The sequence below is a fragment of the Leucopleurus acutus genome, assembly GCF_964270905.1.
Source record: "Leucopleurus acutus genome assembly, chromosome: 7".
Lineage (NCBI taxonomy): Eukaryota > Metazoa > Chordata > Mammalia > Artiodactyla > Delphinidae > Leucopleurus > Leucopleurus acutus.
In genome coordinates this window covers 69,969,571-70,111,062 of record NC_139150.1, presented here as the reverse complement: position 1 = coordinate 70,111,062, position 141,492 = coordinate 69,969,571, and the positions used below count along the sequence as shown (strand labels likewise).

Here is a 141,492-nt window from a genome sequence, read left to right as displayed (position 1 = left end):
ATGAAAGAAATCAAAGATGACCCAAACAGGATTTCCCTGGTGGTGCATTGGTTAAGAATCCGCCTACCAATGCAGGGGACATGGGTTCGAGCCGTGGTCAGGGAAGATCCCACGTGCCGTGGAGCAACTAAGCCCATGTGCCACAACTACTGAGCCCGCATGCCACAACTACTGAAGCCCGTGTGCTAGAGCCCGTGCTCTGCAGTGACAGAAGCCACCGCAATGAGAAGCCCACACACGGCACCAAAGAGTCACCCCCGCTCGCCGTAACTAGAGAAAGTCCTTGCACAGAAACAAAGACCCAACACAGACAAAAATAAAAAAAAAAAAAAAAAAAAAAAGGCAGCAAGGACTCCCCAAGCTCCACTGTGTTCCCCAAGTTCCACTGTGTTCTCTAGAAAAAACACTAGTTCACATGAGCTCATACATTTTAATCCTGAGCTGACACCCTCTTCCCTGAGTTCCTTAGAATCAGGTAACCCAAGCTCAAACCATGTACAAATCCTGTTATCCCTCCTTCCTACTGAGCCTCATCATGGTTCTTCATGGTGAGTACTCTCACTTGCTGCAAGTTAGGAAACCTGACTTGGGTTAACTATAGAGCTGATCCTGGGGCGTCTAGCTGGGCCTCATTACAACTCCAGGAAAGAAAGTCACGTGGGAGCATCCAGACAGAACTAGCACAGTCTTCCAACTGTGCTGTTAGTGGTCAGAGAGAAGAGATTTGGTGTTAATTTTTTTGGAGGCTACTAATTTTTTTGGAGGGTGAGGGTGGAACATGCTCCCTTTTACTTTATGCATATAAGTAATGTTTTTAACTGTTCAAAAAATATCTGAAAGATTTGAGAAAAGCTGTTTGCTTCAACTAATGTGACAAGAAAAAAGGTCCAGAGATTTAGGTCTGTCCATAATATTCTCATAGCTATAGTGTAGACATATTGTACATTAAAAACTCAGCATTGTTGTGACCACCTAGAGGGGTGGGATACGGAGGGTGGGAGGGAGACTCAAGAGGGAGGAGATATGGGGATATATGTATATGTGTAGCTGATTCATTTTGTTATACAGCAGAAACTAACACAACATTATAAAGCAATTATACTCCAATAAAGATGTTAAAAAAAAAGAAATACTGGCATCAAAGCATAAAAAAAGTAAATTAAAAAAACCTCAGCAATGGGAACACATCTTGTACCCAAGTCCCTTGAAATAAGATTATCAAAAGAATTGATTTTGAAGACTTCCTGGAAGATAAAAACACATTTCATAGTCTTCGCTCTAAGAGCAGAACGCACAACTTAAAACCATACAGCAAGAGAAATAGAGCGAGACACTGACAGATTTTATCTTCCAAGAACAGCAACAATGCTGTCTCCCACCCCATGTGTGCCTTGAAAACTATGCCATTTCTCACCAACTTGAGGTTGGTCTACTTCATTCCTCTTTAAATATGGAAAGGCTTGTATTGGTTTGCACCCCGAAGGCCTCCAAGCCCCGTGGCTGCCCAGCCTGAAGACCTAAGAAAGAGCCCACAGACAGCGGAAACATCAATGTCTTACTGGACAGGGAATCTTAAGAAAAAGGTCCTGCAGCGACACCCCGTGGACAGCAAGCAAGACGTGGCAGCAATTTTACCTATTTGAGGGAAGCTACTATTATACAGGCAATTTTCATCAGATTGGCTCATCAGTTACCAAGGAAACCAGTAGCAGGGGCTCTTCCATCACAACCCCTCAGGTTAATGACCAACATCACAGCAGATACTGATATTTCCCTTTTATGAGCTAGCAGGTGGAGCCGTTTTGGCCTAAGCATTAGAACAATCAGGCGAGCCCGGGGCGAGCACGCTGGTGGGCGTGGGGTGTGAGGGAAGTGGGGGCTGGTCTAGCGGGGGATGCACGAAGAGCAAGAGAACAGCCGTCCTGAATGTCCTGGCCACACACCCCACCCCTACGCACCCTACACGACCCTTATAATCTCCGTCCGCCCCTCTTCCGAGACACCCCCGGGGTCAGGTACATAGCAGCGCACCGCAACCAGATACCACAAATGCAATACACACAACAGCTGCTAAGAAGTGTCAAGAGTAAGCTAGGCCCTTGGCACACAGGGCAGGAAGAAGGCAAGAGTCTTCAGTTGCCCCCCCCCATGGCGGCATGAGCCAGGTGGATTTCCCATGGCATCTCGCTGCACACCCAGCCATCAGACTCATTTTGCAGCCTGGCCACCACGGTGGCCCAGTCCACAAGCTGATTCCCTGCCCTCAGGCTAGCGAGGAAGTCTAGCAATACAATACAGGGAGGTCATGACCAGTAAGCAAAATACAAGCCTTAACAGCATTCTGAGATAACACCAACCCTACCTGTGGTTTCTGTCCTGGCCTGCAGTACCATACCGCCTGTCCACCCTCAGTCCCCACAGCCGGCGCCAAATAATGGAGCCTTTCAATTAGCAAGGCATCAGCAGGGTTGGAAGGCAGGTGGAAATACCAGCGCTTACCTTTACCAGGCCATTCCTGAACTGCATGGCCAAGAAAGTGGGATTCCTTGGTCGCTATCGATGTCTATGGTGAGAAAGGAAGACAAGAAAGAGTACAGTCATTCTGAAAAAAAGACCACACAACGGTCTTGGGCAAAACAGGTCTTGCAAGCTAGAGAACAAAGGCCAAGGGGTCCTGAGTTCTGGGGGTGGGATCAGAGAGGGGGACAAAATCCTCCCAGGAATAAAAGAGGATCTCTGTTACATTAACGAGTATACCTAGTTGCCACAAGGGAAGAAGCTCAACTGCAGATTTCAACCTTACCTGTTCCGGGGCTCTCTTGCAGAAGCTCCTCACGCCCTCCTTTCCCCTCCCAGAAGCGTTCCCTAACCTGAGCGCCACCATGCAGCCTCCTGCTGCTGAACGAAGAAGTGTGACGATCTCTGGAAATTGTCAGGGATCATGAGACAAACCCTCCCCTTTGTTATAAAAGCAACTCGCCCCTTCCACTCAGGAAGCTGCTTTTTTTCCTCCGCCCCCCACCCCAGCCTTCTCCCTTATGCACAAGCTGTCTCTTTTAATAAAAATCTTTGCTTGCCTAAGAGTCTTGTGGAAGTGGTATCATTTCTATGGTATTGCTGCCCAAGAATCTGGAAAGGGCCCGGTAACAATGGGAGTCCTGTTTCTCTCCCACAGCTACTCTAGGTCCTGAAGAGTGGTCCTTTGCGTTGCTCTACGCATCACGGAAGCCTTCTGTAACGGCTTCCACCTGTTGTAAGACACTGCAGACTGCATAGAACTGTCGTTCCAACGCACTGCATCATGGCTCTGTCCCCTTCCACAGCTGGGCCCAGGAGCACCAGGGTATTAGTATTTTGCCATCGCCAAAGGCCCAAACCACACCCTGCCGGGGAAGTGGCCACACCCAATTCACAAGCCTGTCCTCAGTTAATATCCCTGAAGCCTGTGGCTTTTAACTGTTTAGGGGTTTGGGGTTGGGGGTACGCTCCTTTACCCAAACAGATAACCCCCAAACCATCTGATAGGAAACCCAGGTCCTCGCGTTTTGCCTTCACCAGCCAGTCCCGGGCAGTCAGATCGGCCACAAGCACAGGGCTGCTACTTTTAAACTGCAAAGAGCCTCTGAGGTTAACAGGATATCATCAGTGTAAGGGTCGAGAAAGGCATGCCTCATGGTAGACAGCTGCCACAGGTCCCACTTGCCAGTGGATGGCCACCTTGGGATTATCCCCCCACCCTACCCCGTTATCCATCATTATTTCCCGACATCTCAGCACTCACCGGAGTATCCTCGGCCTCTGGGCTTCTTGGCTGGCTCGCCAACTGTTGAGCTGCACCCTGCAGGCCTGCAAGCCTTATAGCTGCCCAATCTCCAGACCGAAGAAAGAGCCCAGAGACGGTGGCAGAGACATCAGTGGTCTACTGGACAGGGGTCTTACGTGTCTGTATTAAAAGGTCCTCAAAGAACACCCAGCCGTGAAAAGCAATCGGCCGGCAGCCATGTTTGCCACTCCTCCCGGACACAGGAGACTACCATTTCTAGGGAGAACTGACCTCAGGTTCGCTCATCAGTTACCAAGGACACCAGCAGCTGGGGCAGGTCTCTCACAACCCCTCAGGTTAATGACCATCACCACCACAGATATTTCCCTTTTATGAACTAGCAGGTCGAGCTGTTTTGGCCTAAGCTTTAGAACAATCACGTGGTGGGGCAGGGGGCAAGCATGTTGGTGTGAGCGGGGTGTGAGTGAAGCAGGGACTGGTCTAGCACGGGATGCACAAGGAGCAAGAGAACAGCCGTCCTGAGTGTCCTGACCACACACCCCACCCCTACGCACCCTACACGACCCTTACAATCTCCGTCCGCCCCTCTTCCGAGACACCCCCGGGGTCAGGTACATAGCGGCGCACCGCAACCAGATACCACAAATGCAATACACACAACAGCTGCTAAGAAGTGTCAAGAGTAAGCTAGGCCCTTGGCACACAGGGCAGGAAGAAGGCAAGAGTCTTCAGTTGCCCCCCCCATGGCGGCATGAGCCAGGTGGATTTCCCATGGCATCTCGCTGCACACCCAGCCATCAGACTCATTTTGCAGCCTGGCCACCACGGTGGCCTAGTCCACAAGCTGATTCCCTGCCCTCAGGCTAGCGAGGAAGTCTAGCAATACAATACAGGGAGGTCATGACCAGTAAGCAAAATACAAGCCTTAACAGCATTCTGAGATAACACCACCCCTACCTGTGGTTTCTGTCCTGGCCCGCAGTACCATACCGCCTGTCCACCCTCAGTTCCCACAGCCGGCGCCAAATAATGGAGCCTTTCAATTAGCAAGGCATCAGCAGGGTTGGAAGGCAGGTGGAAATACCAGCACTTATCTTTACCAGGCCATTCCTGAACTGCATGGCCAAGAAAGTGGGATTCCTTGGTTGATATCGATGTCTATGGTGAGAAAGGAAGACAAAAAAGAGTACAGTCATTCTGAAAAGAAGACCAGACAACGGTCTTGGGCAAAACAGGTCTTGCAAGCTAGAGAACAAAGGCCAAGGGGTCCTGAGTCCTGGAGGTGGGATGGGGGGCGGGGGAACAGCCTCCCAGGAGTAAATGATCTCTGTTACATTAACGAGTATACCTAGTTGCCACAAGGGAAGAAGCTCAACTGCAGATTTCAACCTTACCTGTTCCGGGGCTCTCTTGCAGAAGCTCCTCACGCCCTCCTTTCCCCTCCCAGAAGCGTTCCCTAACCTGAGCGCCACCATGCAGCCTCCTGCTGCTGAACGAAGAAGTGTGACGATCTCTGGAAATTGTCAGGGATCATGAGACAAACCCTCCCCTTTGTTATAAAAGCAACTCGCCCCTTCCACTCAGGAAGCTGCTTTTTTTCCTCCGCCCCCCACCCCAGCCTTCTCCCTTATGCACAAGCTGTCTCTTTTAATAAAAATCTTTGCTTGCCTAAGAGTCTTGTGGAAGTGGTATCATTTCTATGGTATTGCTGCCCAAGAATCTGGAAAGGGCCCGGTAACAATGGGAGTCCTGTTTCTCTCCCACAGCTACTCTAGGTCCTGAAGAGTGGTCCTTTGCGTTGCTCTACGCATCACGGAAGCCTTCTGTAACGGCTTCCACCTGTTGTAAGACACTGCAGACTGCATAGAACTGTCGTTCCAACGCACTGCATCATGGCTCTGTCCCCTTCCACAGCTGGGCCCAGGAGCACCAGGGTATTAGTATTTTGCCATCGCCAAAGGCCCAAACCACACCCTGCCGGGGAAGTGGCCACACCCAATTCACAAGCCTGTCCTCAGTTAATATCCCTGAAGCCTGTGGCTTTTAACTGTTTAGGGGTTTGGGGTTGGGGGTACGCTCCTTTACCCAAACAGATAACCCCCAAACCATCTGATAGGAAACCCAGGTCCTCGCGTTTTGCCTTCACCAGCCAGTCCCGGGCAGTCAGATCGGCCACAAGCACAGGGCTGCTACTTTTAAACTGCAAAGAGCCTCTGAGGTTAACAGGATATCATCAGTGTAAGGGTCGAGAAAGGCATGCCTCATGGTAGACAGCTGCCACAGGTCCCACTTGCCAGTGGATGGCCACCTTGGGATTATCCCCCCACCCTACCCCGTTATCCATCATTATTTCCCGACATCTCAGCACTCACCGGAGTATCCTCGGCCTCTGGGTTCTTGGCTGGCTCGCCAACTGTTGAGCTGCACCCTGCAGGCCTGCAAGCCTTATAGCTGCCCAATCTCCAGACCGAAGAAAGAGCCCAGAGACGGTGGCAGAGACATCAGTGGTCTACTGGACAGGGGTCTTACGTGTCTGTATTAAAAGGTCCTCAAAGAACACCCAGCCGTGAAAAGCAATCGGCCGGCAGCCATGTTTGCCACTCCTCCCGGACACAGGAGACTACCATTTCTAGGGAGAACTGACCTCAGGTTCGCTCATCAGTTACCAAGGACACCAGCAGCTGGGGCAGGTCTCTCACAACCCCTCAGGTTAATGACCATCACCACCACAGATATTTCCCTTTTATGAACTAGCAGGTCGAGCTGTTTTGGCCTAAGCTTTAGAACAATCACGTGGTGGGGCAGGGGGCAAGCATGTTGGTGTGAGCGGGGTGTGAGTGAAGCAGGGACTGGTCTAGCACGGGATGCACAAGGAGCAAGAGAACAGCCGTCCTGAGTGTCCTGACCACACACCCCACCCCTACGCACCCTACACGACCCTTACAATCTCCGTCCGCCCCTCTTCCGAGACACCCCCGGGGTCAGGTACATAGCGGCGCACCGCAACCAGATACCACAAATGCAATACACACAACAGCTGCTAAGAAGTGTCAAGAGTAAGCTAGGCCCTTGGCACACAGGGCAGGAAGAAGGCAAGAGTCTTCAGTTGCCCCCCCCATGGCGGCATGAGCCAGGTGGATTTCCCATGGCATCTCGCTGCACACCCAGCCATCAGACTCATTTTGCAGCCTGGCCACCACGGTGGCCTAGTCCACAAGCTGATTCCCTGCCCTCAGGCTAGCGAGGAAGTCTAGCAATACAATACAGGGAGGTCATGACCAGTAAGCAAAATACAAGCCTTAACAGCATTCTGAGATAACACCACCCCTACCTGTGGTTTCTGTCCTGGCCCGCAGTACCATACCGCCTGTCCACCCTCAGTTCCCACAGCCGGCGCCAAATAATGGAGCCTTTCAATTAGCAAGGCATCAGCAGGGTTGGAAGGCAGGTGGAAATACCAGCACTTATCTTTACCAGGCCATTCCTGAACTGCATGGCCAAGAAAGTGGGATTCCTTGGTTGATATCGATGTCTATGGTGAGAAAGGAAGACAAAAAAGAGTACAGTCATTCTGAAAAGAAGACCAGACAACGGTCTTGGGCAAAACAGGTCTTGCAAGCTAGAGAACAAAGGCCAAGGGGTCCTGAGTCCTGGAGGTGGGATGGGGGGCGGGGGAACAGCCTCCCAGGAGTAAATGATCTCTGTTACATTAACGAGTATACCTAGTTGCCACAAGGGAAGAAGCTCAACTGCAGATTTCAACCTTACCTGTTCCGGGGCTCTCTTGCAGAAGCTCCTCACGCCCTCCTTTCCCCTCCCAGAAGCGTTCCCTAACCTGAGCGCCACCATGCAGCCTCCTGCTGCTGAACGAAGAAGTGTGACGATCTCTGGAAATTGTCAGGGATCATGAGACAAACCCTCCCCTTTGTTATAAAAGCAACTCGCCCCTTCCACTCAGGAAGCTGCTTTTTTTCCTCCGCCCCCCACCCCAGCCTTCTCCCTTATGCACAAGCTGTCTCTTTTAATAAAAATCTTTGCTTGCCTAAGAGTCTTGTGGAAGTGGTATCATTTCTATGGTATTGCTGCCCAAGAATCTGGAAAGGGCCCGGTAACAATGGGAGTCCTGTTTCTCTCCCACAGCTACTCTAGGTCCTGAAGAGTGGTCCTTTGCGTTGCTCTACGCATCACGGAAGCCTTCTGTAACGGCTTCCACCTGTTGTAAGACACTGCAGACTGCATAGAACTGTCGTTCCAACGCACTGCATCATGGCTCTGTCCCCTTCCACAGCTGGGCCCAGGAGCACCAGGGTATTAGTATTTTGCCATCGCCAAAGGCCCAAACCACACCCTGCCGGGGAAGTGGCCACACCCAATTCACAAGCCTGTCCTCAGTTAATATCCCTGAAGCCTGTGGCTTTTAACTGTTTAGGGGTTTGGGGTTGGGGGTACGCTCCTTTACCCAAACAGATAACCCCCAAACCATCTGATAGGAAACCCAGGTCCTCGCGTTTTGCCTTCACCAGCCAGTCCCGGGCAGTCAGATCGGCCACAAGCACAGGGCTGCTACTTTTAAACTGCAAAGAGCCTCTGAGGTTAACAGGATATCATCAGTGTAAGGGTCGAGAAAGGCATGCCTCATGGTAGACAGCTGCCACAGGTCCCACTTGCCAGTGGATGGCCACCTTGGGATTATCCCCCCACCCTACCCCGTTATCCATCATTATTTCCCGACATCTCAGCACTCACCGGAGTATCCTCGGCCTCTGGGTTCTTGGCTGGCTCGCCAACTGTTGAGCTGCACCCTGCAGGCCTGCAAGCCTTATAGCTGCCCAATCTCCAGACCGAAGAAAGAGCCCAGAGACGGTGGCAGAGACATCAGTGGTCTACTGGACAGGGGTCTTACGTGTCTGTATTAAAAGGTCCTCAAAGAACACCCAGCCGTGAAAAGCAATCGGCCGGCAGCCATGTTTGCCACTCCTCCCGGACACAGGAGACTACCATTTCTAGGGAGAACTGACCTCAGGTTCGCTCATCAGTTACCAAGGACACCAGCAGCTGGGGCAGGTCTCTCACAACCCCTCAGGTTAATGACCATCACCACCACAGATATTTCCCTTTTATGAACTAGCAGGTCGAGCTGTTTTGGCCTAAGCTTTAGAACAATCACGTGGTGGGGCAGGGGGCAAGCATGTTGGTGTGAGCGGGGTGTGAGTGAAGCAGGGACTGGTCTAGCACGGGATGCACAAGGAGCAAGAGAACAGCCGTCCTGAGTGTCCTGACCACACACCCCACCCCTACGCACCCTACACGACCCTTACAATCTCCGTCCGCCCCTCTTCCGAGACACCCCCGGGGTCAGGTACATAGCGGCGCACCGCAACCAGATACCACAAATGCAATACACACAACAGCTGCTAAGAAGTGTCAAGAGTAAGCTAGGCCCTTGGCACACAGGGCAGGAAGAAGGCAAGAGTCTTCAGTTGCCCCCCCCATGGCGGCATGAGCCAGGTGGATTTCCCATGGCATCTCGCTGCACACCCAGCCATCAGACTCATTTTGCAGCCTGGCCACCACGGTGGCCTAGTCCACAAGCTGATTCCCTGCCCTCAGGCTAGCGAGGAAGTCTAGCAATACAATACAGGGAGGTCATGACCAGTAAGCAAAATACAAGCCTTAACAGCATTCTGAGATAACACCACCCCTACCTGTGGTTTCTGTCCTGGCCCGCAGTACCATACCGCCTGTCCACCCTCAGTTCCCACAGCCGGCGCCAAATAATGGAGCCTTTCAATTAGCAAGGCATCAGCAGGGTTGGAAGGCAGGTGGAAATACCAGCACTTATCTTTACCAGGCCATTCCTGAACTGCATGGCCAAGAAAGTGGGATTCCTTGGTTGATATCGATGTCTATGGTGAGAAAGGAAGACAAAAAAGAGTACAGTCATTCTGAAAAGAAGACCAGACAACGGTCTTGGGCAAAACAGGTCTTGCAAGCTAGAGAACAAAGGCCAAGGGGTCCTGAGTCCTGGAGGTGGGATGGGGGGCGGGGGAACAGCCTCCCAGGAGTAAATGATCTCTGTTACATTAACGAGTATACCTAGTTGCCACAAGGGAAGAAGCTCAACTGCAGATTTCAACCTTACCTGTTCCGGGGCTCTCTTGCAGAAGCTCCTCACGCCCTCCTTTCCCCTCCCAGAAGCGTTCCCTAACCTGAGCGCCACCATGCAGCCTCCTGCTGCTGAACGAAGAAGTGTGACGATCTCTGGAAATTGTCAGGGATCATGAGACAAACCCTCCCCTTTGTTATAAAAGCAACTCGCCCCTTCCACTCAGGAAGCTGCTTTTTTTCCTCCGCCCCCCACCCCAGCCTTCTCCCTTATGCACAAGCTGTCTCTTTTAATAAAAATCTTTGCTTGCCTAAGAGTCTTGTGGAAGTGGTATCATTTCTATGGTATTGCTGCCCAAGAATCTGGAAAGGGCCCGGTAACAATGGGAGTCCTGTTTCTCTCCCACAGCTACTCTAGGTCCTGAAGAGTGGTCCTTTGCGTTGCTCTACGCATCACGGAAGCCTTCTGTAACGGCTTCCACCTGTTGTAAGACACTGCAGACTGCATAGAACTGTCGTTCCAACGCACTGCATCATGGCTCTGTCCCCTTCCACAGCTGGGCCCAGGAGCACCAGGGTATTAGTATTTTGCCATCGCCAAAGGCCCAAACCACACCCTGCCGGGGAAGTGGCCACACCCAATTCACAAGCCTGTCCTCAGTTAATATCCCTGAAGCCTGTGGCTTTTAACTGTTTAGGGGTTTGGGGTTGGGGGTACGCTCCTTTACCCAAACAGATAACCCCCAAACCATCTGATAGGAAACCCAGGTCCTCGCGTTTTGCCTTCACCAGCCAGTCCCGGGCAGTCAGATCGGCCACAAGCACAGGGCTGCTACTTTTAAACTGCAAAGAGCCTCTGAGGTTAACAGGATATCATCAGTGTAAGGGTCGAGAAAGGCATGCCTCATGGTAGACAGCTGCCACAGGTCCCACTTGCCAGTGGATGGCCACCTTGGGATTATCCCCCCACCCTACCCCGTTATCCATCATTATTTCCCGACATCTCAGCACTCACCGGAGTATCCTCGGCCTCTGGGTTCTTGGCTGGCTCGCCAACTGTTGAGCTGCACCCTGCAGGCCTGCAAGCCTTATAGCTGCCCAATCTCCAGACCGAAGAAAGAGCCCAGAGACGGTGGCAGAGACATCAGTGGTCTACTGGACAGGGGTCTTACGTGTCTGTATTAAAAGGTCCTCAAAGAACACCCAGCCGTGAAAAGCAATCGGCCGGCAGCCATGTTTGCCACTCCTCCCGGACACAGGAGACTACCATTTCTAGGGAGAACTGACCTCAGGTTCGCTCATCAGTTACCAAGGACACCAGCAGCTGGGGCAGGTCTCTCACAACCCCTCAGGTTAATGACCATCACCACCACAGATATTTCCCTTTTATGAACTAGCAGGTCGAGCTGTTTTGGCCTAAGCTTTAGAACAATCACGTGGTGGGGCAGGGGGCAAGCATGTTGGTGTGAGCGGGGTGTGAGTGAAGCAGGGACTGGTCTAGCACGGGATGCACAAGGAGCAAGAGAACAGCCGTCCTGAGTGTCCTGACCACACACCCCACCCCTACGCACCCTACACGACCCTTACAATCTCCGTCCGCCCCTCTTCCGAGACACCCCCGGGGTCAGGTACATAGCGGCGCACCGCAACCAGATACCACAAATGCAATACACACAACAGCTGCTAAGAAGTGTCAAGAGTAAGCTAGGCCCTTGGCACACAGGGCAGGAAGAAGGCAAGAGTCTTCAGTTGCCCCCCCCATGGCGGCATGAGCCAGGTGGATTTCCCATGGCATCTCGCTGCACACCCAGCCATCAGACTCATTTTGCAGCCTGGCCACCACGGTGGCCTAGTCCACAAGCTGATTCCCTGCCCTCAGGCTAGCGAGGAAGTCTAGCAATACAATACAGGGAGGTCATGACCAGTAAGCAAAATACAAGCCTTAACAGCATTCTGAGATAACACCACCCCTACCTGTGGTTTCTGTCCTGGCCCGCAGTACCATACCGCCTGTCCACCCTCAGTTCCCACAGCCGGCGCCAAATAATGGAGCCTTTCAATTAGCAAGGCATCAGCAGGGTTGGAAGGCAGGTGGAAATACCAGCACTTATCTTTACCAGGCCATTCCTGAACTGCATGGCCAAGAAAGTGGGATTCCTTGGTTGATATCGATGTCTATGGTGAGAAAGGAAGACAAAAAAGAGTACAGTCATTCTGAAAAGAAGACCAGACAACGGTCTTGGGCAAAACAGGTCTTGCAAGCTAGAGAACAAAGGCCAAGGGGTCCTGAGTCCTGGAGGTGGGATGGGGGGCGGGGGAACAGCCTCCCAGGAGTAAATGATCTCTGTTACATTAACGAGTATACCTAGTTGCCACAAGGGAAGAAGCTCAACTGCAGATTTCAACCTTACCTGTTCCGGGGCTCTCTTGCAGAAGCTCCTCACGCCCTCCTTTCCCCTCCCAGAAGCGTTCCCTAACCTGAGCGCCACCATGCAGCCTCCTGCTGCTGAACGAAGAAGTGTGACGATCTCTGGAAATTGTCAGGGATCATGAGACAAACCCTCCCCTTTGTTATAAAAGCAACTCGCCCCTTCCACTCAGGAAGCTGCTTTTTTTCCTCCGCCCCCCACCCCAGCCTTCTCCCTTATGCACAAGCTGTCTCTTTTAATAAAAATCTTTGCTTGCCTAAGAGTCTTGTGGAAGTGGTATCATTTCTATGGTATTGCTGCCCAAGAATCTGGAAAGGGCCCGGTAACAATGGGAGTCCTGTTTCTCTCCCACAGCTACTCTAGGTCCTGAAGAGTGGTCCTTTGCGTTGCTCTACGCATCACGGAAGCCTTCTGTAACGGCTTCCACCTGTTGTAAGACACTGCAGACTGCATAGAACTGTCGTTCCAACGCACTGCATCATGGCTCTGTCCCCTTCCACAGCTGGGCCCAGGAGCACCAGGGTATTAGTATTTTGCCATCGCCAAAGGCCCAAACCACACCCTGCCGGGGAAGTGGCCACACCCAATTCACAAGCCTGTCCTCAGTTAATATCCCTGAAGCCTGTGGCTTTTAACTGTTTAGGGGTTTGGGGTTGGGGGTACGCTCCTTTACCCAAACAGATAACCCCCAAACCATCTGATAGGAAACCCAGGTCCTCGCGTTTTGCCTTCACCAGCCAGTCCCGGGCAGTCAGATCGGCCACAAGCACAGGGCTGCTACTTTTAAACTGCAAAGAGCCTCTGAGGTTAACAGGATATCATCAGTGTAAGGGTCGAGAAAGGCATGCCTCATGGTAGACAGCTGCCACAGGTCCCACTTGCCAGTGGATGGCCACCTTGGGATTATCCCCCCACCCTACCCCGTTATCCATCATTATTTCCCGACATCTCAGCACTCACCGGAGTATCCTCGGCCTCTGGGTTCTTGGCTGGCTCGCCAACTGTTGAGCTGCACTCTGCAGGCCTGCAAGCCTTATACCTGCCCAATCTCCAGACCGAAGAAAGAACCCAGAGACGGTGGCAGAGACATCAGTGGCCTACTGGACAGAGGTCTTACGTGTCTGTATTAAAAGGTCCTCAAAGAACACCCAGCCGTGAAAAGCAATCGGCCGGCAGCCATGTTTGCCACTCCTCCCGGACACAGGAGACTACCATTTCTAGGGAGAACTGACCTCAGGTTCGCTCATCAGTTACCAAGGACACCAGCAGCTGGGGCAGGTCTCTCACAACCCCTCAGGTTAATGACCATCACCACCACAGATATTTCCCTTTTATGAACTAGCAGGTCGAGCTGTTTTGGCCTAAGCTTTAGAACAATCACGTGGTGGGGCAGGGCGCAAGCATGTTGGTGTGAGCGGGGTGTGAGTGAAGCAGGGACTGGTCTAGCACGGGATGCACAAAGAGCAAGCGAACAGCCATCTTGAATTGACTAACCATACAGAGTGTCAATTCTTTACAAAAAAATTTGTTGGAAATAATATTCTATGACTTCCAAAGGTAGGTTAGGGTTTATCGAGCCTGGCGGTGCACACATTTGAGGCCAGATAATTCTTTGCTGTGGCTGCTGTGCTGTAGGTACTGTAGGGTATTTAGCAGCATCCCTGGCCTCTATCCATTAGATGCCAGTGTCAGCCCTCATCACCAGTTGTAACAACTGAAAACGTCTCCAGACATTGCCAAACATGCCCTCGGGGACAAAACTGCCCTCACTGAGAACCAATGGATTAGGTCATAATAGCTTGCTTACTGGGCCACTCACTTCTGAGCCCAAGGCACCTTTTAAAAAGTTCAACTACACTGAGTCTACCACGCTCACAGAAAAACCAGACCACAAGGAGAGTCACCGTGAGGTGCTTCTGTACCCAGTACCAGCTGAGGTCCCAGCTGACACTTATTCGCATCAGACAGGCAAGTGAAAGTGCCTACCACATGCCAGGTCAATCCCAGCCACCCAGTGGAGTGTGCTCCTGACGCCCTAGAGATGGTGAAACAGAGACCAGCCATTCCTTCCGTGCCCTGTGGGAATCCCTGGCTCACAGAATCTGTGAGATGAGACATTGATTATTTTGGGTGATAGACTTTGGAGTATTTGTTTCAAAGCTATAGTACTGGGGACATTGTTTGTTTGTATTGTGAGTGGAGGGCTACAACAATAAACAAACAAGCCCTATTTATCAGATCAGATTGCGTATGAGTGTAAAATCCTTTAAGACTTCAGAAAGATCTAGCTGGTGTCTCAGAGAGTCTTTCAAACAAACAAAGGGCCTTCTGAGGATCCTAGGGAATGCCTCACAGATTCTCTCCATTAAGTGACAGGGCTCTAAAACACCAACTTGCTGTCTCACTGGAGACTCATGGGTAGCCCAAGGTGAAAAAGGGTATATATCTGAAGAGATTTGTGGGTGTGCCTCTTATCCAATGGCATTCATTATAAACGGATATACAGCAAACCCAGTAAATGTTTACAGTAATTATATCACTTTAGACTGAAAGTAATAGCATACACAATAAAGAGGGCTTCAGGTCCCCAAACTTTTCCAGAAAGGAAGCAGGATGAGAAGTCTACACGATGTAAAACATAAGCACTTCTTGTGGGAAAGGAAGGATAACTTAAAAGGCAGCGCCAAGAAGCCAGAAAGTAGAAAAATCAGCCTTGGAGAATAACTCCCAGAGCCTTAGAACTGAGCCCTAATCTGAACATTGACACCACCTGCCCTAATAGGGAGCCGAATTACAACAGGCCCGTGACTGCTATGTGCTTTCTGCTTTACCCCATTTTGAACGGGACTATTATAGTATCTTATGCCTGCCTCACCATTGCATGTTGGGAGTAAAGGAACAAATAACCTCTCTATTTAGATTACAGGGCTTCACATTGAGAAGAATGGCACTCAAGGAGCAGTGCTAGAGGAACTGTGCCTGAGGAACTCCATCCACACCTTGATCTGACGGAGATGGTGAAACTCTGGACCTGGATTTTTGCCATAATAAGATGAGACTTTGGAAGGTTTTGAGAAGTGATGAATGTATTTTACATGTGAAAGGATGGGACGTTTTATGGACTGTAGCAGATTGTAGTTTTAAAAGATGGCAGCAACATTTCCCTCATTTCACTTATTTTTCTAGAATGTTGAAAATCCTCCAGTAAGAGATATGTTGTCTAATTCCTCTCTCCTTGAATCTGAATGGGTTTGTGACATCTACAATACGTAAAAATGATACTGTGATTTCTGAGGCGTGGTCCTAAAAGGTAATGCTGCTTCTGCCTTGCTGACCGAGCCTTCATACGAGAAGTGCTATCACTCTGAGTATCACTCTTAGCTACTGCGCCACCAGGGAAGTCCGAGCAGATTACATTTGAAAGAAATATCTTCCTTCTGACCTTTTCAAAAATAACAGGAAAATAAATAATATATAACTTAGACCTTCGAATCAAGTGGGGTCTTTTTCTTCATTAACAACTTGACAGGAAAACTCAGGGATTAAGGGAAAATATTTTGGCTCTTGAGATACAGCACTTCACAGACTTTCACTGGTCACGAAGTTCAGCAAGTGGTTATTTTCACTGCCCTCATTAAGACTGGTTATCGATTAAAGGAATTGTTGATGAAAAAACTTAGACCAGTCCATGCTTAAGGTACCATTGGTTCAATGGCCTTCAAAGTTTTTTTAAAAAATAAAAAATAAGTGGGACTTCCCTGGTGGTCCAGTGGGTAAGACTCTACATCCCCAATGCAGGGGCCCTGGGTTCGATCCCTAGTCAGGGAACCAGATCCCGCATCCCATGCCACAACTAAGAAGTTCGCATGCAGCAACTAAAAGATCCCGCATGCCGTGACGAAGATCCCACATGCCACGACGAAGATCCCACATGCCACAACTAATACCCTGCGCAGCCAAACTAAATGAAAAAAAAAAAAAAGAATAAAAATTGTTTAAAAAAACTATTTTGGACTGACCTCTAGAGGGGAAACAAGGTCTCAATTTCTTCCAAAACCACAAATTTGATTCTATTTGTTTGTGCTCCAAAGGAAAGAGATTCCAGGTGAGTAAGTAAAGACCAGTGAAGCCACTGAATACTGGTATCCAGTAATATATCAGTGTTCAGGGACTTCCCTGGGGGTCCAGTGGGTAAGACTCTGCACTCCCAATGCAGGGGGCCTGGGTTTGATCGCTGGTCGGGGAGCTAGATCCTGCATGCATGCCACAACTAAGCATCCACATGCTGCAACTAAAGGATCCTGCATGTCGCAGCAAAGATCCCGTGCCACAACTAAGACCCAGCACAGCCAAAATAAATAAATACTAAAATATATACATATGTATATATGTGTGTTCCAACCTAGATACTGGTATCCCTGAGGGTACATGATTACTATCCAGGGGCATGCAAGCACATAGATTTTAAGAACACATTTTTTACATCCTCAGCATCGATAAACATCCTTGATGAAACTAATCAGCCAGAGAAGAGAGATGGAAGTTTGGCCCATCGCCATTTGACACTTAGACTTTACAGCACTTTGTAAAATAAAGTCCTTCTTACCCATTCCAAGCCTCAGCCTGGCGCACTGCCTCAAGGTGCAAAACCTCTGTGACACCAGAGGGACGATTCCAGAAGGCTTAGTTCTTCAGAATGATTCCTTTGATAGAAAAGCAGAGGGGACTTTAATAAGATGTTTATGCTTTATCAGTTACATCCTCTCTCTCCTCTATCAACATTTCTTTTTATTGGCTAGTTTTGATCAACGTTAAATGTGCTTCATTTTCATTTTATCCTAAACATGACTACTCCTCAGCCCTATGACCACCTGTTAGTATTATTTTGCTTCTGTCATTCTGTTCACACTCAAACTTCTTCAACGTTCTCTGGATTATATGTCCCTATTTCTTCACATGCACCTCATTCCTCCAATTGCCATAATTTGGCTTCAACCTCCCTGTTCTAATAAAACTGCTCAGCCAAAGTTTATAATAAACTATCAATACATGTTACTGAGATCAGAGATCGCTGTCAGGCAGCCTCAGCTGACATCTCAGAAGCATCGGACACTTGTTACCACGCCCTCCATCTTAAGGTCTGACGCTCATCTGGTCTCCGTGTCACCACCACCCTCTGCTTTTCTGCCCCTCCTCCTCTCCTTCCTTTGTTGACTGCTCCCTCTCATCTTAGGGAATTGGTGTTCCTCAAAATTCCGTGCTAGTCCCACACTTCATCCTCTCTGCACATACACTCTCAACCTCCCAAATAGTTCCAAATGTGGAACTGTGACCTTCATATGCATGTCTTTCCCTAGAATCTTATCTCCAAACATTAGATCCATATTTCTACATGCTAGAATATCTAGAATATCTCCACTTCACGTGTTCAAAATTGAATACATATTTTCCAAACTTTCTCGCCCTTCTATGTTCCTTGTGTGAATGGGCCCCAATCATTCTGCAGCCCAAGATAGAGACATGGACATTATCATTGAGTTCTCAACTTCCTCAAAGCCCATAGCCAATAAATCATCACAGATTCTTCTTCTGACATCATACTCATGGCCACCCATCATCTGTACAACAGCCTTTCTACATGAAGGGATATGCCTACCTTATGAATCCTATTTCTTTCATTGCAGTTGTTTTGAAATATATTCACAGACTGTCTCATACTCTTTCCTGTCCCTTCCCTTCACTATGTGCTTGATGTAGCAACTTCCTTCTAATCAATACACAACACAGGTTGAAGTGATGGTGTGTAACTTATAAGACTCTGTCATAAAACAATTTACTGCCTTCTCCACTTCTAGTTTTGATCACTCACTTTGGTAGAAGCCAGCTGTTGTGAGGACACATCACAGAGCTTAGTGGAGGGGCTCAGGTGACTGTGATGAGGAACTGAGGCTTCCTGCCAGTGGTCATGTGAATGACCCATGTTAGAAGCAGATCCTCCAACCCAAGTCAAGCCTTCAGGTGACTGCAGGCCAGCTGACATCTTGACCGCCACCTCATGAGAGACCCTGAGCCCACTGAAAGGGCTCTCAGATTCTTGATTCATAAAAACTGTTAGGTAATAGACTAGTGGTTAACGCCACTAAATTTATAGGTTATTAATTATGCATCAATAGAACACTAATTTACCAATGTAGGAGACCCAATGCAAATTTCTAGCCTCATTTGCAGGTAGAATGCAGGCACTTGAATAAGACTTTGCCAATCTGAAGCACCTGTGTGACATTTTGATCCAGAGTGAAAAATGAGAAGATATAGGCTCTGTGTGGCGATTCCATGTTTGCTGGCTGAAGTAGTGGTTTCCCATGGTGGCAAGTTCAAGTTTCCAGGAAAGAAATGGCATCAAAACATGGCATTTCCTTTCAGTTCCTACTGGGATATCGGCAAAAACATAAACAGAATTAACGAAACTATTTATGTGCCTTTTGGATTTTATGGGTGACTGAAGGTTTAAGGGCACTCTGTACCTCTTTAAAAGCAAAAGAGTGAAGTAAGCCGGAAAGAGATAAACAAATATCGTATATTAATGCATATATGTGGAATCTAGAAAAATGGTACAGGTGAACCTATTTGCAGGGCAGGAATAGAGACACAGACATAGAGAACAGATGTGTGGACATGGTGGAGGGGTAAGGGGAGGGTGGGATAAACTGGGAGATTAGGATTGATGTATATACACTACTATGTGTAAAACAGATAGCTAGGGGGAACCTGCTGTTTGGCACAGGGAGCTCAGCTCGGTGCTCTGTGATGACCTAGGTGGGATGGGGGAGGGGGTGGGAGGGAGGTCCAAGAGGGAGGGGATATTTGTAGACATATACCTGATTCACTTCATTGTACAGCAGAAACTAACACAACATTTTAAAGCAATTATACTCCAATAAAAAAATAAGAAAATAAAAGCAAAAGTAAGATTCAGCGGACTTCCCTGGCGGTCCAGCAGTTAAGACTGTGGTTCCACAGCAGCGGGCATGGGTGTGATCCCTGCTCAGGGAACTAAGATCCCATGTGCTGCGCGCGGCCAAAAAAAAAAAGTTAAGACTGAGCACTTAATATATAGATTAAAGCAGCCCCACAAAGCCAAATAAAACAAAAGGCAAAGCTTCTCATATTATAACATAAATAGTAAAATTTGCAAATATAGCAATTATCCTAAGATAATAAATACTAATTATTATAAATTAAAATGGAATTTCTTTGTATTCAAACTACAGTTTTTTATTATTGATAAAAATCTGCCAAAATGACTCAATATATTTTTTAACGGAAGCAGACAAAACAGTCTTTGAACTGAGTAAATATTTACAAGATTGGGGCCACTAATAAGTGCAGTAGCCCTCCAAATACATGGGTTCAACCACTACAGGTTGAAAATATTTGAAAAAAAAATTCCAGAAAGTTCCAAAATCAAAGCTTGAATTTGCCACGTGCCATCAACTATTTATAGCAATTACATTGTATTAGGTATTATAAGTAATCTAGAGGTGATTTAAAGTATATGGGAGATGTATGTAGGTTATATGCAAATACTATACCATCTTATATAAGGAACTTGAAGATCCACACGGTATCCGTGGAGTTCCTGGAAACTCTCCCCCTCGGGTACTGAGGGAGGACTGTAGATGAGACATACTGTGGAAGCTTAATTCTCCTTTTCGACTTCCTGAGTTTTCTGATGAGCTTATTAATACAAAGAAAGCATTTACTAATTTTCATGTCTTAACTTCCAGTATGACAATGTCCCAGGCACAGCAGTTGTGTACTTTGCTTCTCAGATCGACCCTGGTACTTTGTGTTTATTTTGGGTTTTATTTTTTTGTCCTTTTTGTTGTTTTTGGACACGTCCAGCGGCTTGTCGGATCAGGGACTGAATCCGAGTCACAGCAGTGAAGGCGCCGAGTCCAAACCACTGGAGCACCAGGGAATTCCCTGAGCCTGGTACTTTGGAAGGAGTTCTTCAAAGTCTGGCTGGAGTCCTCATTGCTCAGAAAGTCTTTCCATCTCCATTTTCTGCACCAAACAGGTCTCCAACAATTCTAGCTGCTGATCAGTCCAATGAGGATTATCATCCCTCTTTGCTGAAAAAGTTGAAGATCTGCTAGATTACCGCATGGGGAAAGAGGTGGCCTGAGCTATTTGCAACTGGCTGCTCCTGGAGGAACCTGAAAACCTTCTTGTCCTTCAGGCAGGAAAACAATGGAAAGATTCTTCCATTAGGTGCAGAACTTGTGAGGGTCTCCTGCTTTGACAGGCCGTGGTACGGGGCTGGTCATAGCTAAGGGTGCAGACAGGGCTGGAGAACATCATCCTGGGTGACCTCAGTGAGGAGGGTGGCAGGCCCCGGTGAGCCTGGTGATGCAGGTGTCTGGCTGTGGGAGCCTGTATCCAGCTGCTCTGAGTACCTGCCTGCAAATGAGATTCTTAAATAGTACAAGGTTCTCAATTCTGTACTTATGCCAATGTTGTTTCCAAGTTGTTCCAATTTCTCTTGAATTTATCGGCAACAGATAATGTCCCAACTTCAACGCTTCTTTTATTTATTACGCTGGAAATTAAACATTCATGGAAAAGGACAGAGTATCAATCCAGTAGGGTGTACTCATCCAAATGAGACCCAAGGTTGAAATAAAATCTGAGTCTCAATCTGTGTCTTTTTAAATTCTAATAAGAGTACTTAGGCATTTGACATTTTACTGTATGCTCATGCTTTCTAATGCACCAAAATACAACTAGCCTCGCCTCTCTCCATGTCCCCTTTGAGGAGCTAGAACATTAGATTTGAATTCTTCCACATGACTTTATAGGAGTCATAGCTCCTGTTTCCAGACATAGTCTACGGATAAGAGTGGCATAAATGTTAACACCAAGGGCTAATTCATACCATTCTCTTCCTTCTGTCACCAAAAGTGTGCTCACCACATATATATGTGACAATGTGCTTGGCAATGTGGATTCCAGAAAAGTAAGGTAGGGATGGTGACCGCCCTCCAGGGAGCAGGGAAGACAGACTTTAGAGGCAGGATTAGGATGAGGGAAGCACCACGTGCTCAGTGCAGCTGAGGGCCAGTACTCAGACCTGATGAAGAGGAGGGCCTAGGAGCAGCAGAAGGCTCCACTCTGACAAAAATCTGGGGCTCCTGAATTTAAATGACATCAGATTTCGATTTCCTCTTCTAAAAAACTGAGACAACTCAAGCAGTTGTCACACAGGCAAATGTAAAGGTTAAATGAAGCGAAGTTTGCAAATTATAGTCTGAGAATCTGAATTTAGTGAACATATCTGCCTTTAGCATTAATGTGACATATAGTAACTTGTAGAGTCCATGATCAGCCCCGCCAAGAGAGGCTTTGACTGCCGCTCCCTTAACACTGTCAGGGGTCTGCGTGTTGAGGCCCCAATTGCAAACTGCAGGAGAGGGGTTGCCTTCTGGACTGCGAAGGAGCAAAGCCCGAGTTTCCAGGCCTAGAGCAGTGTCTGGTACATTAAGGAGAGAAATCCTACAGCACTTGAAACATTTGCAGAGAACCAGCATCGAGGAGAAATGGATGCTCTGTGAATAGTATAAGTGAGATAAACAGTCCCTTCCCTCATCCTCAGTCTCAGACCACCTCTGGTGATATTATTTTAAGACAAAGGTGTTTTTAAATGTTATGGGGACCAGGAAATGGGTTATAAAATGTACATGGGGCAGAGGGTGACGAGAAATGGGCCATTCCTATATTTTTAGCTATGGAAGGTCACAACGTTACTTCGAAAGCTATTTCCTGGCTATTTGGGTAAAGAAAGGGAGGGCTTCCCTCAAGCATGGAATGTAAGAAGGCACCAAATCTAAGCGATCAAGATAAATCATATTTTAACGCAATATATAAAAATGAAAACACCACAACATACATGCTAAAGAAAATGTCAAAATTTTAAATAAAGACAGAAATGACCCTGCATTTGGATGACGCTGACAGTCTTACAGAGGAAGGCTTCACGTTGCCAGTGAAATTTGGGTAATTTCTGTTTAGTCTATAAAATTCTTACCAGAGAAAATGAGAAGATCAGACCTGGTAAATGTCCTCAGCTGCTTGTACAGGACACTAATAACTCTTCTTTCTACACTACAGTCAAGCTGAAGTCCTGAGAAAGGGGTTTCAGAAACTCGAGTTAAATAAAAATTATTTAAGACTGTCACAGAGTCACAAGAACTTGTCAAATACTGCAGTTCTCTCAAACAGGCAAAGAAGTAGTCTTGAAAATATTAATGAGTTTGCTTCCATTAAAGCTAGGAAAGTAAAATTATATTAAATTCTTGTTTTAGTATAAAGAAACTATAGTTTAAATAGTTTAATAAAATGCTGTTTTAATACCCATATATTTTAATATCCTACCTTCAAGATATAAATATTTTCAGAAAATCTTAAAATATAAAAAATTCTAAAATATTTAAGTCAAGCAATATAAGTTTAATTTAAAAATATAAAAAATAAAATGCTGTGAGTTTTTTTTTTTTTTTTCCTTTCTACGGTAGGCGGGCCTCTCACTGCTGCGGCCTCTCCCGTTGCGGAGCACAGGCTCCGGACGCGCAGGCCCTGGGGCCATGGCTCACGGGCCCAGCCGCTCCGTGGCATGTGGGATCTTCCCGGACCAGGGAACGAACCCGCGCCCCCTGCATCGGCAGGCGGACTCTCAACCCCTGCGCCACCAGGGAAGCCCCATCTGAGTTTTTAATGTTCCTACTTTTCAGTTATTCAGTACTTCCTCCCCCACGTTAACGCTGCATCCTTGAAAGACTCCATGAAGTCCCAGAGAATCTACAGGGGCGCTCAGTTCCCGCGTCCTCGGCCCCGGTGCTGGCCGTGCTCCGACTCACCCCCAGGGCGTCCCCAACACCGTCCGGGCGTCCCATCGCCGCCGCCGCGTTCCCCTTTCTCTGAGCCGTCGCAGCACAGCGCCAGAAACGAGCCCGAATCTGTAAAATCGGCCCCAACTCGCTTCCCAGCTTCAAACCCCTCAGAAAACGGCTTCTTGCCCAAAAATGATCTCGCTCAAGTTTCTGTGCGAAAATAAAGCACAATACTCAGGAGAAAGCCCGAAAATGCAAGGTTCCAGCTTCCAACCAGACAAAATTGTCGCTGGCGCGGCCGCGACAAGCCTCCCACTTGAGAACTCAGCATCGCGAAAACAGAAGTTTTTTTCTCACTATTAAATCAGTATAAAGCTGCTCCGTGAGGATGCAACTCAACTTTCTCTCGCGCTGCCCAAACCGCGGAAACTGTAAACTCTCATAAGTCAGCGTTTCCCTAGCCGAACCCATCAAAAGACATCAGGCGCCCTGTCGCTGCCGCCTAGAGAAGCGCGCTGTCCCGGGTTCCAGGGAAGGAACCTTCCCGCTAATTATTTAGTGGTGCCCGCGCGCCCCCTCGCGGCCAGCGGCTGAATCACTGAAATTCTCAAAAGCCCAGATCTATTTGTTAGTGGCGGGAGTGATACTCTCTGCTCCATCCCTGCTCGCCCTCTTGGCTGGAACTTGCCTTGGATCCAGAGCCTACAGAACAGGGAACTCTTCATACTTTTGAGACAGATGAAGAAGATCCCGTTTCAGTCATGCCTAGAGAACAGAACCGACTTCAAATTTCCTTGGAAAAGAGGGAATATCACAGAAATCCTGACAACTCAAGGCACCGGCTACCACCATCTGACGCTCCAGCAGATGGTAACCTCTTCAACAAGGAGGAAAGCCAAGTTGCTTGGAACAACACCCTACTCCATAAACTACCCTCTAGCCTTGATCACACCTTGGAACTACTGCATAAGCAAGTGGAAAATGACAATCTGGACTGTCCATATTTGGGAATTGTTGTCCCGAAATATTTCCAAAGAATCCATCTCTATCTGAAGGAAAAGGAATAGAGCCCCTGTGCCTGGGAGGTTATCAGAGGAGAAATTAAAGTGTTCCTTTCTCTCATGTAATAATTCTCCAATTACTGTCAACAAATAAAGAAGAAAGGTACACCTGTGACACTTCTAATCAAATGATTATTGTCTGTTTAGTCCTCTAAGATACGTCCACTCATATTTCTGCACATGTTGAAAAATATCTGAAGTGTCACGAGTTTACAAAAATATATTTACAAAGAAGAACACAATCTATCTTCTTATACAAGTAATTTTACAATGTGCTTTCTAAAATCTGTTTAACATCTGGAGGGTATTTGGATTCCCAACTATGACGTTTATTTTAAAATGGAAAGGTTGTTAGCATAGTATGCTGTTCAACACATTTGTCAGTTAATTTCGTGCTAGCTGCTGTCACAGAGAAACAGAAAGATGTCAGTAATTGGGTCATCATAGAAATTTATCTTTCCATCCTTAAGAGAAAAATGCAGGCATTCCTAATCAGATGAATTTTCTAGCTGGCCTCCTCTAAACAGTGATGTAGGGACATGGGTGCCCTCTATTGTGTGGCGTTGCTCTATTCAACGTGTGATTTCCGATTTGTGGGGTGTGAGTCTATTCCACTCAGTGGTAAAGGAAAAAGTATGGGGATTACATGGGATGTTTTCAAGGGCCAAGACAGTATAGGGCAATATCACCTCCGCCCACATTAGTTGGCCTGAATTTATTATCATGGGAATCTAAGTGCAAAGAAGTTGGGAAGTTATTGGGTGACTAATGGAAGAGGAGACAAGTTCAATGAATAAGACCACTTTTCATTTTTATACTATTTGTACTAATGACATTCTAGAGAAAAGAAACCAAAACAATGTTCTTGCTTCCACCCACATTATAAAAAAAAGTTGACTTGGGGTCTGACTCCACAATTTCAACTTAGGTATGATGACATGGATGTCACTCATTAGAGTTCACAGCGTGATTGACTCTTTGAAAGAAGCATTCAAGTTCATTCCCAAAGGCACAGACTAACAAGGAAAATATCTGCAAGTGTAGACACAAGTTGTTTCCTTTTTCCCTGAGAGAGACAAGAAAAGTAGGGCCACGTAGCTCCTTGAAAGTACTTGAGGATGACTGAACTAAATAAAAGTGGAGAGTGGGTCTTCCATTCATGTCCAGGCCTGTGATTCTCATCCTTATCTGCTAAATACTGAAAATGCGAACTTGAAGAAAATAGTGCTGCAAAGTCTTTTAAAAAATACCTCACACAATATTCCATTGTAACTTCCCTTGTAGAACCACAAAGGATTTTAAAGTATGTGTAGATTATTGTCATTTCACATCATATCTATCAAATATATCTATCAAATAAATGATTGAGCTACTGAAATGACAGGGACTGGACAGCTGTCTACGAAACGGGGTTGGGTAAGATGGTGTCTCTCCCTTTAGGTATTTTACACACTCCTGGAAGGTATTCTGAGGATACAATAGGACAGGACATGTCTTACTATTTGGGCATCTTCAACAAAATAGCATAGACTGGGTAGTTTGTAAAGAGCAGAAACTACTCACAGTTCCATAGTCTGGAAATCCAAGATCTGGGTGTCAGCGTGGTCCAGTTCTGCTGAAAGCCTGCTTCCAGGTCACACACTGTCCACTTCTCCTTGGCAGAGACTGGGGGATTTATCTGAGACCTCTTTTAAAAGGGCACTAATTCTAATTGTGAGGCCTCCATCCTCATGACCTAATCACCTCCCAAAGGGCCCACCACCTAACACCATCACTTTGGGGATTAGGACTTTAATGAATCTTGTGGGGTACCAAACCTTAAGAATATAAAGGTCTTTAAAGGCTACATACCTGTCATTTAGAAGTAAGAATACATTCATGCTGAGTAAATAAAGATGAAAGGGCAGGTTAGCAGAAAAAAAGAGCAGACCAAGGACTCAGAATCCAAACTCATGGTTTTGGACCTGAAGTCATGCTTTAGTTATTACCGGCCAAATTTTGGAAGTCAAACTGAAAGGTGGCCACTCTCCCATGGAATGGAACGAACATACAGGATGCAACAGATCACTCATCATTCTTTGTGAAAAGTCTCCAAAAATTCTCAGGAGAAACGTAGTAATTGCCACATCAATAAAGATCCACTAAGGAGTAATACGTGTCTGGTTACTGTGAGCTGTGAGATTCAGGAAAGGTCTGAGTTCAGATAGGTGCCTCTGTATATGACACCAGGCTAGTTCTTTTCTATTATAACCTAGTAGAGGGCAAATTAGAGATGAGGCCATCCTCATGAGTTTAATATATTGCCAGGCAAAGGGTGAAAATTGTGCTGCAACTTGAATGCCCAGAAGCATATGCACCTTAAAGGGAACATAATCCTAGTGGTTTTAGCAATAAACTCAGTAGGCATGACTGATACCAGTAAGGGAAGAGTGGAAATATTAGCCATTTCGATTATAATCCCAGCAAATATGGCCCTGATGAAGCAAAACAGCTTGGTCATTTGCAAATGACTTCCAGTAGGAGGAGAAAATCTAAGAAATTGCTTTAGTTAAAACTACTTGTTGAGTGATTACACTGGGCCTGGTGCCCATGATACCACAGAGAATAAGACAGAGTCCAGTTACTACAGAGCTGATTTGCCAAAGATGGTCACATACCTATTGTTTGAAGATGGGAATGTAGAGGGCTGAAGCAACATAACTTCCACTGCAAAATAAAAAGTATTAAAGATTGGAGCTGAAAGTCAATTCTTTCCACGACATAATATTTATTCGGTTCTAAATTAATTATGAAGATGGTTTCCTTTGGTTTGAAAAGGATAGACTTGGATTGGCACCTCTGAAAATCCTTAGGGAAATTTGAAATTTAATGCAAAAATAGAGAGAAAGATTCAAATTGATGATGACTGCTAAATCATGCATTCTCATTGGGGATGCTAACTGCTTCCATGTGTACAAATATTAGTTTTTAGGGGTATGACAAATTTTGCTATTACAATGCTGTGGCACTCCAAAGCTTAACCCTATACAACAAAATCTTATTCCTTAGTATTCATTTTTGTCTTTGGGTTTTCTTGTGTATCATACATACAAGAAGCCTTGACACTGAGTTCATGGAAGATAAACAAACTGCATACAAGATCAGTGCTCCACACTATGGTGACTTGATGGCTCATTGGAGGACTTTCTCTCATTCATTTGCTTGATCTCAATGTAATATTGTGAGAGTTGACCTTTACTTACTTCTGAGCTCCCATTGGCTGTCTTGTGGATGTTGCTTATGTTTGAGTCTCAGTATGATTTGCGCTATGGGAATTAAATACAAATAGAAAATTGTATTTGCATATTAAATACAGAAAAGGTTATATTTTATCATTTAATTCTACTGAAGTTGTTTAACACATCCATAATTACAGCAAGTGCTTAACAGAAAAAAATGTTTACAATATCTAGATGAATATCTAGCAGTAGTGAAATTACAAATTATTTTCTTAAAAAAATTATTGTATGATATGAAGCAAAATTAAAAGTTAAGTACCTAAAAATAAATATTAAGAAAATAATTGCAAAATTTCAATGATTTTGAGCAGTTTTGAATGATTTTTAAGTATATTTACACCTTGGTAGTACTATAATGTTTATAAATTTTATTTGAATATGTAGTTTGCTACATTCCTGTTTATATAAGTAAATATAGTAATTAAAAGTCACTCTGAAAACTTAGCTGTAAAGTTAAATTAAAATTCAATAGCTTATCAATCAGTGTGATACAGCACATCAGCAAATTGAAGAATAAAAACCATATGATCATCTCAATAGATACAGAAAAATCTTTTGACAAAATTCAACACCCATTTATGAAGAAAACTCTCCAGAAAGTGGGCATAGATGGAACCTACCTCAACATAATAAAGACCATATACAACAAACCCACAGCAAACATCATTCTCAATGGTGAAAAAGTGAAAGCATTTCCTCTAAAATCAGGAACAAGACAACGATGTCCACTCCCACCACTATTATTCAACATAAACCTGGAAGTCCTAGCCACAGCAATCAGAGAAGAAAAAGAAATAAAAGGAATCCAAATTGGAAAAGAAGTAAAACTGTCACCGTATGCAGATGACATGATACTATACAGAGAAAATCCTAAAGATGCTACTAGAAAACTACTAGAGCTCATCAATGAATTTGGTAAAGTTGCAGGATACAAACTTAATACACAGAAATCTCTTGCATTCCTATACACTAACAATGAAAGATCAGAAAGAGAAATCAAGAAAACAATCCCATTTACCATCAGATCAAAAACAAAAAATACCTAGGAATAAACCTACGTAAGGAGGCAGAAGATTTGTACTCAGAAAACTATAAGACACTGATGAAAGAAATCAAAGATGACCCAAAAAAGACTTCCCTGGTGGTGCATTGGTTAAGAATCTGCCTACCAATGCAGGGGACAAGGGTTCGAGCCGTGGTTCGGGAAGATCCCACGTGCCGTGGAGCAACTAAGCCCATGCGCCACAACTACTGAGCCCGCATGCCACAACTACCGAAGCTCGTGTGCCTAGAGCCCGTGCTCTGCAGTGAGAGAAGCCACCGCAATGAGAAGCCCACACACTGCACCGAAGAGTAGTCCCTGCTCGCCGCAACTACAGAAAGCCCGCGTGCAGCAACCAAGACCCAATGCATCCATAAATAAATAAATAAATAAATAAATAAATAAATAAATAAATATGACCCAAACAGATGGAGAGATGTATTGATAACATGTTCTTGGATTCGAAGAATCAATATTGTGCTAATGACTATAGTACACAAAGCAGTCTACAGATTCAATGCAATCCCTATGAAATTGCCAATGGCATTTATCACAGAGTTAGAACAAAAAATTTTACAATTTATATGGAAACACAAAAGACCATGAAAAGCTAAGCAATACTGAGAAAGAAAAATGGAGCTGGAGGAATCAGGCTCCCTGACTTCAGACAGCACTACAAAGCTATAGTAATCAAAACCGTATGGTACTGGCCCCAAAACAGAAATATAGATCAATGCAACAGGATAGAAAGTCCAGAGTTAAACCCATGCACCTACGGTCACCTAATCTATGAAAAAGGAGGCAAGAATATACAATGGAGAAAAGATAGTCACTTTAATAAGTGGTGCTGGGAAAATTGGACAGCTACATGTAAAAGAATGAAATTAGAACACTCCCTAACACCATACACAAAAAATAAACTCAAAATGGATTAGAGACCTAAATGTAAGACTGGACACTCTAAAACTCTTAGAGGAAAACATAGGCAGAACACTCTATGACATAAGTCACAGCAAGATCTTTTTTGACCCACCTCCTAGAGAAATGGAAATAAAACCAGTAATAAACAAATGGGACCTAATTAAACTTAAAAGCTTTTACACAGCAAAGGAAATCATAAACGAAATGAAAAAATCACCCTCAGAATGGGAGAAAATATTTGTGAACGAGGCAACTGACAAGGGATTAATCTCCAAAATATACAAACAGCTCATGCAGCTCAATAACAAAAAAACAAACAACCCAATCAAAAAATGGGTGGAAGGAACTTCCCTGGTGGCGCAGTGGCTAAGAATCTGCCTGCCAATGCAGGGGACATGGGTTCAATCTCTGGTCTGGGAAGATCCCACATGCCGCAGAGCAACTAAGCCTGTGAGCCACAACTACTGAGCCTGCGTTCCACAACTACGAAAGCCTGTGCGCCTAGATCCCATGCTCCACAACAAGAGAAACCACTGCAATGAGAAGCCCGCACACTGCAACAAAGAATAGCCCCCGCTCACTGCACCTAGAGAAAGCCAGCACATGGCAACAAAGACCCAACACAGCCAAAAAATAAATTAAATAAATTTATATTTTAAAAAACTTTAAAAAATGGGCAGAATATCTAAATAGACATTTCTCCAAAGAAGATATGCAGATGGCCAAAGAGCACATGATGCTCAGCATCACTAATTATTAGAGAAATGCAAATCAAAACTACAAAGAAGTATCACTTCACACTGGTCAGAATGGCCTTTATCAAAAAACCTACAATAAATGCTAGAGACAGTGTGGAGAAAAGGGAACCCTCCTGCACTGTTGGTGGGAATGTAAACTGATACAGCCACTAGGGGGAACAGTACGGAGGTTCCTTAAAAAACTAAAAATAGGGACTTCCCTGGTGGTCCAGCAGTTAAGACTCCGCACTCCCAATGCAGGCGGCCTGGGTTCAATCCCTGGTCAGGGAACTAGATCCTGCATGCCACAACTAAGAGTCTGCATGCCGCAACAAAAAGATCCCGCATGCTGCAACTAAAGATCCTGCATGCTGCAACTAAGACCCGGCTCAGCCAAATAAATAAATAATTTTTAAAAACCCTAAAAATAGAACTACCATATGACCCAGCAATCCCACTCCTGGGCATATACCCGAAGAAAACCATAATTCAAAAAGATACATGCACCCCAATGTTCACAGCAGCACTATTTACAATAGCCAGGACCTGGAAGCAACCTAAATGTCCATCAACAGATGAATGGATAAAGAAGATGTGGTACATATATACAGTGGAATATTAGCCATAAAAAGGAACAAAATTGTGCCATTGGCAGAGATGTGGATGGACCTAGAGACTGTCATACAGAGTAAAGTAAGTCAGAAAGAAAAAAACAAATATCGTATAATATTGCTCATATGTGGATCTAGAAAAATGGTATAGACGAACTTATCTGTAAAGCAGAAATAGAGACACAAATACAGAGAACAAACTTATGGATACCAAGGGGAGAAAAAGGGGGTAGGATGAATTGGGAGATTGGGATGGATACATATACACTACTATGTATAAAATAGATAAGTAATGAGAAACTACTGTATAGCACAGGGAACTCTACTCAGTGATCTGTGGTGACCTAAATGGGAAGGATACCCAAAAAAGAGACGATATATGTATAACTGATTCACTTTGTTGTACAGCAGAAACTAACACAACACGGTAAAGCAACTATACTCCAATAAAAAGTAATTAAAAAATAGAGAAAAAAGGGAAGAAAAGATATATGCACCCCAATGTTCATTGCAGCACTATTTCCAATAGCCAGGACATGGAAGCAACCTAAATGTCCATTGACAGAGGAATGGATAAAGAAGATGTAGTACATATATACAATGGAATATTATTTAGCCATAAAAAAGAACGAAATAATGCCATTTGCAGCAACATGGATGGACCCAGAGATGGTCATACTGAGTGAAATAAGTCAGACAGAGAAAGATAAATATCATATATCGCTTATACGTGGAATCTATAAAAAGGGTACAAATGAACTTATCTACAAAACAGAAACAGAGTGACAGATGAAGAAAACAAACTTATGGGTACCAGGGGGTAAGGAGGGGAGGGATAAACTGGGAGATTGGGATTGACATATACACACTACTATATACAAAATAGATAAATAATAAGGATCTACTTTGTAGCAAGGGAACTCTCCTCAATACTCTATAATGACCTATATGGGAAAAGAATCTAAAAAAGAGTGGATATACGTATATGTATAAATGATTCACTTTGCTGTACACCTGAAACTAACACAACACTTTAAACCAACTCTACTCCGACAAAAATTTTTAAAACTTCAATAGCTTAAAATAAAAATTCAATAGCTTTAAAACTTTTTGTCATTCTTAATCCTGCAGTGAATACAAAGAGTAAGCTTTGCACTTTTTATATGTACAGAGTAGAGATATCCATGGAGTACATAAATACATACACAGGACATATGTGTTATCAAAATTTAATGTTGCGGGGGCAATTAGGAAAAACTATCTAAGAAGGCTCTGTGGGCAGGGGCAGAGGCAATAATGGAAAAAAATATTTGCGAAACACTGCCCTAACCCATTTGGAGAGTGCAAAATGAAAAGCAAAAACAGAAGTAGAAAGTAAGAGGGAACATTCAGAAAATGGAAACCAATTCGCTCCCATTTAAGACCCAGGCCTGAAGGAAGGTCTTCAGAGAACCTAGAGAGCAGGGTTCACAGAGTCCCCACCTCAGCCAGGCCGGCAGCATCTGCAGGGTCCCCGATGGCCCCAACCGTGTCCTTACTCCTGGCCCTGGTGCTGCTCAGCTGCAACTCCAACTGCTCTCTGGGCTGCGACCTGCCTCAGACCCACAGCCTGGCTCACACGAGGGCCCTGATGCTCCTGCGACAGATGAGGAGAATCTCCCCCTTCTCCTGCCTGAAGGACAGAAATGACTTTGGATTCCCCCAGGAGGCGTTTGGAGGCAACCAGTTCCAGAAGGCTCAAGCCATCGCTGTCATCCATGAGATGATCCAGCAGACCTTCCAGCTCTTCAGCACAGAGGGCTCGGCTGCCGCTTGGGATGAGACCCTCCTGGACAAGTTCTGCACTGCACTTTATCAGCAGCTCACTGACCTGCAAGCCTGTCTGATGCAGGAGGCGGGGCTGGAAGGGACTCCCCTGCTGAAGGAGGACTCCATCCTGGCTGTGAGGAAATACTTCCACAGAATCACTGTCTATCTGCAAGACAAGAAGTACAGCCCTTGTGCCTGGGAGATTGTCAGAGCAGAAGTCATGAGATCCTTCTCTTCATCAACAAACTTGCAAGAAAGACTCAGGAGGAAGGAATGACACACACCTGGTTCAACACCGAAATGATTCTCACTGCCTAACAAGACCATACTTCCACCTGTGCTGCCATGTCAAAGACTCTCATTTCTGCTCTCATCATGCCCTGAATTGAATTAATTTGTCCAGTGTTTTCAGGAATATTAAGCAACATGATGTTCTACTCTACAGGCACTCGTCCCTCATAGATGCCCATGCTGATCTATCTACTTACTTATCTACTTAAATATTTATTTATCTATTTTTAATATTTATTTCACTATTTATAAAGATTTAAATTATTTTTAGTTACATAATACTATGTGCATGTATACACTGTGGTTAAGAGAAGAAATATATACTTTGTATTAACTGAGTTTATGAGTTTTCTTTGTTCATTAAATTCTTACTATAGAAAACTTCATTTGTTTATTCTTTAAAAAAGAAACACCAAGCCTGAATGTGCAAAATGATTAAAGAATGTGTTACAATTCCTTGACCATCATTACGATTCTCACATTAGAAATAAAAATAGACTAACTCTAGCCAGGTTTTGTGTTGCCCTCAGGACACAGACATGAACATAACTAATCCAATCTTGCTTTTTATAACTTTGATTTTTTTTAAGGAGAGTAACCTAAAAACAATAATTAATTCATAATTCAATTAAATTTTATTACTTATTTTAAAAATAGTTCTGATTTGTAGTAGAAATGAATATCAGTTAGGTTGAATGCTACAATGAGAGGGAGAAAAATGGAATTCCCCCAGTAGAAGGTGGATCAAGCCATGTGAGGATACAAAAATAAAAGCAGTAGATATTACCTATAGTTAACTAGTAGGCATTTCAGTGCAAATGTCCATTGGATACTGGAGATGGCAATTTACAAGCAATCCCACGAAGTGTAAAGCATGGAACTGAAGAAGTGATCAAATGCGAGGACAGTATAGAATGAGAAAAGGACTTAAAATTGAGTCCTATGACCTTAACCTTAAAAGGGAGGGAACATCACAAAGGAAGCAGACATGGAATGGCAATATGTTAACAAGAGAGAATGGTGAGAAGACCGTGTTTGAAAAGACTGAAACTGCTTAGAAGACTCAATGCATTCATGAAATCATAAAAATGCTCCCTACATTGGGAAAAGAGATGGCATTGGCCACTTAGTGAGAGCTTGTTTGGTAGACTTAATCAGCAGAAGGTGAAGAGAAGGTGGAAGGATGAGTAAAAGAAGGTAATGACAATATACATGGAAAACAGGTTTGAGATATTTGCCATCTGAATTGGAGGAGAGAAAGGAGGTCCTACGCAAGGCTGGGACCTAGAGTAGAAGGTGGATCATTTTATTCTCTGCATGGTTTTCCCTTTCTGAAACATTTTTGCCTCAGAAGAAATTTCATGGATTTGATGTATTGTAACTCATAATCATATTTAATATTTTATTTACTTTAAAACATGACATATTTAATTATTCACAAGGATAATTTATCATCATTTTGATTAACATTATATTGACTGTCACTAAGCTGCTCTGTAGATTGAAATCATCCACGACATGGGAAACAGATGGCACTGACCTTACTGAGAGCTGATTTGGTGGGATTAATCAGCAGAAACCATACTGGAGTAGGTGGAAGAGTGACAAGAGAAGAGAAGAACTCCCATTGTCATTGTTTTACCTGGGGAGTCACTTTACTTCTTTCACTCTCATCATAGTCAGGTTTGTATCTGTTTTCACTTTACTTCAGTGCATCAAATGCAATGACGCTTTCCAAGAAAGTTGAATGGAGAAGGAAATTAGTGATGTATTGAACATTATGGAAAATCATAATGTTTCCGTTTATGTTTCCGTTTTTACTTTCCTATTAAGCAACTAACCTCAAGTTGAAACAGGAAGTAATTCAGTAGTAGCAAGACAACCCTTGCCGAGAAAAATATGAACTGAAAAAGAATGTATAACATTACAAAGACTCTGACACCAGGAAAGCAAAGAAGGCTAACTTTATCTAGCATCCTAGGCCCTAAATTTTCACCACCCTACATCTTCATTGTGAGATGGAGAATGATGAACCAAGAGGCTCAGTAGAAATCTACTGAGTCATCTAATGATGGTTACTAATTACATCAATATAAGGTTCTGATGCGAGGGCAACAGAAGCTTCTGATGGGAGGTCTGATGGAAAATCTAATACTCTGTTAATAATTATTTGGAGTAACTGTTATGAACTCTGTGCTAATGATACAATGGTGAACAAGATGCAGACCTGTCTCCTATAGTGGTTATTTGCCAAACAGGTCTAATAAATCTATTTTCAAGAAAACCAATCCTGGGCTGCCCTGCTGATGCAGTGGTTAAGAATCTGCCTGCCAATGCAGGGCACATGGTTCAAGCCCTGGTCCGGGAAGATCCCACATGCTGCGGAGCAACTAAGCCCGTATGCCACAACTACTGAGCCTGTGCTCTAGAGCCTGCGTGCCACAATTACTGAAGCCTGTGCACCTAGAGCCTATTCTCCGCAACAAGAGAAGCCACCGCAATGAGAAGCCCACGCACCGCAAAGAAGAGTAGCCCCCGCTCGCCGCAACTAAAGAAAGCCCATGCGCAGCAACGAAGACCCAAGGCAACCAAACATAAAGAAATAAAGAAATTAATTTAAAAAAAAAAAGAAGACCAATCCTGAAGGATAAGCCACCTTGGCCGATATGGAAAATAAAGACGGTAGAAACAGAATCCAGGACTAGAAGTAAACACAGCCAACCTCTTAGCAAGATAAATGTAAATACTCATCTAATGGTCAATTTACCTCAGTTCCTTTTATCCTGTACATCATGTTCAACTTTTAAAGAAACTTACCGTACTAAAAGGTGAAAAACACAGTTTGAAGTGATAGGGCAAATATCAGAAACAGACTCAGATACAGTAGAAATTTAGGAATTATCAGACCAGGAGTTCAAAATAACAGTGATTAAAGTGCGAAAGGCTCTAATGTATTCACCTATTTTATTCTTCTACTTTATCTCAGTCAAACTATGTATGGTACTTAAAATAGTTTTGCTTGTATAATATCACGTTCAACTTTATAATGTATTCAAATATAATAAAATATGCTTACCTTTATCTTTTTTCAAATTATTTTCTTGTTTAATTTATGAAAATCTTCCCCAGATGACAGCCTGCATTGGTTTATTCTTACAAAAAGAAATAGCTTAAATTCTCAAAGCATAGTGAAAAATGGATGATGAATTTTTTTTTTTTTTTTTTTTGCTGTGTTGGGTCTTCATTGGTATGCACAGGCTTTCTCTAGTTACGGCGAGCGGGGGCTACCCTTCGTTGTGGTGCGCAGGCTTCTCATTGCAGTGGCTTCTCTTGTTGTGGAGCACAGGCTCTCGGCACGCAGGCTTCAGCAGTTGCAGCGAGTGGGCTCCGCAGTTGCGGTGCGCGGGTTCTAGGGTGCACAGGCTTCAGTAGTTGTGGCTCGCAGGCTCAGTATTTGTGCCTTGTGGGCTCTAGAACTCAGGTTCAGTAGCTGCGGCACACGGGCTTAGTTGCTCCATGGCATGTGGGATCTTCCTGGACCAGGGATCAAACCTGTGTCCCCTGTATTGGCAGGCAGATTCTTATCCACTGCGCCACCAGGGAAGTCCTGTATGATGAATTCTACTCATCATTCACTTGTTTCAGTAGGTTACATTTTACAACTTCATATTTCTATATCAGATATATAATAGTTCCACGAATAAAGAGGTGAAAAAAGCAAATGCCAAAGAGTTCTGTTTGGAAAAGAAAGAGATATAAAAACAGTAATCATGCTAAAATTATTTCAATTAAGTTTCCTGTTACAATGAGAGATAAAGGAAACGGGATTCTCTCACTAGCATCTGGAATGAGGCTTTTCAAGAAGGCAGATGTGTTCTATAAAGTGCTCTACAAACATCTAAAGACAGATTTCCCATTGGTGGATGCATATGCAGATCTGGAATCTACAACAACGTACATCACGGAGATATTAATTTGTGTTTGTTGCATATTTGAAAATCAAGATATGGTAAGGATGTCATTACTTATGAGTAGGATGTAGACGAGGACCTAAAGCTTATGAGGACCTTCAACTTTTAAGACTGAGAAAGAGAAGGAGAGGCTGCCAAGGACACAGAGATGGAGTAGCCAGTGCAGTTAGGAGTCAGCCAGGGAACAACGATCTTCAGGAAACACTGAAGAAGGAAACTAAGGGTTTGAGAATTAAACAGGATGAAATTTAAATAATTATTTATATGTGAGATAGGATTCTGCATTGAATGTAGATTCTGCCAGGACATATGTGTGATCCTGGAGAATCACGTAACTTCCCTGAGCCTCAGTTTCCTCAAATATAAAGTAAATGAAAATATTCCTAGAGTTGTTGTGGTATTAGACAAACTGGAAAATTAAAGAGCCTTTAGCAGAATATCATCCACTGAGTGAAGGCTAACAGGTAGTGCCTATCTTCTTATTTTTTCATACAGATCTAAATGGAAATAATGAATTCTCCTCTCCCTCTCTCTGTCACTGACTGCAAAACACTGACAGCCTAAAAAACAGAACTGGGAAAAACTGTTTCATCAATTGTATGTAATTTTATGCATAATAATATAATAATACATATCTATGCTACATACTTATGAATATATAGTATAAGGTATACGATATATATAATATTCTATTTATCTATCTGCTGATTCTGATACATGGCACAATTCCCCTTCCCCTCTGTTTTCCTGGATCCCATTCTTTCACTAAAATATCACAATCATTCAGTTCCACCCAGTGTAGAAATCCATAGTGTACTTTCCCCATTCACTTTGCATTCAGCTGTACTGCCCATTCATACAGCTGTTTCCTTCTCCATTAGGGTTTCTGGCTGTCAATTTCCCCTTAAGACTACAAAGCCACCAATGGAAAGCAGAAGCTGAGTGAAAGTTCTAGGTTTGTCAGAAACTCTCATATGACTCCATGCTCTCCGCCTGCCAAGCACTGCAGGTCCAGACTGTCCAGACTCCCAGAGAAACACAGTAAATAGATGGCACCCTGCCCAACACTGAACAGTGGTGGAGAATCCAGGAGCTCACCTGTGTCTCTATTTGCACACTTCCACGTGCTGACTGCACTAGGAGGAACTCACCTGGTTCAGGACTCTTATTTGCTCAAAAAGCCCAAAGCGCAGGAAACATGGAGTTGAAAGGCAGCAGCAGCTTGAGAACTTGGAAGGAGAACAGAGATGTTTAAAGCGTTCAATGGAACAGCGGCAGGTCCTCAGGACATGGAAGAACACAGATCAGCTGCACCGAGGCAAGTGTTTCTCCAGAACATTCCTTTTCAGAGAAGAAAAGAATGAGGTGCATGCGATAGCACAGAGTTCTCCCACAAGGACGTGGCCACTAGCAGTGTCCCCAGCACTGATACCACAGCAGCCTGCGGAGTCTTGGAAGGGATGAGGGTTACCTCAGTGCCAGCTGCAAACTTGTTTTGTCCTTAGGACCCAGCAAGTAATCACAGAGCAGGGAAGGATATTCCTGGGGACAATGCAATCCAAGGAATTTCTTACATTCCATCATGATGTCTTTGCCCCTTTGAAAGACAAACAAAACAAAATATGCTTGAATAGAAGGGACACAGGCAGGGATTTTAATATATTTAGCAACAACTGGGGTAGAGCCTTTCCAGCAGGGCAGGTATCAATAACATGCACACTGGAAGGTCACAATTTCTAAAAGCAACAAAGAGCTAAGTGGAAATCCATTTATTTAATTTAGGCAATTTGGAAAGAGGACACTGATGGATCATCTTTCTGTTCTTTCCAGTTGGTGCATACAGCACTGAGTAGGTACTTTTAAAGTCAGAAGGACATTTAGAGGTTTGGAAACCTTCCTAAGGCTTGTTCCTAAAACAAGCAGAAACCATTCCTATATTACTGATAAAAATATCATTTTATTAACAAATGATTTTTTAAATAATATTTTTATTTCAATTCTTCAGTATTATGATGTTTTAATGGGCTGAGGCTAGAAATTTAAATAAAGACAACTATACAAGGCCATGAGGGTGACTCGAGTTCAAGCCAGACTCTCCCTGCTAAGGAGCCCATTAAAAACCTTCACTGCTTCTGTCTAAGAAGCACGTATGCTCTTCCGTCTTGGTCATACCCATATCTTAACCAATAGTTGGAACAACAGAGTAGAGATCCTTCCCTGGACTGTATCAGTAGACAAACGGATGTCCAGCCTGGACTGTAGGTGAGAAATGGAGGTGTCTTCATTGAGAATGAGAACAGGCTGACCTGAGGAGGTCTCCTGGGAAATCAGTGAGGTCATTGTCGACTGAAAACAAACCACAACATGAGAGCTGAGAGTTCATTTCTTTGGGAGGATTTACTGAGGACTATAGCCTGGAGGACAGCCTTTCAGCTCTGACGAACTGCCCCAAGGACGTAAGGGGGACGTCAGTATATACTGGTGATTTTGGTGAGGGAGGTACATGCAATCAAGGACATATCTTGGTAGAAGTTTGCTGCTAGTTATGAGGAACAGATGTCTCTGTTAATGATTTTAGGGCTTTTTACATACGGAGAACATGCAAGAAATTGCGTTTATTAAATTTTCTTGGGAAATTATTTAACGACCTACTGGCCTGTTCTGTCAGTTTTCCCAGAGCACAGCGTGCCTCGTTCTTCATCTCCACCCTGAACTCCTAACAGGGCACGCTGGGGTCAGGGACTACAGTGACTAGTGACTTCATTCTTGTAGAGCCGGATGGCGAGTGACTTTTTAGTTGTTATGCTGAAGAAGAAACGTCAGAGCTCACGTGGCTAGAAATCGTTAGGTGCTTTTACTTTGTTCTTAAACTCACAAGAAAACTCAAGAGTTAAAAATACATAGATTCCAGAAGTCTGCTGTTCTTGGATTAATAAAGCTATTTACTGTATTTCGTTGAAGAAATAACTCATAAAATCTTAGACTTGTTCCTTCAATTGGCAGAAAAATCCACTCCTTTCTAACTGTTTAATAAGGATTTTGCCTATTTTTGCTTAGAACTTAAAGTCAGCTCAGTTGACAGACCACACCCTGTGTAGCCCTCCAAAACAAGCGACAGCAATCCTTTGGCATCTGAAGTGGAATTAAGGGTCCTTTGTCATCTCGCTATCTTCCCTCTGATGATTTAGTTGGTTCCTAAATATCATGTTCTTTTCCACCCTTCACTTTCTTTAATGGGCTCTTTCAGACAAATCACAGAAAAGCCCCTCACTAAGGTTTGCCCTTGTATCTATGGTACGTTTGGAATAGTTCATCCGTCCAGATTGATATTTGTCTCCAGCTGTATAAGTGAGTGTGATCGAAATAGGGTTACTGACAGGACCAAGTTAACAGAACTTAGAAAGTGGCTAGTTCCTTATAAGCAAGCAATAAAATTCGGTTGTTACTTTTTTTTTTCCAACATATTCCCTACATCTCTCAGCAAAGACTCTGTTTCTCCCTTCTTTTTTCTTAATATTTATTTATTTTGGCTGCACCAGGTCTTAGTTGCAACATGCGGATCTTTTTTGAGGCATGCAGGATCTTTAGTTGTGGTATGTGGACTCTTAGTTGTGGCATGCATGTGGGATCTACTTCCCCAATCAGGGATTGAACCCAGGCCCCCTGCATTGGAAGCTCGGAGTCTTACCCACTGGACCATCAGGGAAGTCCCCAGTTGCTACTTTTATATGACGATTACTATCCAGATTAAGATCAGTATCATTTGGCATCATCTAATTCCCTTCCTTTTAATTCTAGTGTTCTCAAAGCACTCTTCGTATTACCTGAGTGGATTCATCAACTAGACAGATGCTCAGCAAGGCTGATCTCCACAATCCTGCCACAGAGGGTTAGTGTTCTAGCTATTGGGTTCTGGTTGCCAGTTGCTTGTGAGCTGATCGGTGTGACTTCTTCCCTCTTTCTTCAAAAATAATCACGTATCGATTAAATGAAAGAAAAATCAGGTGCCTGGTCTTGCAAAGCTGAAGGCAGTCCGTTAACCCAGGACTCGGTCTCCTTTGAGTTTCTGGCAGAAGCAGCCATTTCCCAGACTTTCTGTTATTCATATTGGCTTTTATCCTGCCCCAACAATGCTGTATTAAATTTTGCTAACTTAGAATATGTCATTGTGTCTGTGGAAAATCACTTCCCTTCTTTCACATTCGTGAATTTCACCTTACATTAGTTTCCTTTTCACCCACAAAATTATTGTGGAATTTTACTTTCTAAGAAAGTAGCAATGAGAAACAAAAAATTTAAAGCATTGAAAATGATAGAGACCGCAGCCCCTCTGCCTTTTTTACTTCCCTGTATTGCTCTTACCTCACCATGAATTAGAACTAATTAGGAGCAGCAAGACAAATTTTGCCCAATAAGTCAATAAGTGAATATAATTTATAAAAAACTTTAAAACTTTAAATGTAGAATCGCACACAAGTAGAGGAAAGAAGGCGATTTCTCTCTGACCTAATCCTGGGCCTCGCTGCCCTGCATTCTCAGAGGGAGACAGAGACAGAGGAAGGGAGAAGCCCACTGGCATCAACTGACTGAATGAACAACTGAACCTCACTGCTTTCTGTGACATAAGCTTTAATGAGAGACAACACCATCGTTGAATTCTCTGCCCTCAGCTCAGAAATTCTGAATGTAACAAGTGTTCACTAGTTTTAGTAAAAGAGTTGAATAATAAAATTTGTATTTGGTAAAATAAAAATTATTTGTTTACTCAGGGTGAAATGATTAGAATTGGATAATTCCTCCACCACCTTAGAGAAAACACACTTTTGCTCTTAGCATCTGAGGGCTCCTGACACTTCTGATACGGGTCAGGAGAAGAGGAGGTCACCACTGAGGACTAGGGTCCTTCACACAAACACTCCAGGGGCAAGGGTGAGAGTCCTGGAAGATGAATTATTTCCCCAACAATAAACAAGTCCCTCCACAGAAAAGAGATTTTAAAGTCCTCAGGATGTGGTGAGCCTGCCCTCAGGGTGGGAGTCCAGGTTAGGAAGGGGACTCTGTCACTCCAGAGGAGAGGGTGTGACTAGATGTGATCTCTCCCTTGTGACTGAGGTGCTGCTAGGGAAATACAATTTTCTTGGAATTAGGACCTCAACACCCATATTCTCTGAAAAGAACCAGTATTCCTGGTGGGAGTATTGGCCCAGCCTGTGGAGGACTAGGTCTCCAGTAAGAAAATGGTGGAAAGAAAGGGTACTAGTACTAACCTTGTGGTCCCCTGAAGCATAACTACATGGACCTGTATGAATGTGAAGGAAGAGAAACATTAAAAAGCTCATTCACTTATAATCATCAGCCTCTGCTATGAAACCCCTCTTTGGCTTCAAAGAGCTTAAATGCCAGAGGTGGTCTAGTAAATTCCTAAAAAAGTACAGAAACCATAGGGCTGAGGAAGCCTGCCTTTCTATATAAAGTAAGGCAGTAAAAATGGAGACTAAGGTCATGGCTAAAAATTTGTTCCTGGAACACAGAAAAGCAATATTTATGCGTGAGAAGGAGAGAGAGAATGTACTTACATACCTGTAGCATTTCTGACTTTAACACAAAGACATTTCTCATTTGATTAATAAATATCCATTTGGATGGGCACATCAGAAGTTACTGGGAAAAGTGCAAAATTAATAGTTTAGATTGATAACATCTTCTTAGACACTGAGAATACATAAATGAAACCCAAAAAAGGAAGTAAAAGTGACAGAAATGTTTAGAAAATGAAAATTACTGTGTTCCCTATTTAATGGCCTTGCTTAGAAAGAATGTCACCAGAGAACCTACCCCCAAGGCTCCCCCAGACGCCCGTCTCAGTCAGGCCAGCAGCAGCCTCATTTGCCCCATGGCCTTCGTGCTCTCTCTACTGACCGCCCTGGTGGTGTTCAGCTACGGCCCTGGTGGATCTCTGGGCTGCGACCTGTCTCAGAACCACGTGCGGATTAGCAGGAAGAACTTCATGCTTCTGGGCCAGATGCGGAGAATCTCCCCTCGCTTCTGTCTGAAGGACAGAAAAGACTTCGGTTTCCCCCAGGACATGGTGGATGGCAGCCAGCTCCCGAAGGCCCAGGCCACCTCTGTCCTCCACGAGATGCTCCAGCAGGTCTTCCGCCTCTTCCACACAGAGCGCTCCTCTGCCGCCTGGGACACCTCCCTCCTGGACAAACTCTGCACTGGACTCCATCAGCAGCTGGAGGACCTGGACGCCTGCTTGGTGCAGGCGATGGAAGATGAAGAAACTGCCCTGGGAGTGATGGGCCCTACACTGGCTGTGAAGAGGTACTTCCAGGGAATCCATCTCTACCTGAAAGAGAAGAAATACAGTGACTGTGCCTGGGAAATTGTCAGAGTGGAAATCATGAGATCCTTGTATTCATCAACCAACTTGCAAGAAAGGATAAGAATTATGGATGGAGACCTGGGGTCACCTTGAAATGTTTCTCATTGGCTAAGATGCCATATCACCCTTGCACATACGTGTTTGGTCATTTCAGAAGGCTCTTATTTCAACTTTAATCACAGAATTTATTGTATTAATTCAGCTGATACTTTGTCAGCAATAATACACAAGTATATGTTAAAATTATTAAGCCCTAAGGGCATCAGTCCTTAAGAGATGACTGCCCTGATGTTATTTATTGTTTACTTACTTATATTTATATATTTATTCTTGTATCTTATTTATATTTTAATGTAAAAGATATTTTTATGTGTACACTGTATTAAAATTTAGAAAATATATTCACCTATTTTACTAAATTTGTATTTTGTTTTATTTTTTTCAATTCTTATGAAAGAAAACATGAAAACCTAAATCCTTATTTTATTCTGAAAACCTAAATCCTTATTTTTTCTATATGAATCGATCTCCAAATAGTATTTGTCCATTTTGTCCTTTGAAACAGTCCTACCACTATCAGGAAATGCTTGTCAAAAGGTGGCATTCCATGGAATTGAGGGAAGTCCTGAAAATTATGGAGAATGGTTAGTCCTGATGTCATAGGTGTAACTGATTTATACCACCAGGAAAGAGTGGTCGGTGCAAATACCTGTGGGAAGGAGTCATCTCCACGAGGGAAGCTGGTGACATATGGTGTTGACTGGCCAATCCTGGCACCTTCCTCCCACCTTCTCCTCGGTCCTGCTTTACTGAACCATTCATCCCTTATACATAACTTCAGTCCCTCCAACTCACTGACCAGCCACACAGCTGCTCTGGTTCTGTGCAGTTTCCAGCTTCAAGGTTTCTGTTAGAGTGAAAGCCACAGGAAGAGAGCACAGTTAAAGGAGAGTTCTAGGATTTTCAAAACGTCTGTGAGAAGGAGCCAGGGTTCATGGCACTGGATCCCAGCTCTTCTATTAATAGAAGTGTGACCTTGACAAATAACACAAACACTAAGCTCCCTAGTTTTCTCATCTTTAATATGGGGACAATAGTAATATTTTTTCATAGGATTATTCTCAGATTTCAATGAGTAAATATACACAAGAGGCATAAAAGTGTGTCTGTCAGAAATAATCAGGACTGTTAGAGTCACAGAGTGGCTACCATCAGGGAGGAGAAGGAGAGCTGCTCTGAGGTAGCAACTGGAAGGCAACATAAGAAACATGCTAGGTCCTGGGCAAAATCTATTACTTTTAACTTGGGTGCTAGTTTCACAGTGTATTCAGTGTGTGAAATTTCCTTGTGCTGTATGCTGAAGATACTTGCATTTTCTGTGTATTATACTTCTAAAAGATTTCCTGGGAATTAGTAAACCTTTTTTGAGAAAGAACGATCAGTAGAAGATACTTCGATTTACCTTAAAAGTGAGTAAAATGGAAACAATAGAGATCTCATATCAATGCAGATAGTCACATGCATTTTTCATTAATACTGTTTGTTGCTTTTTCAGTATGAGAAAGATAAAAAATAGCTTCTGAACTGGTTTTGGTTTTTGGTCTTTCAGCAGCAATGCAGAGGCAGGAAGAAAAAAGCAGGAGTTATGAAATGTAAAGTTTTGCTCTCCAATCCTGGGCTCTCCCAGGTTTAATCTTAGTCTCTTTTCCATAAAGTCCCAGGTCCATAATTGCTGGCAATGTCACATCCTAGAGCCGGTCCTTCCCAGGATTTAGTGCTTTCAGAGGAGAGACTTCTACAAGTGTCATGCAGGTGTCTTATACCCAAGCAAGAGTCTTTCTCTGAAGAAGGTGCCATCAGTCAACTATATTGGTCAAAATACATACACATTGCAAATACATACCGCCAATTCTCCACGATAAAATGGCTATGTTGATCCATATTCAAGAGCATATAAGTTTATATGTGCTCCCACACATTATCCAAAACACAATCTTATCATTCTTTTTAGTTTTTGCCAACCTGATAGGTGACAGATAGCATCTAGTAGCAACCATTAGTTGTCCTTTTCCTAATTGATGGTCGCTGTTATCAGTCACAGTCTAGTCAGGAAAACAGAAAAATTTCCTCCAGCCTTCTAGTCCATCTCTTGCAACTTGTATGGAAGAACTTTAGAAGAAAAAAACCTGCTGGCAAAGGAGAAATGTAGTCAAAAGAACTGGAGCCCCAGCATCACAGAGCAGAGTTGAGAAGGATAGCTGTGGAGCTGAGGCTTTAGCTTCAAGACCAGCACACTAAGATAGGTGACAGTGTCCACTGGAAATTCAAGTTTCCTCCGTGAATTTCCTTTTTTTAAAAAAAAATTTTATTCATTTATTTATTTATTTTTGGCTGCATTGGGTCTCCGTTGCTGCACGTGGGCCTTCTCTAGTTGTGGCGAGCGGGGGCTATTCTTCGTTGCGGTGCGCGGGCTTCTCCTTGCAGTGGCTTCTCTTGTTGCAGAGCATGGGCTCTGGTGTGCGGGCTTCAGTAGTTGTGGCACATGGGCTCGGTAGTTGTGGCTCGTGGGCTCTAGAGCGCGGGCTCAGTAGTTGTGGTGCACGGGCTTAGTTGCTCCATGGTGTGTGGGATCTTCCCGGACCAGGGCTTGAACCCGTGTCCCCTGCACTGGCAGGCGGATTCTTAACCACTGCACCACCAGGGAAGTCCCCATGAGTTTCCTATCCATACACAATGCACCTACTGCTCTTGCATTGTCACTTTTTCACCTCTTTAAAGAAATTCATTGTTCATTTTTTATACAAACTTTGTGTTATAAAAGTAGAAGACACATAGTCTGTCATGCCCTAAACTGGATCCCAGAAACCACACTCACATTGTGCTCCTCCCATCTCACTGGCTGCCCATTCTGAGTTTCATTCGTGACACAAACGTTGGTGCCTTTCCTGTGTTCTGTGCCCAGAATTCTTTCCAGTTTAAACTCATGAAATAAGTCCTGATCTAATCTAGTTTCAGGGATTGAAAAACAATCGTGATACTCACGTCTTCCAAAGCTAAGTTCTGGAATGACATACCCAACTGCCTATTTGACAGCTGGTATCTAGTAATCATCTCACATTTATGTTATTCAAAATTAACTCTCCTTAAAAAATAAATAAATAAAATAATAACAAGAACCCATCCTTTCTCATTGTTCTCTAATCGGTTAATGGCAACTCTGTATCTCCAGGTTCTCAGGTTAAAGTACATGACATCATTCTCCGCTCCTCTCTCACAACCAGTCTGAGTGCAATCAAAGTTTTACACCACTGAGGTTTTTCATCCAAGAACTGGGTAAAGCTCTGCATTCTGAACACAAGACTTCTTCAATCTGCTGAATTATATTAATAGCTATGCTGTAATCATCCTTGAATTATTAAATTCTACTTATATGATTTATTAATCATTAACATGCCTATTTATTTTACTGATATTTTATTTGTTATGCATCCATAGTTGTTTTTTTAATCTGAATTTCTTTTCTTATTGAACCCATTTAAAATCCTTGAACCAGGAGTTTATTTTTCTTGAAAAAGAAGGTGGATGACTTTTCACTTTATCCCATGATGTGTTAAAAATATTTTAACATATTCATAGGTGTTTTCTGACAAAAATATTTTAACACATTTATTGGTGTTTTCTGACATGCTTGCTATTCTACCAGTTCTTTAAGATACTTCCCTGAAGAATTTGCCTGCTAATTCTAAAAGCTAAAGGCTGAAAGTGACCCTAAGAAAGAGTGGGAAGGCCTTTAATTATTGTGAAAACTCCTCCCTGCACCTTTTCAGGTTATTTATCTCTGTAAATATTACCTTTAAATCCAGCCTACATTCCTCTGTCTCCCTTGCCTATTAAGATACTTACATGCACGTCACTCACATTTTATAAATCAAACATAATAAATCAAATGTCAATATGTAGATATAAGCTAGAACCTTGATATTTGACTATTTGCAACGTGTCAAAGCATCTCATCTAATCCCAGCACATCATTTATTTACCACCATAGACTGAGGTTTGGCTGAGATTTGAACATGGGGTTACAAACCCTACTGTAATGAGCCAGAGTTAATTAATTAAAATTGACTCCCCAAAATCCTACCATGGTTTCTACATTTCATATAAGACATTTCAGCTTTTATTACTCTAATAATTTCCTATGTTCCTGTACTTTTCAAGATCAAGGTCTTGCCCTTTACTTTCAACCCCTCTCCCCACCCTTCCCTGTGCACATACTCATCCAAAGCCTTGTAACTGAGAGTCACTTAAATGCTTGTGATTTACTCCCCAGAGTAGAAGCACTTCTACACTTCTTATTCCCACCCAGTATCCTGCACAATGTTAGGGATATTACTGGTCCTCAGGGTTGTTAATAAAAGTGATAAATGTAATAAGCTTAACATAGTTGTGCCAGTAAAACTGTTTGAAAACTATAGTTTTCCTCCATTTTCTCTTGTGGGTTACTCTTGTCTTCTCAGGTGACCAGTAAATTTGTTAGCCAGGCATCTCCTTAGTCTTCCTTCAACCTTCTGCATGATTTAGAGCAACTGTTTCCTTTTTCCTATTGTACAGTTTTTCTCAGCTTTAAAATAGGGATAATGAGAATACTATACTCCATTGAACGTACCATCTTATGTTATATGCTCTATTTAATGAGAATACAACTCATAACTGTTTTCATAACTGAGTACATTTTATAATCAGAGACATATACACATAGTTATGATAGTTGTTACTGTGACGGGTGTACACAAGGTGTAAAAACCATTATTTCATGCTCACCCAAAAGATGATTATGCCACATTTGTGCCTTGCTCAGCTCATAACCTGGTTATGCAAAACTTCTACCTCTGTGAATTAAAATAGGGTTATCTTTTTTAGCATTGTACAAAGCATACACACAAATTTTTAAATTCTACTCGCAAATGAAATATCCTCATGGCTGTACCAAACATTCGATTAAAAATACCTATGGATCTCTAGTGGGCATCAAAACAAAATGCAATCAGTGCATTGGCACAGAAGTTACGTATTTAGTAGAAAATGTTATATTAAGTTTAAATCTACACTATGCTGAAATTAAAAGCATCTTGATACAGATTACAAAGTTTTATGTAACGTATCCATATGAGATGACATTCTGAAGAAGTTAATAAAATTCTACAATGAAAAACCGTGACTATAATAAAGCTGAATGTTTAATAGAAGACACTTGCTTAAAACAAATGATAGGGGACTTCCCTGGTGGTGCAGTGGTTAAGAATCCGCCTGCCAATGCAGGAAACGTGGGTTTGATCTCTGGTCCGGGAAGATCCCACATGCCACGGAACAACTAAGTCCGTGCATGCACCACAACTACTGAAGCCTGTGAGCCCTAGAGCCTGCGTGCCGCAATACTGAGCCCACGCACCACCACTACTGAAGCCTGCTAGATTTAGGGCCCGTGTGTGGCAACTACTGAGCCCGCATGCTGCAATTACTGAAGCCTGTGCACCTAGCCGTGCTCTGCCAACAAAAGAAGCCACCGCAATGAGAAGCCCGCTCGCTGCAACTAGAGAAAGCCTGTGCACAGCAAGAAGACCCAATGCAGCCAAAAAACGAAAAAGAAACAAACAAAAAAACCCCAAGTAAAACAAATGAGAGGACCAAAAGATTCTGTAACTTTAGATTAATTATTAAAGACAGTTACTGGGTCATAAGAGATTGCCAAATACGGCCTTCTCTCAATTGAAATGAGATAAGCAAAGAAGTAATTCTGAAAATATTACTGATGATTTTGCTTCCATTGAAGCCAGGAACTTATAATAAAGTCTTCTTTTGGCATAAATAAAATATTTAGACAGTGTGAGTTTAATACTTTTAAATTTAAAAATATTTTTTCAACAACATAAACATTGGACAAGAAATTAACCATTCACATTAAAGGTTAATTAATTTCACATTTTCCCTTTCCCACGAGGCTCCTTTAAGTCTCAGCCTTGTCCCCAAGTCTTCCCACTGGAGGGTCCCAATATCTAGTAGCTTCCCTTCCAGAATGTAGATGCGTTTACCCTTTCCCCGATTTCCTTTCTCCCTAGAAAAGTGTGTTAATCTGAACACATACCACGACATGCTCTGATTTCGAGCCGTCAATCCCTGCATAAATGGGCACCGGCGTCAACCAGTCTGGCTAAAAGCTCCTACCAGGAAGGGAAGGATGGACGCAGAGGCAGGTGCAGAAAATGAAGACTGCGAAGCCGCGGCAAAGCTCCCCTCCGCAGTCGGGCCCGAAAAGTAAGTTTCCTCTCTGCTCTCGCGGCCCCACGCGCTCCCTGGGCCCCGGCGGCGCCTTTCCGGGGCCGGGGCTCCTGCAGACGGCGACTCGCCGGTTCTTCCCGCGGGCGCTGCGCCGGAGTTCGCGGAGCTGGATCCGGAAGCGGGTCCCGCTGGGTGGGCGGTGCCCGTCGGTCCTTTGGGGCGAGTTCGGGCGCCCCCTCCCGGCCGCTGCGGCGCAGCGAAGGCAGCTTTGAGGGCTTTGCCTCGCGGAGGACCTGAGCTCCCTTTCACGGTGGTCCAGGTGAAGCGCTGAATTTCTGGACTCCTGATGTCGCTGCTCATGGCCGTGGGGATGCTCTGCTCCATCCCTCACATTTTACCCGTTAGTATACATCGTCTTATATTCTTCCAATCATTTCCCATATTCATGTAAGTTGGTAGCGTTAAGTATTTGTTGCCTGAATCCACTAGAGCTTTGGTGTTGTCTACAGAGGACTCCTTGAAATGTTTGTAATCCAATCTGGTGCAGGGGTCAAAACTCTCAAGGGTCTTGTCTAGCACGCAGCTCATAAATTTATGGTGAGAATTAACTGAACAATCTACATGAATCATCCTTGGACAATTAAATATGATTTAAAAAATTTCTTTTATTATAGTTGATTTACAATATAGTGTTAGTTTCAGGTGTAGAGCATAGTGATTAAGTTATACACGTACATATATTCATTCTTTTTCAGATTCTTATATAGGTTATTACAGAATATTGAGTAGAGTTCCCTGTGCTAAATATGATTATTTTAAAATAATTAGAATTATTAATTTTGTTGATCACATTTAAGGCTATCAGAAATAATTACCAGTTGATAATTTCATTTTGTTTATTATGTAAAATAATCAGGACACTTTGTAATTTGGTCAACGCATCTACAAATTTGTAGGTGGACGATAAACTTATGAAAATATAGAGAATTTGTAACAGCGAAGTATGAGACGACAAAGGAATATCAATGTTATGAGAAAAGTATAGGGCTTTCCCGAAAATAAGTTATGGTTCAATACATGCCGTTTGCACAGATGTCTAAGGTGTGGATAGGGAGGTGGAATTTGGAATATGACCTACTAGGTTGTGAAACCTGGACTTACCATTTACTTATTAGATTGTTTTATACACATAAACTCTTAGCAGGTGACTCTTGGAAACGAGAATATTAGAATATTAACAACTCAGTTTCAACTATGTTGGAAAGATTAAGTGAGTCCTCTATAAGGGCTAAGGAATTTGTAGTTGCTGTCATCATCATTTTTGATAAAGACTGAAAGTCTGTAGAATTTGTCTGGCAGGTCCTTGGTAATCATGTTCACAGTAGCATTGTAACATTTAATTAATAATCAGTACAGGTTTTAATGTGCCATTAAAAGTAAGGGCAGCATCAAGGAAGGTGTTCTTTATCCTCAAATAAATGTCAAGATGAAATACATTCTAATGAATCCTTGCCATAAACACAATACCTTCAGATCTTCTTATCACCGCTTTACAGACTGAATGTGTGTGTGTATCCAAAATTCATATACAGAAACCCTACCCCTCAATGTGATGGTATTACGAGGTGGGATATTTAGGAGGTTATTAGGAGTAGATGAGGTTATGAGGGTGAACCCTCATGAATGGGATTAATGCCTTCATGAGACTCACAAGACAGTTTGCTTCCTCTCTTTGCTCTCCACCATGTGAGGATACAAAGAGAAGCTGGCAGTATGCAACCTAGAAGAGGGCTCTTACCAGAACTCAACCGTGCTGGCATGCTGATCTCAGACTTCCAGGCGACAGACTTTGACAAATAAAACTCTGCCATTTATAAGCCACCCAGTCTCTGGTACCTTTTTAGAGCAGCCTGAACTAAGATGCACGACATCAGTCATTTAGCTCATATAATACACTAGTTAGATTGTGTCTAAATAGTTCAAGTTCAAATCATACCTGACAGGGAGTATTGATGAGAGAAAGGAAACAGCAAGAAGTAAAATGAGGCTACAAGAAAGAATACGCTTTGTCTGGTTCCTCCCAAGGGATAATCCCAAATAAATATCTAAAATAATTTTTACTGTAATTTATTATTTGAAAAAAGTTTGGATTTTTTTAAAACCATTTAACCAATTGTTCCCTAACCATGGCTTGGTCTAAATATTTGCATCAACCATTCCTTTAATTAGTAACCAGTCAGAAAGGGGGCAGTGAAATTAGCCAATTTGCTTAACTTCAAGTACCAGTGAAAGTCAGTGAACTTCAGTATCTTGAGAATCAAAATATTTTTTTTTAATTCCTGAGTTTTCCTGTCAACTTGTTAATGAAGAAGAGAACCTACTTGTTTCCAGGTTCTGAATTGTTTTTCTTTTATTTTCTTATTATCTTTGAATATGCCAGGAAAAAGATATTTTTAAAATTCAATCTGCTCAGGGACAAATATTAAGGCAGGAAGTCATTTTGCCTGGTTTCTTAGTAAACCGATATATAATTGAATCCAAAAGTGGATGTGTAATATCTATCAGACAGGGGCTAATAAGGAAAGAAAGGATTTACTGGTGAATCCAAATTCATTAAATGTTTAAACATTTTTTGATTTTATACTTTGTAATATACTGGTTTGAAGATCTGTAGTACAATATATTTCTATACAAGTTTAAAATTATTATAAATGTTTAGACATATATAATATTTAATCAATATATGATTGTCATAAGTATCAAACAAAATGTTTCTCTGAGTTTATTAATTCATGGTGTTAATAATAAATCCTAGCTACCAATTATCCAAACGCTCTTATTGACATGACAAGGAAAATTTTGTTTTTCCTGTATCAAACAGCTGTATTTTAAAAAATTATTCAGAAGATAATATTTTTTAAAAAGTGTTCAAATTTATTTAAATATTTCATTAAGCAGATTTTTAACACCATCATGCTTGGCATAGAACTGATTGGCCTGAGAAGAGAGATGGACATTTAGCCTATCTCCATTCCCACTTCCATTCTCACATTTAGACCACATATCACTTTATAAAAGAAAAAAGAAAGTACCTCTTACTCATCCCAAGCCTCACCACGGTTCACTGAACCAGGGTGAAAAACCTCTGTGAGAGCAAACAGAGGGAGAATTCCAGAAGGTTTAGCTTTTGGGAGAGATTCCCTTGATGCAAAGCAGAGAAGGCCTTAGTACAATAAGATGCTTATGCTTTATCAGTTACCTCCTCTCTCTGCTGTATCAACATTTTCCTTTTTACTGTCTAGTTTTGATCAATATTAATATGCTTAATTTTCATCTTCTTCATCCTAAATATGCCCATTTCTTAATAACCACCTGTAGGTTATTATCTTGCTTCTGTCATTCTGTTCACACCCAAACATCTTGAGCATTCTCTGCAATATCCGTCCCTAACTTCACATGCACCTCATTTTTCCAGTTGTTATAATTTGGCTTCAGCCTCCCTGTTCTCCTGCTCAGCCAAGATTTATAATAAGCTACATGTTACTGAGATCAGAGATCGCTGTCAGGCAGCCTCAGCTGACATCTCAGAAGCATCGGACACTTGTTACCACGCCCTCCATCTTAAGGTCTGACGCTCATCTGGTCTCCGTGTCACCACCACCCTCTGCTTTTCTGCCCCTCCTCCTCTCCTTCCTTTGTTGACTGCTCCCTCTCATCTTAGGGAATTGGTGTTCCTCAAAATTCCGTGCTAGTCCCACACTTCATCCTCTCTGCACATACACTCTCAACCTCCCAAATAGTTCCAAATGTCCTCTCTATGATTGTGACCTCCATATGCATGTCTTTCCCCAGGGTCACATCTCCAAACACTTGTTCCTCTCCAAGCACTTATATGTACCTGCTACCCTAGAATATTTCCACATAATATGTCCAAAATTGACCATTAGTTAATTACCTGGCTAACTCCTACAGACCCTTGAGATGCCGGCTCACCAACTGCTTCCTCTGGAAGCTTTCCTTGACCCATGCAATCCCACATGCTCCCAGTATCCTATTTTCTCCCTGTCACCGTATTATCATTCCTTTAATTGAATCTCCACTGCTATAACCTGTCATAGTGCCTTTTGCGTCTCCTTCACAGCCCTGAAAAGGGTTCCTACCTAATTTCTTACTGTTTAATGCCTGTCTTCTCTGACAGAATGCTCCACTAAGAAAGTAATATCTTTCTTTTATTGACCAATATATGCACAAACACAAGAAAATTACTGGGAGCAGAGATACTTCAAAATATTTTCAAAATCAATGAAACGAACAAAACTATTTACATTCCTTTTGGATTTTAAGGCAGATTAAAGGTTTAAGGACACTTCCTATCTCTTTAAGAGTATGAGAAGACCTAACATTTAAAACACACCATTTGTGGTAAAGATGATCTTATTTGCAAAGCAGAAGTAGAGACACAGATGCAGAGAAAATGTATGGATACCAAGGGGGGAAGGGAAGTAGGAGGAATTGGGAGTTGGGATTGACATATATACACTATTGATACTATGTATAAAATAGATAACTGATGAGAACCTACTGTATAACACAGGGAACGCTACTGGATGCTCTGTGGTAACCTAAAATGGGAAGGAAATCCAAAAAAGAGGGGCTATAATTATATGTATAGCTGATTCACTTTGCTGTACAGTAGAAACTAACACAACATTGTAAAGCAACCATACTCCAATAAAAATTAATTTTAAAAAATTGAAAAATAAAACACACCATTTAAATACTACTCAGCCACGAAAAACTATGAAATAATGCCATTTGCAGCAACATTGATAGAAGTAGAGATTATCATACTCAGTCAAGTAAGTCAGAAAGAGAAAGACAAACACCATAATGGTATCACTTATATATAGAATCTAAAATATGACACAAATGAACTTATCTACAAAACAGAAACAGACTCAAAGACATAGAGACAGACTTGTGATTGCCGAGGGGGAGGGTTGGATTGGCAGTTTGGGATTAGTGGATGCAAACTATTATATAGAGAATGGATAAACAACAGGTCCTACTGTGTAGCACAGGGAACTACATTCCATATCCTGTGATAAACCATAATGGAAAAGAATAAGAAAAAGTATGTATATATATTTATAACAGAATCAGGTTGCTGTTCAGTAGAAATTAACACAACACTGTAAATCAACTATACTTCAATAAAATAAATTTAAAAGTAAAATAAAATACACCATTTGCACCCAAAAGCAAAGCAGAACAAGACACAAAGGACCACATAATAATATGAAGAATAAATTTTGTAAGTAAAAAATACCATAGAGAAATAAATTCTAATTATTACAAATAAAAACTCAAAACTATACTTTCCTCTTACTATTGTAAAACAATCTGCTGAGATGACTCAATGCAGTTAACAACTGAAGCAAAGAAAAAGTTCTGAACTCAGTGAATATTGACACGCTTGAGGCTACCTATAAGTAGATAAGATCCCATTGTGGAAGACTGGGTCCAAATCTCCTTTCCCACTCCTGGGTTCTCTCTGAGGTTGAACATACGGGGAAAGCACACACTGACTTTCACAGCTTCCAGTCTGATAGTGTCCCGGTCACAGCAGCTGTGGACTTTCTTTTCAGATCAAGCCTGGTCCTTTGGAAGAAGTACTTCAAAATCTGGCTGGAGTCCTCATTGCCCAACAGAGTCTTTTCCTCTCCATCTCCTGCACCAAACTGGTCTCTAGATCTTCCCAGTGGCGATCAAGCCTAATAGGAATTTCAGCTCTTTGGGCTGAAGAGACTGAAGATCTGCTGGATCATTTCATGGAGAATGAGGCAGCCTGAGCATTTTGGAACCAACTGTCATCCAGCTTGTCCTAAGGGAACCTGAAAACATTCTTGTCCTTCAGGCAGGAAAACAAGGAAGATTCTCACCCTTAGGTGTAGAACTGTGAAGGTCTCCTGCTTTGGCCGGCCATGGTTTGGGGCTGGTCACAGCTAAGGGTGCAGACAGGGCTGGAGAACATCATCCTGGGTGTCCTCAGTGAGGCGGGTGGCAGGCCCCGGTAAGCCTGGTGATGCAGGTGTCTGGCTGTGGGAGCCTGTATCCAGCTGCTCTGACTACCTGCCTGCAAATGAGATTCTTAAATAGGCCAGGATTGTCATTTCTCTACTTATCCCACTGTTGTTTCCACATTTTTGCAATTTGTCTTCCATTTATGGGCAACATAGAATGTCACAACTTCAATTCCTTTATTACACTGAAAATTACACTCCTGGAACATGAAAGAGTATCAATCCAATGGATGTATTCATCTAAATGAGACCCAAGGTTGAAATAAAAACCTGAGTCTCAATCTATCTCTTTTTGAATTCTAATAAGAGTACTTAGAGTTTTGATATTTTACTCTATTTTCACACTTTGTAATGCACCAAAATACAACTAGCCTCGCCTCTCTCCATTTCCCCTTTAAGGGGTTAAGACATTAGATTTGAATTCCTCTACATGACTTTACAGGAGTCATAGCTCATGTTTTCAGACATAGTCTATGGATAAGAGTGGCATAAATGTTAACACCAAGGGCTAATTCATACCATTCTCTTCCTTCTGTCACCAAAAGTGTACTCACTGCATATATGTGTAACAATGTGCTTGGCAATGTGGATTGTTAGGAAAGTAAGGCAGGGATGGTGACTGCCCTCCAGGGAGCAGGGAAGACAGACACTAGAGGCAGGATTAGGATGAGGAAAGCACCACGTGCTCAGTGCAGCTGATGGCCAGTGCTCAGAGCTGATGAAGAGGAGGGCCTGGGAGCAGCAGAAGGCTCCACTCTGACAAAAATCTGGGGCTCCTCAATTTAAATGACATCAGATTTTGATTTCCTCTTCTAAAAAACTGAGACAACTCAAGTAGTTGTCACACAGGCAGATGTAAAGATTAAATGAAGTTTGCAAATTATAGTCTGAGAATCTGAATTTAGTGAACATAGCTGCCTTTAGCATTAATGTGACATACAGTAACTTGTAGAGTCTATGATCAGCCCCGCCAAGAGAGGCTTTGACTGCCGCTCCCTTAACACTGTCAGGGGTCTGCGTATTGAGACCCCCAAATGCAAACTCTAGGAGAGGGGTTGCCTGCAGGACTGTGAAGGAGCAAAGCCCAAGTTTCCAGGCCTAGAGCAGTGCCTGGTACATTAAGGAGAGAAATCCTACAGCACTTGAAACATTTGCAGAGAACCAGCATCGAGGAAAAATGGCTGCTCTGTATAAATGTATAGTATAAATGAGATAAACAGTTCCTTCCCTCATCCTCAGTTAGTCTCAGACCACCTCTGGTGATATTATTTTAAGACAAAGATGTTTTTAAAAGCTATAGAGGGACTTCCCGGGTGGCGCAGTGGTTAAGAAACCGCCTGCCGACTCAGGGGACACGGGTTCAATCCCTGTCCGGAAAGATCCCATATGCTGTGGAGCAACTAAGCCCATGTGCCACAACTACTGAGCCCGCGCGCCTGGAGCCCGTGCTCCGCAACAAGAGAGGCCACCGCAATGAGAAGCCTGTGCACCGCAAGGAAGAGTAACCCCTGCTCGCCGCAACTAGAGAAAGCCCGCACACAGCAGTGAAGACCCAACGCAGCCAAAAATAAATAAATAAACGAAATAAAAAAATAAAAGTTATAGAGACCAGGATATAGGTTATAAAATGTAGATGGGGCAGAGGGTGATGAAAAATGGGACATTCCTATATTTTTAGCTATGGAAGGTCACAACGTCACTTCGAAAGCTATTTCCTGGCTATTTGGGTAAAGAAAGGGAGGGCTTCCCTCAAGCATGGAATGTAAGAAGGCACCAAATCTAAGTGATCAAGATAAATCATATTTTAACGCAATATATAAAAATGGAAATGCCACAACATACATGCTGAAGAAAATGTCAAAATTTTAAATAAAGACAGAAATGACCCTGCATTTGGATGACGCTGACAGTCTTACAGAGGAAGGCTTCACGTTGCCAATGAAATTTGGGCAATTTCTGTTTAGTCTCTAAAATTCTTACCAAAGAAAATGAGAAGCTCAGACCTGGTCAATGTCCTCAACTGCTTGAACAGGACACTAACTCTTCTTTCTACACTACAGTCGAGCTGGGGTCCTGAGAAAGGTGTTTCAGAAACTCGAGTTAAATAAAAATTATTTAAGACTGTCACAGAGTCACAAGAAATTGTCAAACACTGCAGTTCTCTCAAACAGGTAAAGAAGTAGTCTTGAAAATATTAATGAGTTTGCTTCCATTAAAACTAGGAAAGTAAAATTATATTAAATTCTTGTTTTAGTATGAAGAAACTATAGTTTAAACAGTTTAATAAAATGCTGTGTTTTAACAACCATATATTATAATACCCTACCTTCAATATTTAAAATATTTTCAGAAAATATATTAAAATGTAAAAAATTCTAAAATATTTAATTTAAATAAAACAATATAAATTTAATTTAAAAATATTAAAAAATACTGTGAGTTTTAAAATATTCCCACTTTTCAGTTATTCAGTACTTCCTCCCCCACGTTAACGCTGTATCCTTGAAAGACACCATGAAGTCCCAGAGCATCTACAGGGGCGCTCAGCTCCCGCGTCCTCAGCCCCGGTGGTGGCCGCGCTCCGACTCACCCCCAAGGCGTCCCCGACACTGTCCTGCCATCCCATCGCCGCCGCGTTCCCCTCTCTCTGAGCCGTCGCAGCACAGCGCCAGAAACGAGCCCGAATCTGTAAAATCGGCCCCAAATCGCTTCCCAGCTTCAAACCCCTCAGAAAACGGCTTCTTTCCCAAAAATGGCCTCGCTCAAGTTTCTGTGCGAAAATAAAGCACAAAACTCAGGGGAAGCCCAGAAAATGCAAGGTTCCGGGCTTGCTACCAGACAAAAATATCGCTGGAGAGGCCGCATTAAGGTTCCCTCTGCAGCACTCAGCACCGTGAAAATGAAGGGGGTTTTTCGCACTACTATATCAGTATAAAATTGCTCCGTGAGAACCCGACCCACTCCCTCTCGTGCTGCCCAAACCGCGGAACCTGCAACTCTCCGACGTGGGCGTTTCCCTAACACATCCGATCAAAAGACATCCTGTGCCCTCTTGCGACCGCGTAGAGAAGCGTGCTGTTCCCGGTTCCAGGGAAGGTTCTATGATATTTTATTGTTTAATTCTACTAAAGTTGTTCAACACATCCATAATTATGGCAAGTGATAAACAAAAAAAAATGTTGATAATATCTGATGAATATCTAGCAGCCAGTGAAATTAAAAATTATTTTCTGATATAAAGCAAAATTTAAATTACCGAAAAATAAATATTAAGAAAATAATTTAAGATTTTCAATGATTTTGAGCAATTTTAAATTATTTTTAAGTATATCTATACTTTGGTATTATTATAAATTATTTATATAAAATTTACATGGATATGTAATTTGATATATTACTATTTATATAAGTAAATATCCTACCTCAAAAATCATTCTGCAAACTTAGTCATAAGTTATAACAAAATTCAATAGCTTTTCCACTTAATTTATAGCTTTCAATTTTATGTCATTCTTAACCCTGCATAGAATACAAACAGTAAGCTTTGCACTTTCTCTGTCTACATATAAAGTAAAGATACCCATGAAGTACAAAACTAGACACACAGTATATCTGTGTTATCAAAATTTCATGCTGGGGGCAATTAGGAAAAAACCTATCTAAAAAGGATCTGTGGGCAGGCGAAGAGGCAATAATGGGGAAAAAAAAGGTTGAGAAATGTTGTCTAACCCATCTGGAGAGTGCAAAATGAAAAGCAAAAACAGAAGTAGAAAGTTAGAGGGAACATTCAGAAAATGGAAACCAATTCGCTCCCATTTAAGACCAAGGCCTGAAGGAAGGTCTTCAGAGAACCTAGAGAGCAGGGTTCACAGAGTCCCCACCTCAGCCAGGCCGGCAGCATCTGCAGGGTCCCCGATGGCCCCAACTTTGTCCTTACTCCTGGCCCTGGTGCTGCTCAGCTGCAACTCCAACTGCTCTCTGGGCTGCGACCTGCCTCAGACCCACAGCCTGGCTAACACGAGGGCACTGATGCTCCTGCAACAAATGAGGAGAATCTCCCCCTTCTCCTGCCTGAAGGACAGAAATGACTTTGGATTCCCCCAGGAGGCGTTTGGAGGCAACCAGTTCCAGAAGGCTCAAGCCATCGCCGTCGTCCATGAGATGATCCAGCAGACCTTCCAGCTCTTCAGCACAGAGGGCTCGGCTGCCGCTTGGGATGAGAGCCTCCTGGACAAGTTCTGCACTGCACTTTATCAGCAGCTCACTGACCTGCAAGCCTGTCTGATGCAGGAGGCGGGGCTGGAAGGGACTCCCCTGCTGAAGGAGGACTCCATCCTGGCTGTGAGGAAATACTTCCACAGAATCACTGTCTATCTGCAAGACAAGAAGTACAGCCCTTGTGCCTGGGAGATTGTCAGAGCAGAAGTCATGAGATCCTTCTCTTCATCAACGAACTTGTAAGAAAGACTCAGGAGGAAGGAATGACACACACCTGGTTCAACACCGAAATGATTCTCAGTGACTAACAAGACCATACTTCCACCTGTGCTGCCATGTCAAAGACTCTCATTTCTGCTCTCATCATGCCCTGAATTGAATTAATTTGTCAAGTGTTTTCAGGAATATTAAGCAACATGATGTTCTACTCTACAGGCACTCGTCCCTCATAGATGCCCATGCTGATCTATCTACTTACTTATCTACTTAAATATTTATTTATCTATTTTAATATTTATTTCACTATTTATAAAGATTTAAATTATTTTTATTTACATAATATTATGTGCAAGTATACATTGTGGTTAAGAGAAAAAATATATAATTTGTATTAACTCAGTTTATGAGTTTTCTTTGTGCATTAAATTCTTACTAGAGAAAACTTCCTGTTTTGTTTTTTTTCTTTAAAAAAGAAACACCAAGGGCCTTCCCTGGTGGCGCAGTGGTTGAGAGTCCGCCTGCCAATGCAGGGGACACAGGTTCGTGCCCCGGTCCGGGAAGATCCCACATGCCGCGGAGCGGCTGGGCCCGTGAGCCATGGCCGCTGAGCCTGCGCGTCCGGAGCCTGTGCTCCACAATGGGAGAGGCCACAACAGTGAGAGGCCCGCGTACCACTAAAAAAAAAAAAAGAGAAAGAAACACCAAGCCTAAATGGGCAACCTGATTAAAGAATGTATGTTACAATTCCTTGACCCATCATTACGATTTTCACGTTAGAAATAAAAATAGACTTCTTCTAGCCAGGTCGTGGGTTGCCCTCAGGACCTAGAGGTGAACATAGCTAATCCAATTCTGCTTTGGGTAACTCTGATTTTTTTTTTTAAAGGAAAGTAACCTAAAAACAATAATCAGTTAATACAGGGACTTCCTTGGTGGTACAGTGTTTAAGACTCTGCTCTCCCAATACAGGCGGCCCGGATTCCATCCCTGGTCAGGGAACTAGATCCTGCATGCCACAAGTAAGAGCCCACATGCCGCAAACAACTAAAAGATCCTGAATGCTGCAACCAAAGATCCCGAGTGCCACGATGAAGATCCTGCACACAGCAATGAAGATGCCGTGTGCCACAACTAACACCTGGCACAGCCAAATAAATAAATAAATAATTTTAAAAAATCAGTTAACTCACAATTAAATTTAATTATTTTTAAAATAGTACTAATTTGTAGTAGAAATTAATATCGGTTAAATTTAGTGCTACAGTGAGAAGGTGGGAAAATGGAATTCCCCCAGCAGAAGGTGGATCATGTCATGCGAGGATATAGAAATTAAAGCAGTAGATATTACCTATAGTTAACTAGTAGACATTTCAGTGCAAATGTCCATTGGATACTGGAGATGGCAATTTATAAGCAATTCCATGAAGTGTAAAGCATGGAACAGAAGAAGTGATCAAATAGGAGGAGAGTATCAAATGAGAAAAGGACTGAAAATTGAATCCTATGACCTTAACGTTAAAAGGGAGGGAAAGCAAGGGAAATGGCCATATGTTAACAGGACAAGAGAGAAAGGTGAGAAGACCATGTCTGAAAGACTGAAACTGCTTAGAAGGTTCAATGCATTCATGAAAACGTAGATGGAAAGTGCTCCTACATTGGGAAAAGAGATGGCATTGGCCACTTAGTGACAGCTTGTTTGGTAGAATTAATCAGCAGAAACCATAGTGGAGAAGGTGGAAGGATGAATAAGAGAAGGGAATGACAATATACACAGAAAATAGGTTTGAGATATTTGCCGTCTGAATTGGAGGAGAGACATAGGGTGGAACCTAGAATGGATGTGGATTATTTTTTTCTCTGCATTGTTTTCCTTTTTTGAACTATTTTTTGCTTCTGAAGAGATTTCATGGATTTGATGTACTGAAAACTCGTATCAATGTTCAAGATTTGATTTACTTTAAATCCTGACCTTTAATCACTTACAGTGATAATGTATCATTATTTTGATGAATATGATGTTGAATGTCAGTAAGCTGCTCTGTGCTTGAAACCATCCACTACAAGGGAAACAGATAGAACTGACCTTAGTGAGAGCTGATTTGCTGAAATTAATCAGCAGAACCCATTCTGGAGCAAGTGGAAGGGTAACAAGAGAAGAACTCCCATTGTCATTATTTCACCTGGGGAGTCACTTTACTTCTTTCACTCTCATCATAGTCAGATTTGCATTTGTTTTCCTTTTACCTCAGTACATCAAATGCGAGGACAGCTTTCCAAGAAAGTTGAATGGAGAAGCAAATCAATGATGTATTGCACATTATGGAAAATCATGGTATGGGCCCTTTATGTTTCCATTTTTGCTTCCCTCTTAAGATACTCAACTCAAGATGATAAAGGAAGTAATTCAGTAGTAGCAAGACAACCCCTGCCCAGAAAAATACTAAATGAAAAAGAACGTATAACATTACAAAGACTCTGACACCAGGAAAGCAGAGAAGGCTAATTTTATCTAGCATCCTATGCCCTACATTTTCACCACCCTACGTCTTCACTGTGAGATGGAGAATGATGAACCAAGAGGCTCAGTAGAAATGTACTGAATCATCTAATGATGCTTAATAATTACTTCAATATAAGGCTCTGACGCGAGGTCAGTAGAAGCTTCTGATGGGAGGTCTAATGGAAAATCTAAGAATACTCTTTGTTAATAATTATTTGGAATAATTATTATGAACTCTGTATTAATGATAAAATGGTGAACAAGATATAGACCTGTCACCTATGGTGGTTACTTGTCAAACAGGTCTAATAAATCTACTTTCAAGAAGACCAATCCCAAAGGATAAGCCAGCTTGGCTGATATGGAAAATAAAGAGGGCAGAAACAGAGCCCAGGACTTGAAGTAAACAGAGCCAACCTCTAAGCAAGAGAATTGTAAATCCTCACCCTAAAGGCCAGTTTACCTCAGTTCCTTTTACCCCATACATCATGTTCAACTTTCAACAGAAACTTACCATACTAAAAGGTGAAAACACAGTTTGAAGAGACAGAGCAAGTATCAGAACTACACTCATATACAGTAGAGATTTAGAAATGATCAGACCAGGAGTCAAAATGATAGTGATTAAAGTGCAAAGGGCTCTAATGTAGTCATCTATTTATTCTTCTACTTTATCTCAGTCATACTATGTATGGTATTTAAAATAGTTTTGTTCATATAATATCATGTTCACCTTTATAGTGTTTTCAATATAATAAAATATGCTTACCTCTATATTGTTTCAAATTATTTTCTTGTTTAATTTATGAAACTCTCCCCCAGATGACATCTTAGGTTTTTTTATTCTTACAAAAAGATGTAGCTTTAATTTGCAAGGCATACTGAAACATGGATGATAAATTCTACTCATCATTCTCATCATTCATTTATTTCAGTGGTTTTTATTTTATTTTTTAAAATTTTATTTATTTTTCACCGTGCTGGGTCTTTGTTGCTGTGCGCAGGCTTTCTCTAGTTGTGGCGAGCAGGGGCTACTCTTCGTTGTGATGCGTGGGCTTCTCATTGCGATGGCTTCTCTTGTTGTGGAGCACGGGCTCTAGGCATGCGGGTTTCAGTAGTTGCGGCACGTGGGCTCAGTAGTTGTGGTGCACAGGCTCAGTAGTTGTGGCTCGTAGGCTCTAGAGCGCAGGCTCAGTAGTTGTGGCCCACGGGCTTAGTTGCTCCGCGGCATGTGGGATCTTCCCGAACCAGGGATCGAACCCGTGTTCCCTGCAATGGCAGGCGGATTCTTAACCACTGCACCAGCAGGGAAGTCCCAGGTTATATTTTAAAACTTCACATTTCTATATCAGATATATGATAGTTCTGAGAATACAGAGGTGAAAAGAGAAAATGTCAAACCTATTCTTCTGGAGAGTTCAGTTTGGAAGAGATAAAAGATATAAAAACAGTAATCATGCTAAATTATTTCAATTAAGTTTCCTATTACAATGAGAGATAGGGAAAAGGGGATTCTCTCACCAGAATCTGGAATGAGGCATCTCAAGAAGGGGAGAAAGCACATGGACTCCATAAAGTGGCCAAGAAACATCTAAAGACAGACTTCCCATTGGAAGCAGCATATGTGGATGTCGTTCCTTAGGAGTGGAGTGTAGAACGAGATGATGACCGAAAGCTCATGAGGTCCTTCAACTTTTAAGAGTGAGAAAAAGAAGGAGAGTCTGAAGAGGGCACAAAGCTGGAGTAGCCAGTGCACTTAGGAGTCAAGCAGGGAAAAATGATCTTCAGAAAGCACCAAAGAAGAAAACAAAGAGCTTGAGAATTACAGAAGATGGAAGTTAAATAATTATTTATATGTGATATGGGTTTCTGCATTGAGTCTAGATTCTGCCAGGACACACGTGTGATGCTGGGGAATCACTTAACTTCCCTGAGCCTCAGTTTCCTCAAATATAAAGTCGGGAAAATATTCCTAGAGTTGTATTGAATATTAGACCAACCAGAATATTTAAGAACACTTAGCAGAGTATCATCCACAGAGTGAGGGCTAAACAGGTAGTGTGTTGTTTCCTATATTTTTCATATAGCTCTAAATGGGAATAATGAATTCTCCTCCCCCTCTCTCTGTCACTGACTGCAGAACAATGACAGCCTAAAAAACAGAACTGGGAGAAAGCGTGTCATCAATTGTATGTAATTTTACATACAATAATATACATATATGGTACATATATATGAATACATAGTATAAAATATACCATATATCTATCTGCTGATTCTGATACATGGCACAATTACCCTTCCCCTCTGTTTTCCTGGATCCCATTCTTTCACTAAAATATCACAATCATTCAGTTCCACCCAGTGTAGAAATCCATAGTGTACTTTCCCCATTCACTCTGCATTAAGCTGTACTGCCCATTCATACCGCTGTTTCCTTCTCCATTAGGGTTTCTGGCTGTCAATTTCCCCTTAAGACTACAAAGCCACCAATGGAAAGCAGAAGCTGAGTGAAAGTTCTAGGATTGTCAGAAACTCTCATATGACTCCACGCTCTCCGCCTGCCAAGCACTGCAGGTCCAGACTGTCCAGACTCCCAGAGAAACACAGTAAATAGATGGCACCCTGCCCAACACTGAACAGTGGTGGAGAATCCAGGAGCTCACCTGTGCCTCTATTTGCACACTTCCACGTGCTGACTGCACTAGGAGGAACTCACCTGGTTCAGGACTCTTATTTGCTCAAAAAGCCCAAAGCGCAGGAAACATGGAGTTGAAAGGCAGCAGCAGCTTGAGAACTTGGAAGGAGAACAGAGATGTTTAAAGCATTCACTGGAACAGCGGCAGGTCCTCAGGACATGGAAGAACACAGATCAGCTTCACAGAGGCAAGTGTTTCTCCAGAACATTCCTTTTCAGAGAAGAAAAGAATGAGGTGCATGCGATAGCACAGAGTTCTCCCATAAGGATGTGGCCACTAGCAGTGTCCCCAGCTTTGATACCACAGCAGCCTGCGGAGTCTTGGAAGGGATGAGGGTTACCTCAGTGCCAGCTGCAAACTTGTTTTGTCCTTAGGACCCAGCAAGTAATCACAGAGCAGGGAAGGATATTCCTGGGGACAATACAATCCAAGGAATTTCTTACATTCCATTATGATGTCTTTGCCCCTTTGAAAGACAAACAAAATAAAACATGCTTGAATAGAAGGGACACAGGCAGGGATTTTAATATATTTAGCAACAACTGGGGTAGAGCCTTTCCAGCAGGGCAGGTATCAGTAACAGGCACACTGGAAGGTCACAATTTCTAAAAGCAACAAAGAGCTAAGTGGAAATTCATTTATTTAATTTAGGCACTTTGGAAAGAGGACACTGATGGATCAATCATCTTTCTATCCTTTCAAATTGGTGCATACAGCACTGAGTAGGTACTTTTAAAGTCAGAAGGACATTTAAAGTACATTTAGAGGTTTGGGAAACTTCCTAAGGATTAGGGTCCTAAAACAAGCAGAAACCATTTCTATATTACTGCTAAAAATATCATTTTATTAACAAATGATTTTTTAAATAATATTTTTATTTCAATTCTTCAGTATTATGATGTTTTAATGGGCTGAGGCTAGAAATTTAAATAAAGACAACTATACAAGGCCATGAGGGTGACTCTGGAGTTCAAGCCAAACTCTCCCTGCTAAGGAGCCCATTAAAAACCTTCACTGCTTCTGTCTAAGAAGCGCGTATGCTCTTCCGTCTTGGTCATACCCATATCTTAACCAATAGTTGGAACAATAGAGTAGAGATCCTTCCCTGGACTCTATCAGTAGACAAACGATGTCCAGCCTAGACTGTAGGTGAGAAATGGAGGTGTCTTCATTGAGAATGAGAACAGGCTGACCTGAGGAGGTGTCCTGGGAAATCAGTGAGGTCCTTGTTGACTGGAAACAAACGACAACATAAGAGCTGGGAGTTCAGTTTTTTGGGGGGAATTACTGAGGTAGCCTGGAGGACAGCCTCTCAGTCAGCTCTGACGAACTGCTCCAAGGACATAATGGGGACGTCAGTATACACGTGATTGTGGCGAATGGGATACGTGCAATCAAGGACACATCTTGGGAGAAGGTTGCTGCTAGTCATGAGGAGCATTTGTCACTAGTAATGCTTTTAGTGCTTTTCTAAGTATGAGAAGTTGTGAAAAATTGAATTCATAGAATTTTCTCAGGAAATTATCTAACTACCTGCAGGCCTATTCTGTCAGTTTTCCCAGAGCAGAGAGTGCCCCATTCCTGATCTCCACCCTGAACTCCTGTCAGGGCGTGTTGGGGTAAGGGACTGCTGTGGCTAATGACTTTATTCTTGTAGAACCAGATGGTGAGTGACTTTTTAGTTGTCATCCTGAAGGAGAAACATCAGAGCTCACATGGCTAGAAATTGTTAGGTGCTTTTTTTTTTCTTAAACTCACAAGAAAACTCAAGCGTTAAAAATACATAGATTCCAGGGGTCAGCTCTTCTAGGGTTAATAAAGTTATTTTACTATATTTCATTGAAGAAATCACTCACGAAATCTTACACTTGGCATTGCGTGGCTTGTGTGATCTCAGTTCCCTCACCGGGGATTGAATCGGGGCCATGGCAGTGAGAGTGCCGGATCGTAACCCCTAGGCCACTAGGAAACTTCCTTTTTTTTCAATAGGCAGAAAAATCTATTCCCTTCTAACTACTTAATAGTGATTTTGTCTATTTTGATTAGAGCTTAAAGTCAGTTCAGTTGACGCAGACCACACCCTATGTAGCCCTACAAAACCACAGACAGTAACCCTTTGGCATCTTAAGTGGAATAAGGGTCCTTTGTCATCTCACTCTCCTCTGTCTGCTTATTTCGTTGGTTCGTAAATATCATGTTCATGTGCAGTCTTCACTTTCTTTAATGGATGATTTCAGACAAATCATTGTAAGTACCCTAAGGTTTGCCCTTGTATCTTTGGTACATTTGGAACAGTTCATTCGTCCAGATTTATATTTCTCTCCAGTTGTATAAGTGAGTTGGATCCAATAGGGTTATTGAGAGTGTTGAGTTAATTTTTTTTTCTATCTTTTGGCTGCGCCACGGGGCATGCGAGATCTTAGTTCCCCGACCAGGGATCGAACCTGTGCCCCCAGAAGTGGAAGCTCGGTGTCTTAACTACTGGACTGCCAGGGAAGTCGCTAAATTTTAAAGAACTTAGAAAGTGGCTAGTCCATTAGTAGCAAGCAATAAAATTCAGTTCTTACTTTTTAATATCACGATTCCTATTAACCAGATAAGATCAGGATCTTTTGGAATCATCTAATTCCCTTCCTTTAATTCTAGTTTTCTTAAAGTACCCTTCTCATTGCCTGAATGCATTTATCACCTAGACGGATGCTCAGCAAGACGGATCTTGCTGATCCTCCCAGACAGGGTTAGTGTTCTAGCAACTGGGGTTCTGGTTGCCAGTCACTTGTGAGCTGGTGGGTGTGACTTCTTCCTTCTCTCCTCAAAACTGATCATTCATGGATTAAATGAAAGAAAAACGAGGGAGCTGGTCTTGCGAAGCTGAAGGCCGTCAACTGACCCAGGACTTGGTCTTTTCTGAGCTTCTGGCAGAAGCAACCATGTTCCTGTCTTTCTGTTTTTCACATTGGCCTCATCCTTCTCCTCTGACGTAGCCTCCTCTCCAACTGTGCTGCACTCAAGTTAGCTAAATTAGAATCCGGCATTGTGTCGGGGGAAATCACTTCCCTTCTTTCACATTCATGACATTCAGACTCACATTTGTTTTCTTTATGCCCACAAGACAGCTGTCGACTTTTACTTTCTAGGACAGTTGCAGTGATAAACAAAAAATCTAAAGTTTGAAAATGATAGAGACTGGAGCCCCTTTGCCTTTCTTTACCTCCCTTTATTGTTCTTACCTCATCATGAATTAGAACTAATGCAGGAGCAGCGAGACAAATCTTGTCCAATAAGTCACTAAGTGAATATAAGTGACAAAAACTTTAAATGAAAAATTACACACAAGTAAAGGAAAGAAGGCGATTTCTCTCTGACCTAATCCTGGGCCTCGCTGCCCTGCATTCTCAGAGGGAGACAGAGACAGAGGAAGGGAGAAGCCCACTGGCATCAACTGACTGAATGAACAACTGAACCTCACTGGTTTCTGTGACATAAGCTTTAACGAGAGACAACACCGTCCCTGAATTCTCTGCCCCCAGCTCAGAAACTTTGAGCATAACAAGTGTTGACTAGTTTTAGTAAAAGAGTTGAATAATAAAATTTGTATTTGGCAAAATAAAAATTATGTGTCTACTCAGGGTAAAATGATTAGAATTGGGTAACTCCTCCACCACCTTAGAGAAAACACACTTTTGCTCTCAGCGTCTGAGGGCTGCTGACACTTCTGATACCTGAGGACATGGGTCAGGAGGGGAGGAGGTCACCACTGAGGACTAGGGTCCTTCACACAAACACTCCGGGGGCAAGGGTGAGGGTCCTGGAAGATGAATTATTTTCCCAACAAATAAACAAGCCCCTCCCCAGATAGGAGATTGTAAAGTCCTCGGGATGTGGTGAGCCTGCCCTCAGGGTGGGAGTCCAGGTTAGGAAGGGGACTCTGTCACTCTAGAGGAGAGGGTGTAACTAGATGTGATCTCTCCCTTGTGACTGAGGTGCTGCTGGGGAAATACAATTGTCTTGGAATTAGGATCTCCACACCCATATTCTCCTGAAAAGAACCAGGATTCCTGGTGGGGGTACTGGCCCAGCCTGTGGAGGACTATAGGTCTCCAGTAAGAAAATGGTGGAAAGAAAGGACAATATCTATAATAGTCCTCACCTCGTGGTCCCCTGAAGCATGACCACATGGACATGAAGGAACATGTTCTAGAAGGAAAGGAAACATGGGAGAAGCTCATGGACTCATAATAATCAGCCTCTTCTCTAAATCAAACACTAAACAAAACCCATCTTTTGTTTCAAACAGCTTATGCCAGAGTGATCTGGTAAATCCCTAAGCAAATACAGAAAGCATATGGCTGAGAGAGCCTGCCTTCCTAGGTAAACTAAGAGGTAAAAATGGAACCTAAGATCAGGGCTAAAAATTTGTTCCTGGAACAGAGAAGACCAACATTTATGCATGAAAGAGATATAGAATGTGCGTATTTACAAACCTACATCACTTCTGACTTTAAGACGAAAACTTTTCTCATGTCATTAATAAATATCCATTTGGATGGGCACATCTGAAATTACTGGGAAAATTAAACTTCTTGCAAAATTAATAGTTTAGAATGATGACATCTTCATAGACCATACTGAGAAGATATAAGTGAAAATCAAAAAACGGAAGTAAAAGTGTATAGAAATGTTTAGAAAATGAAAATTACTGTGTTCCCTATTTAATGGCCTTGCTTAGAAAGAATGTCATCACACAACCTACCCCCAAGGTTCCCCCGGACGCCCGTCTCAGCCAGGCCAGCAGCAGCCTCATTTGCCCCATGGCCTTCGTGCTCTCTCTACTGACCGCCCTGGTGGTGTTCAGCTACGGCCCTGGTGGATCTCTGGGCTGCGACCTGTCTCAGAACCACGTGCGGATTAGCAGGAAGAACTTCATGCTTCTGGGCCAGATGCGGAGAATCTCCCCTCACTTCTGTCTGAAGGACAGAAAAGACTTCGGTTTCCCCCAGGACCTGGTGGATGGCAGCCAGCTCCCGAAGGCCCAGGCCACCTCTGTCCTCCACGAGATGCTCCAGCAGGTCTTCCGCCTCTTCCACACAGAGCGCTCCCCTGCCGCCTGGGACACCTCCCTCCTGGACAAACTCCGCACTGGACTCCATCAGCAGCTGGAGGACCTGGACGCCTGCTTGGTGCAGGCGATGGGAGATGAAGAAACTGCCCTGGGAGTGACGGGCCCTACACTGGCCGTGAAGAGGTACTTCCAGGGAATCCACCTCTACCTGAAAGAGAAGAAATACAGTGACTGTGCCTGGGAAATTGTCAGAGTGGAAATCATGAGATCCTTGTCTTCATCAACCAACTTGCAAGAAAGGATAAGAATTATGCATGGAGACCTGGGGTCACCTTGAAATGATTCTCATTGACTAAGATGCCCTATCACCCTTGCACACATGTCTTTAGTCATTTCAGAAGGCTCTTATTTCAACTTTAATCACAGAATTTATTGTATTAATTCAGCGAATACTTTGTCAGTAGAGATAAGCAAGTATATGTTAAAATTATTCAGCTTCAGGGGATCAGTCCCTAAGCAATGACTACCCTGTTATTTATTTATTCTGTTTATTTATTTATTTATGTATCTTATTTTTATATTTTCATATCAATATATTTATACTTACATTGTATTAAAATTTAGAAAATATTCACCTTTCCATTTCATTAAATTTGCATTTTGTTTTATTTATTAAATTCTTATGAGAGAAAACTTCTTGAGTTTTTTAAGTTCTGAAACCTACATTCTTATCTTTTTCTGTGTAAATTTATTTCAGACTAGTATTGGTCCATTTTGTCCTTTGGAACAGTCCTACCACTTTCATTTCAGGAAATGCTTGTCAAAAGGTGGAATTCCATGGAATTGAGGGTAGTCCTGAAAATTATGGAGAATGGTTAGTCCTGATGTCATAGGTGTAACTGATTTATACCAAAAGGAAAGAGTGGTCGGTGCAAATACCTGTGGGAAGGAGTCATCTCCTCGAGGGAAGCTGGTGACATATGGTGTTGACTGGCCAATCCTGGCACCTTCCTCTCACCTTCTCCCCGGTCCTGCTTTACTGAACCATTCATCCCTTACACATAACTTCAGACCCTCCACCTCACTGACCAGCTACACAGCTGCTCTGGTTCTGTGCAGGTTTCCAGCTTCAAGGTTTCTGTTAGAGTGAAAGCCACAGGAAGAGAGCACAAGTGAAAGGAGAGTTCTAGGATTTTCAAAACCTCTATGAGAAGGAGCCAGGGTTCATGGCACTGGATCCCAGCTCTGCTATTAATAGCAGTGTGACCTTGACAAATAACACAATCACTAAGCTCCCTAGTTTCCTCACCTTTAATATGGGGACAGTAGTAGTATTTTTTCATAGGATTATTCTCAGGATACAGTGAGTAAATATACACAAGAGGCATAAAAGTGTGTCTGTCAGAAATAATCAGGACTGTTAGAGTCACAGAGTGGCTACCATCGGGGAGGAGAAGGAGAGCTGCTCTGAGGTAGCAACTGGAAAGCAACATAAGAAACATGCTAGGTCCTGGGCAAAATCTATTACGTTTAACTTGGGTGCTAGTTTCACAATGTATTCAGTGTGTGAAATTTCCCTGTGCTGTATGTTGAAGATACTTGCAATTTCTGTGTATTATACTTCCTTTTTTTCAAAACAATAAATTTATTTATTTATTTACATTTTATTTTTGGCTGCATTGGGTCTTCGCTGCAGCAAGTGGGGGCTATTCTTACTTGCGGTGCGCAGGCTTCTCATTGCGGTGGCTTCTCTTGTCACGAAGCATGGACTCTAGGCACGCGGGCTTCAGTAGTTGTGGCACACAAGTTTAGTTGCTCCGCGGCTTGTGGGATCTTCCCGGACCACGGCTTGAACTCGTGTCCCCTGCATTGGCAGGCGGATTCTTAACCACTCTGCCACCAGGGAAGTCCTTGTGTATTCTACTTCTGAAAGATATTCTGGGAATTAGTAAAAATTCTTTGAGAAAGAAGGATCAGTAGAAAATACTTGGATCCACTTTAAAAATGAATAATATGGAAATAACAGAGACCTCAAATAATGTAAAAAGTCACATTTTTCATTAATAATGTTTGTTGCTTCTTTAGTATGAGAAAGGCACAAAATAGCTTGTGAACTCTTTCATTTTGGGGGCTTTCAGCAGCAACGCAGAGCAGGAAGAAAAAAGTAGGAGCTATGAAAGGTAAGGTTCTGCTCTCTAATCCTGGGCTCTCCCGGGTTTGATCTTAGTTCTCTTCTCCATACAGTCCCAGGTCTATAATTGCTGGCAATGTCACCTCCTAGAGCCTGTACTCTCAGAAAATAATGGCCCCCCAGAGGAGACACTCAGAGCTAGAAAGCAAAGAAGTCAGGACCTGGGACACTTCTAACCCAGGCTCTGCTCGTCCATGTGAAAGCTGGGCCATGGCACTTACCCATCAAGTGACAGTGTGAGACGTGGTGGAACAATGACTGTTTTGGGGGCAAAATTTTGGGTAATGACTCAGACAACTTAACCTCCCTAAGTTTCATAGTCTGTGTCTGGGAGAGTCCCAGGATTGTTGTGATGATTGCCTGGGGCAATGTGTGTGAAAGAGCTTTGAAATGACACCGCTCTACACATATGGACCTTACTATTAGTGTCATTGAACCTCTGACCTCAAATTCTAGTTCCTGGGCATTAATCTTGAAAGAATCTCTTCCCAGTAGAACAGTCTGCTCAGCATGTTCCACTCTCTCTTTGCTTCCACTCTCCCTAGACACACCCAGGCTCCTATTTTTGGTTTGCAGAGCTCACCTGAAAGGCACTCATGTGACACCAGCCCCACCCTCTCTTCAGAAAGGTGATTCATATCTTCTGTCATCTCAGGCATCCCTCTTGCTAGCTGGCCCTGTGGAATTCCAGGGTCCTAGTCCAGCAAGAGGTTGACACGAGGGAGTCCCACTGGGAACAGATTATGGAAGGAAGCCTTGGGGTAAGGCATCTTCTGAAAACAAAATGGTCTCTCTCAAAAACAGCAAAGTTCATTCTTCACAAGTAAATCGTTTCTTCTAAAAAAGAGTGTTTTCTTTTGTCTCTGCTGCATTTGGGGGAAGGATGCAGTAGTCCAGAAACTGGGTTTAAGGAAAGGAAGAGGTTCTCCAGTTCTGATTGAGAGCTGACTTTCAGTGTTTGAGGCAGAGGAAGGTTAGGGAGAGAGTCTGACAGTGGCCTTGCACGCCCTCTACCATCTCAGCCACCTTCATTTGTGTCATGATGAATACAGCCCTTCACAAAGCAAATACAAAAGCATAGGAATTTGACAAATGCTGAGGGGCTTTACAAATTGAGAAAATCCATTAAAGAATGAGTCTCAGGAACTGGACTTCCCAGTCCTTCCCCTTCTCCATCATGATACTGATCTGTAAACAGCCGTGGGTTGGAATGTTTCGGGTTACACAGGCACATAGATTCCCAAATGTCCCAATCAGCCTCTAGGAACAGAGACAAGAAACTTCACATATTCCCCAAAACAGCACTGGAATTTGGCATTCCTGAGGTCTCAAGTTCAGAAGGAAATGGAACAAACCAGAGGACCCCAAATATTTTGATGGAGAATAACTTTCATCTAACTCCAAGGCCTTCTTGCGTCCTGATGAAGGCTGGGCAAAGCAGCTCAGCTCCCCAGTTCTCAATTTAGCCTTAATGAAAGTGTACAGCTGAGGACTTTTCGCCTTTCCTTTCTCATGGGACAGGCTCTGCAGCAGCAGGGATGCAGAACTCCTGGCCATGTTTGTGGTTGAGCAACCAGGGACAAGAGGAGGCCAAAGGGGAGGCAGAGCAGTATAGGGTCGTAGCAAACCTGGGAGTGGAACTGCATAGTCTTATCAGGCTTAGGAAAGAGATCTCCATCTACATCAGGTACCGTAGCACTCAGCTCACTCTCCAGCTACACTTCTTATTCCCACCCAGTAACCTGCACACTGTTAGGGACATCATTGGTCCTCAGAGTTGTTAATAAAAGTGATAAGTGTAATAAGCTTAACATAGTTGTGTCAGTAAAAGTGTTTGAAAATGACAGTCTTGCTGCATCTTCTCTTGTGGGTTACTCTCGTCTTCTCAGGTGACCAGTAAATTTGTTAGCTCGGCATCTCCTTAGTCTTCCTTCGGCTTCATGCATGATTTAGGGCAATTGTTTTCTTTTTCCTACAGTACAGTTTTCTCAGCATTAGAATAGGGATAATGAGACTACTATATTCCATTCAACATACCATCGCATGTTATATGCTCTATATCATGAGAATATAACAAGTCATAAACTTATCTTAAGTGAGCAGATTATTTTAAGCACCAGGGACATATTAAACATAGCAATGATAGTTGTTATTGTGACAGGTATGCACAAAGGAGTAAAAGCAATTATTTCATGTCCACTCAAAAGATACATAGTTTTTTAAGATTTTTTTTGATGTGGACAATTTTTAAAGTCTTTGTTGAATTTGTTACAATATTGCTTGTTTTTTTTTTATGTTTGGGTTTTGTGGCCCTGAGGCATGTGGGATCTTAGCTCCCCAACGAGGGATCGAACTCACGCCCCCTGCATTGGAAGGAGAAGTCTTAACCACTGGACCGCCAGGGAAGTCCCCAGAAGATATTGATATAATACCATATTTGTGCCTTACTGAGCTCATAATTTTGTTATGCAAAAATTCTACCTCTGTGAATTAAAATAGGATCATCTTTTTAAGTATTGTGCAAAGCATACAAACACATTTTTAAATTCTACGAGCAAATGCAATATTCTCACAGATGTACCAAACACTAGATTGCAAATACCCATGGATCTCTAGTGGGCATCAAAACAAAATGCAGCCAGTGCATTGGCACAGAAGATATTTATCAATATTAAGTAGAAAGTAATATATTAAATTTAAATTTACATCATGCTGAAATTAAAAGCATTTTGATGCAGATTACAAATTTTTATGCAATTTATCCATATAAGATGACATTTTGAAGTAGTGAATAAAACTCTCCAATGAAAAACCCTGATTATATATATAAAGCTGAATGCTTTATCTATGAAGCCTTAAGGGTCTTCTAAGACCCTTGCTTAAAACAAATGAGAGGAAAAAAATATCTTGAAAATTGAGATTAATTTCTTAACATACTTACTAGGTCATAAGATATTGCCAATAAGCTACATCTTACTGAGGTTAGAGATCAACGTGAAGCAGCCTTGGCTGACATGTCCGAAGCATCAGATACTTGTTATTATACCCGCCATTTTAAAGTCTGACGCTCATCTGGTCTCCCTGTCACCACCGTCCTCTGCTTTTCTGCCCCTCCTTCTCTCCTTCCTTTGTTGACTCCACACTCTCATCTTAGGGAATTGGTGTTCCTCAAAGATCTATGCTAGTCCCACACTTCATCCTCTCTGCACATATAGTCTCAACCTCCCAAATAGTTCCAAACGTCCTCTCTATGACTGTTGACTTCCATATGCATGTCTTTACCCAGGGTCACATCTCCAAACAAATGTCATTAGCTCCAAACCCTCATATTTACCTGCTACCCTAGATGATCTCCACACATGGCCAAACTTGACCAGCATGTAATTACTTGGCAAACTCCTGCAGACCCCTGGGATGCCAGCTTACCAACTGCTCTTGCAGATGCTTTCCCTGATCCAGTTGGCTGTCAGCAAACTGGTGCTGATGGGACCTGAAAACCTCCTTGTCCTTCAGGCAGGAAAACAAAGAAGATTCTCCCTGTTAGGGGCAGGACTGTGAGGGTCTCCTGCTTTGGCAGCCTGTGGTTCTGGGCCAGGTGACAGCTAAGGGTGCAGACAGGGCTGGAGAACATCATCCTGGGTGTCCTCAGTGAGGAGGGTGGCAGGCCCCGGTGAGCCTGGTGATGCAGGTGTCTGGCTGTGGGAGCCTGTATCCAGCTGCTCTGAGTACCTGCCTGCAAATGAGATTCTTAAATAGGCCATTTATGGGCAACATAGAATGTCACAACTTCAATTCTTTTATTACACTGGAAATTAAACACACTCCTGGACCATGAAAGAGTATCAATCCAATAGGATGTATTCATCTAAATGAGACCCAAGGTTGAAATAAAAACCTGAGTCTCAATATATCTCTTTTTCAGTTCTAATACGAATACTTAGAGGTTTGACCCTGTACTCTATTTTGCCACTTCTTAAATTGCACCAAAATACAACTAGCCTCACCTCTCTGCATTCTCCTCTAAAGGGACTCATACATCAGATTTAAATTCTTCCACATTTCTTTACAGGACCATAGCTCACATTTTCTGAAAGTTTACAGATAATGGTGACATAAAAATGAACAGCAAGGGTGAATTCATGCAGTTCTCTTCATTCCGTCACCAGAAATGTTCTGACTGCGTATATATGTGACAATGCGCTTGGCAATGTGGATTCCAGGAAAGTGAGGCAGGGATGGTGACTGCCCTCCAGGGAGCAGGGAGGACAGACTTTAGAGGCAGGATTAGGATGAAGGAAGCACCACGTGCTCAGTGCAGCTGAGGGCCAGTGCTCAGAGCTGATGAAGACGAGGGCCTGGGAGCAGCAGAAGGCTCCACTCTGACAAAAATCTGGGGCTCCTGAATTTAAATGACATCAGATTTTCATTTCCTCTTTTAAAAAATGGAGGTCACACAAGACATTGCCTAGATCAAATAAAATAAAGTTTGCAAAGTACAGGCTGAGAATTTGAACAGAGTGAATGATAGCAGCCTTTTGTATTAATATAACAAATGGTAACCTGTATAGTCCACCCTCAGCCCAGCCAAGAGAAGCTCTGACTACAGGTTCCTTAATACTCAGGGGTCTGCATGTTGAGGCCCCCAAATGCAAACTCTAGGAGAAGGATTGCCTGTAGGCCTGCGAAGGAGTAGAGACCTAGTCTCCACCCTTAGAGCAGTGCCCCGTACATTAAGGAGAGAAATCCTACGGCACCTGAAGCTCTTTGCAGCATCTAAGAAAGTGTTTTGACCTCCTCCCACAAAAAAGAAGAAGAAAAAAAAAAAAGGCTGCTCTGTGACTAGTATAAACGAGATAAATAGTCCTTTTCCTCACCTTATTTTGTTTCAGACCACCTCTGGTGTTAATTTTTAAGACACAGATTAAATTATACCTTAAAAACAAACATAACCTCAGAGAAAATGATCAAATTTGTGGTTACCATAGCCAAGGGGGTGTGAGTTGAGAAAATCAGAAGGCAGTCAAAAGGGTTTTTCCTTCCTTTAAAAAAAGACATTAAAATAATGTTGTAGAGACCAGGAAAATGGTAAGAAATATATATATGGGGGAGAGATGATGAGAATTAAAGCATTCCTAGATTTTCAGCCATGGAACAGCACAATACTCTAATTCAAAAGCTATTTCCTGGGTTAGCATTAGGGCAACGTTAAGCTAGTACTTCTCTTAAGCACGAATGGTAAGAAGGCTAAGTCATCAAGATAAAGGATGTTTTAATGCAACATTTTAAAATGAAACTTAATCCCAAAATATGCACGAGGAACAAAATATAAAACTTTTAAGTAAAGAAATGAAGCTGACCTCCATTTGCATGGCCCTGACAGTCTTACAAAGTAAGCCTTCATGATGTAAATGAAATCTGGGCAAATTCCACTTAGTGTATAAAATTCTTACTAAAGAAAAATGAAAAAGCCTGACCTGCTAAATGTCCTCAATTGCTCGTACACACCAACTCTTCTTTCTAACCTTATAGTCAAGGTGAGGTCCTGGAAAGACATTTCAGGAACATGAGTTAAAAATCAGTTAAGACTATCACGGGGTCATTAGAAATTGTCAAACATGGTAATTCCCTCAATTAAAAACAAGTGAAAAAGTAATCTTGACAATATTAATGAGTTGGCTTCCATTAAAGATAGAAAAGTAAAACTATATTAAATACTTGGGGCTTCCCTGGTGGTTCAGTGGTTAAGAATCCGCCTGCCAACTCAGGGGACACGGGTTCGAGCCCTGGTCTAGGAAGATCCCACATGCCGTGGAGCAACTAAGTCCATGTGCTGCTACTACTGAGCCTGTGCTCTGGAACCCGCGAGCCACGACTACTGAAGCCTGCGCACCTAGAGCCTGTGCTCCTCAACAAGACAAGCCACCACAATGAGAAGCCTGCACACCGCAATGAAGACTGAACCCAGCCTAAAATAAATAAACCCAGCCTAAAATAAATAAACAAATAATTAATTATATGAAATACTTACTTTAGTATAAAGACAATATAGTTTAAATAAAGTTTAATAAAATGCTATATTTTAATATGAAAATATATTTTAATATTCTATGCTTAATATTGAAAATATTTTAACATAAATTTATAAAAATATCAAACATTTAAAATATTTAATTTAAATATATGAATTAGGTTAAATTAATTAATTTTAAAATGTAAAAAAAGGCTGTGAATTTTTTTAATATTCCTACTTGTCAGATATTCAATACTTTCTCCCTCACTTTAACGCTGTATCCTTGAAAGACTCCATGAAGTCCCAGAGAATCTACAGGAGCGCTCAGCTCCCGCGTCCTCGGCCCCGGTGGTGGCCGCGCCCCGACTCACCCCTCAGGGCGTCCCCAACACCGTCCTGTCTTCCCATCGCCGCCGCCGCCTTCCCCTTTCTCTGGGCCTTCGCTGTCTCGCGCCAGAAACGAGCCCGAATCGGAAAAATCGGCTCCCCTTTCTCTGCGGCTGGGGATCGCTCTGATTCCCCACCTCAGACCGCTCAGAAAAAGGCTTCTTTCCCAAAAATTGCCTCGCTCAAGTTTCTGTGAGAAAATAAAGCGCAAAACTCAGGGGAAGCCTGAAAATGCAAAGTTCTTGTTGCCAGCCAGACAAAAATTCTCTGGCGAGGCCGCCACAAGGCTTCCTCTTCAACACTCAGCACCGAGAAAACCAAGGTGTTTCGCGCACTATGCTGATTATTAAAGCAGCCGCAGGGACTACTTTTCGCCCTGTCTCTCGAGCTGCAGGAGACAGCTGCAGAAGGCAAACTTAATCGTCGGCGTTTCCCAAACAAACCCTGCGCCCTCTACCGGCCGCCTAGGGAAGGACGCTGTCCACAGTTCCAGGGAAGGAAGCTTCCCTCCAATTAATTGTTTGGCGGTGCCCACGCCTCTCCTGGCGGCCATCTAGTGAATCACCCTTTCTTAATGGCCCAGATCTATTTGCTAGTGGCAGGAGTGCTGCTCTGCTCTATCCCTGCTTACTCTCTTGGCTGGAACTTGCCTAGAAGCCATAGCCAGGAAAACAAGGACGTCTTCCAACATTTGGAACAGATGCAAAGGATCCCCTCTCAGTGGTGCCTAAAGGACAGAACCGACTTCAAATTTCCTTGGAAAAGAGAGAATATCACCCCAATCCAGGTGACTCAAGGCACCTGTCACCACCATCTGATGCTCCAGCAGATCTTCAACCTCTTCACCACGGAGGACAGCCGTGCTGCCTGGAACAACACCCTCCTCGATAAACTTCTCTCTAGCCTTCATCTGAGGCTGCACCGACTGGAGCAGATGAAAAAAGACAATCTGGATTGTCGAGATTTGGGACGTGCTGCCCGGGAGTATTTCCATGGAATCCATGTCTATCTGAAGGCAAAGGAATACAGCCCCTGTGCCTGGGAGGTTGTCAGAGTGGAAATTAAAAGGTGCCTTTCCCTTATGTAAGAATCCTCAAAGAAATGTCAACAAATACAGAATATTTTTTATACTCGTGACACTTCTCATTCAATTACATTAGTGTTCAAGTCCAAAGCAATCTCGACTTGTGTTTCCTCACAGGCTGAAAAATGTCTGAAAAGAAAATCATGATTTTAAAAAAGGTTTTGACAGAACACAATCTCTTTTCTTGTATAAATAATTTTATAACGTAATTTAAAAGATTACTTAAGTTTTGGGAGAGGTATTTCCTATTTTCAACACATGAAGTATAGAAAGGTTTTTTGGATAGTGTGGTGTTAAAGATATTTGTCAGTTAACTTAATGCTGACTGCTGTAACGGGTAAAGAGAATGCTGTCAGGAATTTGATCATAATAGAATCTTATCTTTCCCTGGTATAAGAACACAAGGCAGGCATTCCTGCTCAGATGGATGTTCTAAGTTGCTCTCCAAAGAGTGATTCGGGGACATGGGTACCCCCTGTTTTGTGGATTTTTCCATCATCAACAGGTGACTGCAAATTTTTCTGCAGTATTTGAGTCTATTCCACTCAGTGGTAAAGGGAAAAAGTCTGGTGCATCACATGGGACGTTTTCAAGGGCCAGGACTATACAGGGCAAGAGCACTTCTGCTCACATTACATGGCCTGGATTTATCCTTGTGGAAATCTCACTGCAAAGAAGTTGGGAAATTATTGGATGATTAATAGACGAGGAGACAAGTTCAGTGCATAAGACCACTTTTCATCTTTACACTATTTGTCCTAATGAAGTTCTGGGTGGGGTGGAGGGGAAAAACTAATGTTCTTGCTTGCACACACTTCATTAAAAAACAATCTGACCACAGAGAAAGAGAAATATCATTTATATGTGGAATCTAAAAAAAATGATACAAATGAACTTATTTACAATACAGAAACGGTCCACTTCTGGTGAAAGCCTGCTTCAGGTCTCACACTGCAGAGTTCTCCTTGTATCATCATACAGCAGGTGAGGGAGGCATTTATCTCTGACCTCGTTGATAAGGGCACTGATTCCATCGTGAGGCCTCCATCTTCACACCCTAATCAAGTCCCAAAGGGCCCGCCACCTGATACCATCACTTTGGGGGTTAGGACTTCCAAATATGAATTTTGCGGGGACGGAAACATTCAGACCAGAAAGGGCATTGAAGGCTACATGTCTTGGCATCCAGAAGAGAGAATATATTCATGTAAATAAAGAAGAATGAGCCATTTACCAGGCCAAAAGAGCAGACCAAGGACTCAGAATCCAAACTCTTGATTTCCAACCTGCAGTAATGCTTTAATTATTATGTGTCAAAATTTGGAAATCAAACTGAAATGGACCCCATCGTCCCTTGAAAGGGAAAGAAGACACAGGAGGAAAAGGATCATTCATGAGTCTTTGTGAGGAGTCTCCAAGGAATCTCAGGATATAGGTAGTCATTGCCACATCCGTAAAGATCCACCGAAGAGTAACATGGTTAATTGTCTGGTTGCTGTGACCTGTGTGAATCAGGGAGACTTTGAGTTCAGATACATGGCTCTGTATGTGACATCAAGCTGGTTATTTTCTGTCATGACCTAGTAGAGGACAAATTAGCGACGAGGCCATCTTCCTGAGTTTAATAGAGTGCCGGGCAACGGCTGAAAATTGTGCTGCTCTTACAACTTGAATCCCCAGAGCCATAGGCTCCTTAAAGGAAAGAGAATCCTAGTGGTTTTAGCAACAAACTCAGTAGGCATGACTGATACCAGTAGGAGTAGAGTGGGAATACCAGCCACTGTCTATTATAATCCCAGCAAATACGACGGTGACAAAGGAAAATAGCTTGGTCATTCGTAACTGCCTTCCAGTGGGAGGAGACCATCTGAGAAACTGCTTTCGTTAAAAGTACCTGTTCGGGCTTCCCTGGTGGCGCAGTGGTTGAGAGTCCGCCTGCCGATGCAGGGGACACGGGTTCGTGCCCCGGTCTGGGAAGATCCCTCATGCCGCAGAGCGGCTGGGCCCGTGAGCCATGGCCGCTGAGCCTGCGTGTCCGGAGCCTGTGCTCCGCAATATGAGAGGCCAAAACAGTGAGAAGCCCACGTGCCGCAAAAAAAAAAAAAAAAAAAAAAAATTACCTGTTGCGTGATTACACTGGGCCTGGTGCCGAGGATACCACAGAGAATACGACAGAGTCCAGTTGCTACAGAGCTGATTTGCCACAGATAGTCACATACCTATTATTTATTGAAAGATCGGTATTAGAGGGGGCAGAGGCCACAGAACATCCACTGCAAAATAAAAGAATTCATGATCAGAGTTGAAAGTGAATTCTTTCCATGATACCAATCAACATTTATCCAGTTCTCAATTAATTACAAAGATGGTTTTCTTTTGTTTGAAAAGAATAGGCTTGGATTGGAACCTCTGACAGTCCTTTGGGGAATCTGAAATTCAATGCAAAAATACAGAGAAAGATTCAAATCGATGATGATTCCTAAATCATCTGGGAGCAGATCGCTCCCACGGGTGCAAACAGTAGTTGTTAGGGGTGCGAACAAATCTTAGCTACTACAATGGTGGGTGGCACTCCAAAGCTCAACCCTATCCAGCAAAATCTCATTCCTTTGTATTCATTTTTCTCTTTGGGTTTTCTTGTGTATGAGACGAGAGGCATTGACATTGAGTGCATGGAAGATACACAATATGCAGGATCAGTGCTACAAGCTATGGTGGCTTGATGTTTCATTACATTCATTCTCTCCATCATATGACTGGATTCAAAGTCATGATGTGAGAGGTGCCCTCTGCTTACTTATGAGCTGTCCTTGTCTGTCTTGCGGATTTTGCTTATGTTTGAGCCTCAGTGTGATGTGGGCATCGGGAATTAAGCACAAATAGGTTGTATTTTATTATTTAATTCTAAAAAAGTTATCTAGGAGATCAATAATTATGTCTAGTCCTAAAGAGAAAAAGTTGTTGACAATATCTAGAGGAATATCTAGCAGCTAGTGAAGTTAGAAATCATTTTATGATATGAATCAAAACTAAGATTAGTTAAAAATAAAAGTTAAGAAAATCATTTAAATTTTCAATGGTTTTAGCAGTTTTGATAGATTTTTAAATATATCTATACATTGGTATTCTTATGAAGTATTTGTATAAATTTTTATTGAATATGTATTTTGATACATTCCTATTTATTAAGTAAATGTATTACATTAAAAGTCATTCTGCACACCTAACCAAAATGTTAAATTAATTGCAGTAGCTTTTACAGCTAATTTTTAGACTAAATATTTTTGTCATACTCACCACTGCTTTGAATAAAAAGAAAAAACTTTTCACTTTCTTTTTCTATTTATAAAGTAGAGATATGCATGGAGTACATACCGATGTACACAGTATATCTGTGTATCAAAATTTCATAGGGGGGCCATATGGAAAAAAAATATCTAGAAAGGTTCTGTGGGCAGGAGAAGGGGAGGCAAGGATGAAAAACAGTGGTTGAGAAACGCTGCCCTAACCTATCTGGAGAGTGCAAAATGAAAAGCAAAAACAGAAGTAGAAAGTAAGAGGGAACATTCAGAAAATGGAAACCAATTCACTCCCATTTAAGACCCAGGCCTGAAGGAAGGTCTTCAGAGAACCTAGAGAGCAGGGTTCACAGAGTCCCCACCTCAGCCAGGCCAGCAGTATCTGCAGGGTCCCCAATGTCCCCAACCTTGTCCTTACTCCTGGCCCTGGTGCTGCTCAGCTGCAACTCTAACTGCTCTCTGGGCTGCGACCTGCCTCAGACCCACAGCCTGGCTAACACGAGGGCCCTCATGCTCCTGCGACAGATGAGGAGAATCTCCCCCTTCTCCTGCCTGAAGGACAGAAATGACTTTGGATTCCCCCAGGAGGCGTTTGGAGGCAACCAGTTCCAGAAGGCTCAAGCCATCGCTGTCGTCCATGAGATGATCCAGCAGACCTTCCAGCTCTTCAGCACAGAGGGCTCGGCTGCCGCTTGGGATGAGACCCTCCTGGACAAGTTCTGCACTGCACTTTATCAGCAGCTCACTGACCTGCAAGCCTGTCTGATGCAGGAGGCGGGGCTGGAAGGGACTCCCCTGCTGAAGGAGGACTCCATCCTGGCTGTGAGGAAATACTTCCACAGAATCACTGTCTATCTGCAAGACAAGAAGTACAGCCCTTGTGCCTGGGAGATTGTCAGAGCAGAAGTCATGAGATCCTTCTCTTCATCAACGAACTTGTAAGAAAGACTCAGGAGGAAGGAATGACACACACCTGGTTCAACACCGAAATGATTCTCAGTGACTAACAAGACCATACTTCCACCTGTGCTGCCATGTCAAAGACTCTCATTTCTGCTCTCATCATGCCCTGAATTGAATTAATTTGTCCAGTGTTTTCAGGAATATTAAGCAACATGATGTTCTACTCTACAGGCACTCGTCCCTCATAGATGCCCATGCTGATCTATCTACTTACTTATCTACTTAAATATTTATTTATCTATTTTAATATTTATTTCACTATTTATAAAGATTTAAATTATTTTTATTTACATAATATTATGTGCATGTATACAATGTGGTTAATAGAATAAATATATACTTTGTATTAACTCAGTTTATGAGTTTTCCTTGTGCATTAAATTCTTACTAGAGAAAACTTCCTGTTTTGCTTTTTTTCTTTAAAAAAGAAACACCAAGGGGCATCCCTGGTGGCGCAGTGGTTGAGAGTCCGCCTGCCAATGCAGGGGACACAGGTTCGTGCCCCGGTCCGGGAAGATCCCACATGCTACGGAGCGGCTGGGCCCGTGAGCCATGGCCGCTGAGCCTGCGCGTCCGGAGCCTGTGCTCCGCAATGGGAGAGGCCAAAACAGTGAGAGGCCCGCGTACCACTAAAAAAAAAAAAAGAGGAAGAAACACCAAGCCTGAATGTGCAACCTGATTAAAGAATGTATGTTACAATTCCTTGACCCATCATTACGATTTTCACGTTAGAAATAAAAATAGACTTCTTCTAGCCAGGTCGTGTGTTGCCCTCAGGACCTAGAGGTGAACATAACTAATCCAATTCTGCTTTGGGTAACTTTGATTTTTTTTTTAAAGGAAAGTAACCTAAAAACAATAATCAGGTAATACAGGGACTTCCTTGGTGGTACAGTGTTTAAGACTCTGCTCTCCCAATACAGGGGGCCCGGATTCCATCCCCGGTCAGGGAACTAGATCCTGCATGCCACAAGTAAGAGCCCACATGCCGCAAACAACTAAAAGATCCCGAATGCTGCAACCAAAGATCCCGAATGCCGCGATGAAGATCCTGCACGCAGCAATGAAGATGCCGTGTGCCACAACTAACACCTGGCACAGCCAAATAAATAGATAAATAATTTTAAAAAATCAGTTAACTCACAATTAAATTTAATTATTTTTAAAATAGTACTAATTTGTAGTAGAAATTAATATCGGTTAAATTTAGTGCTACAGTGAGAAGGTGGGAAAATGGAATTTCCCCAGCAGAAGGTGGATCATGTCATGTGAGGATATAGAAATTAAAGCAGTAGATATTACCTATAGTTAACTAGTAGACATTTCAGTGCAAATGTCCATTGGATAGTGGAGATAGGAATTTATAAGCAATTCCATGAAGTGTAAAGCATGGAACAGAAGAAGTGATCAAACAGGAGGAGAGTATCACATGAGAAAAGGACTGAAAATTGAATCCTATGACGTTAACGTTAAAAGCGAGGGAACGCTACAAAGGAAAGCAAGGGGAATGGCCATATGTTAACAGGACAAGAGAGAAAAATGAGAAGACCATGTCTGAAAGACTGAAACTGCTTAGAAGATTCAATGCATTCGTGCAAACGTAGATGGAAAGTGCTCCTACATTGGGAAAAGAGATGGCATTGGCCACTTAGTGACAGCTTGTTTGGTAGAATTAATCAGCAGAAACCATAGTGGAGAAGGTGGAAGGATGAATAATAGAAGGGAATGACAATATATACAGAAAATAGGTTTGAGATATTTGCCGTCTGAATTGGAGGAGAGACATAGGGTGGAACCTAGAATGGATGTGGATTATTTTTTTCTCTGCATTGTTTTCCTTTTTTGAACTATTTTTTGCTTCTGAAGAGATTTCATGGATTTGATGTACTGAAAACTCATATCAATGTTCAAGATTTGATTTACTTTAAATCCTGACATTTAATCACTTACAGTGATAATGTATCATTATTTTGATGAATATGATGTTGAATGTCAGTAAGCTGCTCCGTGCTTGAAACCAAACCATCCACTACAAGGGAAACAGATAGAACTGACCTTAGTGAGAGCTGATTTGCTGAAATTAATCAGCAGAACCCATTCTGGAGCAAGTGGAAGGGTAACAAGAGTAGAACTCCCATTGTCATTATTTCACCTGGGGAGTCACTTTACTTCTTTCACTCTCATCATAGTCAGATTTGCATTTGTTTTCCTTTTACCTCAGTACATCAAATGCGAGGACAGCTTTCCAAGAAAGTTGAATGGAGAAGCAAATCAATGATGTATTGCACATTATGGAAAATCATGGTATGGGCCCTTTATGTTTCCATTTTTGCTTCCCTCTTAAGATACTCAACTCAAGATGATAAAGGAAGTAATTCAGTAGTAGCAAGACAACCCCTGCCCAGAAAAATACTAAATGAAAAAGAACGTATAACATTACAAAGACTCTGACACCAGGAAAGCAGAGAAGGCTAATTTTATCTAGCATCCTATGCCCTACATTTTCACCACCCTACGTCTTCACTGTGAGATGGAGAATGATGAACCAAGAGCTCAGGAGAAATGTACTGAATCATCTAATGATGCTTAATAATTACTTCAATATAAGGCTCTGACGCGAGGTCAGTAGAAGCTTCTGATGGGAGGTCTAATGGAAAATCTAAGAATACTCTTTGTTATTATTTGGAATAATTATTATGAACTCTGTACTAATGATAAAATGGTGAACAAGATATAGACCTGTCACCTATGGTGGTTACTTGTCAAACAGGTCTAATAAATCTATTTTCAAGAAGACCAATCCCAAGGCTAAGCCAGCTTCGCTGATATGGAAAATAAAGAGGGCAGAAACACAGCCCAGGACTAGAAGTAAACACAGCCAACCTCGTAGCAAGAGAAATGTAACTCCTCACCCTAAAGGCCAATTTACCTCAGTTCCTTTTACCCCATACATCATGTTCAACTTTCAACAGAAACTTACCATACTAAAAGGTGAAAACACAGTTTGAAGAGACAGAGCAAGTATCAGAACTACACTCATATACAGTAGAGATTTAGAAATGATCAGACCAGGAGTCAAAATGATAGTGATTAAAGTGCAAAGGGCTCTAATGTAGTCATCTATTTATTCTTCTACTTTATCTCAGTCATACTATGTATGGTATTTAAAATAGTTTTGTTCATATAATATCATGTTCACCTTTATAGTGTTTTCAATATAATAAAATATGCTTACCTCTATATTGTTTCAAATTATTTTCTTGTTTAATTTATGAAACTCTCCCCCAATGACATTTGGATTTTTTTTCCTTACAAAAAGAAGTAGCTTTAATTTGCAAGGCATACTGAAACATGGATGATAAATTCTACTCATCATTCTCATCATTCATTTATTTCAGTGGTTTATATTTTATTTTATTTTTTAAATTTTATTTATTGTTCACCGTGCTGGGTCTTTGTTGCTGTGCGCAGGCTTTCTCTAGTTGTGGCGAGCAGGGGCTACTCTTCGTTGTGATGCGCGGGCTTCTCATTGCGATGGCTTCTCTTGTGGAGCACGGGCTCTACGCGTGCGGGTTTCAGTAGTTGCTGCACGTGGGCTCAGTAGTTGTGGCTCACGGGCTGTAGAGCACAGGCTCAGTAGTTGTGGCCCACAAGCTTAGTGGCTCCGCGGCATGTGCGAACTTCCCGGACCAGGGATCGAACCCGTTTCCCCTGCAATGGCAGGCGGATTCTTAACCACTGCACCAGCAGGGAAGTTCCAGGTTATATTTTAAAACTTCATATTTCTATATTGGATATATGATAGTTCTGAGAATACAGAGGTGAAAAAAGAGAATGCCAAACCTATTCTTCTGGAGAGTTCAGTTTGGAAGAGATAAAAGATATAAAAACAGTAATCATGCTAAATTATTTCAATTAAGTTTCCTATTACAATCAGAGATAGGGAAAAGGGGATTCTCTCACCAGAATCTGGAATGAGGCATCTCAAGAAGGGGAGAAAGCACATGGACTCCATAAAGTGGCCAAGAAACATCTAAAGACAGACTTCCCATTGGAAGCAGCATATGTGGATATCGTTCCTTAGGAGTGGAGTGTAGAACGAGATGACGACCGAAAGCTCATGAGGACCTTCAACTTTTAAGAGTGAGAAAGAGAAGGAGAGTCTGAAGAGGGCACAAAGGTGGAGTAGCTAGTGCACTTAGGAGTCAACCAGGGAAAAATGATCTTCAGAAAGCACCAAAGAAGAAAACAAAGAGCTTGAGAATTACAGAGGATGGAAGTTAAATAATTATTTATATGTGATATGGGTTTCTGCATTGAGTCTAGATTCTGCCAGGACACACGTGTGATGCTGGGGAATCACTTAACTTCCCTGAGCCTCAGTTTCCTCAAATATAAAGTCGGGAAAATATTCCTAGAGTTGTATTGAATATTAGACCAACCAGAATATTTAAGAACACTTAGCAGAGTATCATCCACAGAGTGAGGGCTAAACAGGTAGTGTGTTGTTTCCTATATTTTTCATATAGCTCTAAATGGGAATAATGAATTCTCCTCCCCCTCTCTCTGTCACTGACTGCAGAACAATGACAGCCTAAAAAACAGAACTGGGAGAAAGTGTGTCATCAATTGTATGTAATTTTATATGCAATAATATACATATATGGTACATATATATGAATACATAGTATAAAATATGCTACATATAAAATATACCATATATCTATCTGCTGATTCTGATACATGGCACAATTCCCCTTCCTCTCTGTTTTCCTGGATCCCATTCTTTCACTAAAATATCACAATCATTCAGTTCCTCCCAGTGTAGAAATCCATAGTGTACTTTCCCTATTCACTTTGCATTCAGCTGTACTGCCCATTCATACAGCTGTTTCTTTCTCCATTAGGGTTTCTGGCTGTCAATTTCCCCTTAAGACTACAAAGCCACCAATGGAAAGCAGAAGCTGAGTGAAAGTTCTAGGTTTGTCAGAAACACTCATATGACTCCACGCTCTCCGCCTGCCAAGCACTGCAGGTCCAGACTGTCCAGACTCCCAGAGAAACACAGTAAATAGATGGCACCCTGCCCAACACTGAACAGTGGTGGAGAATCCAGGAGCTCACCTGTGCCTCTATTTGCACACTTCCACGTGCTGACTGCACTAGGAGGAACTCACCTGGTTCAGGACTCTTATTTGCTCAAAAAGCCCAAAGCGCAGGAAACATGGAGTTGAAAGGCAGCAGCAGCTTGAGAACTTGGAAGGAGAACAGAGATGTTTAAAGCGTTCAATGGAACAGCGGCAGGTCCTCAGGACATGGAAGAACACAGATGAGATGCACTGAGGCAAGTGTTTCTCCAGAACATTCCTTTTCAGAGAAGAAAAGATTGAGGTGCATGCGATAGCACAGAGTTCTCCCATAAGGATGTGGCCACTAGCAGTGTCCCCAGCACTGATACCACAGCAGCCTGCGGAGTCTTGGAAGGGATGAGGGTTACCTCAGTGCCAGCTGCAAACTTGTTTTGTCCTTAGGACCCAGCAAGTAATCACAGAGCAGGGAAGGACATTCCTGGGGACAATGCAATCCAAGGAATTTCTTACATTCCATCATGATGTCTTTGTCCCTTTGAAAGACAAACAAAATAAAACATGCTTGAATAGAAGGGACACAGGCAGGAATTTTAATATATTTAGCAACAACTGGGGTAGAGCCTTTCCAGCAGGGCAGGTATCAGTAACATGCACACTGGAAGGTCACAATTTCTAAAAGCAACAAAGAGCTAAGTGGAAATTCATTTATTTAATTTAGGCACTTTGGAAAGAGGACACTGATGGATCAATCATCTTTCTATTCTTTCCAGTTGGTGCATATAGCACTGAGTAGGTACTTTTAAAGTCAGAAGGACATTTAAAGTACATTTAGAGGTTTGGAAACCTTCCTAAGGATTAGGGTCCTAAAACAAGCAGAAACCATTCCTATATTGCTGCTAAAAATATCATTTTATTAACAGATGATTTTTTAAATAATATTTTGATTTCAATTCTTCAGTATTATGATGTTTTAATGGGCTGAGGCTAGAAATTTAAATAAAGACAACTATACAAGGCCATGAGGGTGACTCTGGAGTTCAAGCCAGACTCTCCCTGCTAAGGAGCCCATTAAAAACCTTCACTGCTTCTGCCTAAGAAGCGCATATGCTCTTCCGTCTTGGTCATACATAAGGCCTCTTCGGTACCCACATCTTAACCAACAGTTGGAACAATAAAGAGTAAAGATTCTTATTTGGACTCTATCAGTAAACAAATGGATGTCCAGCCTGGACTGTAGGTGAGAAATGGAGGTGTCTTCATTGAGATTGAGAACAGCAGGCTGACCTGAGGAGGTCTCCTGGGAAATCGGTGAGGTCCTTGTTGACTGGAAACAAACGACAACACAGGAGCTGGGAGTTCAGTTTTATGGGAGGACTTACTGAGGACTATAGCCTGGAGGACAGCCTCTCAGTCAGCTCTGACGAACTGCTCCAAGGACATAATGGGGACGTCAGTATATATGTGATTGTGGTGAAGAGGATACGTGCAATCTAGGACACATCTTGGGAGAAGGTTGCTGCTAGTCATGAGGAGCATTTGTCACTAGTAATGCTTTTAGTGCTTTTCTAAGTATGAGAAGTTGCAAAAAATTGAATTGATAGAATTTTCTCAGGAAATTATCTAACTACCTGCAGGCCTATTCTGTCAGTTTTCCCAGAGCAGAGAGTGCCCCATTCCTGATCTTGTTGCGGCAAGTGGGGGCTACTCTTCCTTGCGGTGCGCAGGCTTCTCATTGTGGTGGCTTCTCTTGTCACGAAGCATGGACTCTAGGCACGCGGGCTTCAGTAGTTGTGGCACACAGGCTTAGTTGCTCCGCGGGATGTGGGATCTTCCCGGACCATGGCTTGAACTCGTGTTCCCTGCATGGCAGGCAGATTCTTAACCACTCTGCCACCAGGGAAGTCCTTGTGTATTATACTTCTGAAAGATTTTCTGGGAATTAGTAAAAATTCTTTGAGAAAGAAGGATCAGTAGAAAATACTTGGATCTACTTTAAAAATGAATAATATGGAAATAACAGAGACCTCAAATAATGCAAAAAGTCACAAACATTTTTCATTGATAACGTTTGTTGCTTCTTTAGTATGAGAAAGGCACAAAATAGCTTGTGAACTCTTTCATTTTTGCGGCTTTCAGCAGCAACGCAGAAGCAGGAAGAAAAAAGCAGGAGCTATGAAAGGTAAGGTTCTGCTCTCTAATCCTGGGCTCTCCCAGGTTTGATCTTAGTTCTCTTCTCCATACAGTCCCAGGTCTATAATTGCTGGCAATGTCACCTCCTAGAGCCTGTACTCTCAGAAATGGCCCCCCAGAGGAGACACTCAGAGCTAGAAAGCAAAGAAGTCAGGACCTGGGACACTTCTAACCCAGGCTCTGCTCGTCCATGTGAAAGCTGGGCCATGGCACTTACCCATCAAGTGACAGTGTGAGACGTGGTGGAACAATGACTGTTTTGGGGGCAAAATTTTGGATAATGACTCGGACAACTTAACCTCCCTAAGTTTCATAGTCTGTGTCTGGGAGAGTCCCAGGATTGTTGTGATGATTGCCTGGGGCAATGTGTGTGAAAGAGCTTTGAAATGACACCGCTCTACACATATGGACCTTACTATTAGTGTCATTGAACCTCTGACCTCGAATAATTCTAGTTCCTGGGCATTAATCTTGAAAGAATCTCTTCCCAGTAGAACAGTCTGCTCAGCATGTTCCACTCTCTCTTTGCTTCCACTCTCCCTAGACACACCCAGGCTCCTATTTTGGGTTTGCAGAGCTCACCTGAAAGGCACTCATGTGACACCAGCCCCACCCTCTCTTCAGAAAGGTGATTCATATCTTCTGTCATCTCAGGCATCCCTCTTGCTAGCTGGCCCTGTGGAATTCCAGGGTCCTAGTCCAGCAAGAGGTTGACACGAGGGAGTCCCACTGGGAACAGATTATGGAAGGAAGCCTTGGGGTAAGGCATCTTCTGAAAACAAAATGGTCTCTCTCAAAAACAGCAAAGTTCATTCTTCACAAGTAAATCGTTTCTTCTAAAAGAGAATGTTTTCTTTTGTCTCTGCTGCATTTGGGGGAAGGATGCAGTAGTCCAGGAACTGGGTTTAGGGAAAGGAAGAGGTTCTCCAGTTCTGACTGAGAGCTGACTTTGAGTGTTTGAGGCAGAGGAAGGTTAGGGAGAGAGTCTGACAGTGGCCTTGCACACCCTCTACCATCTCAGCCACCTTCATTTGTGTCATGATGAATACAGCCCTTCACAAAGCAAATACAAAAGCATAGGAATTTGACAAATGCTGAGGGGCTTTACAAATTGAGAAAATCCATTAAAGAACGAGTCTCAGGAACTGGACTTCCCAGTCCTTCCCCTTCTCCATCATGATACTGATCTGTAAACAGCCGTGGGTTGGAATGTTTCGGGTTACACAGGCACATAGATTCCCAATGTCCCAATCAGCCTCTAGGAACAGAGACAAGAAACTTCACATATTCCCCAAAACAGCACTGGAATTTGGCATTCCTGAGGTCTCAAGTTCAGAAGGAAATGGAACAAACCAGAGGACCCCAAATATTTTGATGGAGAATAACTTTCATCTAACTCCAAGGCCTTCTTGCGTCCTGATGAAGGCTGGGCAAAGCAGCTCAGCTCCCCAGTTCTCAATTTAGCCTTAATGAAAGTGTACAGCTGAGGACTTTTCGCCTTTCCTTTCTCATGGGACAGGCTCTGCAGCAGCAGGGATGCAGAACTCCTGGCCATGTTTGTGGCTGAGCAACCAGGGACAAGAGGAGGTCAAAGGGGAGGCAGAGCAGTATAGGGTCGTAGCAAACTTGGGAGTGGAACAGCATAGTCTTATCAGGCTTAGGAAAGAGATCTCCATCTACATCAGGTACCGTAGCACTCAGCTCACTCTCCAGCTACACTTCTTATTCCCAACCAGTAACCTGCACACTGTTAGGGACATCATTGGTCCTCAGAGTTGTTAATAAAAGCGATAAGTGTAATAAGCTTAACATAGTTGTGACAGTAAAAGTGTTTGAAAATGACAGTCTTGCTGCATCTTCTCTTGTGGGTACTCTTGTCTTCTCAGGTGACCAGTAAATTCGTTAGCTCGGCATCTCCTTAGTCTTCCTTCGGCTTCATGCATGATTTAGGGCAATTGTTTTCTTTTTCCTATAGTACAGTTTTCTCAGCTTTAGAATAGGGATAATGAGACTACTATATTCCATTCAACATACCATCGCATGTTATATGCTCTATATCATGAGAATATAACAAGTCATAAACTTATCTTAAGTGAGCAGATTATTTTAAGCACCAGGGACATATTAAACATAGCAATGATAGTTGTTATAGTGACAGGTATGCACAAAGGAGTAAAAGCCATTATTTCATGTCCACTCAAAAGATACATATTTTTTTAAGATTTTTTTTGATGTGGACCATTTTTAAAGTCTTTCTTGAATTTGCTACAATATTGCTTGTTTTTTTTTTTATGTTTGGGTTTTGTGGCCCTGAGGCATGTGGGATCTTAGCTCCCCAACGAGGGATCGCACTCACGCCCCCTGCATTGGAAGGAGAAGTCTTAACCACTGGACCGCCAGGGAGGTCCCCAGAAGATATTGATATAATGCCATATTTGTGCCTTACTGAGCTCATAATTTTGTTATGCAAAAATTCTACCTCTGTGAATTAAAATAGGATCATCTTTTTAAGTACTGAGCAAAGCATACAAACACATTTTTAAATTCTACGAGCAAATGCAATATTCTCACAGATGTACCAAACACTAGATTGCAAATACCCATGGATCTCTAGTGGGCATCAAAACAAAATGCAGTCAGTGCATTGGCACTGAAGATATTTATCAATATTAAGTAGAAAGTAATATATTAAATTTACATCATGCTGAAATTAAAAGCATTTTGATGCAGATTACAAATTTTTATGCAATTTATCCATAAAAAATGACATTTTGAAGTAGTGAATAAAACTCTCCAATGAAAAATCCTGATTATATATATAAAGCTGAATGCTTTATCAATGAAGCCTTAAGGGTCTTCTAAGACCCTTGCTTAAAACAAATGAGAGGAAAAAAAATCTTGAAAATTGAGATTAATTTCTTAAGATACTTATTAGGTAATAAGATATTGCCAATAAGCTACATCTTACTGAGGTTAGAGATCAACGTGAAGCAGCCTTGGCTGACATGTGCGAAGCATCAGATACTTGTTATTATACCCGCCATTTTAAAGTCTGACGCTCATCTGGTCTCCCTGTCACCACCATCCTCTGCTTTTCTGCCCCTCCTTCTCTCCTTCCTTTGTTGACTCCACACTCTCATCTTAGGGAATTGGTGTTCCTCAAAGATCTATGCTAGTCCCACACTTCATCCTCTCTGCACATATAGTCTCAACCTCCCAAATAGTTCCAAACGTCCTCTCTATGACTGTTGACTTCCATATGCATGTCTTTACCCAGGGTCACATCTCCAAACAAATGTCATTAGCTCCAAACCCTCATATTTACCTGCTACCCTAGATGATCTCCACACATGGCCAAACTTGACCAGCATGTAATTCCCTGGCAAACTCCTGCAGACCCCTGGGATGCCAGCTTACCAACTGCTCTTGCAGAAGCTTTCCCTGATCCATGCAAGCCCACATACTCCCAAGAACCTGTACTTGCCCTGTCACAGCATTAGCATTCCTTTCATTGAACACCTAGTTACCCATATCCCCACCAGACTGCAAGCTCTGTGACAGCGGGCAATGTGTCTACTTTTTTCATTGCACCTGGCACCCACCACAGTGCCAACAATACACGGGATAGTCACACTTCTTTGTTGAAGTTTAAATTCCATGATTCTATAATGTATTTCACAGTTTTTTGATCATGCAACTGCTGAAACTGAATCAGCAACCATTAGACATGCTTTCTCCAAGAAAGAACAAGTAAAAGAGAATAGCTCCAGCTGCTCTAACCTGTCATAATGCCTTGTGCTTCTCCCTCATAACCTAGAAAGGGTTTCAAGCGAAATTTTGCTCTTTAAGGCCTGTCTTCTCTGACAGAGCGCTCCACTAAGAAAGTAATATGTTTATTTTATCTACCAATATATTAAAAAACACAAGTAAAATCCTGAAAGCAGAGATACTTCAAAATATTTTAAGGACCAATGAAATGAATAAAACTATTTATGTTCCTGTTGGATTTTAAGGCAGATTAAAGGTTTAAGGACACTCTGATTTTCTTTAAGAGTATGAGTTAAACCTAACACTTAAAATATACCTTTTGCACCCCCAAAGCAAAGGAAAACAAGATACAAAGCTGACCATATCATAATATGAAGAATAAATTTGGTAAATATAACAATCATCATAGAGAAATAAATTCTAATTATTACAAATTAAAAATAAATTTTCTCTCCATTCAAAAGTATTGTTCCACTTACTGTTGAAAAACAATGTGCTGAGGTGACTCGATGTATTTACAACTAAATCAGAAGAAAAGTCATTGAAGGGAGTGAATATGGACGCGCTAGAGGCCACCTCTAAGCAGAGAAGACTCCATTGTACAAGATTGGGTCCAGGTCTCCTTTTCCCACTCCTGCGTTCTCTGAGGTTGAACATACAGGGAAAGCACACTCTGATTTTCACGCCTTAACTTCCACTCTCATATTGTCCTGGGCACAGCAGCTGTGGACTTTCTTTTCAGATCGAGCCTGGTCCTTTGGAAGTTCTTCAAAGTCAGGCTGGAGTCCTCACTGCCCAGCAGGGTCTTTTCCTCTCCATCTCCTGCACCAAACTAGTCTCCAGATCTGCCCACTGTTGATCAAGCCCACTGAGGAATTTCAGCTCTTTGTGCTGAAGACGATGGAGAAGTGCTGTATCGTCTCATGGAGAATGAGGCGGCCTGAGCGTTTTGGAACTGGCTGTCAGCCAGCTGGTGCTGATGGAACCTGAAAACCTTCTTGTCCTTCAGGCAGGAAAACAAAGAAGATTCTCCCTGTTAGGGGCAGGACTGTGAGGGTCTCCTGCTTTGGCAGCCTGTGGTTCTGGGCCAGGTGACAGCTAAGGGTGCAGACAGGGCTGGAGAACATCATCCTGGGTGTCCTCAGTGAGGAGGGTGGCAGGCCCCGGTGAGCCTGGTGATGCAGGTGTCTGGCTGTGGGAGCCTGTATCCAGCTGCTGTGGGTACCTGCCTGCAAATGAGATTCTTAAATAGGCCATTTATGGGCAACATAGAATGTCACAACATCAAGTCTTTTATTACACTGGAAATTAAACACACTCCTGGAACATGAAAGAGTATCAGTCCAATAGGATATATTCATCTAAATGAGACCCAAGGTTGAAATAAAAACCTGAGTCTCAATATATCTCTTTTTCAGTTCTAATACGAATACTTAGAGGTTTGACACTGTACTCTGTTTTGCCACTTCTTAAATTGCACCAAAATACAACTAGCCTCACCTCTCTGCATTCTCCTCTAAAGGGACTCATACATCAGATTTAAATTCTTCCACATTTCTTTACAGGACCATAGCTCACATTTTCTGAAAGTTTACAGATAATGGTGACATAAAAATGAACAGCAAGGGTGAATTCATGCAGTTCTCTTCATTCCGTCACCAGAAATGTTCTGACTGCGTATATATGTGACAATGCGCTTGGCAATGTGGATTCCAGGAAAGTGAGGCAGGGATGGTGACTGCCCTCCAGGGAGCAGGGAGGACAGACTTTAGAGGCAGGATTAGGATGAAGGAAGCACCACGTGCTCAGTGCAGCTGAGGGCCAGTGCTCAGAGCTGATGAAGACGAGGGCCTGGGAGCAGCAGAAGGCTCCACTCTGACAAAAATCTGGGGCTCCTGAATTTAAATGACATCAGATTTTCATTTCCTCTTTTAAAAAATGGAGGTCACACAAGACATTGCCTAGATCAAATAAAATAAAGTTTGCAAAGTACAGGCTGAGAATTTGAACAGAGTGAATGATAGCAGCCTTTTGTATTAATATAACAAATGGTAACCTGTATAGTCCACCCTCAGCCCAGCCAAGAGAAGCTCTGACTACAGGTTCCTTAACACTCAGGGGTCTGCATGTTGAGGCCCCCAAATGCAAACTCTAGGAGAAGGATTGCCTGTAGGCCTGCGAAGGAGTAGAGACCTAGTCTCCACCCTTAGAGCAGTGCCCCGTACATTACGGAGAGAAATCCTACGGCACCTGAGGCTCTTTGCAGCATCTAAGAAAGTGTTTTGACCTCCTCCCCACAAGAAAAAAAAAAAAGCCTGCTCTGTGACTAGTATAAATGAGATAAATAGTCCTTTTCCTCACCTTATTTTGTTTCAGACCACCTCTGGTGTTAATTTTTAAGACACAGATTAAATTATACCTTAAAAACAAACATAACCTCAGAGAAAATGATCAGATTTGTGGTTACCATAGCCAAGGGGGTGTGAGTTGAGAAAATCAGAAGGCAGTCAAAAGGGTTTTTCCTTCCTTTAAAAAAAGACATTAAAATAATGTTGTAGAGACCAGGAAAATGGTAAGAAATATATATATGGGGGAGAGATGATGAGAATTAAAGCATTCCTAGATTTTCAGCCATGGAACAGCACAATACTCTAATTCAAAAGCTATTTCCTGGGTTAGCATTAGGGCAACGTTAAGCTAGTACTTCTCTTAAGCACGAATGGTAAGAAGGCACCAAATCTAAGTCATCAAGATAAAGGATGTTTTAATGCAATAGTTTAAAATGAAACTTAATCCCAAAATATGCACGAGGAACAAAATATAAAACTTTTAAGTAAAGAAATGAAGCTGACCTCCATTTGCATGGCCCTGACAGTCTTACAAAGTAAGCCTTCATGATGTAAATGAAATCTGGGCAAATTCCACTTAGTGTATAAAATTCTTACTAAAGAAAAATGAAAAAGTCTGACCTGCTAAACGTCCTCAATTGCTTGTACACACCAACTCTTCTTTCTAACCTTATAGTCAAGGTGAGGTCCTGGGAAAGACATTTCAGGAACGTGAGTTAAAAATCAGTTAAGACTATCACGGGGTCATTAGAAATTGTCAAACATGGTAATTCCCTCAATTAAAAACAAGCATAAAAGTAATCTTGACAATATAAATGAGTTGGCTTCCATTAAAGATAGAAAAGTAAAACTATATTAAATACTCGGGGCTTTGCCGGTGGCGCAGTGGTTAAGAATCCGCCTGCCAACTCAGGGGACACGAGTTCGAGCCCTGGTCTAGGAAGATCCCACATGCCGTGGAGCAACTAAGTCCATGTGCTGCTACTACTGAGCCTGTGCTCTGGAACCCGCGAGCCACGACTACTGAAGCCTGCGCACCTAGAGCCTGTGCTCCTCAACAAGACAAGCCACCACAATGAGAAGCCTGCACACCGCAATGAAGACTGAACCCAGCCTAAAATAAATAAACCCAGCCTAAAATAAATAAACAAATAATTAATTATATGAAATACTTACTTTAGTATAAAGACAATATAGTTTAAATAAAGTTTAATAAAATGCTATATTTTAATATGAAAATATATTTTAATATTCTATGCTTAATATTGAAAATATTTTAACATAAATTTATAAAAATATCAAACATTTAAAATATTTAATTTAAATATCATATGAATTAAGTTAAATATAAAATTAATTTTAAGATGTAAAAAAAGGCTGTGAATTTTTTTAATATTCCTACTTGTCAGATATTCAATACTTTCTCCCTCACTTTAACGCTGTATCCTTGAAAGACTCCATGAAGTCCCAGAGAATCTACAGGGGCGCTCAGCTCCCGCGTCCTCGGCCCCGGTGGTGGCCGCGCCCCGACTCACCCCTCAGGGCGTCCCCAACACCGTCCTGTCGTCCCATCGCCGCCGCCGCCTTCCCCTTTCTCTGGGCCTTCGCTGTCTCGCGCCAGAAACGAGCCCGAATCGGAAAAATCGGCTCCCCTTTCTCTGCGGCTGGGGATCGCTCTGATTCCCCACCTCAGACCGCTCAGAAAAAGGCTTCTTTCCCAAAAATTGCCTCGCTCAAGTTTCTGTGAGAAAATAAAGCGCAAAACTCAGGGGAAGCCTGAAAATGCAAAGTTCTTGTTGCCAGCCAGACAAAAATTCTCTGGCGAGGCCGCCACAAGGCTTCCTCTTCAACACTCAGCACCGAGAAAACCAAGGTGTTTCGCGCACTATGCTGATTATTAAAGCAGCCGCAGGGACTACTTTTCGCCCTGTCTCTCGAGCTGCAGGAGACAGCTGCAGAAGGCAAACTTAATCGTCGGCGTTTCCCAAACAAACCCTGCGCCCTCTACCGGCCGCCTAGGGAAGGACGCTGTCCACAGTTCCAGGGAAGGAAGCTTCCCTCCAATTGTTTGGCGGTGCCCACGCCTCTCCTGGCGGCCGTCTAGTGAATCACTCATTCTTAATGGCCCAGATCTATTTGCTAGTGGCAGGAGTGCTGCTCTGCTCTATCCCTGCTTACTCTCTTGGCTGGAACTTGCCTAGAAGCCATAGCCAGGAAAACAAGGACGTCTTCCAACATTTGGAACAGATGCAAAGGATCCCCTCTCAGTGGTGCCTAAAGGACAGAACCGACTTCAAATTTCCTTGGAAAAGAGAGAATATCACCCCAATCCAGGTGACTCAAGGCACCTGTCACCACCATCTGATGCTCCAGCAGATCTTCAACCTCTTCACCACGGAGGACAGCCGTGCTGCCTGGAACAACACCCTCCTCGATAAACTTCTCTCTAGCCTTCATCTGAGGCTGCACCGACTGGAGCAGATGAAAAAAGACAATCTGGATTGTCGAGATTTGGGACGTGCTGCCCGGGAGTATTTCCATGGAATCCATGTCTATCTGAAGGCAAAGGAATACAGCCCCTGTGCCTGGGAGGTTGTCAGAGTGGAAATTAAAAGGTGCCTTTCCCTTATGTAAGAATCCTCAAAGAAATGTCAACAAATACAGAATATTTTTTATACTCGTGACACTTCTCATTCAATTACATTAGTGTTCAAGTCCAAAGCAATCTCGACTTGTGTTTCCTCACAGGCTGAAAAATGTCTGAAAAGAAAATCATGATTTTAAAAAAGGTTTTGACAGAACACAATCTCTTTTCTTGTATAAATAATTTTATAACGTAATTTAAAAGATTACTTAAGTTTTGGGAGAGGTATTTCCTATTTTCAACACATGAAGTATAGAAAGGTTTTTTGGATAGTGTGGTGTTAAAGATATTTGTCAGTTAACTTAATGCTGACTGCTGTAACGGGTAAAGAGAATGCTGTCAGGAATTTGATCATAATAGAATCTTATCTTTCCCTGGTATAAGAACACAAGGCAGGCATTCCTGCTCAGATGGATGTTCTAAGTTGCTCTCCAAAGAGTGATTCGGGGACATGGGTACTCCCTGTTTTGTGGATTTTTCCATCATCAACAGGTGACTGCAAATTTTTCTGCAGTATTTGAGTCTATTCCACTCAGTGGTAAAGGGAAAATGTCTGGTGCATCACATGGGACGTTTTCAAGGGCCAGGACTATACAGGGCAAGAGCACTTCTGCTCACATTACATGGCCTGGATTTATCCTTGTGGAAATCTCACTGCAAAGAAGTTGGGAAATTATTGGATGATTAATAGACGAGGAGACAAGTTCAGTGCATAAGACCACTTTTCATCTTTACACTATTTGTCCTAATGAAGTTCTGGGTGGGGTGGAGGGGAAAAACTAATGTTCTTGCTTGCACACACTTCATTAAAAAACAATCTGACCCACAGAGAAAGAGAAATATCATTTATATGTGGAATCTAAAAAAAATGATACAAATGAACTTATTTACAATACAGAAACGGTCCACTTCTGGTGAAAGCCTGCTTCAGGTCTCACACTGCAGAGTTCTCCTTGTATCATCATACAGCAGGAGAGGGAGGCATTTATCTCTGACCTCGTTGATAAGGGCACTGATTCCATCGTGAGGCCTCCATCTTCACACCCTAATCAAGTCCCAAAGGGCCCGCCACCTGATACCATCACTTTGGGGGTTAGGACTTCCAAATATGAATTTTGCGGGGACGGAAACATTCAGACCAGAAAGGGCATTGAAGGCTACATGTCTTGGCATCCAGAAGAGAGAATATATTCATGTAAATAAAGAAGAATGAGCCATTTACCAGGCCAAAAGAGCAGACCGAGGACTCAGAATCCAAACTCTTGATTTCCAACCTGCAGTAATGCTTTAATTATTATGTGTCAAAATTTGGAAATCAAACTGAAATGGACCCCATCGTCCCTTGAAAGGGAAAGAAGACACAGGAGGAAAAGGATCATTCATGAGTCTTTGTGAGGAGTCTCCAAGGAATCTCAGGATATAGGTAGTCATTGCCACATCCGTAAAGATCCACCGAAGAGTAACATGGTTAATTGTCTGGTTGCTGTGACCTGTGTGAATCAGGGAGACTTTGAGTTCAGATACATGGCTCTGTATGTGACATCAAGCTGGTTATTTTCTGTCATGACCTAGTAGAGGACAAATTAGCGACGAGGCCATCTTCCTGAGTTTAATAGAGTGCCGGGCAACGGCTGAAAATTGTGCTGCTCTTACAACTTGAATCCCCAGAGCCATAGGCTCCTTAAAGGAAAGAGAATCCTAGTGGTTTTAGCAACAAACTCAGTAGGCATGACTGATACCAGTAGGAGTAGAGTGGGAATACCAGCCACTGTCTATTATAATCCCAGCAAATACGACGGTGACAAAGGAAAATAGCTTGGTCATTCGTAACTGCCTTCCAGTGGGAGGAGACCATCTGAGAAACTGCTTTCGTTAAAAGTACCTGTTCGGGCTTCCCTGGTGGCGCAGTGGTTGAGAGTCCGCCTGCCGATGCAGGGGACACGGGTTCGTGCCCCGGTCTGGGAAGATCCCTCATGCCGCAGAGCGGCTGGGCCCGTGAGCCATGGCCGCTGAGCCTGCGTGTCCGGAGCCTGTGCTCCGCAATATGAGAGGCCAAAACAGTGAGAAGCCCACGTGCCGCAAAAAAAAAAAAAAAAAAAAAAAAATTACCTGTTGCGTGATTACACTGGGCCTGGTGCCGAGGATACCACAGAGAATACGACAGAGTCCAGTTGCTACAGAGCTGATTTGCCACAGATAGTCACATACCTATTATTTATTGAAAGATCGGTATTAGAGGGGGCAGAGGCCACAGAACATCCACTGCAAAATAAAAGAATTCATGATCAGAGTTGAAAGTGAATTCTTTCCATGATACCAATCAACATTTATCCAGTTCTCAATTAATTACAAAGATGGTTTTCTTTTGTTTGAAAAGAATAGGCTTGGATTGGAACCTCTGACAGTCCTTTGGGGAATCTGAAATTCAATGCAAAAATACAGAGAAAGATTCAAATCGATGATGATTCCTAAATCATCTGGGAGCAGATCGCTCCCACGGGTGCAAACAGTAGTTGTTAGGGGTGCGAACAAATCTTAGCTACTACAATGGTGGGTGGCACTCCAAAGCTCAACCCTATCCAGCAAAATCTCATTCCTTTGTATTCATTTTTCTCTTTGGGTTTTCTTGTGTATGAGACGAGAGGCATTGACATTGAGTGCATGGAAGATACACAATATGCAGGATCAGTGCTACAAGCTATGGTGGCTTGATGTTTCATTACATTCATTCTCTCCATCATATGACTGGATTCAAAGTCATGATGTGAGAGGTGCCCTCTGCTTACTTATGAGCTGTCCTTGTCTGTCTTGCGGATTTTGCTTATGTTTGAGCCTCAGTGTGATGTGGGCATCGGGAATTAAGCACAAATAGGTTGTATTTTATTATTTAATTCTAAAAAAGTTATCTAGGAGATCAATAATTATGTCTAGTCCTAAAGAGAAAAAGTTGTTGACAATATCTAGAGGAATATCTAGCAGCTAGTGAAGTTAGAAATCATTTTATGATATGAATCAAAACTAAGATTAGTTAAAAATAAAAGTTAAGAAAATCATTTAAATTTTCAATGGTTTTAGCAGTTTTGATAGATTTTTAAATATATCTATACATTGGTATTCTTATGAAGTATTTGTATAAATTTTTATTGAATATGTATTTTGATACATTCCTATTTATTAAGTAAATGTATTACATTAAAAGTCATTCTGCACACCTAACCAAAATGTTAAATTAATTGCAGTAGCTTTTACAGCTAATTTTTAGACTAAATATTTTTGTCATACTCACCACTGCTTTGAATAAAAAGAAAAAACTTTTCACTTTCTTTTTCTATTTATAAAGTAGAGATATGCATGGAGTACATACCGATGTACACAGTATATCTGTGTATCAAAATTTCATAGGGGGGCCATATGGAAAAAAAATATCTAGAAAGGTTCTGTGGGCAGGAGAAGGGGAGGCAAGGATGAAAAACAGTGGTTGAGAAACGCTGCCCTAACCTATCTGGAGAGTGCAAAATGAAAAGCAAAAACAGAAGTAGAAAGTAAGAGGGAACATTCAGAAAATGGAAACCAATTCACTCCCATTTAAGACCCAGGCCTGAAGGAAGGTCTTCAGAGAACCTAGAGAGCAGGGTTCACAGAGTCCCCACCTCAGCCAGGCCAGCAGTATCTGCAGGGTCCCCAATGTCCCCAACCTTGTCCTTACTCCTGGCCCTGGTGCTGCTCAGCTGCAACTCTAACTGCTCTCTGGGCTGCGACCTGCCTCAGACCCACAGCCTGGCTAACACGAGGGCCCTCATGCTCCTGCGACAGATGAGGAGAATCTCCCCCTTCTCCTGCCTGAAGGACAGAAATGACTTTGGATTCCCCCAGGAGGCGTTTGGAGGCAACCAGTTCCAGAAGGCTCAAGCCATCGCTGTCGTCCATGAGATGATCCAGCAGACCTTCCAGCTCTTCAGCACAGAGGGCTCGGCTGCCGCTTGGGATGAGACCCTCCTGGACAAGTTCTGCACTGCACTTTATCAGCAGCTCACTGACCTGCAAGCCTGTCTGATGCAGGAGGCGGGGCTGGAAGGGACTCCCCTGCTGAAGGAGGACTCCATCCTGGCTGTGAGGAAATACTTCCACAGAATCACTGTCTATCTGCAAGACAAGAAGTACAGCCCTTGTGCCTGGGAGATTGTCAGAGCAGAAGTCATGAGATCCTTCTCTTCATCAACGAACTTGTAAGAAAGACTCAGGAGGAAGGAATGACACACACCTGGTTCAACACCGAAATGATTCTCAGTGACTAACAAGACCATACTTCCACCTGTGCTGCCATGTCAAAGACTCTCATTTCTGCTCTCATCATGCCCTGAATTGAATTAATTTGTCCAGTGTTTTCAGGAATATTAAGCAACATGATGTTCTACTCTACAGGCACTCGTCCCTCATAGATGCCCATGCTGATCTATCTACTTACTTATCTACTTAAATATTTATTTATCTATTTTAATATTTATTTCACTATTTATAAAGATTTAAATTATTTTTATTTACATAATATTATGTGCATGTATACAATGTGGTTAATAGAATAAATATATACTTTGTATTAACTCAGTTTATGAGTTTTCCTTGTGCATTAAATTCTTACTAGAGAAAACTTCCTGTTTTGCTTTTTTTCTTTAAAAAAGAAACACCAAGGGGCATCCCTGGTGGCGCAGTGGTTGAGAGTCCGCCTGCCAATGCAGGGGACACAGGTTCGTGCCCCGGTCCGGGAAGATCCCACATGCTACGGAGCGGCTGGGCCCGTGAGCCATGGCCGCTGAGCCTGCGCGTCCGGAGCCTGTGCTCCGCAATGGGAGAGGCCAAAACAGTGAGAGGCCCGCGTACCACTAAAAAAAAAAAAAGAGGAAGAAACACCAAGCCTGAATGTGCAACCTGATTAAAGAATGTATGTTACAATTCCTTGACCCATCATTACGATTTTCACGTTAGAAATAAAAATAGACTTCTTCTAGCCAGGTCGTGTGTTGCCCTCAGGACCTAGAGGTGAACATAACTAATCCAATTCTGCTTTGGGTAACTTTGATTTTTTTTTTAAAGGAAAGTAACCTAAAAACAATAATCAGGTAATACAGGGACTTCCTTGGTGGTACAGTGTTTAAGACTCTGCTCTCCCAATACAGGGGGCCCGGATTCCATCCCCGGTCAGGGAACTAGATCCTGCATGCCACAAGTAAGAGCCCACATGCCGCAAACAACTAAAAGATCCCGAATGCTGCAACCAAAGATCCCGAATGCCGCGATGAAGATCCTGCACGCAGCAATGAAGATGCCGTGTGCCACAACTAACACCTGGCACAGCCAAATAAATAGATAAATAATTTTAAAAAATCAGTTAACTCACAATTAAATTTAATTATTTTTAAAATAGTACTAATTTGTAGTAGAAATTAATATCGGTTAAATTTAGTGCTACAGTGAGAAGGTGGGAAAATGGAATTTCCCCAGCAGAAGGTGGATCATGTCATGTGAGGATATAGAAATTAAAGCAGTAGATATTACCTATAGTTAACTAGTAGACATTTCAGTGCAAATGTCCATTGGATAGTGGAGATAGGAATTTATAAGCAATTCCATGAAGTGTAAAGCATGGAACAGAAGAAGTGATCAAACAGGAGGAGAGTATCACATGAGAAAAGGACTGAAAATTGAATCCTATGACGTTAACGTTAAAAGCGAGGGAACGCTACAAAGGAAAGCAAGGGGAATGGCCATATGTTAACAGGACAAGAGAGAAAAATGAGAAGACCATGTCTGAAAGACTGAAACTGCTTAGAAGATTCAATGCATTCGTGCAAACGTAGATGGAAAGTGCTCCTACATTGGGAAAAGAGATGGCATTGGCCACTTAGTGACAGCTTGTTTGGTAGAATTAATCAGCAGAAACCATAGTGGAGAAGGTGGAAGGATGAATAATAGAAGGGAATGACAATATATACAGAAAATAGGTTTGAGATATTTGCCGTCTGAATTGGAGGAGAGACATAGGGTGGAACCTAGAATGGATGTGGATTATTTTTTTCTCTGCATTGTTTTCCTTTTTTGAACTATTTTTTGCTTCTGAAGAGATTTCATGGATTTGATGTACTGAAAACTCATATCAATGTTCAAGATTTGATTTACTTTAAATCCTGACATTTAATCACTTACAGTGATAATGTATCATTATTTTGATGAATATGATGTTGAATGTCAGTAAGCTGCTCCGTGCTTGAAACCAAACCATCCACTACAAGGGAAACAGATAGAACTGACCTTAGTGAGAGCTGATTTGCTGAAATTAATCAGCAGAACCCATTCTGGAGCAAGTGGAAGGGTAACAAGAGTAGAACTCCCATTGTCATTATTTCACCTGGGGAGTCACTTTACTTCTTTCACTCTCATCATAGTCAGATTTGCATTTGTTTTCCTTTTACCTCAGTACATCAAATGCGAGGACAGCTTTCCAAGAAAGTTGAATGGAGAAGCAAATCAATGATGTATTGCACATTATGGAAAATCATGGTATGGGCCCTTTATGTTTCCATTTTTGCTTCCCTCTTAAGATACTCAACTCAAGATGATAAAGGAAGTAATTCAGTAGTAGCAAGACAACCTCTGCCCAGAAAAATACTAAATGAAAAAGAACGTATAACATTACAAAGACTCTGACACCAGGAAAGCAGAGAAGGCTAATTTTATCTAGCATCCTATGCCCTACATTTTCACCACCCTACGTCTTCACTGTGAGATGGAGAATGATGAACCAAGAGCTCAGGAGAAATGTACTGAATCATCTAATGATGCTTAATAATTACTTCAATATAAGGCTCTGACGCGAGGTCAGTAGAAGCTTCTGATGGGAGGTCTAATGGAAAATCTAAGAATACTCTTTGTTATTATTTGGAATAATTATTATGAACTCTGTACTAATGATAAAATGGTGAACAAGATATAGACCTGTCACCTATGGTGGTTACTTGTCAAACAGGTCTAATAAATCTATTTTCAAGAAGACCAATCCCAAGGCTAAGCCAGCTTCGCTGATATGGAAAATAAAGAGGGCAGAAACACAGCCCAGGACTAGAAGTAAACACAGCCAACCTCGTAGCAAGAGAAATGTAACTCCTCACCCTAAAGGCCAATTTACCTCAGTTCCTTTTACCCCATACATCATGTTCAACTTTCAACAGAAACTTACCATACTAAAAGGTGAAAACACAGTTTGAAGAGACAGAGCAAGTATCAGAACTACACTCATATACAGTAGAGATTTAGAAATGATCAGACCAGGAGTCAAAATGATAGTGATTAAAGTGCAAAGGGCTCTAATGTAGTCATCTATTTATTCTTCTACTTTATCTCAGTCATACTATGTATGGTATTTAAAATAGTTTTGTTCATATAATATCATGTTCACCTTTATAGTGTTTTCAATATAATAAAATATGCTTACCTCTATATTGTTTCAAATTATTTTCTTGTTTAATTTATGAAACTCTCCCCCGATGACATTTGGATTTTTTTTCCTTACAAAAAGAAGTAGCTTTAATTTGCAAGGCATACTGAAACATGGATGATAAATTCTACTCATCATTCTCATCATTCATTTATTTCAGTGGTTTATATTTTATTTTATTTTTTAAATTTTATTTATTGTTCACCGTGCTGGGTCTTTGTTGCTGTGCGCAGGCTTTCTCTAGTTGTGGCGAGCAGGGGCTACTCTTCGTTGTGATGCGCGGGCTTCTCATTGCGATGGCTTCTCTTGTGGAGCACGGGCTCTACGCGTGCGGGTTTCAGTAGTTGCTGCACGTGGGCTCAGTAGTTGTGGCTCACGGGCTGTAGAGCACAGGCTCAGTAGTTGTGGCCCACAAGCTTAGTGGCTCCGCGGCATGTGCGAACTTCCCGGACCAGGGATCGAACCCGTTTCCCCTGCAATGGCAGGCGGATTCTTAACCACTGCACCAGCAGGGAAGTTCCAGGTTATATTTTAAAACTTCATATTTCTATATTGGATATATGATAGTTCTGAGAATACAGAGGTGAAAAAAGAGAATGCCAAACCTATTCTTCTGGAGAGTTCAGTTTGGAAGAGATAAAAGATATAAAAACAGTAATCATGCTAAATTATTTCAATTAAGTTTCCTATTACAATCAGAGATAGGGAAAAGGGGATTCTCTCACCAGAATCTGGAATGAGGCATCTCAAGAAGGGGAGAAAGCACATGGACTCCATAAAGTGGCCAAGAAACATCTAAAGACAGACTTCCCATTGGAAGCAGCATATGTGGATATCGTTCCTTAGGAGTGGAGTGTAGAACGAGATGACGACCGAAAGCTCATGAGGACCTTCAACTTTTAAGAGTGAGAAAGAGAAGGAGAGTCTGAAGAGGGCACAAAGGTGGAGTAGCTAGTGCACTTAGGAGTCAACCAGGGAAAAATGATCTTCAGAAAGCACCAAAGAAGAAAACAAAGAGCTTGAGAATTACAGAGGATGGAAGTTAAATAATTATTTATATGTGATATGGGTTTCTGCATTGAGTCTAGATTCTGCCAGGACACACGTGTGATGCTGGGGAATCACTTAACTTCCCTGAGCCTCAGTTTCCTCAAATATAAAGTCGGGAAAATATTCCTAGAGTTGTATTGAATATTAGACCAACCAGAATATTTAAGAACACTTAGCAGAGTATCATCCACAGAGTGAGGGCTAAACAGGTAGTGTGTTGTTTCCTATATTTTTCATATAGCTCTAAATGGGAATAATGAATTCTCCTCCCCCTCTCTCTGTCACTGACTGCAGAACAATGACAGCCTAAAAAACAGAACTGGGAGAAAGTGTGTCATCAATTGTATGTAATTTTATATGCAATAATATACATATATGGTACATATATATGAATACATAGTATAAAATATGCTACATATAAAATATACCATATATCTATCTGCTGATTCTGATACATGGCACAATTCCCCTTCCTCTCTGTTTTCCTGGATCCCATTCTTTCACTAAAATATCACAATCATTCAGTTCCTCCCAGTGTAGAAATCCATAGTGTACTTTCCCTATTCACTTTGCATTCAGCTGTACTGCCCATTCATACAGCTGTTTCTTTCTCCATTAGGGTTTCTGGCTGTCAATTTCCCCTTAAGACTACAAAGCCACCAATGGAAAGCAGAAGCTGAGTGAAAGTTCTAGGTTTGTCAGAAACACTCATATGACTCCACGCTCTCCGCCTGCCAAGCACTGCAGGTCCAGACTGTCCAGACTCCCAGAGAAACACAGTAAATAGATGGCACCCTGCCCAACACTGAACAGTGGTGGAGAATCCAGGAGCTCACCTGTGCCTCTATTTGCACACTTCCACGTGCTGACTGCACTAGGAGGAACTCACCTGGTTCAGGACTCTTATTTGCTCAAAAAGCCCAAAGCGCAGGAAACATGGAGTTGAAAGGCAGCAGCAGCTTGAGAACTTGGAAGGAGAACAGAGATGTTTAAAGCGTTCAATGGAACAGCGGCAGGTCCTCAGGACATGGAAGAACACAGATGAGATGCACTGAGGCAAGTGTTTCTCCAGAACATTCCTTTTCAGAGAAGAAAAGATTGAGGTGCATGCGATAGCACAGAGTTCTCCCATAAGGATGTGGCCACTAGCAGTGTCCCCAGCACTGATACCACAGCAGCCTGCGGAGTCTTGGAAGGGATGAGGGTTACCTCAGTGCCAGCTGCAAACTTGTTTTGTCCTTAGGACCCAGCAAGTAATCACAGAGCAGGGAAGGACATTCCTGGGGACAATGCAATCCAAGGAATTTCTTACATTCCATCATGATGTCTTTGTCCCTTTGAAAGACAAACAAAATAAAACATGCTTGAATAGAAGGGACACAGGCAGGAATTTTAATATATTTAGCAACAACTGGGGTAGAGCCTTTCCAGCAGGGCAGGTATCAGTAACATGCACACTGGAAGGTCACAATTTCTAAAAGCAACAAAGAGCTAAGTGGAAATTCATTTATTTAATTTAGGCACTTTGGAAAGAGGACACTGATGGATCAATCATCTTTCTATTCTTTCCAGTTGGTGCATATAGCACTGAGTAGGTACTTTTAAAGTCAGAAGGACATTTAAAGTACATTTAGAGGTTTGGAAACCTTCCTAAGGATTAGGGTCCTAAAACAAGCAGAAACCATTCCTATATTGCTGCTAAAAATATCATTTTATTAACAGATGATTTTTTAAATAATATTTTGATTTCAATTCTTCAGTATTATGATGTTTTAATGGGCTGAGGCTAGAAATTTAAATAAAGACAACTATACAAGGCCATGAGGGTGACTCTGGAGTTCAAGCCAGACTCTCCCTGCTAAGGAGCCCATTAAAAACCTTCACTGCTTCTGCCTAAGAAGCGCATATGCTCTTCCGTCTTGGTCATACATAAGGCCTCTTCGGTACCCACATCTTAACCAACAGTTGGAACAATAAAGAGTAAAGATTCTTATTTGGACTCTATCAGTAAACAAATGGATGTCCAGCCTGGACTGTAGGTGAGAAATGGAGGTGTCTTCATTGAGATTGAGAACAGCAGGCTGACCTGAGGAGGTCTCCTGGGAAATCGGTGAGGTCCTTGTTGACTGGAAACAAACGACAACACAGGAGCTGGGAGTTCAGTTTTATGGGAGGACTTACTGAGGACTATAGCCTGGAGGACAGCCTCTCAGTCAGCTCTGACGAACTGCTCCAAGGACATAATGGGGACGTCAGTATATATGTGATTGTGGTGAAGAGGATACGTGCAATCTAGGACACATCTTGGGAGAAGGTTGCTGCTAGTCATGAGGAGCATTTGTCACTAGTAATGCTTTTAGTGCTTTTCTAAGTATGAGAAGTTGCAAAAAATTGAATTGATAGAATTTTCTCAGGAAATTATCTAACTACCTGCAGGCCTATTCTGTCAGTTTTCCCAGAGCAGAGAGTGCCCCATTCCTGATCTTGTTGCGGCAAGTGGGGGCTACTCTTCCTTGCGGTGCGCAGGCTTCTCATTGTGGTGGCTTCTCTTGTCACGAAGCATGGACTCTAGGCACGCGGGCTTCAGTAGTTGTGGCACACAGGCTTAGTTGCTCCGCGGGATGTGGGATCTTCCCGGACCATGGCTTGAACTCGTGTTCCCTGCATGGCAGGCAGATTCTTAACCACTCTGCCACCAGGGAAGTCCTTGTGTATTATACTTCTGAAAGATTTTCTGGGAATTAGTAAAAATTCTTTGAGAAAGAAGGATCAGTAGAAAATACTTGGATCTACTTTAAAAATGAATAATATGGAAATAACAGAGACCTCAAATAATGCAAAAAGTCACAAACATTTTTCATTGATAACGTTTGTTGCTTCTTTAGTATGAGAAAGGCACAAAATAGCTTGTGAACTCTTTCATTTTTGCGGCTTTCAGCAGCAACGCAGAAGCAGGAAGAAAAAAGCAGGAGCTATGAAAGGTAAGGTTCTGCTCTCTAATCCTGGGCTCTCCCAGGTTTGATCTTAGTTCTCTTCTCCATACAGTCCCAGGTCTATAATTGCTGGCAATGTCACCTCCTAGAGCCTGTACTCTCAGAAATGGCCCCCCAGAGGAGACACTCAGAGCTAGAAAGCAAAGAAGTCAGGACCTGGGACACTTCTAACCCAGGCTCTGCTCGTCCATGTGAAAGCTGGGCCATGGCACTTACCCATCAAGTGACAGTGTGAGACGTGGTGGAACAATGACTGTTTTGGGGGCAAAATTTTGGATAATGACTCGGACAACTTAACCTCCCTAAGTTTCATAGTCTGTGTCTGGGAGAGTCCCAGGATTGTTGTGATGATTGCCTGGGGCAATGTGTGTGAAAGAGCTTTGAAATGACACCGCTCTACACATATGGACCTTACTATTAGTGTCATTGAACCTCTGACCTCGAATAATTCTAGTTCCTGGGCATTAATCTTGAAAGAATCTCTTCCCAGTAGAACAGTCTGCTCAGCATGTTCCACTCTCTCTTTGCTTCCACTCTCCCTAGACACACCCAGGCTCCTATTTTGGGTTTGCAGAGCTCACCTGAAAGGCACTCATGTGACACCAGCCCCACCCTCTCTTCAGAAAGGTGATTCATATCTTCTGTCATCTCAGGCATCCCTCTTGCTAGCTGGCCCTGTGGAATTCCAGGGTCCTAGTCCAGCAAGAGGTTGACACGAGGGAGTCCCACTGGGAACAGATTATGGAAGGAAGCCTTGGGGTAAGGCATCTTCTGAAAACAAAATGGTCTCTCTCAAAAACAGCAAAGTTCATTCTTCACAAGTAAATCGTTTCTTCTAAAAGAGAATGTTTTCTTTTGTCTCTGCTGCATTTGGGGGAAGGATGCAGTAGTCCAGGAACTGGGTTTAGGGAAAGGAAGAGGTTCTCCAGTTCTGACTGAGAGCTGACTTTGAGTGTTTGAGGCAGAGGAAGGTTAGGGAGAGAGTCTGACAGTGGCCTTGCACACCCTCTACCATCTCAGCCACCTTCATTTGTGTCATGATGAATACAGCCCTTCACAAAGCAAATACAAAAGCATAGGAATTTGACAAATGCTGAGGGGCTTTACAAATTGAGAAAATCCATTAAAGAACGAGTCTCAGGAACTGGACTTCCCAGTCCTTCCCCTTCTCCATCATGATACTGATCTGTAAACAGCCGTGGGTTGGAATGTTTCGGGTTACACAGGCACATAGATTCCCAATGTCCCAATCAGCCTCTAGGAACAGAGACAAGAAACTTCACATATTCCCCAAAACAGCACTGGAATTTGGCATTCCTGAGGTCTCAAGTTCAGAAGGAAATGGAACAAACCAGAGGACCCCAAATATTTTGATGGAGAATAACTTTCATCTAACTCCAAGGCCTTCTTGCGTCCTGATGAAGGCTGGGCAAAGCAGCTCAGCTCCCCAGTTCTCAATTTAGCCTTAATGAAAGTGTACAGCTGAGGACTTTTCGCCTTTCCTTTCTCATGGGACAGGCTCTGCAGCAGCAGGGATGCAGAACTCCTGGCCATGTTTGTGGCTGAACAACCAGGGACAAGAGGAGGCCAAAGGGGAGGCAGAGCAGTATAGGGTCGTAGCAAACTTGGGAGTGGAACAGCATAGTCTTATCAGGCTTAGGAAAGAGATCTCCATCTACATCAGGTACCGTAGCACTCAGCTCACTCTCCAGCTACACTTCTTATTCCCACCCAGTAACCTGCACACTGTTAGGGACATCATTGGTCCTCAGAGTTGTTAATAAAAGCGATAAGTGTAATGAGCTCAACATAGTTGTGTCAGTAAAAGTGTTTGAAAATGACAGTCTTGCTGCATCTTCTCTTGTGGGTACTCTTGTCTTCTCAGGTGACCAGTAAATTCGTTAGCTCGGCATCTCCTTAGTCTTCCTTCGGCTTCATGCATGATTTAGGGCAATTGTTTTCTTTTTCCTATAGTACAGTTTTCTCAGCTTTAGAATAGGGATAATGAGACTACTATATTCCATTCAACATACCATCGCATGTTATATGCTCTATATCATGAGAATATAACAAGTCATAAACTTATCTTAAGTGAGCAGATTATTTTAAGCACCAGGGACATATTAAACATAGCAATGATAGTTGTTATAGTGACAGGTATGCACAAAGGAGTAAAAGCCATTATTTCATGTCCACTCAAAAGATACATATTTTTTTAAGATTTTTTTTGATGTGGACCATTTTTAAAGTCTTTCTTGAATTTGCTACAATATTGCTTGTTTTTTTTTTAAGTTTGGGTTTTGTGGCCCTGAGGCATGTGGGATCTTAGCTCCCCAACGAGGGATCGAACTCACGCCCCCTGCATTGGAAGGAGAAGTCTTAACCACTGGACCGCCAGGGAGGTCCCCAGAAGATATTGATATAATGCCATATTTGTGCCTTACTGAGCTCATAATTTTGTTATGCAAAAATTCTACCTCTGTGAATTAAAATAGGATCATCTTTTTAAGTACTGTGCAAAGCATACAAACACATTTTTAAATTCTACGAGCAAATGCAATATTCTCACAGATGTACCAAACACTAGATTGCAAATACCCATGGATCTCTAGTGGGCATCAAAACAAAATGCAGTCAGTGCATTGGCACTGAAGATATTTATCAATATTAAGTAGAAAGTAATATATTATATTTACATCATGCTGAAATTAAAAGCATTTTGATGCAGATTACAAATTTTTATGCAATTTATCCATAAAAAATGACATTTTGAAGTAGTGAATAAAACTCTCCAATGAAAAATCCTGATTATATATATAAAGCTGAATGCTTTATCAATGAAGCCTTAAGGGTCTTCTAAGACCCTTGCTTAAAACAAATGAGAGGAAAAAAATATCTTGAAAATTGAGATTAATTTCTTAAGATACTTATTAGGTAATAAGATATTGCCAATAAGCTACATCTTACTGAGGTTAGAGATCAACGTGAAGCAGACTTGGCTGACATGTGCGAAGCATCAGATACTTGTTATTATACCCGCCATTTTAAAGTCTGACGCTCATCTGGTCTCCCTGTCACCACCATCCTCTGCTTTTCTGCCCCTCCTTCTCTCCTTCCTTTGTTGACTCCACACTCTCATCTTAGGGAATTGGTGTTCCTCAAAGATCTATGCTAGTCCCACACTTCATCCTCTCTGCACATATAGTCTCAACCTCCCAAATAGTTCCAAACGTCCTCTCTATGACTGTTGACTTCCATATGCATGTCTTTACCCAGGGTCACATCTCCAAACAAATGTCATTAGCTCCAAACCCTCATATTTACCTGCTACCCTAGATGATCTCCACACATGGCCAAACTTGACCAGCATGTAATTCCCTGGCAAACTCCTGCAGACCCCTGGGATGCCAGCTTACCAACTGCTCTTGCAGAAGCTTTCCCTGATCCATGCAAGCCCACATACTCCCAAGAACCTGTACTTGCCCTGTCACAGCATTAGCATTCCTTTCATTGAACACCTAGTTACCCATATCCCCACCAGACTGCAAGCTCTGTGACAGCGGGCAATGTGTCTACTTTTTTCATTGCACCTGGCACCCACCACAGTGCCAACAATACACGGGATAGTCACACTTCTTTGTTGAAGTTTAAATTCCATGATTCTATAATGTATTTCACAGTTTTTTGATCATGCAACTGCTGAAACTGAATCAGCAACCATTAGACATGCTTTCTCCAAGAAAGAACAAGTAAAAGAGAATAGCTCCAGCTGCTCTAACCTGTCATAATGCCTTGTGCTTCTCCCTCATAACCTAGAAAGGGTTTCAAGCGAAATTTTGCTCTTTAAGGCCTGTCTTCTCTGACAGAGCGCTCCACTAAGAAAGTAATATGTTTATTTTATCTACCAATATATTAAAAAACACAAGTAAAATCCTGAAAGCAGAGATACTTCAAAATATTTTAAGGACCAATGAAATGAATAAAACTATTTATGTTCCTGTTGGATTTTAAGGCAGATTAAAGGTTTAAGGACACTCTGATTTTCTTTAAGAGTATGAGTTAAACCTAACACTTAAAATATACCTTTTGCACCCCCAAAGCAAAGGAAAACAAGATACAAAGCTGACCATATCATAATATGAAGAATAAATTTGGTAAATATAACAATCATCATAGAGAAATAAATTCTAATTATTACAAATTAAAAATAAATTTTCTCTCCATTCAAAAGTATTGTTCCACTTACTGTTGAAAAACAATGTGCTGAGGTGACTCGATGTATTTACAACTAAATCAGAAGAAAAGTCATTGAAGGGAGTGAATATGGACGCGCTAGAGGCCACCTCTAAGCAGAGAAGACTCCATTGTACAAGATTGGGTCCAGGTCTCCTTTTCCCACTCCTGCGTTCTCTGAGGTTGAACATACAGGGAAAGCACACTCTGATTTTCACGCCTTAACTTCCACTCTCATATTGTCCTGGGCACAGCAGCTGTGGACTTTCTTTTCAGATCGAGCCTGGTCCTTTGGAAGTTCTTCAAAGTCAGGCTGGAGTCCTCACTGCCCAGCAGGGTCTTTTCCTCTCCATCTCCTGCACCAAACTAGTCTCCAGATCTGCCCACTGTTGATCAAGCCCACTGAGGAATTTCAGCTCTTTGTGCTGAAGACGATGGAGAAGTGCTGTATCGTCTCATGGAGAATGAGGCGGCCTGAGCGTTTTGGAACTGGCTGTCAGCCAGCTGGTGCTGATGGAACCTGAAAACCTTCTTGTCCTTCAGGCAGGAAAACAAAGAAGATTCTCCCTGTTAGGGGCAGGACTGTGAGGGTCTCCTGCTTTGGCAGCCTGTGGTTCTGGGCCAGGTGACAGCTAAGGGTGCAGACAGGGCTGGAGAACATCATCCTGGGTGTCCTCAGTGAGGAGGGTGGCAGGCCCCGGTGAGCCTGGTGATGCAGGTGTCTGGCTGTGGGAGCCTGTATCCAGCTGCTGTGGGTACCTGCCTGCAAATGAGATTCTTAAATAGGCCATTTATGGGCAACATAGAATGTCACAACATCAAGTCTTTTATTACACTGGAAATTAAACACACTCCTGGAACATGAAAGAGTATCAGTCCAATAGGATATATTCATCTAAATGAGACCCAAGGTTGAAATAAAAACCTGAGTCTCAATATATCTCTTTTTCAGTTCTAATACGAATACTTAGAGGTTTGACACTGTACTCTGTTTTGCCACTTCTTAAATTGCACCAAAATACAACTAGCCTCACCTCTCTGCATTCTCCTCTAAAGGGACTCATACATCAGATTTAAATTCTTCCACATTTCTTTACAGGACCATAGCTCACATTTTCTGAAAGTTTACAGATAATGGTGACATAAAAATGAACAGCAAGGGTGAATTCATGCAGTTCTCTTCATTCCGTCACCAGAAATGTTCTGACTGCGTATATATGTGACAATGCGCTTGGCAATGTGGATTCCAGGAAAGTGAGGCAGGGATGGTGACTGCCCTCCAGGGAGCAGGGAGGACAGACTTTAGAGGCAGGATTAGGATGAAGGAAGCACCACGTGCTCAGTGCAGCTGAGGGCCAGTGCTCAGAGCTGATGAAGACGAGGGCCTGGGAGCAGCAGAAGGCTCCACTCTGACAAAAATCTGGGGCTCCTGAATTTAAATGACATCAGATTTTCATTTCCTCTTTTAAAAAATGGAGGTCACACAAGACATTGCCTAGATCAAATAAAATAAAGTTTGCAAAGTACAGGCTGAGAATTTGAACAGAGTGAATGATAGCAGCCTTTTGTATTAATATAACAAATGGTAACCTGTATAGTCCACCCTCAGCCCAGCCAAGAGAAGCTCTGACTACAGGTTCCTTAACACTCAGGGGTCTGCATGTTGAGGCCCCCAAATGCAAACTCTAGGAGAAGGATTGCCTGTAGGCCTGCGAAGGAGTAGAGACCTAGTCTCCACCCTTAGAGCAGTGCCCCGTACATTACGGAGAGAAATCCTACGGCACCTGAGGCTCTTTGCAGCATCTAAGAAAGTGTTTTGACCTCCTCCCCACAAGAAAAAAAAAAAAGCCTGCTCTGTGACTAGTATAAATGAGATAAATAGTCCTTTTCCTCACCTTATTTTGTTTCAGACCACCTCTGGTGTTAATTTTTAAGACACAGATTAAATTATACCTTAAAAACAAACATAACCTCAGAGAAAATGATCAGATTTGTGGTTACCATAGCCAAGGGGGTGTGAGTTGAGAAAATCAGAAGGCAGTCAAAAGGGTTTTTCCTTCCTTTAAAAAAAGACATTAAAATAATGTTGTAGAGACCAGGAAAATGGTAAGAAATATATATATGGGGGAGAGATGATGAGAATTAAAGCATTCCTAGATTTTCAGCCATGGAACAGCACAATACTCTAATTCAAAAGCTATTTCCTGGGTTAGCATTAGGGCAACGTTAAGCTAGTACTTCTCTTAAGCACGAATGGTAAGAAGGCACCAAATCTAAGTCATCAAGATAAAGGATGTTTTAATGCAATAGTTTAAAATGAAACTTAATCCCAAAATATGCACGAGGAACAAAATATAAAACTTTTAAGTAAAGAAATGAAGCTGACCTCCATTTGCATGGCCCTGACAGTCTTACAAAGTAAGCCTTCATGATGTAAATGAAATCTGGGCAAATTCCACTTAGTGTATAAAATTCTTACTAAAGAAAAATGAAAAAGTCTGACCTGCTAAACGTCCTCAATTGCTTGTACACACCAACTCTTCTTTCTAACCTTATAGTCAAGGTGAGGTCCTGGGAAAGACATTTCAGGAACGTGAGTTAAAAATCAGTTAAGACTATCACGGGGTCATTAGAAATTGTCAAACATGGTAATTCCCTCAATTAAAAACAAGCATAAAAGTAATCTTGACAATATAAATGAGTTGGCTTCCATTAAAGATAGAAAAGTAAAACTATATTAAATACTCGGGGCTTTGCCGGTGGCGCAGTGGTTAAGAATCCGCCTGCCAACTCAGGGGACACGAGTTCGAGCCCTGGTCTAGGAAGATCCCACATGCCGTGGAGCAACTAAGTCCATGTGCTGCTACTACTGAGCCTGTGCTCTGGAACCCGCGAGCCACGACTACTGAAGCCTGCGCACCTAGAGCCTGTGCTCCTCAACAAGACAAGCCACCACAATGAGAAGCCTGCACACCGCAATGAAGACTGAACCCAGCCTAAAATAAATAAACCCAGCCTAAAATAAATAAACAAATAATTAATTATATGAAATACTTACTTTAGTATAAAGACAATATAGTTTAAATAAAGTTTAATAAAATGCTATATTTTAATATGAAAATATATTTTAATATTCTATGCTTAATATTGAAAATATTTTAACATAAATTTATAAAAATATCAAACATTTAAAATATTTAATTTAAATATCATATGAATTAAGTTAAATATAAAATTAATTTTAAGATGTAAAAAAAGGCTGTGAATTTTTTTAATATTCCTACTTGTCAGATATTCAATACTTTCTCCCTCACTTTAACGCTGTATCCTTGAAAGACTCCATGAAGTCCCAGAGAATCTACAGGGGCGCTCAGCTCCCGCGTCCTCGGCCCCGGTGGTGGCCGCGCCCCGACTCACCCCTCAGGGCGTCCCCAACACCGTCCTGTCGTCCCATCGCCGCCGCCGCCTTCCCCTTTCTCTGGGCCTTCGCTGTCTCGCGCCAGAAACGAGCCCGAATCGGAAAAATCGGCTCCCCTTTCTCTGCGGCTGGGGATCGCTCTGATTCCCCACCTCAGACCGCTCAGAAAAAGGCTTCTTTCCCAAAAATTGCCTCGCTCAAGTTTCTGTGAGAAAATAAAGCGCAAAACTCAGGGGAAGCCTGAAAATGCAAAGTTCTTGTTGCCAGCCAGACAAAAATTCTCTGGCGAGGCCGCCACAAGGCTTCCTCTTCAACACTCAGCACCGAGAAAACCAAGGTGTTTCGCGCACTATGCTGATTATTAAAGCAGCCGCAGGGACTACTTTTCGCCCTGTCTCTCGAGCTGCAGGAGACAGCTGCAGAAGGCAAACTTAATCGTCGGCGTTTCCCAAACAAACCCTGCGCCCTCTACCGGCCGCCTAGGGAAGGACGCTGTCCACAGTTCCAGGGAAGGAAGCTTCCCTCCAATTGTTTGGCGGTGCCCACGCCTCTCCTGGCGGCCGTCTAGTGAATCACTCATTCTTAATGGCCCAGATCTATTTGCTAGTGGCAGGAGTGCTGCTCTGCTCTATCCCTGCTTACTCTCTTGGCTGGAACTTGCCTAGAAGCCATAGCCAGGAAAACAAGGACGTCTTCCAACATTTGGAACAGATGCAAAGGATCCCCTCTCAGTGGTGCCTAAAGGACAGAACCGACTTCAAATTTCCTTGGAAAAGAGAGAATATCACCCCAATCCAGGTGACTCAAGGCACCTGTCACCACCATCTGATGCTCCAGCAGATCTTCAACCTCTTCACCACGGAGGACAGCCGTGCTGCCTGGAACAACACCCTCCTCGATAAACTTCTCTCTAGCCTTCATCTGAGGCTGCACCGACTGGAGCAGATGAAAAAAGACAATCTGGATTGTCGAGATTTGGGACGTGCTGCCCGGGAGTATTTCCATGGAATCCATGTCTATCTGAAGGCAAAGGAATACAGCCCCTGTGCCTGGGAGGTTGTCAGAGTGGAAATTAAAAGGTGCCTTTCCCTTATGTAAGAATCCTCAAAGAAATGTCAACAAATACAGAATATTTTTTATACTCGTGACACTTCTCATTCAATTACATTAGTGTTCAAGTCCAAAGCAATCTCGACTTGTGTTTCCTCACAGGCTGAAAAATGTCTGAAAAGAAAATCATGATTTTAAAAAAGGTTTTGACAGAACACAATCTCTTTTCTTGTATAAATAATTTTATAACGTAATTTAAAAGATTACTTAAGTTTTGGGAGAGGTATTTCCTATTTTCAACACATGAAGTATAGAAAGGTTTTTTGGATAGTGTGGTGTTAAAGATATTTGTCAGTTAACTTAATGCTGACTGCTGTAACGGGTAAAGAGAATGCTGTCAGGAATTTGATCATAATAGAATCTTATCTTTCCCTGGTATAAGAACACAAGGCAGGCATTCCTGCTCAGATGGATGTTCTAAGTTGCTCTCCAAAGAGTGATTCGGGGACATGGGTACTCCCTGTTTTGTGGATTTTTCCATCATCAACAGGTGACTGCAAATTTTTCTGCAGTATTTGAGTCTATTCCACTCAGTGGTAAAGGGAAAATGTCTGGTGCATCACATGGGACGTTTTCAAGGGCCAGGACTATACAGGGCAAGAGCACTTCTGCTCACATTACATGGCCTGGATTTATCCTTGTGGAAATCTCACTGCAAAGAAGTTGGGAAATTATTGGATGATTAATAGACGAGGAGACAAGTTCAGTGCATAAGACCACTTTTCATCTTTACACTATTTGTCCTAATGAAGTTCTGGGTGGGGTGGAGGGGAAAAACTAATGTTCTTGCTTGCACACACTTCATTAAAAAACAATCTGACCCACAGAGAAAGAGAAATATCATTTATATGTGGAATCTAAAAAAAATGATACAAATGAACTTATTTACAATACAGAAACGGTCCACTTCTGGTGAAAGCCTGCTTCAGGTCTCACACTGCAGAGTTCTCCTTGTATCATCATACAGCAGGAGAGGGAGGCATTTATCTCTGACCTCGTTGATAAGGGCACTGATTCCATCGTGAGGCCTCCATCTTCACACCCTAATCAAGTCCCAAAGGGCCCGCCACCTGATACCATCACTTTGGGGGTTAGGACTTCCAAATATGAATTTTGCGGGGACGGAAACATTCAGACCAGAAAGGGCATTGAAGGCTACATGTCTTGGCATCCAGAAGAGAGAATATATTCATGTAAATAAAGAAGAATGAGCCATTTACCAGGCCAAAAGAGCAGACCGAGGACTCAGAATCCAAACTCTTGATTTCCAACCTGCAGTAATGCTTTAATTATTATGTGTCAAAATTTGGAAATCAAACTGAAATGGACCCCATCGTCCCTTGAAAGGGAAAGAAGACACAGGAGGAAAAGGATCATTCATGAGTCTTTGTGAGGAGTCTCCAAGGAATCTCAGGATATAGGTAGTCATTGCCACATCCGTAAAGATCCACCGAAGAGTAACATGGTTAATTGTCTGGTTGCTGTGACCTGTGTGAATCAGGGAGACTTTGAGTTCAGATACATGGCTCTGTATGTGACATCAAGCTGGTTATTTTCTGTCATGACCTAGTAGAGGACAAATTAGCGACGAGGCCATCTTCCTGAGTTTAATAGAGTGCCGGGCAACGGCTGAAAATTGTGCTGCTCTTACAACTTGAATCCCCAGAGCCATAGGCTCCTTAAAGGAAAGAGAATCCTAGTGGTTTTAGCAACAAACTCAGTAGGCATGACTGATACCAGTAGGAGTAGAGTGGGAATACCAGCCACTGTCTATTATAATCCCAGCAAATACGACGGTGACAAAGGAAAATAGCTTGGTCATTCGTAACTGCCTTCCAGTGGGAGGAGACCATCTGAGAAACTGCTTTCGTTAAAAGTACCTGTTCGGGCTTCCCTGGTGGCGCAGTGGTTGAGAGTCCGCCTGCCGATGCAGGGGACACGGGTTCGTGCCCCGGTCTGGGAAGATCCCTCATGCCGCAGAGCGGCTGGGCCCGTGAGCCATGGCCGCTGAGCCTGCGTGTCCGGAGCCTGTGCTCCGCAATATGAGAGGCCAAAACAGTGAGAAGCCCACGTGCCGCAAAAAAAAAAAAAAAAAAAAAAAAATTACCTGTTGCGTGATTACACTGGGCCTGGTGCCGAGGATACCACAGAGAATACGACAGAGTCCAGTTGCTACAGAGCTGATTTGCCACAGATAGTCACATACCTATTATTTATTGAAAGATCGGTATTAGAGGGGGCAGAGGCCACAGAACATCCACTGCAAAATAAAAGAATTCATGATCAGAGTTGAAAGTGAATTCTTTCCATGATACCAATCAACATTTATCCAGTTCTCAATTAATTACAAAGATGGTTTTCTTTTGTTTGAAAAGAATAGGCTTGGATTGGAACCTCTGACAGTCCTTTGGGGAATCTGAAATTCAATGCAAAAATACAGAGAAAGATTCAAATCGATGATGATTCCTAAATCATCTGGGAGCAGATCGCTCCCACGGGTGCAAACAGTAGTTGTTAGGGGTGCGAACAAATCTTAGCTACTACAATGGTGGGTGGCACTCCAAAGCTCAACCCTATCCAGCAAAATCTCATTCCTTTGTATTCATTTTTCTCTTTGGGTTTTCTTGTGTATGAGACGAGAGGCATTGACATTGAGTGCATGGAAGATACACAATATGCAGGATCAGTGCTACAAGCTATGGTGGCTTGATGTTTCATTACATTCATTCTCTCCATCATATGACTGGATTCAAAGTCATGATGTGAGAGGTGCCCTCTGCTTACTTATGAGCTGTCCTTGTCTGTCTTGCGGATTTTGCTTATGTTTGAGCCTCAGTGTGATGTGGGCATCGGGAATTAAGCACAAATAGGTTGTATTTTATTATTTAATTCTAAAAAAGTTATCTAGGAGATCAATAATTATGTCTAGTCCTAAAGAGAAAAAGTTGTTGACAATATCTAGAGGAATATCTAGCAGCTAGTGAAGTTAGAAATCATTTTATGATATGAATCAAAACTAAGATTAGTTAAAAATAAAAGTTAAGAAAATCATTTAAATTTTCAATGGTTTTAGCAGTTTTGATAGATTTTTAAATATATCTATACATTGGTATTCTTATGAAGTATTTGTATAAATTTTTATTGAATATGTATTTTGATACATTCCTATTTATTAAGTAAATGTATTACATTAAAAGTCATTCTGCACACCTAACCAAAATGTTAAATTAATTGCAGTAGCTTTTACAGCTAATTTTTAGACTAAATATTTTTGTCATACTCACCACTGCTTTGAATAAAAAGAAAAAACTTTTCACTTTCTTTTTCTATTTATAAAGTAGAGATATGCATGGAGTACATACCGATGTACACAGTATATCTGTGTATCAAAATTTCATAGGGGGGCCATATGGAAAAAAAATATCTAGAAAGGTTCTGTGGGCAGGAGAAGGGGAGGCAAGGATGAAAAACAGTGGTTGAGAAACGCTGCCCTAACCTATCTGGAGAGTGCAAAATGAAAAGCAAAAACAGAAGTAGAAAGTAAGAGGGAACATTCAGAAAATGGAAACCAATTCACTCCCATTTAAGACCCAGGCCTGAAGGAAGGTCTTCAGAGAACCTAGAGAGCAGGGTTCACAGAGTCCCCACCTCAGCCAGGCCAGCAGTATCTGCAGGGTCCCCAATGTCCCCAACCTTGTCCTTACTCCTGGCCCTGGTGCTGCTCAGCTGCAACTCTAACTGCTCTCTGGGCTGCGACCTGCCTCAGACCCACAGCCTGGCTAACACGAGGGCCCTCATGCTCCTGCGACAGATGAGGAGAATCTCCCCCTTCTCCTGCCTGAAGGACAGAAATGACTTTGGATTCCCCCAGGAGGCGTTTGGAGGCAACCAGTTCCAGAAGGCTCAAGCCATCGCTGTCGTCCATGAGATGATCCAGCAGACCTTCCAGCTCTTCAGCACAGAGGGCTCGGCTGCCGCTTGGGATGAGACCCTCCTGGACAAGTTCTGCACTGCACTTTATCAGCAGCTCACTGACCTGCAAGCCTGTCTGATGCAGGAGGCGGGGCTGGAAGGGACTCCCCTGCTGAAGGAGGACTCCATCCTGGCTGTGAGGAAATACTTCCACAGAATCACTGTCTATCTGCAAGACAAGAAGTACAGCCCTTGTGCCTGGGAGATTGTCAGAGCAGAAGTCATGAGATCCTTCTCTTCATCAACGAACTTGTAAGAAAGACTCAGGAGGAAGGAATGACACACACCTGGTTCAACACCGAAATGATTCTCAGTGACTAACAAGACCATACTTCCACCTGTGCTGCCATGTCAAAGACTCTCATTTCTGCTCTCATCATGCCCTGAATTGAATTAATTTGTCCAGTGTTTTCAGGAATATTAAGCAACATGATGTTCTACTCTACAGGCACTCGTCCCTCATAGATGCCCATGCTGATCTATCTACTTACTTATCTACTTAAATATTTATTTATCTATTTTAATATTTATTTCACTATTTATAAAGATTTAAATTATTTTTATTTACATAATATTATGTGCATGTATACAATGTGGTTAATAGAATAAATATATACTTTGTATTAACTCAGTTTATGAGTTTTCCTTGTGCATTAAATTCTTACTAGAGAAAACTTCCTGTTTTGCTTTTTTTCTTTAAAAAAGAAACAGCAAGGGGCATCCTTGGTGGCGCAGTGGTTGAGAGTCCGCCTGCCAATGCAGGGGACACAGGTTCGTGCCCCGGTCCGGGAAGATCCCACATGCTACGGAGCGGCTGGGCCCGTGAGCCATGGCCGCTGAGCCTGCGCGTCCGGAGCCTGTGCTCCGCAATGGGAGAGGCCAAAACAGTGAGAGGCCCGCGTACCACTAAAAAAAAAAAAAGAGGAAGAAACACCAAGCCTGAATGTGCAACCTGATTAAAGAATGTATGTTACAATTCCTTGACCCATCATTACGATTTTCACGTTAGAAATAAAAATAGACTTCTTCTAGCCAGGTCGTGTGTTGCCCTCAGGACCTAGAGGTGAACATAACTAATCCAATTCTGCTTTGGGTAACTTTGATTTTTTTTTTAAAGGAAAGTAACCTAAAAACAATAATCAGGTAATACAGGGACTTCCTTGGTGGTACAGTGTTTAAGACTCTGCTCTCCCAATACAGGGGGCCCGGATTCCATCCCCGGTCAGGGAACTAGATCCTGCATGCCACAAGTAAGAGCCCACATGCCGCAAACAACTAAAAGATCCCGAATGCTGCAACCAAAGATCCCGAATGCCGCGATGAAGATCCTGCACGCAGCAATGAAGATGCCGTGTGCCACAACTAACACCTGGCACAGCCAAATAAATAGATAAATAATTTTAAAAAATCAGTTAACTCACAATTAAATTTAATTATTTTTAAAATAGTACTAATTTGTAGTAGAAATTAATATCGGTTAAATTTAGTGCTACAGTGAGAAGGTGGGAAAATGGAATTTCCCCAGCAGAAGGTGGATCATGTCATGTGAGGATATAGAAATTAAAGCAGTAGATATTACCTATAGTTAACTAGTAGACATTTCAGTGCAAATGTCCATTGGATAGTGGAGATAGGAATTTATAAGCAATTCCATGAAGTGTAAAGCATGGAACAGAAGAAGTGATCAAACAGGAGGAGAGTATCACATGAGAAAAGGACTGAAAATTGAATCCTATGACGTTAACGTTAAAAGCGAGGGAACGCTACAAAGGAAAGCAAGGGGAATGGCCATATGTTAACAGGACAAGAGAGAAAAATGAGAAGACCATGTCTGAAAGACTGAAACTGCTTAGAAGATTCAATGCATTCGTGCAAACGTAGATGGAAAGTGCTCCTACATTGGGAAAAGAGATGGCATTGGCCACTTAGTGACAGCTTGTTTGGTAGAATTAATCAGCAGAAACCATAGTGGAGAAGGTGGAAGGATGAATAATAGAAGGGAATGACAATATATACAGAAAATAGGTTTGAGATATTTGCCGTCTGAATTGGAGGAGAGACATAGGGTGGAACCTAGAATGGATGTGGATTATTTTTTTCTCTGCATTGTTTTCCTTTTTTGAACTATTTTTTGCTTCTGAAGAGATTTCATGGATTTGATGTACTGAAAACTCATATCAATGTTCAAGATTTGATTTACTTTAAATCCTGACATTTAATCACTTACAGTGATAATGTATCATTATTTTGATGAATATGATGTTGAATGTCAGTAAGCTGCTCCGTGCTTGAAACCAAACCATCCACTACAAGGGAAACAGATAGAACTGACCTTAGTGAGAGCTGATTTGCTGAAATTAATCAGCAGAACCCATTCTGGAGCAAGTGGAAGGGTAACAAGAGTAGAACTCCCATTGTCATTATTTCACCTGGGGAGTCACTTTACTTCTTTCACTCTCATCATAGTCAGATTTGCATTTGTTTTCCTTTTACCTCAGTACATCAAATGCGAGGACAGCTTTCCAAGAAAGTTGAATGGAGAAGCAAATCAATGATGTATTGCACATTATGGAAAATCATGGTATGGGCCCTTTATGTTTCCATTTTTGCTTCCCTCTTAAGATACTCAACTCAAGATGATAAAGGAAGTAATTCAGTAGTAGCAAGACAACCCCTGCCCAGAAAAATACTAAATGAAAAAGAACGTATAACATTACAAAGACTCTGACACCAGGAAAGCAGAGAAGGCTAATTTTATCTAGCATCCTATGCCCTACATTTTCACCACCCTACGTCTTCACTGTGAGATGGAGAATGATGAACCAAGAGCTCAGGAGAAATGTACTGAATCATCTAATGATGCTTAATAATTACTTCAATATAAGGCTCTGACGCGAGGTCAGTAGAAGCTTCTGATGGGAGGTCTAATGGAAAATCTAAGAATACTCTTTGTTATTATTTGGAATAATTATTATGAACTCTGTACTAATGATAAAATGGTGAACAAGATATAGACCTGTCACCTATGGTGGTTACTTGTCAAACAGGTCTAATAAATCTATTTTCAAGAAGACCAATCCCAAGGCTAAGCCAGCTTCGCTGATATGGAAAATAAAGAGGGCAGAAACACAGCCCAGGACTAGAAGTAAACACAGCCAACCTCGTAGCAAGAGAAATGTAACTCCTCACCCTAAAGGCCAATTTACCTCAGTTCCTTTTACCCCATACATCATGTTCAACTTTCAACAGAAACTTACCATACTAAAAGGTGAAAACACAGTTTGAAGAGACAGAGCAAGTATCAGAACTACACTCATATACAGTAGAGATTTAGAAATGATCAGACCAGGAGTCAAAATGATAGTGATTAAAGTGCAAAGGGCTCTAATGTAGTCATCTATTTATTCTTCTACTTTATCTCAGTCATACTATGTATGGTATTTAAAATAGTTTTGTTCATATAATATCATGTTCACCTTTATAGTGTTTTCAATATAATAAAATATGCTTACCTCTATATTGTTTCAAATTATTTTCTTGTTTAATTTATGAAACTATCCCCCGATGACATTTGGATTTTTTTTTCCTTACAAGAAGAAGTAGCTTTAATTTGCAAGGCATACTGAAACATGGATGATAAATTCTACTCATCATTCTCATCATTCATTTATTTCAGTGGTTTATATTTTATTTTATTTTTTAAATTTTATTTATTGTTCACCGTGCTGGGTCTTTGTTGCTGTGCGCAGGCTTTCTCTAGTTGTGGCGAGCAGGGGCTACTCTTCGTTGTGATGCGCGGGCTTCTCATTGCGATGGCTTCTCTTGTGGAGCACGGGCTCTACGCGTGCGGGTTTCAGTAGTTGCTGCACGTGGGCTCAGTAGTTGTGGCTCACGGGCTGTAGAGCACAGGCTCAGTAGTTGTGGCCCACAAGCTTAGTGGCTCCGCGGCATGTGCGAACTTCCCGGACCAGGGATCGAACCCGTTTCCCCTGCAATGGCAGGCGGATTCTTAACCACTGCACCAGCAGGGAAGTTCCAGGTTATATTTTAAAACTTCATATTTCTATATTGGATATATGATAGTTCTGAGAATACAGAGGTGAAAAAAGAGAATGCCAAACCTATTCTTCTGGAGAGTTCAGTTTGGAAGAGATAAAAGATATAAAAACAGTAATCATGCTAAATTATTTCAATTAAGTTTCCTATTACAATCAGAGACAGGGAAAAGGGGATTCTCTCACCAGAATCTGGAATGAGGCATCTCAAGAAGGGGAGAAAGCACATGGACTCCATAAAGTGGCCAAGAAACATCTAAAGACAGACTTCCCATTGGAAGCAGCATATGTGGATATCGTTCCTTAGGAGTGGAGTGTAGAACGAGATGACGACCGAAAGCTCATGAGGACCTTCAACTTTTAAGAGTGAGAAAGAGAAGGAGAGTCTGAAGAGGGCACAAAGGTGGAGTAGCTAGTGCACTTAGGAGTCAACCAGGGAAAAATGATCTTCAGAAAGCACCAAAGAAGAAAACAAAGAGCTTGAGAATTACAGAGGATGGAAGTTAAATAATTATTTATATGTGATATGGGTTTCTGCATTGAGTCTAGATTCTGCCAGGACACACGTGTGATGCTGGGGAATCACTTAACTTCCCTGAGCCTCAGTTTCCTCAAATATAAAGTCGGGAAAATATTCCTAGAGTTGTATTGAATATTAGACCAACCAGAATATTTAAGAACACTTAGCAGAGTATCATCCACAGAGTGAGGGCTAAACAGGTAGTGTGTTGTTTCCTATATTTTTCATATAGCTCTAAATGGGAATAATGAATTCTCCTCCCCCTCTCTCTGTCACTGACTGCAGAACAATGACAGCCTAAAAAACAGAACTGGGAGAAAGTGTGTCATCAATTGTATGTAATTTTATATGCAATAATATACATATATGGTACATATATATGAATACATAGTATAAAATATGCTACATATAAAATATACCATATATCTATCTGCTGATTCTGATACATGGCACAATTCCCCTTCCTCTCTGTTTTCCTGGATCCCATTCTTTCACTAAAATATCACAATCATTCAGTTCCTCCCAGTGTAGAAATCCATAGTGTACTTTCCCTATTCACTTTGCATTCAGCTGTACTGCCCATTCATACAGCTGTTTCTTTCTCCATTAGGGTTTCTGGCTGTCAATTTCCCCTTAAGACTACAAAGCCACCAATGGAAAGCAGAAGCTGAGTGAAAGTTCTAGGTTTGTCAGAAACACTCATATGACTCCACGCTCTCCGCCTGCCAAGCACTGCAGGTCCAGACTGTCCAGACTCCCAGAGAAACACAGTAAATAGATGGCACCCTGCCCAACACTGAACAGTGGTGGAGAATCCAGGAGCTCACCTGTGCCTCTATTTGCACACTTCCACGTGCTGACTGCACTAGGAGGAACTCACCTGGTTCAGGACTCTTATTTGCTCAAAAAGCCCAAAGCGCAGGAAACATGGAGTTGAAAGGCAGCAGCAGCTTGAGAACTTGGAAGGAGAACAGAGATGTTTAAAGCGTTCAATGGAACAGCGGCAGGTCCTCAGGACATGGAAGAACACAGATGAGATGCACTGAGGCAAGTGTTTCTCCAGAACATTCCTTTTCAGAGAAGAAAAGATTGAGGTGCATGCGATAGCACAGAGTTCTCCCATAAGGATGTGGCCACTAGCAGTGTCCCCAGCACTGATACCACAGCAGCCTGCGGAGTCTTGGAAGGGATGAGGGTTACCTCAGTGCCAGCTGCAAACTTGTTTTGTCCTTAGGACCCAGCAAGTAATCACAGAGCAGGGAAGGACATTCCTGGGGACAATGCAATCCAAGGAATTTCTTACATTCCATCATGATGTCTTTGTCCCTTTGAAAGACAAACAAAATAAAACATGCTTGAATAGAAGGGACACAGGCAGGAATTTTAATATATTTAGCAACAACTGGGGTAGAGCCTTTCCAGCAGGGCAGGTATCAGTAACATGCACACTGGAAGGTCACAATTTCTAAAAGCAACAAAGAGCTAAGTGGAAATTCATTTATTTAATTTAGGCACTTTGGAAAGAGGACACTGATGGATCAATCATCTTTCTATTCTTTCCAGTTGGTGCATATAGCACTGAGTAGGTACTTTTAAAGTCAGAAGGACATTTAAAGTACATTTAGAGGTTTGGAAACCTTCCTAAGGATTAGGGTCCTAAAACAAGCAGAAACCATTCCTATATTGCTGCTAAAAATATCATTTTATTAACAGATGATTTTTTAAATAATATTTTGATTTCAATTCTTCAGTATTATGATGTTTTAATGGGCTGAGGCTAGAAATTTAAATAAAGACAACTATACAAGGCCATGAGGGTGACTCTGGAGTTCAAGCCAGACTCTCCCTGCTAAGGAGCCCATTAAAAACCTTCACTGCTTCTGCCTAAGAAGCGCATATGCTCTTCCGTCTTGGTCATACATAAGGCCTCTTCGGTACCCACATCTTAACCAACAGTTGGAACAATAAAGAGTAAAGATTCTTATTTGGACTCTATCAGTAAACAAATGGATGTCCAGCCTGGACTGTAGGTGAGAAATGGAGGTGTCTTCATTGAGATTGAGAACAGCAGGCTGACCTGAGGAGGTCTCCTGGGAAATCGGTGAGGTCCTTGTTGACTGGAAACAAACGACAACACAGGAGCTGGGAGTTCAGTTTTATGGGAGGACTTACTGAGGACTATAGCCTGGAGGACAGCCTCTCAGTCAGCTCTGACGAACTGCTCCAAGGACATAATGGGGACGTCAGTATATATGTGATTGTGGTGAAGAGGATACGTGCAATCTAGGACACATCTTGGGAGAAGGTTGCTGCTAGTCATGAGGAGCATTTGTCACTAGTAATGCTTTTAGTGCTTTTCTAAGTATGAGAAGTTGCAAAAAATTGAATTGATAGAATTTTCTCAGGAAATTATCTAACTACCTGCAGGCCTATTCTGTCAGTTTTCCCAGAGCAGAGAGTGCCCCATTCCTGATCTTGTTGCGGCAAGTGGGGGCTACTCTTCCTTGCGGTGCGCAGGCTTCTCATTGTGGTGGCTTCTCTTGTCACGAAGCATGGACTCTAGGCACGCGGGCTTCAGTAGTTGTGGCACACAGGCTTAGTTGCTCCGCGGGATGTGGGATCTTCCCGGACCATGGCTTGAACTCGTGTTCCCTGCATGGCAGGCAGATTCTTAACCACTCTGCCACCAGGGAAGTCCTTGTGTATTATACTTCTGAAAGATTTTCTGGGAATTAGTAAAAATTCTTTGAGAAAGAAGGATCAGTAGAAAATACTTGGATCTACTTTAAAAATGAATAATATGGAAATAACAGAGACCTCAAATAATGCAAAAAGTCACAAACATTTTTCATTGATAACGTTTGTTGCTTCTTTAGTATGAGAAAGGCACAAAATAGCTTGTGAACTCTTTCATTTTTGCGGCTTTCAGCAGCAACGCAGAAGCAGGAAGAAAAAAGCAGGAGCTATGAAAGGTAAGGTTCTGCTCTCTAATCCTGGGCTCTCCCAGGTTTGATCTTAGTTCTCTTCTCCATACAGTCCCAGGTCTATAATTGCTGGCAATGTCACCTCCTAGAGCCTGTACTCTCAGAAATGGCCCCCCAGAGGAGACACTCAGAGCTAGAAAGCAAAGAAGTCAGGACCTGGGACACTTCTAACCCAGGCTCTGCTCGTCCATGTGAAAGCTGGGCCATGGCACTTACCCATCAAGTGACAGTGTGAGACGTGGTGGAACAATGACTGTTTTGGGGGCAAAATTTTGGATAATGACTCGGACAACTTAACCTCCCTAAGTTTCATAGTCTGTGTCTGGGAGAGTCCCAGGATTGTTGTGATGATTGCCTGGGGCAATGTGTGTGAAAGAGCTTTGAAATGACACCGCTCTACACATATGGACCTTACTATTAGTGTCATTGAACCTCTGACCTCGAATAATTCTAGTTCCTGGGCATTAATCTTGAAAGAATCTCTTCCCAGTAGAACAGTCTGCTCAGCATGTTCCACTCTCTCTTTGCTTCCACTCTCCCTAGACACACCCAGGCTCCTATTTTGGGTTTGCAGAGCTCACCTGAAAGGCACTCATGTGACACCAGCCCCACCCTCTCTTCAGAAAGGTGATTCATATCTTCTGTCATCTCAGGCATCCCTCTTGCTAGCTGGCCCTGTGGAATTCCAGGGTCCTAGTCCAGCAAGAGGTTGACACGAGGGAGTCCCACTGGGAACAGATTATGGAAGGAAGCCTTGGGGTAAGGCATCTTCTGAAAACAAAATGGTCTCTCTCAAAAACAGCAAAGTTCATTCTTCACAAGTAAATCGTTTCTTCTAAAAGAGAATGTTTTCTTTTGTCTCTGCTGCATTTGGGGGAAGGATGCAGTAGTCCAGGAACTGGGTTTAGGGAAAGGAAGAGGTTCTCCAGTTCTGACTGAGAGCTGACTTTGAGTGTTTGAGGCAGAGGAAGGTTAGGGAGAGAGTCTGACAGTGGCCTTGCACACCCTCTACCATCTCAGCCACCTTCATTTGTGTCATGATGAATACAGCCCTTCACAAAGCAAATACAAAAGCATAGGAATTTGACAAATGCTGAGGGGCTTTACAAATTGAGAAAATCCATTAAAGAACGAGTCTCAGGAACTGGACTTCCCAGTCCTTCCCCTTCTCCATCATGATACTGATCTGTAAACAGCCGTGGGTTGGAATGTTTCGGGTTACACAGGCACATAGATTCCCAATGTCCCAATCAGCCTCTAGGAACAGAGACAAGAAACTTCACATATTCCCCAAAACAGCACTGGAATTTGGCATTCCTGAGGTCTCAAGTTCAGAAGGAAATGGAACAAACCAGAGGACCCCAAATATTTTGATGGAGAATAACTTTCATCTAACTCCAAGGCCTTCTTGCGTCCTGATGAAGGCTGGGCAAAGCAGCTCAGCTCCCCAGTTCTCAATTTAGCCTTAATGAAAGTGTACAGCTGAGGACTTTTCGCCTTTCCTTTCTCATGGGACAGGCTCTGCAGCAGCAGGGATGCAGAACTCCTGGCCATGTTTGTGGCTGAACAACCAGGGACAAGAGGAGGCCAAAGGGGAGGCAGAGCAGTATAGGGTCGTAGCAAACTTGGGAGTGGAACAGCATAGTCTTATCAGGCTTAGGAAAGAGATCTCCATCTACATCAGGTACCGTAGCACTCAGCTCACTCTCCAGCTACACTTCTTATTCCCACCCAGTAACCTGCACACTGTTAGGGACATCATTGGTCCTCAGAGTTGTTAATAAAAGCGATAAGTGTAATGAGCTCAACATAGTTGTGTCAGTAAAAGTGTTTGAAAATGACAGTCTTGCTGCATCTTCTCTTGTGGGTACTCTTGTCTTCTCAGGTGACCAGTAAATTCGTTAGCTCGGCATCTCCTTAGTCTTCCTTCGGCTTCATGCATGATTTAGGGCAATTGTTTTCTTTTTCCTATAGTACAGTTTTCTCAGCTTTAGAATAGGGATAATGAGACTACTATATTCCATTCAACATACCATCGCATGTTATATGCTCTATATCATGAGAATATAACAAGTCATAAACTTATCTTAAGTGAGCAGATTATTTTAAGCACCAGGGACATATTAAACATAGCAATGATAGTTGTTATAGTGACAGGTATGCACAAAGGAGTAAAAGCCATTATTTCATGTCCACTCAAAAGATACATATTTTTTTAAGATTTTTTTTGATGTGGACCATTTTTAAAGTCTTTCTTGAATTTGCTACAATATTGCTTGTTTTTTTTTTAAGTTTGGGTTTTGTGGCCCTGAGGCATGTGGGATCTTAGCTCCCCAACGAGGGATCGAACTCACGCCCCCTGCATTGGAAGGAGAAGTCTTAACCACTGGACCGCCAGGGAGGTCCCCAGAAGATATTGATATAATGCCATATTTGTGCCTTACTGAGCTCATAATTTTGTTATGCAAAAATTCTACCTCTGTGAATTAAAATAGGATCATCTTTTTAAGTACTGTGCAAAGCATACAAACACATTTTTAAATTCTACGAGCAAATGCAATATTCTCACAGATGTACCAAACACTAGATTGCAAATACCCATGGATCTCTAGTGGGCATCAAAACAAAATGCAGTCAGTGCATTGGCACTGAAGATATTTATCAATATTAAGTAGAAAGTAATATATTATATTTACATCATGCTGAAATTAAAAGCATTTTGATGCAGATTACAAATTTTTATGCAATTTATCCATAAAAAATGACATTTTGAAGTAGTGAATAAAACTCTCCAATGAAAAATCCTGATTATATATATAAAGCTGAATGCTTTATCAATGAAGCCTTAAGGGTCTTCTAAGACCCTTGCTTAAAACAAATGAGAGGAAAAAAATATCTTGAAAATTGAGATTAATTTCTTAAGATACTTATTAGGTAATAAGATATTGCCAATAAGCTACATCTTACTGAGGTTAGAGATCAACGTGAAGCAGACTTGGCTGACATGTGCGAAGCATCAGATACTTGTTATTATACCCGCCATTTTAAAGTCTGACGCTCATCTGGTCTCCCTGTCACCACCATCCTCTGCTTTTCTGCCCCTCCTTCTCTCCTTCCTTTGTTGACTCCACACTCTCATCTTAGGGAATTGGTGTTCCTCAAAGATCTATGCTAGTCCCACACTTCATCCTCTCTGCACATATAGTCTCAACCTCCCAAATAGTTCCAAACGTCCTCTCTATGACTGTTGACTTCCATATGCATGTCTTTACCCAGGGTCACATCTCCAAACAAATGTCATTAGCTCCAAACCCTCATATTTACCTGCTACCCTAGATGATCTCCACACATGGCCAAACTTGACCAGCATGTAATTCCCTGGCAAACTCCTGCAGACCCCTGGGATGCCAGCTTACCAACTGCTCTTGCAGAAGCTTTCCCTGATCCATGCAAGCCCACATACTCCCAAGAACCTGTACTTGCCCTGTCACAGCATTAGCATTCCTTTCATTGAACACCTAGTTACCCATATCCCCACCAGACTGCAAGCTCTGTGACAGCGGGCAATGTGTCTACTTTTTTCATTGCACCTGGCACCCACCACAGTGCCAACAATACACGGGATAGTCACACTTCTTTGTTGAAGTTTAAATTCCATGATTCTATAATGTATTTCACAGTTTTTTGATCATGCAACTGCTGAAACTGAATCAGCAACCATTAGACATGCTTTCTCCAAGAAAGAACAAGTAAAAGAGAATAGCTCCAGCTGCTCTAACCTGTCATAATGCCTTGTGCTTCTCCCTCATAACCTAGAAAGGGTTTCAAGCGAAATTTTGCTCTTTAAGGCCTGTCTTCTCTGACAGAGCGCTCCACTAAGAAAGTAATATGTTTATTTTATCTACCAATATATTAAAAAACACAAGTAAAATCCTGAAAGCAGAGATACTTCAAAATATTTTAAGGACCAATGAAATGAATAAAACTATTTATGTTCCTGTTGGATTTTAAGGCAGATTAAAGGTTTAAGGACACTCTGATTTTCTTTAAGAGTATGAGTTAAACCTAACACTTAAAATATACCTTTTGCACCCCCAAAGCAAAGGAAAACAAGATACAAAGCTGACCATATCATAATATGAAGAATAAATTTGGTAAATATAACAATCATCATAGAGAAATAAATTCTAATTATTACAAATTAAAAATAAATTTTCTCTCCATTCAAAAGTATTGTTCCACTTACTGTTGAAAAACAATGTGCTGAGGTGACTCGATGTATTTACAACTAAATCAGAAGAAAAGTCATTGAAGGGAGTGAATATGGACGCGCTAGAGGCCACCTCTAAGCAGAGAAGACTCCATTGTACAAGATTGGGTCCAGGTCTCCTTTTCCCACTCCTGCGTTCTCTGAGGTTGAACATACAGGGAAAGCACACTCTGATTTTCACGCCTTAACTTCCACTCTCATATTGTCCTGGGCACAGCAGCTGTGGACTTTCTTTTCAGATCGAGCCTGGTCCTTTGGAAGTTCTTCAAAGTCAGGCTGGAGTCCTCACTGCCCAGCAGGGTCTTTTCCTCTCCATCTCCTGCACCAAACTAGTCTCCAGATCTGCCCACTGTTGATCAAGCCCACTGAGGAATTTCAGCTCTTTGTGCTGAAGACGATGGAGAAGTGCTGTATCGTCTCATGGAGAATGAGGCGGCCTGAGCGTTTTGGAACTGGCTGTCAGCCAGCTGGTGCTGATGGAACCTGAAAACCTTCTTGTCCTTCAGGCAGGAAAACAAAGAAGATTCTCCCTGTTAGGGGCAGGACTGTGAGGGTCTCCTGCTTTGGCAGCCTGTGGTTCTGGGCCAGGTGACAGCTAAGGGTGCAGACAGGGCTGGAGAACATCATCCTGGGTGTCCTCAGTGAGGAGGGTGGCAGGCCCCGGTGAGCCTGGTGATGCAGGTGTCTGGCTGTGGGAGCCTGTATCCAGCTGCTGTGGGTACCTGCCTGCAAATGAGATTCTTAAATAGGCCATTTATGGGCAACATAGAATGTCACAACATCAAGTCTTTTATTACACTGGAAATTAAACACACTCCTGGAACATGAAAGAGTATCAGTCCAATAGGATATATTCATCTAAATGAGACCCAAGGTTGAAATAAAAACCTGAGTCTCAATATATCTCTTTTTCAGTTCTAATACGAATACTTAGAGGTTTGACACTGTACTCTGTTTTGCCACTTCTTAAATTGCACCAAAATACAACTAGCCTCACCTCTCTGCATTCTCCTCTAAAGGGACTCATACATCAGATTTAAATTCTTCCACATTTCTTTACAGGACCATAGCTCACATTTTCTGAAAGTTTACAGATAATGGTGACATAAAAATGAACAGCAAGGGTGAATTCATGCAGTTCTCTTCATTCCGTCACCAGAAATGTTCTGACTGCGTATATATGTGACAATGCGCTTGGCAATGTGGATTCCAGGAAAGTGAGGCAGGGATGGTGACTGCCCTCCAGGGAGCAGGGAGGACAGACTTTAGAGGCAGGATTAGGATGAAGGAAGCACCACGTGCTCAGTGCAGCTGAGGGCCAGTGCTCAGAGCTGATGAAGACGAGGGCCTGGGAGCAGCAGAAGGCTCCACTCTGACAAAAATCTGGGGCTCCTGAATTTAAATGACATCAGATTTTCATTTCCTCTTTTAAAAAATGGAGGTCACACAAGACATTGCCTAGATCAAATAAAATAAAGTTTGCAAAGTACAGGCTGAGAATTTGAACAGAGTGAATGATAGCAGCCTTTTGTATTAATATAACAAATGGTAACCTGTATAGTCCACCCTCAGCCCAGCCAAGAGAAGCTCTGACTACAGGTTCCTTAACACTCAGGGGTCTGCATGTTGAGGCCCCCAAATGCAAACTCTAGGAGAAGGATTGCCTGTAGGCCTGCGAAGGAGTAGAGACCTAGTCTCCACCCTTAGAGCAGTGCCCCGTACATTACGGAGAGAAATCCTACGGCACCTGAGGCTCTTTGCAGCATCTAAGAAAGTGTTTTGACCTCCTCCCCACAAGAAAAAAAAAAAAGCCTGCTCTGTGACTAGTATAAATGAGATAAATAGTCCTTTTCCTCACCTTATTTTGTTTCAGACCACCTCTGGTGTTAATTTTTAAGACACAGATTAAATTATACCTTAAAAACAAACATAACCTCAGAGAAAATGATCAGATTTGTGGTTACCATAGCCAAGGGGGTGTGAGTTGAGAAAATCAGAAGGCAGTCAAAAGGGTTTTTCCTTCCTTTAAAAAAAGACATTAAAATAATGTTGTAGAGACCAGGAAAATGGTAAGAAATATATATATGGGGGAGAGATGATGAGAATTAAAGCATTCCTAGATTTTCAGCCATGGAACAGCACAATACTCTAATTCAAAAGCTATTTCCTGGGTTAGCATTAGGGCAACGTTAAGCTAGTACTTCTCTTAAGCACGAATGGTAAGAAGGCACCAAATCTAAGTCATCAAGATAAAGGATGTTTTAATGCAATAGTTTAAAATGAAACTTAATCCCAAAATATGCACGAGGAACAAAATATAAAACTTTTAAGTAAAGAAATGAAGCTGACCTCCATTTGCATGGCCCTGACAGTCTTACAAAGTAAGCCTTCATGATGTAAATGAAATCTGGGCAAATTCCACTTAGTGTATAAAATTCTTACTAAAGAAAAATGAAAAAGTCTGACCTGCTAAACGTCCTCAATTGCTTGTACACACCAACTCTTCTTTCTAACCTTATAGTCAAGGTGAGGTCCTGGGAAAGACATTTCAGGAACGTGAGTTAAAAATCAGTTAAGACTATCACGGGGTCATTAGAAATTGTCAAACATGGTAATTCCCTCAATTAAAAACAAGCATAAAAGTAATCTTGACAATATAAATGAGTTGGCTTCCATTAAAGATAGAAAAGTAAAACTATATTAAATACTCGGGGCTTTGCCGGTGGCGCAGTGGTTAAGAATCCGCCTGCCAACTCAGGGGACACGAGTTCGAGCCCTGGTCTAGGAAGATCCCACATGCCGTGGAGCAACTAAGTCCATGTGCTGCTACTACTGAGCCTGTGCTCTGGAACCCGCGAGCCACGACTACTGAAGCCTGCGCACCTAGAGCCTGTGCTCCTCAACAAGACAAGCCACCACAATGAGAAGCCTGCACACCGCAATGAAGACTGAACCCAGCCTAAAATAAATAAACCCAGCCTAAAATAAATAAACAAATAATTAATTATATGAAATACTTACTTTAGTATAAAGACAATATAGTTTAAATAAAGTTTAATAAAATGCTATATTTTAATATGAAAATATATTTTAATATTCTATGCTTAATATTGAAAATATTTTAACATAAATTTATAAAAATATCAAACATTTAAAATATTTAATTTAAATATCATATGAATTAAGTTAAATATAAAATTAATTTTAAGATGTAAAAAAAGGCTGTGAATTTTTTTAATATTCCTACTTGTCAGATATTCAATACTTTCTCCCTCACTTTAACGCTGTATCCTTGAAAGACTCCATGAAGTCCCAGAGAATCTACAGGGGCGCTCAGCTCCCGCGTCCTCGGCCCCGGTGGTGGCCGCGCCCCGACTCGTCCCCAACACCGTCCTGTCGTCCCATCGCCGCCGCCGCCTTCCCCTTTCTCTGGGCCTTCGCTGTCTCGCGCCAGAAACGAGCCCGAATCGGAAAAATCGGCTCCCCTTTCTCTGCGGCTGGGGATCGCTCTGATTCCCCACCTCAGACCGCTCAGAAAAAGGCTTCTTTCCCAAAAATTGCCTCGCTCAAGTTTCTGTGAGAAAATAAAGCGCAAAACTCAGGGGAAGCCTGAAAATGCAAAGTTCTTGTTGCCAGCCAGACAAAAATTCTCTGGCGAGGCCGCCACAAGGCTTCCTCTTCAACACTCAGCACCGAGAAAACCAAGGTGTTTCGCGCACTATGCTGATTATTAAAGCAGCCGCAGGGACTACTTTTCGCCCTGTCTCTCGAGCTGCAGGAGACAGCTGCAGAAGGCAAACTTAATCGTCGGCGTTTCCCAAACAAACCCTGCGCCCTCTACCGGCCGCCTAGGGAAGGACGCTGTCCACAGTTCCAGGGAAGGAAGCTTCCCTCCAATTGTTTGGCGGTGCCCACGCCTCTCCTGGCGGCCGTCTAGTGAATCACTCATTCTTAATGGCCCAGATCTATTTGCTAGTGGCAGGAGTGCTGCTCTGCTCTATCCCTGCTTACTCTCTTGGCTGGAACTTGCCTAGAAGCCATAGCCAGGAAAACAAGGACGTCTTCCAACATTTGGAACAGATGCAAAGGATCCCCTCTCAGTGGTGCCTAAAGGACAGAACCGACTTCAAATTTCCTTGGAAAAGAGAGAATATCACCCCAATCCAGGTGACTCAAGGCACCTGTCACCACCATCTGATGCTCCAGCAGATCTTCAACCTCTTCACCACGGAGGACAGCCGTGCTGCCTGGAACAACACCCTCCTCGATAAACTTCTCTCTAGCCTTCATCTGAGGCTGCACCGACTGGAGCAGATGAAAAAAGACAATCTGGATTGTCGAGATTTGGGACGTGCTGCCCGGGAGTATTTCCATGGAATCCATGTCTATCTGAAGGCAAAGGAATACAGCCCCTGTGCCTGGGAGGTTGTCAGAGTGGAAATTAAAAGGTGCCTTTCCCTTATGTAAGAATCCTCAAAGAAATGTCAACAAATACAGAATATTTTTTATACTCGTGACACTTCTCATTCAATTACATTAGTGTTCAAGTCCAAAGCAATCTCGACTTGTGTTTCCTCACAGGCTGAAAAATGTCTGAAAAGAAAATCATGATTTTAAAAAAGGTTTTGACAGAACACAATCTCTTTTCTTGTATAAATAATTTTATAACGTAATTTAAAAGATTACTTAAGTTTTGGGAGAGGTATTTCCTATTTTCAACACATGAAGTATAGAAAGGTTTTTTGGATAGTGTGGTGTTAAAGATATTTGTCAGTTAACTTAATGCTGACTGCTGTAACGGGTAAAGAGAATGCTGTCAGGAATTTGATCATAATAGAATCTTATCTTTCCCTGGTATAAGAACACAAGGCAGGCATTCCTGCTCAGATGGATGTTCTAAGTTGCTCTCCAAAGAGTGATTCGGGGACATGGGTACTCCCTGTTTTGTGGATTTTTCCATCATCAACAGGTGACTGCAAATTTTTCTGCAGTATTTGAGTCTATTCCACTCAGTGGTAAAGGGAAAATGTCTGGTGCATCACATGGGACGT

General features: G+C 42.4%; 11 protein-coding genes, 4 long non-coding RNA genes and 1 pseudogene across 16 annotated transcripts; 12 read left to right on the top strand and 4 right to left on the bottom strand.

Moving 5' to 3' along the window:
* The first annotated feature begins 23,595 nt into the window (after window positions 1-23,595).
* On the top strand, window positions 23,596-26,401 carry LOC309963812 (interferon alpha-8-like; annotated as a pseudogene). The gene is made up of 2 exons: window positions 23,596-23,638; window positions 23,822-26,401. The product of its transcript is annotated as an interferon alpha-8-like (transcript).
* A 51-nt stretch (window positions 26,402-26,452) lies between these two features.
* Window positions 26,453-36,681, bottom strand: LOC309964342. Its single transcript, XR_014326343.1, has 3 exons — window positions 36,034-36,681; window positions 27,511-27,573; window positions 26,453-26,974 (listed from the first exon to the last, which is right to left on the bottom strand). It is a non-coding gene; the product is annotated as an uncharacterized lncRNA (long non-coding RNA).
* On the top strand, window positions 32,374-32,943 carry LOC309964341 (interferon alpha-1-like; the record flags this gene model as incomplete). The annotated part of the gene is made up of 1 exon (XM_082843276.1): window positions 32,374-32,943. The coding sequence occupies one exon, from the start codon at window positions 32,374-32,376 to the stop codon at window positions 32,941-32,943; it is 570 nt and encodes a 189-aa protein (XP_082699402.1).
* A 6,076-nt stretch (window positions 36,682-42,757) lies between the features above and the next one.
* Window positions 42,758-43,409, top strand: LOC309963938 (interferon omega-1-like; the record flags this gene model as incomplete). Its single annotated transcript, XM_082842480.1, has 1 exon — window positions 42,758-43,409. Exon 1 carries the CDS (start codon window positions 42,822-42,824, stop codon window positions 43,407-43,409), a length of 588 nt encoding a protein of 195 aa, XP_082698606.1. The 5' UTR covers window positions 42,758-42,821.
* Window positions 43,410-59,590: 16,181 nt separating this feature from the next.
* Window positions 59,591-60,136, top strand: LOC309963937 (interferon alpha-1-like; the record flags this gene model as incomplete). The annotated part of the gene is made up of 1 exon (XM_082842479.1): window positions 59,591-60,136. The coding sequence occupies one exon, from the start codon at window positions 59,591-59,593 to the stop codon at window positions 60,134-60,136; it is 546 nt and encodes a 181-aa protein (XP_082698605.1).
* Window positions 60,137-70,055: 9,919 nt separating this feature from the next.
* Window positions 70,056-70,731, top strand: LOC309964404 (interferon omega-1-like). The gene has a single exon (XM_082843389.1). The coding sequence runs from the start codon at window positions 70,123-70,125 to the stop codon at window positions 70,708-70,710; it is 588 nt and encodes a 195-aa protein (XP_082699515.1). The 5' UTR covers window positions 70,056-70,122; the 3' UTR covers window positions 70,711-70,731.
* An 8,804-nt stretch (window positions 70,732-79,535) lies between these two features.
* LOC309963683 (interferon alpha-13-like) lies at window positions 79,536-80,048 on the top strand (the record flags this gene model as incomplete). The annotated part of the gene is made up of 1 exon (XM_082842199.1): window positions 79,536-80,048. One exon carries the CDS (start codon window positions 79,536-79,538, stop codon window positions 80,046-80,048), a length of 513 nt encoding a protein of 170 aa, XP_082698325.1.
* A 3,692-nt stretch (window positions 80,049-83,740) lies between these two features.
* On the top strand, window positions 83,741-84,286 carry LOC309963624 (interferon alpha-1-like; the record flags this gene model as incomplete). The annotated part of the gene is made up of 1 exon (XM_082842091.1): window positions 83,741-84,286. One exon carries the CDS (start codon window positions 83,741-83,743, stop codon window positions 84,284-84,286), a length of 546 nt encoding a protein of 181 aa, XP_082698217.1.
* Window positions 84,287-95,680: 11,394 nt separating this feature from the next.
* Window positions 95,681-99,512, bottom strand: LOC309964405. The gene is made up of 4 exons (XR_014326347.1): window positions 99,239-99,512; window positions 98,325-98,392; window positions 97,823-97,881; window positions 95,681-96,584 (listed from the first exon to the last, which is right to left on the bottom strand). It is a non-coding gene; the product is annotated as an uncharacterized lncRNA (long non-coding RNA).
* A 312-nt stretch (window positions 99,513-99,824) lies between these two features.
* On the top strand, window positions 99,825-100,337 carry LOC309963879 (interferon alpha-13-like; the record flags this gene model as incomplete). The annotated part of the gene is made up of 1 exon (XM_082842404.1): window positions 99,825-100,337. One exon carries the CDS (start codon window positions 99,825-99,827, stop codon window positions 100,335-100,337), a length of 513 nt encoding a protein of 170 aa, XP_082698530.1.
* Window positions 100,338-104,031: 3,694 nt separating this feature from the next.
* On the top strand, window positions 104,032-104,577 carry LOC309963756 (interferon alpha-1-like; the record flags this gene model as incomplete). Its single annotated transcript, XM_082842297.1, has 1 exon — window positions 104,032-104,577. The coding sequence occupies one exon, from the start codon at window positions 104,032-104,034 to the stop codon at window positions 104,575-104,577; it is 546 nt and encodes a 181-aa protein (XP_082698423.1).
* An 11,394-nt stretch (window positions 104,578-115,971) lies between these two features.
* LOC309964403 lies at window positions 115,972-119,803 on the bottom strand. The gene is made up of 4 exons (XR_014326346.1): window positions 119,530-119,803; window positions 118,616-118,683; window positions 118,114-118,172; window positions 115,972-116,875 (listed from the first exon to the last, which is right to left on the bottom strand). It is a non-coding gene; the product is annotated as an uncharacterized lncRNA (long non-coding RNA).
* Window positions 119,804-120,115: 312 nt separating this feature from the next.
* On the top strand, window positions 120,116-120,628 carry LOC309964071 (interferon alpha-13-like; the record flags this gene model as incomplete). Its single annotated transcript, XM_082842710.1, has 1 exon — window positions 120,116-120,628. One exon carries the CDS (start codon window positions 120,116-120,118, stop codon window positions 120,626-120,628), a length of 513 nt encoding a protein of 170 aa, XP_082698836.1.
* A 3,694-nt stretch (window positions 120,629-124,322) lies between these two features.
* Window positions 124,323-124,868, top strand: LOC309964038 (interferon alpha-1-like; the record flags this gene model as incomplete). The annotated part of the gene is made up of 1 exon (XM_082842668.1): window positions 124,323-124,868. The coding sequence occupies one exon, from the start codon at window positions 124,323-124,325 to the stop codon at window positions 124,866-124,868; it is 546 nt and encodes a 181-aa protein (XP_082698794.1).
* Window positions 124,869-136,263: 11,395 nt separating this feature from the next.
* Window positions 136,264-138,976, bottom strand: LOC309963570. Its single transcript, XR_014326297.1, has 3 exons — window positions 138,908-138,976; window positions 138,406-138,464; window positions 136,264-137,167 (listed from the first exon to the last, which is right to left on the bottom strand). It is a non-coding gene; the product is annotated as an uncharacterized lncRNA (long non-coding RNA).
* A 1,419-nt stretch (window positions 138,977-140,395) lies between these two features.
* Window positions 140,396-140,908, top strand: LOC309964220 (interferon alpha-13-like; the record flags this gene model as incomplete). The annotated part of the gene is made up of 1 exon (XM_082843008.1): window positions 140,396-140,908. One exon carries the CDS (start codon window positions 140,396-140,398, stop codon window positions 140,906-140,908), a length of 513 nt encoding a protein of 170 aa, XP_082699134.1.
* Window positions 140,909-141,492: the final 584 nt, after the last annotated feature.

Bases quoted from the DNA above. Each gene is read 5' to 3' on its own strand.
- LOC309964404 (XM_082843389.1), top strand. From the start codon at position 70,123: ATGGCCTTCGTGCTCTCTCTACTGACCGCCCTGGTGGTGTTCAGCTAC.